Genomic DNA, 142,027 nt, shown 5'->3' with positions numbered 1-142,027 from the left:
CTGCCTATGCTTAAAGAGGTTCTACTTATTAGCATGCCTTTAAGATCTGTTACACTAGCAAGCACCAGGGACAGAGACTTCTCAGGATTGGCCCCCACTTTATGGAACTCCATTCCCATGAATGTATGGTCATAGGCTTTAAAAAACAAAACGCTTCAAAGAGCTTTTAACTGGTGTACCTTTGGGACCTGCTGATGTTTTATTTACTGTGGATATTGTCTTTCACTGCTGTGGCTTTGGAAATGTTTTTTAAAAAACTTGTTTATACTGAAATATATTGTTGATTTGAAGGCTTTATTCTGCTGTTGTATTGTAATCTTGTTGCTAGCTGCCTAGGGTAGGCATATTCCAGAAAAGTGGCTTAATGGCTTGTAAATTACTTAAGCAAACAAACAAATTAATAAGCAGTGGTATTTTTTTTTTAATGACCCAAGTAGAAAACGCCAAAGGTCAGGCAAATCCCTGAGGTTTGGCAACATGAAGATCATCTATAGGTTCCTTGTAGGCAGTTTGGCCAGTGGTCAGAAATGGTGGGTGTTGAAATCCAATGGAATATGGAGGTCACAGGTTCCCCATCCCTGTGTCCTAATGTTAATGATTAAAAAAACCTTGAAGAGACTTTCACAGATTGTATGAGCAGACCACTTGACCAACAGTGGGTATATTTTGAATTTAATTATAGTAATTAATTATTGCAAGCCTTTTATGTGGCTGTTGTCCTTCATCCAGATGCAAAACCTTCTCTTGTTCCTGGCATGCTTGTTCACCGCAGTGGAGGACATGCATGGTTGGATTTTCAGGCTGTTCCTCATGATAGCACAGCGCCACAATTTGGAATAAGGTAGCTGAAGCAGAACAATGGATCCCATGGAAGAACATGACAATGGGAGGGCCAACACCACCAATTTGCATATGACACCACTTAAGTTGAGAAACAGCTGTTAGCTTTTTCTGTGCTTTTTCCATACTGTTTACAAAATAAGCTCAGGGTAGTTTGGCCGTGGCTACTTTTCCTCAGTTACTTTCATAATTTTCTTAGAAAAAGTGACAATAAGTGTTTGCTTATTCATTTTTATCCTTTACATGCTCATTAGTCTTCCATGTGTGACCCAAAAGAAAGGGTACTAGAACTGATTGGGCCATGCCCTCTGCAAACTATAGAAGGCTCTGGTCTGTCAGTTATTTGATTCATTTTATGCTTGTCGGGTGCCTCTGTAATAAACCTATCTGTCATTCTATAGAATTCAATAAATTAAAGATAGAAGATTGTCTAAAACAAATCAACACACTTCTGTTCACTTTGAAATCACAGACAAATATACTCAGTGTAGAATTTGTTTGGGAAGGAAAAAGAAGGTTTACTTTTGCTTCTGGCAGCATATCTCCTTCTCAGGCATGTAGTAATAATAATAATTTTTAAAATGGGGTATTTGAGGAGGGGTAGTACCTCTGGTGGGGGACACATGCTCCTTTTGGGGTAGTTTCTATACCTTCTCTGCCTTCTCTACCTGCACTCAGCTCTCAGCTGTGGGCCCTAGAAGCTGTCAGCATGTGGCAGTGGTGACACCCTGGGAATGGTTTTGACTGGCCACCTAAACCAGCTGAGGGTAGCCAATGGGACTCAAACTCTCAGTGAGTTAGAGACTTCCCCTGCATGTGAAGACAGGCTCCAGCAGATTGAGAAGATGAGACCAATAGTAGGTCCAATGGTCAAGAGGATGGTTTCTGCATGTGCTGCGATGGAAGTGGGGAGTGGATGGGGCTTGTCAACCTAGGAAAGTAGCCCATCTGGGAGAAGAAAAATTCTGATCCTAAACCTCTGCTGCCATGTGGAATATCTTTGGGAGGAGATGGGTGGTGGTAACTGGTATTTTCCTTGCCCTTGCAATTGCCATTAGAACCAGGATTCCTTGAGTTGAGTCAAGGCTTTAAAAAATGATATTGCTCTAAATGTATAGTGCACTCTTATTCAAGAATGTGTCTGAAATATTATTGAATGGACTTGAAAGAATCTATGATGATGATTGGATGAAGTAAGCTAGATGGTACTATGTTTAATTCTTAAAATTCTATAGTTCAGGTAGATCTAACGTTCTTCAAGCTTCAGTAAACTCTTTGATTGGATCTCATATTCTTCCTTTGTTGGGGTTTCCTGGTTATTACCTGCAATAAGATTTCCCCATGCTTTCAGAGGCACACAGAATGGAGTCCAAGGTAAAGGGGTCATAGTAATTGCTGAGATGCCAAATTCAGCATCTAGGTCAGGGGTGTTGCTGGACTGCAGCTCCCATATTCTTGCCCATCGGTCATGCTGGCTGGGACTAATGGATGTCCAACACCTTAAAGGCCACAGGTTCCCCATCCCTGATCAAGTGGAAGTGATGGATTCCAACATATTAGCATTTCCCCAGGGTTTCCCCTCAACAGTGTTTGTAACTTACTGTTGGCGGATAGACCGAATAGTTCCAGTCTATGCAATTTCCAATTATCTGACTTCTGCCTAAGAAACCAAATTGATTTCCATGGAATATAAATTTAAGTTGGCAGTTCTCACAGTTTGTAAAGAGGTTTAATGGATTAAAGGTTAATTGAAAACAAAGGAAAATGCTTGGTTCTTTGTCTTACCTTTTCAAATCATTAGGCTAGCTTTCCCTGTGCCAATGAAAGTGAAAATTATAGGGCTTCTTATACTAAGGCAGTGTGAACAAACACTACAACAAAACAGAAGGTTCAGTAAAGGGCAGGCCTCATTTTCTTAAAAAAATATATAATTAAATGGCAAAATGGCTGAAAATAGAGGGCAGGTAGGATGCAAACTATTGAATCCAAGTGATATAAAATGGAAGAGTTGTATAGCCCAGTCCTGCCCATGTTTACTTAGAAGAATTCCATTGAGTTCAACTGGACTTATTCATATGGTTTAGTATTGCAGGCCTAAGTATGGGATTACTTTTCCTTTAAAATCAATGGATCTGTAAAGTGCTTAGTGTTTGTGATTGACACACTGCACACAAATATCTCTAAATATATCATGATGAAAGCTAGGTTCTGGAAAAAAGAAGGTAATTAACCCTTACCTCATCTGCCACTTCCTCATTCCAGATCCGCTCCCATGTTGCTTTAACCTACTCCTGGATGTTCCCTCATCTAAGGATAAATCAGTCAGGGAGATAGTTTGGGCAGGGAACCACTGGGCAGGAAATTGTTAAGCAAGCCTCTCCCAGCTCCTTTGATCAACAGCTCAGGCTCATGAAGCTTGCCACCACTACACTTTCAGCACAGACTTCTAATTCAACTGTTGCAGCATTGTTATTGCATGTGTATGTAGTTTGTTAGCGTGGATGTCACTACACTAGCTAGGTTCTTGGTTGGTTCTTGGACAAGCCTTTGGACAACAGGAGCAAATATGATGGTGAGTCAGGAAGGATTTCCATATCCACAGCCAAAGTGGCTAGTTATCCATGATGTTCCTCGGGAGGATGGTGAAACGCATGCTCAAAAAACTGCTTAGGTCAGAGCCTGATTGAGAGTCAAGCATGAGTGGAGCTCCCAGTTCCTATATCAGCTCTCAATCTGAGCTATTTCATTGCTGAAGCAGCAGCCGTGGGCTTCCTTTAAAATCAGAGAGCCAGTGTGGTGTAGTGATTAAGAGCGGTAGACTCGTAATCTGGTGAACTGGGTTCGCGTCTCCGCTCCTCCACATGCAGCTGCTGGGTGACCTTGGGCTAGTCACACTTCTTTGAAGTCTCTCAGCCCCACGCACCTCACAGAGTGTTTGTTGTGGGGGAGGAAGGGAAAGGAGAATGTTAGCCGCTTTGAGACTCCTTCGGGTAGTGATAAAGCGGGATATCAAAATCCAAACTCTTCCTGACATGGTGATAGTCAACAGTAAGCACCGTGAGCATCCACTGGGTAGAAAAGTAGGGGAAGTGGTTTTTAGAATAAGTAAAAGCATGTGAGCTTCCTATACAATCCCAGTTCTTCTCGACAAACATTAAGAAGGTTAACATTCCCAGAAGAATGTTCAATAATTAATAAGCTCTTTTCTCTGGTGCTAAAATTTCATGTTACTATAGGAAGCAAGGCCTTAAGCAATGGCAATTAAAGAGCACTGTGAATTATGCAGCATAGTACATTAAATGCCAAGGCAGGTGGATTGATGTTCCAATCCTATACACGCTTAGCTGGGAAGAAGTCCCATTTAACTCAGTAGAGCTTAATTCTGAGTGGGCATGCCTGGGATTCTGGTATAATCTAAATTGAAAGGTGCAATGATAAGCATACTTGGCTAGAATTAAGCCCCACTGCAATCAATGAACATCATTAGGACCAGCTTGTTACCCTTTACCCTTTTGCCCTTTTAAAGGAGGAACACATTAAAACAGTATAAAAACTGCCCTTCTTCAATCCATCTTGTAATATTTATTGTAAGGAGCTTTAGATTTCTTTTTCAGTACTCAAACACTTGATGCAGCCTCCTTTCTAGAAGGAAACAAACTCTTACAAAGGGAGAATATTGATTCGGTAGAAACTGAAAATGCTCATTTGGGTTAAAAACTATGGAACAAAAAATACAGACATGTGACTTGTATATGTGAACATATGACATTACAGGTTGCAAGAAAATAGGTGTTTTGAAGTTAATACCTACTCTATTACTACCGCTGTAATTCCAAGTACAGGGACAAAGCAACTGATGCTCCCTGCCCACACAGGTGAGCAAGGGAAGGGTTGTTCTGCCAAGGCCAAGTGGTTTTAGTAAGAGCAGTGGTTCTTTTGTGGATTCAAAGGCAATAGGCACATTTATGGATGAGGATAGAATCACAGAACTGTAGAACTGGAAGGGACCACAAGGGTCATCTGGTCCAACCCCCTGCAGTGCAGGAATCTTTTTGCCCAATATGGGGCTCAAACCCATGACCCTGAGATGATGAGTCTTACGCTCTACCAACTGTGCTGTCCTACAAAGCGTGTATAGAAAGCATAAACATATCAAGGCACATCTGCAGCTAAGTAAAACACATAAAGCACATTATTACATAGCTAGACACAACTAAAATAAATACCCTAAACAGCATTTCTCACCCCCCCCCTTCTGTTGCTGCAAGGGAATCCCACAAGTACGACAGCAGGTGGACCCCATCATAACTGGAGCTAGATGATGCAGCACTGTCCTGGGTTGGTCTAACATTGGTCTTCCCAAAGACACTGCCTTCAGCCATCCTATTTATACTGTTGCCTTACACTGGGGGAGGCTGGTTAGTGCATTATTCATTCTCGCCTGCAATTAGCCCTTGTTCTGATTTGTTTATATATATTCCCAGTAATCAACCATTCATATCACACTTTTCATTCATTTCTGCATCACTTTGCTAACTGAAAAAGTTTTTTTCTTTTTCTGAAAACGGTGTAATAGATGTGCTGGAGCACTTTAATTCATACCACTTTTAATTGTGGTATACCTACATTTCCACTTTGTGTCTGAATTCTTACGACAAAATATGTAGGTGACCTGTGTGTCTGGTCAGGAATGTAAAAGGTGTGTGGGGATGTTCTTTCCCACCTCCTTCTTAACCCCTAAAGCTGCCTATGGCTGCTTTCATTGTGTGTCTTGGTCTTGCCACTTGGTAGCCTGTTTAAAAATCCTTTTTTTTCCTTGGCTGTGCTTGACCCCATGTTCCTGAAGGGCTGGGGGTTCTTTTTGTAGGTCCGCAGCCAAATGAACTGCATGAATGCTGTGTGTGCATGGACATTTTGTCCTCTACTTTGTGTACTGTGCTCTTAAATAGTACTTGTCAGGAGATTTGAACCCTTGCAAAATGTCAGTATCTCTCTGTACGTGTGGCACTGCAGTGTGAGCAGTGGAAACCTGAGCATTGGTCTCACCCTCCTAGGACAAGGATGGGAAACCTGTGACCCTTCAGGTGTCATTGGACTCCAGCTTCCATCAGAGCCAGACAGGATGGCCCATGCTCAGGGATTATGAGGGCAACAGGTTTCCATTGATGCTATAGGCAATATGCCAGATTAAAAACTTGTCTGGAAAAGACATGCTAATGCAGTTTTGTATTTGGTCAGAGAGAACGAGAACACACTTCTCACCTTGCAAGGCTGGCTGGAGAAATGGTGTTGAAATTTTACCAGTTCATGTGCTTTCTTGTTCCCCGCTGCTCAGCCTGTACATTTCTAAATGAACCATTCTTAGAAAAGGCACCACCAAGTCTCCAACATTCTTTTATCTAAAAGGAAACTGACAGTGTAGAGGGAAGAAGTGGAGAGTGTTAAACAATAACCTCCTTGGAATAGTTGTGATCTTTGTTACAATTCTCTATGCAGAATGACAGTTGCAAATACCATACTTAATTATAACTCGTTATCTTAGCCAGTTGGCAACTGTGAAACTACCGTACATTTCAGATTGCCTTGCCATTGTCTGTGAACTAAAACTAATTAAAATTCTGGAAGGTTCTATAGAGAGGAAAGGCCATAATTATTCAGCTTCTCACATTAAAATACAACCTGTATCTTTTGGCTCAAAGTAGCTTTTCCCACTGGAGTTTTTGTAGAGTTGGAAGTCTTAGAGATGCTAAAATTATTTTACAGAGTCCACTTCACTCATGTAGAAGTGTTGTTGTTGTTGTTGTTTGCTTTTTTAAAAAGCATTCTGGGTAAAAAAAAAGGAAATATGTTAAGACTTACTATTCTTTTGCATGGCTTACTACTATTTAAATCTGGAAATGAAGCCTACATTAGAAAAATGAGGGCACTGCAGACATTGGAGTAAGATGACACTTCTGTTAGAGGGACAAACAAAATGCTTCCACTCTCCACTGTGGATATAATTTCTTGCTGTTTCCTAATGCAGTCCAACTCACTCACAGTACTGATTCCTTACACAACTGAGAGCTTGAATAGAGCCAAGGATTCTATGACTGACCATGTGAAAAAGCAAATCAGAGCATCGGCAGGCCTTGTGTTTGCTAGCGTGATGCAGTTGGCCACCAAAATGGTGGGAAGCATCCCTCAGATTCCTTACTTGTCTTCAATACTTCAGTTAAACTAATCTAGGACAAAAGTGACAATTTCAGCCTTTCCTATTCATTCTCAGCTGGGGAAATGTGAGTAATGGTGCAGTTCTAACAGCATAGACATTGCTATGGGTTTAGAAGATTCGCTGCACAGGCCCCATGCCTTTGGGCAAATTAAGATTGCCTGGAGATAGGTTCTCACCATCCTGTAAGCCAGGGGGGACTTTTTGGCTCTGTAGGCCAGATCCTTATGAGATTTCAGGGTGTGCAGAGTAAGAAAAAGGAAAATAGGGGGGGGGGCTAGGAAGTGCTCTGGAGATCAAGGGCCCAGAGCAAAATACCCAATGCTCAATTCTGCTAGGCCACCCTCTAACAATGCTCCTGCATGTCAGGTTCTTCTTCAGAAAAGGATTGGAATTATTTTAAATTTAGCATTGCATATTTATTTATTTGTTTGTTTGTTTGTTTCAATGGCTTGAAAATGACAAAGTGCAAAAAGTAATATATAACCTCCTTTAGGATGCAGCTAGCTATTTACCATTCTGTTCTGAAAGGCTCACGTAATGTTAACGTTAATGAAAATTCTTTCGTTAATTTGGTTGCATTATGGAAGTTGAATTGTAGCCCCTGGCACCCTAGACATATGTGCTCACATGCAGAAGGCTATTTTTTAACCAAAATACTCCCTTGATAACAGCATTTAATGGAGACAGAGAACCTCGGGGCACAGAGCAAGAGAAGGAAGTCAGTTGGTGGCTGAAAAAGTATTTAACTTACTTCAGCTTTCTTGTGTTGGCAAGCCAATGACCTCATCAAGCTAAAATAGAAAACCATTTCAAGATCAAACCAATTTGCTTTTAGGGCTTGATCTTATAGTGTTAAAGTCAATGGCCATTTTGCTATTCATTTCAGTGGGTGGAGGAATATGTGTGTGATTTACAGAGACAGATGCATCTGCTTTGTCTTTTCATTTGAACAACACAGTCATATTCACAATGTGAAGTTATGTTTAGTTTCTTAATTTGGGAGAGGTGGAGTTATATTATATATCTTCTGTATACAGCCAAGGTACTAGAGTTAGCCTTTTAAGCTATAAATAATTTGGGACTAGGTACTTGAAGGGCTGCCTTCTACCATGTGTTCCTCTTCAGTGTGAGAGCCAGTGTGGTGTAGTGGTTAAGAGTGGTAGACTCGCAATCTGGGGAACCGGGTTCGCGTCTCCGCTCCTCCACATGCAGCTGCTGGGTGACCTTGGGCCAGTCATACTTCTTTGAAGTCTCTCAGCCCCACTCACCTCACAGAGTGTTTGTTGTGGGGGAGGAAGGGAAAGGAGAATGTTAGCTGCTTTGAGACTCCTTTGGGTAGTGATAAAGCGGGGTATCAAATCCAAACTACTAATCCTCCTCCTCTTTTTCTACTTCTTCTTCTTCTTCTTCTTCTTCTTCTTCTTCTTCTTCTTCTTCTTCTTCATATGCTCTGATTATCACCTGAGTGTCCTTGAGCTCCATGGAACATGGCTGGTGATGAAAGCCAGGGCTTTTTCTGTAATGGCCCCCACCCTGAGGAATGTCTTGCTGACTGAGGTGCATCAGGCCCCAACACTGTAGTGTTTCAGGTGACTGGTAAAAATGTGGCTGTTTATAAAGACCTTGAGCTGACTGTTTGCTGCTTGATGTCTAGTGTTTAGGCTTGATGGCTGTTCTTTAAAAGTATTATTATGCATTGGGCCTTTTATTTTGGCTAGAGTAAGAAATGGGGGGTTGTGATTTAATATTCTGTGACATTTTGCCATCCACACTCTTTTTTTATGTGCAGGATATAAGGTTATTAAAACTAAAATAAAATAAAATAAAGATTTTGTCATCTGTCCTCCCCTCCCCCTTCAGCTCAATCAAATTTGATTCCCAAAAGATATATCTTTAATGACATTATTCTCTGGGTACAGACTGGAGTATAGTCATGATTCTCCATAAAACAACAATGTTCAACCGATTTATTTTCATATTGATTATGTGACTAGACAACCAATGTATGTTTATGAAACAAAATATAGTCCATTATATATATTTGACAGATATGTGCTTGTCTAATGAGTTTAGCAAGTCCATTGATGTCTTCTGATGTATTTACTTCAGTGTGTATAAATACTCTTGTACAGTCTTCTTTCCAAAGTTTTATTTGAAAGACAAAATATGGAATGATCAATGGCATAGATTTGTTTGTTTGTTCCTTGCAAATCTTCATTTCCTCCTCTGAAAATGGTAATAATCTGCAGAATATGAAATTCCATTCTGTCCTAAGATATATTCATCATGCAGGGACCTATATGGGTTATGATCAATCAGTTTCTAACTGGTGATCAAATAATAGAACTGCAGAACTGGAAGCCCTTTCCCAAAGGGATTCTGCATTTATTTGTGTGTCTTTCTCCCCAAAAATCTCAAACCTTTGAGCTTCAGCCAGATGTGGATCAGTCCTGAATTCTACCATACTACTGTGCATGATGTGCAATTTTATTTATTAAATTTGTATACCCCCCCTTCATCCTAAAATCATAGGGCGGGCCACAACATAAAAATACAAAATGAGAACATAAAATACATAATAAAACAAAAATTGAAATGATTGAAATTGAAATACTTTATTGTCACTTGTACAGCTTGTATACAGTGAGATTAAATGAGCACTCCCCACTCAGCTCTCTTAGTCTTAATTCCCCTCATTTACTGATGCACACCCACCAAACCCAAAAGTCAGTTTCCCTGTTGTTATCTTTTCATTCAGCAGCCTGACAGCCCATGGATAGAAGCTGTTCTTTACCCTGTTGGTGTGACTAAACATGCTTCTATATCTTCTGCCTGAGGGCAGAAGATCAAGAAAGTGCCAGCCAGGGTGCAAATCATCCCTGAGAATTTTCCTCACTCTCCTGAGGCAACGTTCTTCTGTGATGTCATCCAGCGGATTCACAGGACAGCCCATAATATCTTGTGCTGTATTCACACCCTCTGTAGGCACTTCCTATCAGTTGATATCAAATCAGCGTACCACACCGTGATGCAGTATGAAAGGACACTTTCTATTGTGGACCAGTAGAAGGAGATCATCAAATGTTGATTGACATCGTTCTTTCACAATAAAATAAAACAAAATAATAAAATAAAATAAAATAAAATAATAAAAGCAAAGCAAACAATTAACGCCCCCTCCAAAACACAGTTAAAAGGCCAATGAATGTTAAACAGCCAAAGGTTATAGAAAGGAGCTTTTTTTGGCCTGGCACCTGAAGATATGTAATGAAGCGACCAGGAGAGCCTCTTTGAGGGAGAGCATTCCACAAATGGGGAGTCACTGCAGAAAAAGCCCATTCTCATGTTGCTACCCTCCAGACCTTTAGTGGAGGAGGCACATGAAGAGCTGTGTAAAGATGAGCTCTCAGGACATTCTTGACACAGATGGAGACTGGGGACAAGAGAAGCATCCCACCCCCCCAAGGGCATGTTCAGTCATACAGAGGCATAAAGGACTCCAGTCTGTTATTGATGCCAGGTACTGTCACAGGTACCTGGAACTGTAGCTGCTGAAGATGCTGCTTTGAGTATGTTCAGTTAGTAGCTAAAACAGCCAGAATAATTGCTCTTCTTGCTTTAGCATGCTTGTATTTGTTGACCTTCTCGTGCAGAATATTAATTGGAAACAAGTAATTGAATCTGAGATTGTGCTTTGATTATGCAAATGGTTTCTCAGCTATCTGGGTTTCATTACATAATAGAGTGTCATATGAGCAGTAGAGTAAGTACACTTATATATTTTCCCTATTTATAAGCAATGCATAGCACATTTCCCATTATCCAGATTTAAATGATCATAACTCATGGTTTGACCAAATCCAGCAGAACCTTCATACTATATCAATCTGGTCATAGTGGCAGGTGATAGCATTCTTTCAGCCAAACCCATAACTAAACAAAATAGATAGAATGAAGCAGAATTCTATTTGTTTATTTAAGAACAAGCGATCTTACTTATTTTTGCTTAAATGGAGCCTTTTGGGTTGTTCTGTAGCTTATCCTGATTATTCAAATGCTGTAGCTGGCTTCTAGCTTATCTAAAAAATTAAAGCCGAGCTGTACTCGATCACATGCTTTTCATTGATTCAATTTATTTGGAAAGCAATGCAAAAAGGTATCGTATTGGCATGGATGTATCAAACAAGATAAGAAACCAGAAGCAGATATGAATAATATCAGAGTAATGGCCCATACGGCTGATTGTCTATTATGGTGACTCATTTTGGAGACCTCAGGAACATTTTGTTTGGTTTACATTTTTAAGCAAATGGAGCTAATTTGCATCTCCTGGATACATATATGGCTTCAAATGTCATTATCTCTCTGATTTTGCATTTCTCCAAAATTTTCCTTGCAGTTTTATGCTCAAAGAATTAAAAAAAAAGTGAAAAAGTGCATTTAGGATGCAATACATTTAGAAATGCTTACATTGAGATAAAATACATATACCTGAGTACATATTTAAATATGAATTTTCATACATAAATTTTATTAAGAAAGTGCATGTGGAAATGGGATAGGAGACATGAATAAACACAAGCAGAATCGACACAGATCAGAAATAGATTGATCTGTCCATTCCTATTGTGCAAAAGAGGAAACAAAGGCAATTCCAGTTCCTCACTTGCCATTTCTTTGCAATGCCTGAAGCTGCTTCAAGGAACACATTAGTGGTCTACTCGTTTTAGGATGAATTCAAATGAATGCCTTTCATAATTACTGAAGTGATGAAATGAATCATTTTTTCCCAGTATTATTTGACACCTCACAGAAATTGAGCATCAAGAACATGGCACTGAATAAATGCCAGCAAGAATATTCTAGAGCAGGTGCAGTGAACGTCAGACCATCCAACCTCCGATGGCCATTCAAAGCAAATAAATGCAATTGATCCTAAATTTTACCCCTGAAAAAAGAGGAAATGTCCTGGGGAAAGAGGACACATGGCAACCCTATGGACACTAAAGACCTTTAATTCAGAGCACATTATGTTACTTTTTTTGAATTGGGGGGAGGGGGCTGCTATGATTCCCATGGATTTTCCAAAAGATCGTTGGTATCTGCTCAGAAACCACTAGCACAGTGTGGACGATGACAAATACGAGCGAAAGATTTATAGAGCTGCATTCAAAGTACTGTTGTGCATGGTTCCAGAGAGATTGTTAATTGGCTCCAATATGTTCATTAGCACAAGATTAAGTACTTCTCAGGATCAAAACTAATTAAATATTAATGTGTCTTTCCCCCCACCTCTTCCTCTCATTGCCTATTAGGAGTTTCGAAGGGGAGAATATCAGGACATGAGATCCTCCGTAGTTCTTTCCGGTGCTGCCGTTTTCATTTTTATTCTAATACTGCATGCTCCCCTGAACATTATGCTCCTGATAATTTTTTTAGCATTTGCCCAGCGGCTGGGTCCTAAAATCTTTTATGTTATTAACAATCTCATTTTTAGCATCTTGCGATAAAAAGGGTCCTTCTTCAGCACACCGATGGCAGCTTTATCACTAAAACTGTGCATTTTTTTTAAAAAAACCCTGTATTTCTAGAGACTACAATAAGAATACATTTTATTTACTGTAGTCACTGTTTCCAAAATAGTTCCTTAAAAATGTACCAGATTTGCCGCTCATGGGATGGAGAGTGGAGAAAAGTCTCTTACACTTTGGGGACTGAGCCTTAACTACCCTCCACAGATTGGGACTGAACATCTGCAATGGGGAGGCCTTTCTGCTTTTGGAGACTCCTTGTGTGAGTATAACATTCAGCCCCCAATGTGTGTGGAGCAGAAGGCAATAGAAACTAATAGGCAGCCTGTGAAAGAGGTAGAGTATATAGGCCCGGTCCCTACTCTAAGTTTGAAAATTGCTTGTGGGTTTTGTGTTTCCCCCATCCTTGTTCCTTCTACAGATATTTTGGATGGTAGGCTGGTGATTGTTCGGTTAACTAGAATAGATCCTGATTCATGCAAGTGAGGAGGATAGCAGCATTAATTCATATTTTTTGTCATAGAATTATACAATACATTCTGTAACACATAATGATACGGTTTGGTAATATTTAAAGCAAGCTTTCTAGCTGTTCTTGGACTACAGTCCCATCAGCTCCAGTCAGCCTGGCAAATGGTCAGGTATGATTGGAGTTGTAGTCTGGCAACATCTGGAAGGGACTATGTTGGCTGTACCTGTTCCAGTAAGTAAAAGTTTGAGTTTGAGTAGAAAAGATTGTGCTTCAAGATCCCATTCTTCTAAATCATCATCATCATTTTCCATTGGTGCTTTCTACTCCCATGCTACATTTGTGCCATCTGGCTTTTTGCTGTGCAACATGCTGGTCACACTCCTCTTCACTCACTGTGATGTGTCCTAAAATGTGTGCAGCATTTGTCTGATCTCTTATATCGAGCAGCCAATTGATGAACCGTGCGGAGACAGCGGTGTAACGAATCTCTGAAATAATCAAGATAACTCTAGCCTCAAGACACAAAATACAAGTTTGGAGTGCTTCAAGGGCATGAGGGCGAAAGGATATTTACAGAAACATAATCATCTTGAAAAATCACCTTCCCTTAGATCAATTCTGCAGCTTATCACTCAATAGCAGAAAACATTAGTTAACATTCTGTACATCATAAATAACTTGCTTTAGAAATGCACGGCAGACTAAAAAATGAGTTTGCTATTATGATTATAAAAATACCTTTTGCAGTGTGGCCTCCCTCCCTTTCAGTCTGGCTTTAATTGGAAAGCATCAACACATACCCACAATACCCAGGTATGTGAAGACCTGTCTGGGGCCAACTCCAGTTTTTTGGTGCCAACCCAAAACCATGAAAACAACTCAAATTTCATGAGTTGTGAAGCAGTTAGGTTACTACAGGTCATTTATCTACTGATCTTAGGCAGGAAATACCACATTCAATGCTAGTGCCGGATTTGATATATATTGTTGCTATCCTGTTCTTCTTTTCAAACAGTTTTCTTGATGGAAAATTGTGAAACAAGAAAAAAAATAGAACTAAGAAGAAATTCTAGAATCATATAAAGGATGCAAATGATGCACTATTCTCCTAGAAACATGAAAAGAATATTTTGAGAAGCAATTAATTTAACTTCTTTAAAATTAAAAAGATTAGCTTTTAACAATAGCAATACATAGGCACTTTATCCAATAAACAGCTCTGTATTTCATTTTATAGCTCTGAATTAAGAGGCTGCTTTGATAGTGGATCATGGAAAAGGAAAATAGCACAGAGTTCAATTTAGTTATTTATTGCTTAATTGAACCAACACTAAGTATTTGCAGTTAATTTCCTTAAATCTTGTAGAATGTTTAGAATGGTTGATCTTTAAGCTGGCTACAAAAGAAAACAGTTGCCATCTAGCATTCATGTTCTTAAAACTTGACTTCTTTCAAGGTTGCTGTCATATTTTGGTATGAATTTATTTGGAAATCTTCCCCTCATTGTTATTTCAAAACTAGGGATAGACTATTACTAGACTTTGTAGAGTGTGAATGGGTTTATTCATAAATCGACCCTGTCCAATCTATATGAAAATTCATATTTAAATACAGATTAAATTTCAAAATTTAGCTCTAAATATGTTTATTTAAGATCATTTATATACCACTCAAATTTTTCTATATATATTTTATCTCAATGTACTTATCCTGAAATGTGTATTTCCTAACCTCCAACACATGCACATAAACCACACATTCATTGTCATCTAAGCTTACTGCCATTTTAAAAAATCTGCTTTCTAGAAATTGGATAATGAAGGTAGTATGTCATTGAATACATTGGAAATTTTTGTGCTAATGATCCCACCTCCTTGGTCAGAAGGGAAGATCCACATTGAACAAAGTTTTCATATGATCGGATTGTTGCTGTTGTTGTTTAGTCATTTAGTCGTGTCCGACTCTTTGTGACCCCATGGACCAGAGCACGCCAGGCACTCCTGTCTTCCACTGCCTCCCGCCGTTTGGTCAGACTCATGTTTGTAGCTTCGAGAACACTGTCCAACCATCTCGTCCCCTTCTCCTTGTGCCCTCCATCTTTCCCAACTTCAGGGTCTTTTCCAGGGAGTCTTCTCATGAGGTGGCCAAAGTATTGGAGCCTCAGCTTCACGATAATAATAATAATAAATTTTATTTATATCCCGCCCTCCCCAGCCGAAGCCAGGCTCAGGGCGGCTAACAACACTAAAATGGTGCGATCAGGGCTCAGGGCGGCTAACAACACTAAAATAGTGCGATCTATCCTTCCAGTGAGCACTCAGGGCTGATTTCCTTCAGAATGGATAGGGTTGATCTTCTTGCAGTCCATGGGACTCTCAAGAGTCTCCTCCAGCACCATAATTCAAAAGCATCAATTCTTTGGCAATCAGCCTTCTTTATGGTCCAGCTTGAAACTAATGGTTATATATATTCTTATCCATTGGTTCTTAGAGTAGAAGATGGGTCTCCATTTTTTAAAAAAAGTTACAAAGGGTGGCAACTTCTACCTCACCTTCTGCCCCAGTTTTAACTCACTATCAATTTAGAGAAGAGCACTGATTCCCAACAATATGACCCATGCTGGAGTGTGGCCAATTTCACTTTTCCATTGTTTGGCTGGAGAAGGGTTTTCAGGGCTGGTTCCATGTTTGAAGGACCATAAGTAAAGATAGATCTGTCTGGTGGGCCTCTTCCTCCCTCACGGGTCCCTAGTGGTCTTACCTTTTAATTAATTTTATTTCATAAAAATTATATGCTGCTTGACTGTAAAAACAAAAGAAAAGAAAACACCTCAAAGCGGTTTACAATAATATCTAAGCAGTTTCTGGCAGGCAGTACTAAGCAGCAGCAGTAGCAGCACACTGAGCTGCTGAGTCTAGCCATTATGTTAATTTCCAAACTGCCATGGATCAATACTCTTCCGTAAGTGCTGGGCCAGAAGCTTTTAAGCAGGAGCCCCGGGCAAGTATCAGTTGTAGACTCCACCAGAATGCTGGGGCCCTGGCTGCTGTCCAGCAATATAAGGTGCTGAAACTGACCTTGAGGTTTTGGATTGCTGAGTCACAATATTTTTTTCTGACACTTCTTCATTTATGATTAAGAGACAATTGTTCCTCAGTGAAGAGCTCTTTCTTTTGAACAGCTTCTCCACTTTAGGGATGCTTCCAAAATTCTCCTCTTCTGAAACATGAAGATTATCTGTACATGGGAAAGACAGTGGTACCTCAGGTTAAGAACTTAATTCATTCTGGAGGTCCGTTCCTAACCTGAAACTGTTCTTAACCTGAGGTACCACCGCGCCGCCACCGTGCAATTTCTGTTCTCATCCTGAAGCAAAGTTCTTAACCTGAGGCACTATTATTGGGTAAGTGGAGTCTGTAACCTGAAGCGTCTGTAACCTGACATACCACTGCATCTTATATGAAACAGGCCTATGCCAAGTCCGGTTCTCAGCTGTGGCCCATGGTACACTATGAATGGGGTGGATGCTGAGTAACAATGGATATGGAAGGGAAAGCTTGAAAAGCTGTTAACTCAGTGATACTTACAATGATTCTAACACTGAGAATCTCTGGATCTACTCCTGAGGATTTGTTGAGTGCATTACACAGCTGTGGAATGGCTGTGGCATGGGTTTTTCCTTCCATACATCTTTACATATTGTGAAATAACTCTCTGCCTTTTATGGTTTCTGCGCTTGCATTATCCCTGTAATATTATACTTAAATGAGAGCTTTAATAGAATCTTGGTGTATCTGTCCTCAAAATGGCTAAATTTGTCTACTGGCTAATGGAGAGATGATGTGCTCAAGCCAAGTCATTTACTTTGCAGGTAAGCCCGAGAGCTCACAGACTCAAGTATCTTGTCTGAATAGTAGTCCTCCACTCTATGTCTAAAAGATTCAATAATAGATATACCTCAAAATTGGTGAATTCAGCTTTCACACTTCTATATACAGAAAGGGCAACAGCAGCTTGAGAATAAATGGCCTCTAAACCTTAGTAGTTTGGTGTTTAAAAAAGCAATAAACCTGTAAAGAATAGGTCAGAGCAAAGCTGGCCCTCACATGGCAGAGCTGAGAAGTTTCACAAATTTGGAGAAAGACATTTCTGATCAGAGACTAGGAACAATTTATTGGGAAGACAATACTGCTAACCTCACCATCCTTCCCTACAAGGGCTGGAAAACAATTGGAATGCTACCTAATATCACAGCTGGTCTCTACCCTATTAGGAAGAACATCATAGCTCACAGGTAGAGATCATGCTTTGCATGCAAAATGAATACAGAGACATTGATTGGAGAAAACTCTGACTAAATTAATCATTGTGGGTGTTCCTTTAATTTATTTTTGTTGTTGTTTAGTAGTTTAGTCGCGACCCCATGGACCAGAGCACGCCAGGCACTCCTGTCTTCCACTGCCTCCCGCTTACTACATGTCTATTGGAATGGCACACATCTGCACATCACACAGCTGTTTTCTGCCTGTCCCCTGACCCTACCCACAACAGTTTTTCCTCCCTCTTTGAGGCTGGGAGGCAGAATAGCATTGTGAAATATTTGCTTATAGCCTTCTGCCAATCTCCTCTACTTAATCTCCATTCAGTTTGCATGGGTTGCCTGTTATTCCACTGAATATACTGCATACAACAGAAAAAAATATAGATTGGATGGATTATGCTGTGCCACATCTTTGAAATTTCTTGACATTCTAGCATAGGAAACTTCAGTGTGCTGCTCTGTACTGATGTGCAAAATTCCCATGAGGGAAATATTGATGGTGATCTCATGCACATTGTCTGGTTTAGAATTCATGAAGCACGTTGCTTTTCAGTCATGCTTCCTCCATGCATTATTTCTGCTTGATTCTGTAGACATATCCACACAACGCCCCAACCCACATCCTGCCATGGCTTCTTCTTAGAATAAAATTAATCTTATTCAGCATCACATAGACACCTGGATGCTATTCTTTAATGGTGCCCCTTAATATTTGAGAAGAACTTGGTGAAACAGAGGTATTGGGTAAACTAGTGACAATTTTAGTGAGTATTAACAAAGAGATCTACAGCAATTCAGCCGTGTGGGAATGAGCCAAAATAAGAGTTGGCTATTGATATGACCCAGCCAAAAGCCCATTAGCAGTGTAAGGCCAGCCTGTCTCTGTCACAACCCATGGACATGTTACCTGCCTTCTGCTTGTTCTTATTTTCTGATCTACACAGCCACAAACTACAATCCAATGCCAATATAGAGTTGGATGCAATCCATGCCAATATAGAGTTGAATGCAATCAGTATGCTGATGACACCCAGCAATGTTTCCCTTAGTCATCTGAGTCAGATGAAGCCATGCAGGTCAGAAATTTATGCCTGGCCACTGTAATGTACTGGATGAGGGACTGGATTGAGACTGAATATTTGACACAGGAACCTCCATCCAACAAACCTTGCCATTTGAAAACATGCACAGAACATAGTAGGCACTGGACGAAAAAACTGAAAATAAAAATGTTTTTGCTCTTGAGGCAAAACATCCAAATGGAGCTCCCTGCCTAGCCAGTAATAAACAATTGATAATTTGCTAACCTTTTAACAGTCCCCAAAAAATCTTTCCCTGAGGGTTAGTTACTCTCCCTTTGTTTATTGCATCAAAACTTGTGGATCAGCGTATAGCACAGATCTGGAAGTCCACTTGACTGGAGGCCCAGTGGGGGCAAGTCTTATACGTGTGCCACAGACTTCCTTAAAGCAGTATGGCCCATATTTCAGCGAGTATGTTCTAGCACGTTATTGTAGATAGCTGATTAAGAATCTCCCAAGGAGGTGAGCGAATGACCTTGTATCAAATTTGCTGGAACAGTTAGTAGGTCTAGATCTCCAGACTTCACCAGAACATTCATATGAGGCATGGCTGTGAGGATCCAGGTGTGTGGCAGCAAGTTCTCATCTGAACGAGGGTCCGTCACTATAATCTCATATCTTTTTGTTGGGTTTGGGAGCAGATAGAGTTTCCTTGATTTTAATGCTGTTCATGAGAATCTAATAGAGTGTCTAGTAGTTTCTGAATGAGTGAAGTCCTTTTTTTCTTTTACTTTAGCAGTAAGTTGTAACCTATTTTTATCCTTACTGGAAGCATTGAACATTGTTGATTATTGCAGTCTCTACTCACCAAACTTGACCCTTTCCATTTTCAGATTAGGTACTGGTAGTTCAGTGATGGCACACTATTGCCACTCTCCACTGAACTAATGCATTGACAGGGTAAGACAAAAATGGATGTCCAAATATATGGGGTGGTACTCAACTAAATAATAATGGCTTCTTGGCCTTTTGGCTGAGATCAAGTGTAGTATCTCTTCTTATCAGTTTAACAATTATGTGACTGGAATGTCTTCCTCTCCTCTCTCTGTGCACCCCTTGATTCTGTTTTGGGGGTTCCCCTGACCCTCCAGAGCAGATTTAGGCATTGTGCTGGGCATGGAGAGAAGGGAGCATCCTGTTGCACAAAAAGAAGTTGTTCCATTCATGCAATTATTTAGCTGGATATCACCCAAGAAGTGTCCATGAGGTACTATTATTGAAACTCAGTAGGGCACTTCCTAGGTTACTGACAGCATATTAATTTTCAAGGTGGCAGGGGAGACGAAACTGGAGGAAGAGTTTATGAAATGGTCATAGAGATAAATAGAGAGAGTGTGTGTGTATTAGAATGAAGATAAAATTGCTTAAGACAGTTTACTGGAAAACTCTGCCAACTGCCCAAGGATATTCAGCAGGTACTTTAGGATTAGGGTGTTCTGTCAGAAGCAGAAGTTAGGCTGATCTGGCTCTTGGCCAGCTCCATAACTGTAACATTAAGATGGCTAAAAAGGAGAGGAAACCAATACAATTTCCTCAACCCATGTGTTTTTACCAAGAATGATAGAGAACCAGATGCTACCTTCTGAAAAGTGGCACTTCCAGAAATAGCATCTGTCCCTTTGGCAAAAATTTCAAGCGATTATGAAGCCACCCTTTGAATTGCCTCTGGGTTTGTATCTGGCACTCTGGTCAGAAAAACGCTTGGTTGAACAGCCATTTATTCAGAGATCATTTTGAAAATACTCAACAGATTTACTTTATTGTTCTTATGTTGAAAAGCTCCTGCTTGAAATCTCAGCAATATCTGGTGTGTGTTAGGACCCTTTTCTGAGTCAATGCACGTGCCAAATTTTATGAAATGAATACCATAAACAAAAGGTGTGAATATATGTAGAAGTCATGTTTTCTTCTTACTTCTTCTGCAGTGTTGGAAGACTAGAGGGTCTCATTAAAACCATTTGTTGAAGCAGCTCAAGAGATGTAGCATTTTATTTCTTTGAGACAAAGTTGAAAAATGTATAGAATTCTTGCTAGCACCCTCCCTCCTCATTTGAGACATGGAAAATGAATGAGTCAAAAGGCCTATTTAGATATTGCTTTAGACTCAGTTGTGCCATTCCAACCCTTTCTCTGCACAGTAAAAGAAGGACTATTGTCTGATAACTGAACAACAACCTGAGCAACAAAAGGTTATTACATGGTGGTGCAGATGTAAGAAATATGGGCATATGACAGGCAGAACAATAATATTTCCATGCCCCCAAAACTAATAGAAAAATCACTTTTTGAATGGCGTTGTCATTTACAACACCTTTTCATGTCTGTTGCGCTTACACCAAATGACATGAGTGTGTGGTTTGTCTATCTCCAGTGAAAATGCCTCCTGATTCTTTTCAAACATAATTTGTCTTTCTGTGTGTTTGGTGCAGTTTTGTTTGTTCTTTATAGAAGTTAATAAACAGAAAACCTGTGTGCATTTTCCTGATTAAACCCTAATGAACATTTATATGCAAATTGCATGTGGGCTTTGGGCATTTGGCAGGTAGCCAGAGAAGCACTCAGTACTAAAAAGGATTGTTTTTTTGTTGACCTGTAATAATACAGAAGATTTTTCAAATGTTTGAACTGAAAGAAAAATAGAGGGGAAGCGATAGTATTAAACCGTAATTTTCTTTTAATTTAGGGGGATGGGAAAATCAATTTTCAGGCTGATCCCTTTGGATGTGTTGAATGTACACTTGGTCTTTCCTCTAGATCTGCCTTCCCCAACTTGGTGCCCTCCACATGTTTTGGACTACAATTCCTAGCATCTTCAGCTAGCACATGATGACTGGGGCTCATGGGTATTGTAGTTAAAACTTCTGGAGGGGGAATCAGGTTGGGGAAGGATGTTCTAGGCATACCTTCCCCTCCTTGCTCCTAAGTTGCCTGCATACTGTAAAATCTTTCTAGAAGTTTCAAAAGATTTTTCCTGCTGTTGTCAACCAATGTTTGTGGGATTTTGTGGGGTGTATATCAGTCTTCAACAGTAAAAGTGGAAGGGGGCAATGCACTTTTTTTGATTCCTGTTTTCAGTACTGCTGAAGCGGATTGATTTATGTTTTTCTAACAAGGATAACTGCAATTTTTGTGTGGGAGGAAATCAACACAGTGCACCAAATCCTCAAGGTGCAGAGAAAGGTGAGCAGAGAGTTCAGCCGCTTGGCAGCAATCCTACATAATATATTTAAATATCCTCTGTGTTGCTAAGAGTTTTGTTGGTACCAAACAACATATAAATCCTCTGGAGCTACATACAATAATGTATTATTGATAGTTTTTATAACTCTTCTGCTTGCTTCTAGGTAACTTTATGTACTATAACTGACAACATCCCTCCCCTCATCACTGTGATTGTAACATATGTAGGAACATAGGAACCAGTCCATTAGTCTATCTAGCTCTGTATTGTCTACACTCTCAAAGATTTCAGACTGAGTTCTCTCCCCAGTCCTAGGTAGAGAAGCTAGTGATTGGACCTGGGACATTCTTCATACAGATGCTCTACCACCAAGCTGTTGCTCTTCCTCCTTCACAAGAGAATTAAACATGACATCGAGTCTTCTCTTCTTGCCTTTATTCTGTTGATCTTTCTCAACCTAATATGAAAGCAAAACACCAGTCTTAACTAAAGTGGTGTGGCAATTTTAAGGGCCAATCCTTTCATATGAGATGCATATCTTTTCTTTTCCATCCGAAAACAATCTGAAACCAGAAGTGTGATCTGAATTTTCTCAACTTGCTGAGCATTTAAAGATGCCATCTGTATCGCTGCAACAAAAATACAGTGCTAATTTATCATTGTTCAACTGGCTTTTCTAACGAACAAATTTGACTGAACACAAACAAACATCTGACAGATCCAACCCCTCTGAGCATCATATTAGTATTTATTTAGTTATTTAGTGAGGTGCTCAAGGCAGTAAACATCATGAATTTAAAAACAATAGCCAGTATATAATATAAGCTATAGCAGCAGTTTTTACAATTCCAGCAGGAGCAGAAGACGTAGGCATCATGTATGCTGAAATATATCATTTTCAGGTGGTGGCTGAAGACTTGAAGGGGGTTTTCTGGGTTAGCAGAATCTCTCAGAGCAGGGAGTCCCACATCTTTGATGCCACAACCAAGAATGCTCTTTCCCCTGTTCCAACCAGTTCTAACAACAGTGGAACATGCAGAAGTGTCTCCTCAGCTGTCCTGAGAAGATAGGCAGCATCATATGATGAAATATGCCCTTCAGGTATCCTGGTTCTGTTTTATTTAGGTCTTTAAAGGATCCAGAATATTAGCTGAAGCTAGTTTCCGTTGAAATTGATGAGATGGGAGTCATGACTAACTTGTCCCACTGATTTCAATAGAACCGAAGTTCAACTAACAAAACTTACCTGGGAGTAAGGGTCCATGGAACACAATATTATTTACACCTGAATATACATATATATGACTCCATTGTCACTTGCTATGGCATTATTAATTTCTGAAGAGGATTGTATGTTAACACCTGGCAGAAATTACATATTTCATAAGTACTCTAATGTCTTAGTGCTTGATCCTCCAGACAAAATCAACAACCATTTACTGAACTAAGATTCAAACATATGGATGGAAACCATAGGGGGAATTCAAGTTCTACTCAGAGAAGACTCATTGAAATTAAGAAACCTGACTAATTTGGATCCATTAATCTCAAAGAGAGCCAGTGTGGTGGTGTGGTTAAGAGCAATAGACTCGTAATCTGGGGAACCAGGTTTGCGTCTCCGCTCCTCCACATGCAGCTGCTGGGTGACCTTGGGCCAGTCACACTTCTTTGAAATCTCTCAGCCCCAGTCACCTCACAGAGTGTTTGTTGTGGGGGAGGAAGGGAAAGGAGAATGTTAGCCACTTTGAGACTCCTTCAGGTAGTGATAAAGCAGGATATCAAATTCAAACTCTTCTTCTTCAATATGTCCAATCTATGTAAAACTTGGTTGGATGCAGCCTATGGCAAGGACTTCCTTCATTAGTTCTTGATGCCTCTGAAGTCTGTAGGACATTTTTTTTTTAAAAAAAAAGAAAGGGTGATAATGATCATTAATCTTTTATTTTCTAGAGCCAATAAAACAACCGTCTTTATCTTTCTATTTCTTCACATACATATCAGGATACTTATGAAGGAATGGTTTCAAATTAGTTCTGGGTTTGCTCATTTTTTCATTATATGATAAGTACATTTCCAGTACATTCCCAATATGTTTCTGAGCACAATTCAAAGTGTTGGTGCTGACCTTTAAAGCCCTAAACAACCTCGGTCCAGTATACCTGAAGGAGCGTCTCCACCTCCATCGTTCAGCCCAGACACTGAGGTCCAGCGCCAAGGGCTTTCTGGCAGTTCCCTCACTGCGAGAAGCCAAGCTACAGGGAACCAGGCAGAGGGCCTTCTCAGTAGTGGCACCCGCCCTGTGGAACGCCCTCCCACCAGATGTCAAAGAGAAAAACAGCTACCAGACTTTTAGAAGACATCTGAAAGCAGCCCTGTTTAGGGAAGCTTTTAATGTTTAACAGACTATTGTATTTTAATATTTTGTTGGAAGCTGCCCAGAATGGCTGGGGAAACCCAGCCAGATGGGCGGGGTATAAATAAATGATGATGATGATGATGATTGCAAAGCAATAGCCATTTCCGAAAGGTTCACAACAAAAACAGGTTGGTAGTTTGCTATTAGAAGTCAAAGGGAGTGAGAAATAAAATGGTTCTGTTTTAAGGTTCCAACTTGCCGTGGCTTTTCCAGGACATTCCATTTCATGTGCTCTTCACCATTATCTGCATTTTGTGTCTGTTGAGCATGCTCATGAGTTCTCACTGGAATCTGTTCCTCCACCACCAGGCTTTCTACAGATATTGTGGTTTTCTTGAGCCTGCTGATGCCACTTGGGCTGATGCACCTGTATGTGGGTGGTGCCATTTTGGCTGCAGGGGGATCCACACTTGAATAAAAAGTTTGTTATTAGACTTTAGGCTGGGGAAGATATAATTTTGGGGATTCTGAAGAGAAGCATAAGGATTCACTTTCCTTCATTGTCACATGAATAAGAAAAGCTACTGGGAAGGTGGCCTCCTGGGTGAAATATGAATCAAACGTTAAAACATAGTACATACTTGCAATAGATTTAACTGAATAAAGAAAAAGACTTTAATGACACAGAAAGAGAGATGATAAGTTGTCTGTCAAAAGGCCTGTGTGCTTCAGATTTATTGCTGCTACTTGCATATGTCAAGATCAGCTAAGCAGTTCTGATGTGGGGGAATGGGCCATCTAAAATACTCTTTCTGGAGGCATTTAAACAGATTCAAGATTTCTGTTCTTAGCAGGTCTAGGTGACTTCCAGAGTAACTGCCAAGTCTATGATTCTCATATTTATTTCTTTGAAATGCATATAAACACACAGGCACTGCTTTCCTAAAAATGTTTGATGGAGATACCTTCCTTTCTCTACTGGAAACATTTAAAATAACTTTTAGGAAGCATAATTTCCCTTAATGATCACACCATTTAGCAGCAATGGTAAAGAGTTGCCAGTTTAATTACCAGTGCTAATAATTTCATTTATCATCCCACAAGTGGTATTTGTAGAGTTAGTGACAGATCAATCTAAGCAAGACTCAGGACCAGGCTTCCTCAACCTCAGCCCTCCAGATGTTTTGAGACTACAGTTCCCATCATCCCTGACCACCTGCCCTGCTAGCTAGGGATCATGGGAGTTGCAGGCCAAAAACATCTGGAGGGCCGAGGTTGAGGAAGCCTGCTCAGGACTGATTCTTAGGCTACAGTCCTGCTACAACTTTTCACTTGCTGAAAAGTGTAAAAAATAAATAAATCAATGCCTTTTTTTATTATGAAGCTGGGGGCTTCCTGGGACTTAATTCCAGTAGTGCCCCTTTCTTCTTCTTTTTTAAAAGTACAGATGGACCACACTTTCAAGCGACAACATCACTGCTGTTGGTGAACTAGTGAGCTGCATTATGTCATGATGTAGCATCATTCTGGAAGCGTTATATATATATAGAGAGAGAGTGTGTGTTGGTGGCCCTATTAGTAAGGGACCATGGCTCTTTCATATGCAACAAGTCACAGGTTCAATCCCTGGCATCTCTACATAAGACAGGAGAGGGGGGGGGGAAACCCTGTCTGAGATTCTAGAAAACTGCTGCCTCTCAGTGTACATCAGGGGTGAGGCAGTGGATTTGGCCATTGGGCAAGATGCTAGTCTCATCCATTTCCCATGGGTGTGGCTGCCCATCTGTCAATCTCCTGATTGCACTAGAGAGTTCCCATTAGGGAATGGGGATGGATGGAAGGAAACAGATTCAGAATCATTTTTTCCCTTTGACAGAAATGGGTGAAATATAGATTAAAGCCTGACAAATGGCTGGCAGATAAATGTGGGGGCTTTTCTGCTGGAGACCTCTAAATTGTGAACCTGCCCTTCCCTCCCCCCTAAATAAGGAGATGTCTAAGCTTTTTTATTATTTCTGGTTAAAGTTGGATGAAATTTACAAACAAGTTTGTCCTTTTGCAGAGGGGTGAATCCTGCCAAATTTCAGAAGGATAGCTGCAGTGGTTTTATTATAAACCTTGTCAGTCTTGCCCAGATTGTTGATAATAAACTGATCCTTGGTGAAAATCACTGTGATGATTCCTGTTTAACATTGTTGGGATCCATATCTTAGTTAACTGTTTTACTGTTCTGCTGGGACACTCCCTGGCAGCAAGTGTGCCAATGTTGGATTCCAAGGTCGGCATTTCCATTCCCTGTTCTGATTTCTGATCTGTTAGCGAGGGGCTGCTATGCCTGCGAGTAAGCCACTCAGGTGCAGAGGGTCTTGGCTGGGGAAATTATCTTGCATGCAAAATTGAGATGTCCTATTTGCCTGAAGGTACATTTGCTTAAAGTGAGCATCCTAATTCGGAGATCCTTCAGTACTTATCCAAAGAAAGGTGAGAAGTCCAGCTCAACAGCAAGGTACATCAAGCAAGAGGCTATTTTTAAAAATACTATCCAAGAGGACCACCCTATATTTCAGTTCTTTTTTTCTTAGCAGTTCAGCCAATAAGATGTGGAGATGAAAAGCTTCCTCATCCATTAAAAAGTCTATTGTACCTTTTTTCTGGGATGGGAGAGAGAGCAGTCTTTCTGGAAATATAACTTTGTCATGCTGAGTTTTCTTCATTTATTTTTATGTTGTCTGGGTTTACTAGACACATTTAATCATTCTTGATGCTGTTACTGACAGCAAAGAATAAGATGGAAGATATTTTATATATAAATCATACAATGCACACAATTTAGCTTCAGTTAGTCACTGAACCTATACACACTTACCAGGGAGTAAGCCCCAATGAAATCAAAGGGACTTAGTTCTGAGTAAATATGTATAGAATTGCACTGGTAGTCCCTATATTGGTCCCACTGGCTCCCTCGACCAGTAAAGCGGGATGAGCACCGCAACCTCAGAGTCGTCCGTGACTGAACCTAACAGTCAGGGGTCCCTTTACCTTTTTACCTTGCCTGAATCAGAATAACGGGTAGAATTCAATGTTGTGCTTTTCCAATTGTTCTTATGTGTGCAAGCATTGCAGTTTATTGGATGGAACAATTCCCTTTCTCCTCCCCTTGAGGGTTCTCCAGACCATCCTTAGCCATTGGGGGGAGGCACAGGGGGAGAAGAGGAGGAAAGCTCTGTTGTGCAAGCAGATGTCCTTGTACAGAGCTTCTGTTGATGGGACTGGTGGGCTGAATCCTGCCTAAAGTATTTTAAAGTTGATAAATGATCAGTACCTGATAGTATGATGCACTCCATTTATCTCAGCTAATATCCCACAGTAAGAATGATATGATACAATATATGATATGAGAGGTTTAAAGTCAAGTTTACTTATGATAATCAGATGATTCCACCAAACAATTAGTTTCAAAACACAGTATCAGAGGTGGTTTTAGGGCAGTGTGACTGTTTCAGCTGCATTGGGTGCTGGCGCTGCAGGGGATGTCACAATAACAATGTAGAACAGAGCAAGAGAGGCAGGAGGCACCAAATTTTAGCGTTACGCAGGGTGCCACTGAAATTTAAGAGACCAAAGTCTGCCACTTTGGAATTGCAGATAGCTTGTGATAGAAAAATCTCTGAGATTATTTTTCTAGTAGACCTCAAGGCAGCTGTATTTCATTAAACTGTGAGAATCCCTGAACACTGGGTTGTACTCAGAGTAGACCTAATGAAATTCATGAATGGCTCTACTCTGAGTAAAACTTAGTTTAATATCAACAATTATAAAAAAAGAAATCTAATCTTTTACATGCCTGTGCTAAAAATATAGTGTAGTATCCAACATTAGTCATACTCAGACCTACTCTGAGTATGATTTATTTTCAATGGATGATATCCAACTAAGAGCATACCTACAAATATTAAAGTACCTAACTTAGTCCTATTCATTAATTTCAAAGGATTCTGAGTAGAACTAATGCGGAGTAGAACCCCAAGTCTTTGTGTTTGTCATTCTGCAATTGGCTTCAACAAGGAATACTGGATATCTGCAAGTACAAAGGAAAAAAATGCAAACAGAACTTTTTCCTGTGTATTTTTCTTTTTTAAAAATTAAGTTCACATGATTTAAACATTAGACACAAAAATCACATATCAGTTGCTTTCAACTGCAATGTATTAATTGATAATTGTCTTGATTTTACTGTAATAAAAAATGGATTTGCATGAAATTTATCTGTATCTAATCCGTATCTATATCAGGGGTGGGGATCCTTCCTCAGAAAGAGGATCACGTTCCCTTATGGGTTATCTCATGGGGGACACATGCCAGTCATGGGCAGGGTGAGAGACAAAAGTGGGCAGAGTAATATGTAAATGTTACCTTTCTTCAGTAGACGTGTTTGCCCAGGCATGCACATTATGTGACCCATTAGAGCAGCAAAATAACCAGACTGTACAATGGTGATGGGATAAAATCAGGCCAAATCTTTATTGACAGCAGCAGGCAGGGCAAGGATTGGCATGGCATTGGGCCCCAGGATCAGTTCATCATTCCACAAGAATGGATCTGGTGGGTGTGGATCACTCCAAACCTGTACGACGGGAGTCAGCCATTGTTGAGTTGTGCCATAGTGCAAGCCAAGCAAGCAAGGTCTCAATGGGGGACCAGGGGGCAGATTCCAAGCAGGCAGATACAGAACCCACGCTTGGGTTTACCATGGTCAATCCTCCCCTCAGGCCCCGTATAGAAGCCCCCCCCCCGACTATGTAGATACCGACCAATGCCATTCTGTCCTCATACAAACAATGTTCTTCTACATAACAAAGGGAAGCCATAATTTCACTGAGGGAAAGGCAGAAAGAAAGAAAAACCAACCAAGTGTCAATCAGAGTGGGGGCGGGGAAGCTTCAGGCCCTGTCAACCAGCAACCCAAAATTGCTCAGTGAAGGCTCTAACCTAATGGTGGGTAGGTGGGAAGCTGTCAAAGCATAATGGCTGTGAGCTCCCAGTGGCAAAGCTGCATGATCCAGCACCGGGGGCGGAGAGCAGGTGGGGGCGTGGCTGGCACTGTTGAACTGTTTCTTTAAATCTAAAGGTTCATCATTGTTTCACCCAATGTGTATACCTTTAAGGGGCCAGAGCAAGGGCCAGAGTAAACTAATGAGATCCAGCCTTGCAGCTGTGAGGCATAGCAGGTGCTGCTGAGTTGCATTGATTAGGCTGTGTTGGGAATTGGCCACAGTATATAAGGGGCAGCACCTAGCTCTGCCATTTACCCTGGGGATGGGTTGGTGTTTGGGTCTGGTTTGTTTGTAGATGTATTTAGTGTTTAAGGAGTTTTTGTTTTTCTTATTAAAACCTTGTTTAAGTTATTTTTGAGTCCCTTTTCTTTTTAATGCAAGCTCTCCCCAGCAAGCTCTCTGTGCTACTATACTGTGAAAAGCCAACATCTTTGGTTATGGGCCTAGCTGCTGAGTGGATGACTGCATATTTTTGGACTCTGAGAAAGGTTTGAAAACTCCTTCTCCTGTTAGCGTAGTTTTTGTGGGTCTGGAAGAGTTCCAGAATGGTTGACCGGGTTCCTGAAGCGGAGAAGGTTCTAGTCTTCCCACAGCTAACAGATGAGAACTATAGTTTATGGTCTTTTCGGGTGGAGGCGCTTTTGACCTCTAGAGATGTATGGACCTATGTAACTGATGACCCTCCTGACCCTGTGACTAATGCTTGGTCGAAAGGAGATGCGAAAGCCAGGGCGATAATTAATTTGGCAGTCAGCGACCAGCAAGTAGTTTATATAAGGAATAAGAAAACTGCCAAAGAAATGTGGGACTGTCTTGCAGCGGTGCATGTTAGAAAGGAGTCAGCGTCTGCATTGACGTATTTCAAGCAGTTATACCAGACGAAGTTGCAGCCTGGTGGTGATTTGGCAGCACACTTGAGACGTCTGGAGGCAATACGCGGCGAATTAATTCGAAGGGACATGGAGATAACTGATATTCAGTATGTTTTTATCATCCTTTGTTCCCTTAATGAGGACTTTGATGGTATAGCTAGCCAGATATCTGCCGTTCCACCAGCACAATTAACTGTGGAAGGGGTAACGGCAAGATTAATGGGCGAGCTGGACAGAAGGGAGGCTTGTGCCATAAGCACTCCTATTTCCAAAAGTAATGAGGAACGCCACATGCAAGCTGGTGGTGATACGACTGCATTTAAAGCGGCCAAGCGTTGTTGGTTCTGCAATAAGCAAGGACATTTTGCAAAGGACTGCAGATCCAAAAGAAAGCAAGGTACTCCCAAGTCTGTTTCTGTTCGTCAGTCACGGTCATCAGCCCAGCAGCCAACATCATACCGTGAAGACAGAAACGAGCCGCGAGCTTTTCATGCTCGGACAGCAGATCGTAAAAGAATTAAAGGTGCCAAGTGGAATTCTTTTATTGTAGACTCAGGAGCGTCTCAGCACGTCTGCAACGATCGAAGCTTGTTTATTTCTTTCGAAGAGGAAATTGGTAATGTACATTTAGCCAATTCACACGTCCTGCAGTCGCTTGGCAGGGGTACTGTTAAACTTGACTCTTTAAACATTACAATAGCAAACTGCATTTACTGCCCATCAGTGGACAATTTATTATCAGTAAGGTGTTTTGCTCATCAAGGCATAACTGTGCGTTTCTTAAATTCAATGTGTGAGTTTTTTGAGGGGAACAAACGTCTATTGTATGCCCGGGAATCTGATGGTTTATATAGACTGTATTTTCGCACCTACTCCCAATCACCTATAAATTGCAGAGCAGCACAGTCAAGCCAGGGGTTGAGGAATGTAAGGCCACATTCCGGGTGTGTCCACGAGGCGCACAGATTTCTGGGACACCTGAATTTTGCTGATGTAATTAAGACAAAGAGTATTGTTAATGGCCTCAACTTAAAACCATGTAAATTCTTTATGCAATGTCTATCCTGTTGCAAAAATAAGATCAAGGTTGCACGCAAGGGTAGGTACTCAGATAGGAAAGTAACTGAGCCATTTGAGCGTGTACATTGTGATTTAGTTGGGCCACTCCCACCATCATTAGGAGGTTCTAAGTACTGGCTTACCCTGATAGACCAGTATAGTAGATACTGTTGGACTTATGCAATAGCTGAGAAGTCCCAAGCATTTGAGAAGTACAAAGTTTTTTGCAACTGGGTAAAAACGCACTTTAACAAACCAATTAAGAACCTGTTTTCTGACCGGGGTGGGGAATTTGTTTCTGAGGATTTTGAGAAATTCCTGGAAGCGCAGGGGACTACTCATGAGTTATCTTGCCCCCGAAGTCCCTGGCAAAATGGGCTTGTTGAAGTTGCGCAGCGTGACCTGCAGGCAGGGGTCAAAACTTATCTGCATGATGCTAATCTGCCCAAAGATTTTTGGGCTGAAGCGCTTAATGCTTTTTGCTTTGTTAGGAATCGAAGTTATCATTCTGGTTTAGATGTCACCCCCTATGAGAAGCTGTTTAAAAAACGCCCTAATCTGAAATACCTACGCATTTGGGGTTCAGATGTAATTATGCATTATCCCGCTAAGCAGAAATTGGGTGAGCGTAGTGTTCAGGGAAAATTAATGGGCTACCAGCAGGGGGCGTACAGAATTTACATACCAGCAACTGGCAAATTTCATATTACCAGAAACATGATACAAACTGTAAATTGGAATGGAGTTGCTGTTTTCCAAGATACTGATGGTATAAATGAAACTGAGGAAGAGGAGGAAGCAGGAGCAGCAGCAGAAGGAAATGGTGCTTCTGAATTAATGGGAGAAGACAAAAAGCCTGTTGAATCTGATAATTTGTTTGATGATTTAAAGTTACAGGCACCCGAGGAGAGGTTAGATTCTCTTGAGTTTTCTGACCGTGAGCTTAGCCTACAGGCATCTCTTCAGTCTGACAATGATGGTTTACAACCTGAAACTAGTAGTTCACTTAGTCCTATTAAGTCTGAGGAGTCTGACTCTCCTTCTGGACTGAGACGTTCAGACAGAAAGAGGCAGAAGCCACAACGATTTGCAGATGAACATTTTAATACTGTGTATGCCAATAAGGCGGTTTTTGAGCCAAAAAGCTACAATGATGTTCAGAATTTACCTAAGCACCAAGCTGTAAATTGGTATAAAGCTATGAACTCTGAGATAGCTTCTTTAAAAGAGCATAACACTTGGTCTCTTGTACCTCAAACCCCGATATGAGACTTATAGATTCAAAATGGGTTTATAGAGCTAAAATGAATGACAAAAATGAAGTTGTAAGGTACAAGGCAAGATTAGTCGCTAGAGGTTTTCAACAAATTCCAGGTGAAGATTATGATTTGTGTTATTCACCAAGTGTAAAATATGAAACAGTTAAGCTCTTGTTAAAAGATGCATCAATTTGTGGAAAAGCCCACTACACAATGTTTCTCTGCTCTTAAGAGAGTGGTAATGTACCTTAAACATACCAAACATTATAGGTTGCAGTTCACATCTAGTATTGACAAAGGTTTTGAAATTTTCTGCGATGCATCTCATGCAGTGGAACAAAATAATTGCAGGGGTGTGTCTGGTATGGTGTTTTGTTATAACGGTTGTCCTTTTGAATGGAAGTCCCAGACACAAACCATTATTTGTCTCTCCACAACAGAGAGTGAATTATGTGCATGCGTTCAGGCCACTCGTGATATAGAATGGTATATGCAAGTATTTGAAGACCTACAGATGCAAGTAACACTACCAGTAAAAGTTTACCTTGATTCCCAGAGTGGACTCGCTATCCTATGTTCAGAAACCAATACGCAGCGCACTAGAGTCTTAAGATTACGTTTGCAGTTTGTAAAGAAACTAATTGCTGATGAAATGGTTGTATTTAAATATGTTCCAGGTGACAATAAAATTGCAGACATTTTTACTAAAGCACTTCCAAAGGTTACACATGAAAAACATGTACAAAGTATGCTTTATGTTTTTGTTCCACAATGATGAACCGCAGGGGAAATGTTGAACTGTTTCTTTAAATCTAAAGGTTCATCATTGTTTCACCCAATGTGTATACCTTTAAGGGGCCAGAGCAAGGGCCAGAGTAAACTAATGAGATCCAGCCTTGCAGCTGTGAGGCATAGCAGGTGCTGCTGAGTTGCATTGATTAGGCTGTGTTGGGAATTGGCCACAGTATATAAGGGGCAGCACCTAGCTCTGCCATTTACCCTGGGGATGGGTTGGTGGTTGGGTCTGGTTTGTTTGTTAAAGTATTTAGTGTTTAAGGAGTTTTTGTTTTTCTTATTAAAACCTTGTTTAAGTTATTTTTTGAGTCCCTTTTCTTTTTAATGCAAGCTCTCCCCAGCAAGCTCTCTGCAGCGTTACTATACTGCGGAAAAGCCAACAGGCACATGTCCCAGGGGCATAGCATGCCACCCGCGGGGGCGTGGCATGCATCCCAGGGCGTGGCATGTGCCGCAGGGGCATGGCACCTGGTGTAGGGGGGGAGTGCGTAGCGCATGTCTGGGGGGGGGGCGATCACGATGGTACCCCTCTCCCCGATGGTACCCCTCTCCCCGATGGTACCCCTCTCCCCGATGGTACTGGGGGTGGTGCACTCCCCTGCCCCCCGTTCCTCTGCCAGTGTGAGCTCCAGGGGAAGCAGCCTTATATAGGCTTCCCCTCCACTCTGCAGCAAGGGCTAATGGGACAGCTTTTCTCTATGCACCCATCACACAGAGAAGATAGTGGGCAAAACCTTGCCCAGTATTTTGCTGCAATCCATGGGCCACAGCAATCGCCGGGCAAAGGCTTCCCATGCTTATTGGCCATGGAATGGGGCTTCTACACATACTCAGACAACTCTGGTGAATTTGAAAAGTGTTTCTTGTTTTGAATGAGTATTTTGTACTACTTTAATAATGTGATTGTATTTTGCTGTAAATTCTTATTGTGAGCCCTTGCCCTTGCCTGAGATATATTTGGATGAAGGGTAGGATATAAAAGCATTAAATGAATAAACATCTTTCTTCATAATGTAACTAGTAGACAGGAAAAGATTGGAGAATCAGGTTTGAGAAGTAGGTCTGGCATACCCTAAAAGCTTTACAATTATTCAAATAACTAATACTGAATTTCATATTCTTAATAAAATGTATTTCCTATGAAGTGGATTCTTGAATTTTTCATGAGCCCATTATTTAAAGAAAGCTTATTTAAACATTAAACAACAATCTTGTCCAAACATCACTCCTCCATTAAGTTACAGTTTTAGATGCAGGTGAATCTGGATTAACTGGGATGTTACATGTGAACTCTTGGAGCTGTTTGTCTCACAGTTCTTGACAAACACAAAAAGGCACCACTAATTTGGAAAGAAATACTGTTGGAAAATAACCGACAGCAAGAGGGCCAAGAATCATTAACAATCTGGTGCTTATTTTTGAACAGGTGTACAATTTCATTATCAAAGCCAATGGGCAATATCAATGCCAATTTTCGAGCAGCAAAATGTTGCTTGAGATACTGAGCCAATGAATAAATTTGTGCTATTTAAGCCAAACAATTTAGGCTAATCAAGAGAAGTCTACAGTTCTAGGGAAAATATTGTGGGCAATACATGTTGTTAATGCCTTTCTACACAGGGAAGGGCTTTTGAAAGGACTGAACATACAAATTATTTTACTGGATTGTTTTGGGGGAGATGCAACGATACCCCTTTTTTCCTGCCCATGCGGTCCACTGAGTCCTGCAATCTGCTTTATGGGTGAGGGCAGGGGAGAAATGGTAACTCCAATTTGTGCAACCAGAAGTTCATTGCACAATAAGGACACCACCTCTGGATGCCACCATGTATTTTTAATTCTGAAATTAATTTCTGGGTTTATTTACCAAAGTCCAGAGACTCATACATGCAGCAGTGGCTTGTGCAAGAGTGGCAACAAACACAGGTTTGCACATTCCTACTGCGCAATAGTGTGAACTCCAATTAGATCCCTGATGAATGGGTTTCTAATGAAAGAGAAGTGCAGCATCTTGTCTGTGCCCTGATCTCATACAGATGTGTTCATAAAGTGCTTTAGGGTGGCAAAAAATGTCAGCACGAGGTGACTTTTCCTTGTCATTATTTCATGATTTAGCTTTTGCATGCTTATATTCCTGCCTTCATTTATTTAGATGCACAGTCGATCCCATTCCAAAGGCTCAGATTGAGTAATAGATTCATATCTATAGCTGTCAAATAGTTGATTTTTAAATTATTCTTCATGCTGTGATTAAAAATAAAGCTGACAAGATACAGACACATTTCCAAGAAAACATTATGGGAGTCTGATAGTGAAAAATCACATTGTGCTGATATTTATCAATGTAAATTATTCTATGATCACAGCAGAATCCTTTTTATCTTGGATGGTTCAAACTCATGTTTCGCCCAGAGAGATGTGGACAGTAAAAGAAAAGAAAAAGAAAACAAGAACATTACTGTTGCTGCACTGAAGCACACCTGTGCATTGCAAGTTTTGTATTAGAGATGCATCCTTTGGGAAATTAGACAATTAATTGTGACCTCAAAGGAGAGACCTACATGAAGACTGCTGACTAGGATTCTATGCACACATGAAGGTACTATCCACAGAGAGATATTGGCTAGAATATTTACATTAAACAATCAGGGCTTAATCCACAGACTTGATGCTGATTGGACACTGTGCAGCACACCACAGAACTACCAAGGGCAGCCACCATGAACCATGCATGGTGCAGACAGAAACAAGCTTCTACATCTATACTGATCTGCACACATGAAAACATGCTAGTAGGAACAGGCTAGCTGCAGTCAATAACTACAAACTATGGAGTTTATGAAACTGAGGCTAATTTTTGCTATATATTTGAAAATCAATCCAGCGGTTGGATGGCCATCTGTCATGGATGCTTTAGCTGAGATTCCTGCATTTCAAGGGGTTGAACTCAATGATCCCCAGGAACCCTTCCAACTCTACAATTCTATGATTCTATGACAATATAGGAAATCATATTGCTGCTTTCAGCACTCTCTGCATCCAATAATTCACTTGAACAAGGAAAAAAACCCAAATCAAGCTACTTATTAATGAATACGTAAGTCATGAAAAATTGGGCATACATTAGTCACAACTTAGTCCTTAGATATGAAGTTTTCCACGCTTGCTCTAAGGTCTACTTAGAATAAAATCCCATTGAGTTCAATATAACTTACCCTCAATAAGTATAGGACTGAAGACTTATGCCTGCAATCCAAAAGTTTCCTTGAATTAAAAAACGATTAACTTCAAAGTGAGGTGGTGTAAGTTTGAACAGCAGATGCTAGTAAACTAAGGAAATGTAAAATTGAGCAATTAATGCTTTTAACTAGCAGCACAATAACTCTGCCTCTGTGCTGAAACATACATCATCAACAACTGATAGGCTCAAATACAGCCTACACAAGTAACAGCAAAGTAAATCAGCAACAGTAGTTGCTGAATTGCTCGTATCATCAACAATTCCTTTGAAATATGTTATTTCTACCAACAATTACTGAACTTTTTGCTGAGAAGTTTCACCAATATAATAGCTGCATTGTTAACGGATGATTAACAGTCTGTGATGACTGCTTTACTGGGGACAGCATTTTTAAATCATATGCTGTGTAAGATATGCAAGACTATTACTGGTTTGATGAAAATGTCAAAGCAGTAGACTCTGTAATAATATATAATTTCAGAGATATTGCCAGTACACAAAATAAGATCAAATGACCTGCATTCTGAAACAGAATGCAATGGAAAATAAACACGGAAAAAACCTTGGCTATTGAGGTGATCCAGACTCTGCTTTTTCAGCAGGACCTCCTGATCCCCTGACATGGGATCACATATTTGTTTTGTCCTGCCGCATTGAAGATGCACCTTTCCTAGATAGGTTTAAAACCACTTCTATATAGCTCCATATTATATGAGATTAGCAACCAGTAGACACATTGCCTTCCCTCTCTGTGCATGAGGTTCTCTTGATGAACCTCACATTAGAAGGAAATTGACAGAGGTAGGATGGAAGCACAAGAGAAGTATGGAAAACACAGGTTGCTTAGAAAATAAGGGCTGGAAGTAGCAAGTAGCCTTGACATGAAGTGTGGGGTATTCCTGGACTGCAGCTCACTACAATAGATGTGCAGGTCTCCTTTGAGGCTACCTGTCAGCTCTTGAAGCAATTGTGGGAGAGGTCCAGGCAGGTGAAGATGGCTGGTCATGCTGGCGCAAGTGTACCATGGCATTTCTTCTTTCTGCACTTCCCCTCCCAAAAGAAAGAAGAAACACCATGGTACTCCTGCCACAGCAGCACAACCAGACACCTTGGGTACTAGCACCTATGCTCTTGTAAAGCAGGGCATCTGATTTTCACCATCCCCATGATCTCTGAAAAGCTGCTTCTGGGGGATCCTCCAGGATAGTATAGGATACGAAGCAGAGGAGAACAGAATGTTGGGGGAAATAAGCAAAAATCATAAGCCCTGCCTTACGGAAATGGAAGTGCTTTCCAACAGTCCAAAGATACTATTGGATACAATGCATTGTTATCTTCCAGGCCCTTACTTTGCATTCCTGGAAGCTGCTGCGAAAGGGATGCTGTTTGTTTGTGACAATCTCTCTCAGAGTTTCCTGACATGAGGATAGTTTGTCAAAGGGACCCTATTTTGAGGAGGATCCACATAGCAACCAAATACCCTTCGCTTGGCTGCATACGCACCACACATTTAAAGCATTGCCCCTTCACCCGAATCCCAAGAACTGTAGTTTACCCCGCACAGAACCACAATTTCCAGTACCCTTAACAAATTACCATTCCCAGGATCCATGGTGTGTTTGTTTTAAACGTGCTTTAAATGTATGGTGTGTGCTCAGTTTCAGATGATGTGTGAGTTTTGTGATATTTCAGATATCTAAAAAAGGCCCAAGATCAAAATTTTCTCAGACTCATCTTGCATTTAATTGCTTTAAAAGCTGGCCAATTGGTGCTTGCCTCTTAAACTTCTCCACTTCTCAAATTAAATCTATCACAGAACCTATCACAAATGTGCTCTGTTATTATTACATGTGCTTTGCTTGAACGAACATAATCCATGATTCTTAGATGGAAGCAAGTCTTTTTATTACATATTTGCATATAAATTACTATTTTAAAATATTATCCTATATAATTTTTTTTTTCTTTTATGGAAAACTATTGCTATCAGTATTCAATTACTGTGCTTCCTGTGCTATTAGCACAGCTGTACAGTGACTTGATTAGTCATATAAACTGCAAATGTTTCTAAAATGATAACTGTTAAAAGGAAGTGTGCACCCTAACAGGAAAAAAGAGTTAGCTTTTTTCCATTTGAAATTAATTTTAAAGTTTCTATATTTTTATTAAAACATCATTAGAGGCCTTCCATTTTTTATGGTTCATGCAATTTTAAGTCAAAACTTAAAATCTAGTAATTTCTAAAGTCCATTTTTTTAAAAGTGCATAAGGAACCACTGAAAAGGTGTTTTGCTTGTAAAGTTTGCTTGCTAGAAATATGCATGGGATATGAGAGTTTGGCGGCATCTCCATGACTCCTGGAAGGACATCCAAGTCACCCAAGTTCTTGAAAACCCTTTCCCATTCACTTCAATAGAAAGAAGAGCTCTGTCAACACAAAGGCACTGAAGTGACTACAGAAGTTCCCTTATGCCAGAAATCCATGTGTGCATCAGCACATACTCTAAATTGCAGGCACGGCCCCTTTAACTGAGAGTTTTACACAAGCAGCAGGTCGCATGGCGAAATATTTATTCAATCAGGAATGGGTGCAAGGGTGTATTATGTTTGGACACTGCCCTATCATGGGATTGGAGGGACTGCACATGAGAGAACTAGTACGGCAGGGAAACGAACATGTCTAGGCTAGGCTACAAAATTATTTGTATGTGACCATGATCTGCCATAGTAGTGATCAGCACAGAACAGCAGAATTCATTGCCAATACACACAAAGACATTACAAGTGATAGCAACATGGCTTATTGTCATAAGAAGAGTCAGGGCCGGCCCACCCATGAGGCAGATGAAGTAACCACCTCAGGCGGCAGGGTCCACCTGACCAGTAGAGCCTGATGTCAATTTTACTCCCCCCCCCCCCTTGTTGAGAGTTCCCCTGATGTTGAGAGTCCCTGCCCCCATCTCCCTTGGCAGGGAGCAGGGCACAATTTGGGGATATGTCTCAGGTTTCAAAATGTCTTTGGCAGGCCCTGAGAAGCCTCATTTCATGCCCAATAAACATAGGCTGCCTTTGCCAGGTGATGCTGTGGCCCATAGATTGCAGCAAATTACTGGGCAATCTGCCCATATCCTGTCTGCATGGGCCCGTGGGGAAAAGTTGTCCCATGAGCCCTTGCACCATGAGATCCAGCGTGGTGTAGTGGTTAAGAGCGGTGGACTCGTAATCTGGTGAACATGCAGCTGCTGGGTGACCTTGGGCTAGTCACACTTCTCTGAAGTCTCTTAGCCCCACTCACCTCACAGAGTGTTTCTGGCGGGGGAGGAAGAGAAAAGGAGATTGTTAGCTGCTTTGAGACTCTTTCGGGTAGTGACAAAGTGGGATATCAAATCCAAACTCTTTTGCTTCCCCTGGAGCTGAGGGCCATTTTGCCCTAAGAGCTTCCTGTCTGCCCACCCTCGAGTTAGAGCTATCACCGAGCATTTTTGGGTCGCTGGTCGACAGGATCGAAAATAATTCTTCTCTCTCAACCTGATTGGCAATTGGTTGGTCCCCCCTCCACCTTTCCCCTTAGTGAAATTATGGCTTTTCTTTATTAGGCAGAAGAGCACTGTTTGTATGAGGGTGGAAATGGCATCGGGCAGGATATACATGGTATAGGGCCCCCCTCAATAGGGGTCTGAGGGAAGGATTGACCACAGCACCCCAAGCTTGGGTAGGGGTATCTGCCTGGTTGGAAGCTGCACCCTAGTTGTCCAGTGAGACCTTGCTTGCTTGGCTTGCACCACGGCAAGGTTCAACACTGGCCAACCCCCATGGAACAGGTTTGCAGCGGTCCAAACCCGATAGATCCATTCCATCAACATGGGACTTGTGGAATGATGAACTGATCCCGGACACAATGCCATGCCAACCCTTACCATGACTGCTGCTGCCAATAAGATTTGTCTTGATTTTATCCCACCACCCTTCTACAGTCTGGTTATTTTGCTGCTCTCATGGATCACATAATGCGCCTGCCTGGACAAGAGTTCTGCAAGATAAAGCCAAAGCCTCTCTATTCCAACAAACTGTTCTCATAGTGGCCAACCGGGAGAAGCCTGCAAGCAGAACGTGAGAGCAACAGCAATCCTGTAGTTCCAAGCCTCTGGCCTTTAGTGACATGCTGTTTCTGACCATAGAGAGAGAAGGGAGACATCAATAGCTAGTATAATTTTTTTAAGATGAAGATTTCGTATTTCAGTTTTGCCACAGACTGGCCTCAAATCACCCCAAATAATTAAACTACTGGTTTGCAGGAGACTATAATTTGAGTCCAGAATATATGCTTTAGTAGTGTAAACAGCCTGTTGAAGATGAGAAATTGCTGAAAGCGAAGATGGATGGAGTCATTGGAATTTCTGTTTTTTTGTCAATATGTTGTTGTTGTTTTATTTGTACTTTGCCCATCTGACTGGGTTGCTCCAGCCACTCAGGGCAGGTTCCAGCATATACAAAAATATAATAAAACATAATATATTGGTTGACAGTAAAAATCAAAACTGAGTTTAAGCACCTCTTGCACATTTTACTTAGGGATTTATTTATTTATTACTTCTGTTATTACTACTACATCTAAGAAATTATTAAATGTTATGGTCGTTATTCTATATTAATCATTAAAATGATGAATGAAGAGAGATTTTTGTGTCTTACACCTTTTCCAAACAGCTGAGTGAAGATGTGCACTTTGATTCCCATAAAGCAGGAGACTTTCACAGCGAGTGCTATTAGAAACTCATTCATTGGGAGGCCATAAAGGAAAGAAAATTTCACAAATGATCTTTTATGACCACATGAAAAGAACAGATGGCAGAAACTAGATGTGCCCTCAAAGATACAGCTGAAGGTGCACGACAACCGCTCGGATTCAGGTTCTGAAGTAAACAATGTTTCAGTCATGGGCAATAACTTGTCCTTAGAAAATGAGAGTTTAAAAAAAGGAAAATAAAACTGAATCGCTTTCATTTGCGGCAGCAGCTGCACAGCCTAATCAAAGTTAACAATACTAATTATTATATGTAAATGGGAACTGCAGCAAAATATCAAAGAATTGCTAGGGTAATGCGAATAGCACCATCGGATGGTTTTCCCTCACTAAAATGGGATGGGGTATGTGGAAAAAGTCATAAGGAGTAGACCTGATTCACACATGTAAAATCAATACAGTGGTACCTCAGGTTACAGACGCTTCAGGTTACAGACTCTGCTAACCCAGAAATAGTACCTCGGGTTAATAACTTTACTTCAGGATGAGAACAGAAATTGTGCGGCGGCAGCACGGCTGCAGTGGGAGGCCGTATTAGCTAAAGTGGTACCTCAGGTTAAGAACAGTTTCAGGTTAAGAACAGACCTCCAGAATGAATTAAGTTCTTAACCCAAGGTACTTGAGTTATTTGAGTTAGGAAAGGGAGGTAGCTTGGTGGCCGAGCCTCTGCCTTGCATGCAGAAGGTTCAAGGTTCAAATTCCGGCATCTCCAGAAAGGGCTGGGAATGTCCCTGAATAAAACCCTCCTGCCAAACAGCTGAGCCAGATAGACTAATGGCTTGACTCAGTAGAAGGCTTATTGCCCTATGATGATGATGAAGAAGAAGAGTTTGGATTTGATATCCCACTTTATCACTGCCCAAAGGAGTCTCAAAGCAGCTAACATTCTCATTTCAATTCCTCCCCCATAACAAACACTCTGTGAGGTGAGTGGGGCTGAGAGACTTCAGAGAAGTGTGACTAGCCCAAGGTCACCCAGCAGCTGCATGTGCAGGAGTGGGGAAGTGAACCCAGTTCACCAGATTATGAGATTACCACTCTTAACACACCACACTGGCTCTCTATGATCACAGTCTCAAGCAAGAAATGCAAAAGCCAGAAATCATCCACACTTCTAAAATAAACCCATAACATGTCTCAAGATGCTGAAAATAGATTTTATTCTCAGAGCAGTCCACTGAATTTCAGCCAATGCTTGCTTAAAGGCCTTCCCTCAATGTCGCTAAATGCTTTGCACTACTGAAATGACAATATCTGCAGAAGCAAGCCGAAGATGAAAGCTGGGAATGTTGGCTTGCAATAAAAGACTAACATAAAATCTAACATTGTAGAACAAAATGTAAAATAAACTGAGGCAGTACATAACTTGGAGTTATCACCCCTCCAAAAACAGCTGTTAAGTGCTGAGAGAATGATGTTTTCCTTTGGATGCTACTAGAGGGCAAGATTGTGTAAGCTTCTTTGCTTGCGCCTGCTACTCTAATTGTATAATTCTCTTGGTATAATGCATTTTTACTGACAGCAACTGCTAATGCATCAAGGTAACTAGGCAACACGTCAGTCTTCTGTCATTTCACATCCCACCACTTTGAAGGCTGTCACATGCTTCTCTGATTCACATACGCTGACAGTCTTCCCTATCCTTCCCTTTCCGACTTCTCACAGATTCCTTCTTGTTTCAGAGATACCTTATTGACTTGCATTAAAGGAGAGGCTTGTGGAGTCATTTAGGCTATGTGGGGACATCTCTCTCTCTCTCTCTCATCAAAGGTGTACCTGTGCAATAGTTCCAAACATTTCTGTTTCTGTCCCACATGTTTCTCTTGCTGTTTTCCTACCACTCATACGACAATCGGAAAGCTGAGAACATACTTAATTTTTTCTGTTTCCTGGCTTTCAAGGAAGCTGACCTGTGCATGCACATGAAAGCTCATACCAATAACAAACTTAGCTGGTCTCTAAGGTGCTACTGGTAGGATTTTTTTTAAAAAAATTATTTTGTTTCGACTACGGCAGACCAACACTGCTACCTCCCTGTAACTAGAGTGCATAAAAACTAATCATAAAAACAGCAATCATAAAAAACTTTTTAAATTGCAGTGCAAAGTCAAAACATTAAAGGCTTAAAAATTAAAATGTCAATGCTGCAATACCAGACATGACTACTCAGAAGTAATTCCTATTGAGAACAGGTAAATATGTATAGGGTTGCAGCCATAGCTATCCAACCTAAAAACCAAGCAAAATTAACACATCAGCTTTGCAAACACTGAAAAAGAATTGGTTGGCAGGCTGCCTTAGGGAAAGCATTCCTTAGAAATAACCTTTCAAAAAAGCTTGGGGTTTTATCCATTGTTAGCTATTCTCAATGTAAGCCCATTGGAATGAATAGGCATGACCGACTTAGGCCCATTAATTTCAATTGGTATACTCTAAGTAATAGTTGATTTCAGATTGTGGTAGGTTTATTTAAATGTACTTGGACCATGGTCAAAACTATCACCTTACACCATGTTCAGAGACTAACTGGTAAATTCATTTGTGGTGCTGTGATTGTTCCTCCAGCTAGTAGCTTCATTGGTGCTGGACTGCTGTGGGCAAGGTGGTTGTGTCATCAGGATAGTACAGGAGTAAAAGATCTGTTTCCGTGTGCTGCTCTGGTTTCACCAGAAGCGGCTTAGTCATGCTGGCCACATGACCTGGAAAATCTGTCTATGGACAAACGTCAGTTCCCTCGGTCAGTAAAGCGAGATGAGCGCCGCAAAGTGTGTTCTCCCTCATGGAGAACACGGGTTGCGGGCAGGGCTGACAAGACACCTCACTGTTACTAGGCAAATGGTTTGGCCATCCTTTAAAGAGGGGCGGGCTGTTACTGGAGAAATCTAGATGTGGCCATTTGTTGATTGACAGCCCTATTTGTTAAATACAATGCTCGCAGCGAGGAACTTCCTCTTTCGCTGCTTACTTCGGATCACCCGCCTTCCCTTCCCTAATTTTAGGCTGTTTGCTTGACCTTGCTATGCCTGTCATGGGGTCGTCTGCTTTGGGGCAGGGGCCTGGTAGGAATTTTGTCCATTTGGCTGATTAGTGTGTGCCACTTGGTTTTTGCCTACTGTGTAGCAAATCGTCACAACTTGTAAGGTTTGTGGTTAGGCATTGGCCTTGGAATTGGTCTTGGTGGAGGGGTATGGATTCGGCTGTGCCTGCCCCTCCAAAATGCTGCTGCTGCTGCTTCAAGGGTTTTCCATTAAAGGAACCCAGGGACTCCCCATGCTTTTGTCCAAAACCCCCTGGCAAGGGGCTAGGGCCACGCAAGCCCCTGGGAGCATTCTGGGGAGAGGTGAGGCATGGTTCCCAGTCCCGTCTCTCTCCTCAGGTGACTTACCCTTGCTGACTTCACGGGGGTGGTGCGAATGTCAGAGCTGTCCCCGTGCGGGGTCAGTTAGTGCTACCAATGCCTAAACAACCACTCACATTGCTGCAATTTGAATAAAGTTGTGGCCAAAATTATGCCAAAAACCTTAAACAAAAATTAAGTGTCAATTGTGTTTTTCTTTGGGGGGGTGTGTCTTGGGGACCTTGACGCGCAACCCCAGAGTCGTTCAAGGCTGGACTTAAATGTCCTTTGCCTTTTTTAAAAGATCCCAAGCCTAAAAACTCAAGCCTCAAATCTTTCTGCTTAAAGTCCCTGACACATGATGAATGGAATTGAGGGGAACTGAATGCATACAAGACAAGTTCCATTCACCAGATTGTGGGTGGCAGCTGCGGTGCCATGTGCCTTGCTGCCACTGCTAGGCCTCTTTGGATTTTTTTCTAACGGCCACACGGAGCTGTTGTGCTCCCTCCAGCTGTAGGAATTTAAATTGGCCAGCTGTGATATTGACCAATCACAGGCGGGCACTAGGAGGTGTCACCAGGAGGGCAAGACCAACAGGAAACTTGGGTCCACTCTCCTGGCATAAAAAGGACCCGCCTCCATGCCCTGCGCTACAGTGAGCTTTTGGTCTCCTCCCCCCACCCACCCTTATATCCATAGGTTGTTGTTTCGCTAAGACTTTACAAAGGAATTATCATTTGCTGTATTCAGGGCCAGGAAGGAATATTATTTCTAGGCAAAAAGGCTGGTCTGGAGGTTTCTGCCTCCTTCACAGCAATCGTCACAACTCTGGTGGTTAAGGCACTGGGTACAATCCATAGTAATTTACTGGAAGTGGGGAGTTGCATGGCTTTGCCTTCCCCTTCCAGAAAATTGGGTTATCCCATTGATTAAAGGAATCCTAGGGGAGGTGTTTTCATCCACAAGCCTGGATGGGGGCTAAGGGCTGTAGCACACCCACAAGGCGGCAATTCTGATGGGCTGTTCCTACTTGATGTAAGTCATAGGGTACTCCTATCCCAGAATTGATCATCTGATCAGCAGGCAGCAGGTAAGCTGACTGAACGGGAAATCACGCAATGCCTGAGCCAAATGTACTTACACCTGTGATCAATAAAGTTGTGGCCTGATTTGATCCATGAATGTAGCCCTCTGTTTCTTTATCATGTATGCAAGGCACTAGTGGCAGGCTCACTGTGCCTGAGCAAGCAAAGGAAAAGAGGTGTTGTTGGAACTTGTTATTGCAAGCAAATTCTTGGAATGTAACTGAAGGAAGAAAACCACAAGGTTAGTTGAAGATGATAAGCTGAGTAACAGCCTGACTAAATTCCTTATCTAAAGCTGCTTAAACGGACCATGCAGCACTATAACTTGCGTGAAACCTGTTTGATCAGGGCAATCAGCCTAGCAGCGAGACACTCTGTTGATTTTTTCTCTCAAGCAATATATTGCTTTTCAATAAAGTGATCTTTGACAGATCTTTGAACCCTAAAATAAGTCTGAAGACTGTTTCTCTTCCCCACCCCCACATTAAGACTCTTGATTAGATAATGCCCATGGCCTCTATAATAGCAAAGGTTCCACACAACACCCTTTATTTTTAAAACTTTTGTTATTGTGGCTGCTTCTAACAATTTTAAAGAAAATAATCTTCCAACATTGACTGCTTTTCTGTCGTTCCAAATAAGAGCTTACAAGGTTTACTTAAACTGGGAAAACAAGAAAGACAATTTCTTCCCCATCTTCAGTGCTCCATCACCTAGAACAGTTTGTGCTTTAATATTTTCCTTACAGGATGTATATTTTTGAGCACATCAGCCACAACAAGAGGTGAATGGGATTTACCCTTGGAAGATCTATGCCCATTCATAGAATCGTGGAGTTGGAAGAACTATGAGCGTGATCTAGTCCACACACACACACCCCTGCAATGCAGGGATCTTTTGCCCAACATGAGGCTTGAACCCATGGCTCTGAGATTAAGAGTCTCATGCTCTACTGACTGAGCAAAGAAAATAGACAATTTGAACAGTTAGGACCAGGTCTTGAGGTACTGGAATGTTAAAAAGGGGGACTCCCGTTGCCTAAAGACTACAACTGGAGGTTGGCTTTGACATTTGAGAAATATAGCTTTGGATCCAAGCTACAGGTTTGGATCTGAAGAACATAGTCTGGAACAAAAATAACTATTGGTGCCATTCTGCAAACACTTTGTTGACATAGTACTACGAGGAAGGTTCTAGAGCAGTTCCCAAGAAGTTGCAGAACATCATTCATCGATGGGCAAGCCTACTGTGGGACTGACGTGGCTGGAAGATGTGGCCGATTCTTCTTTCTATTTTGCTATGCCTGCCACAAGCTGCTGTAGTGCAAGGGTCTGAGGATCAAGTCCATTGAGAGCTTGGCAGGGCTTTGGATCTGAAACCTGCCTTTTTGTGAATGGAAGACTCTTTCCAGGAGTGGAAAGGCACCATTAGAACAAACACTTAGTCAAGAAGGAAAGAAAAAAAAGAAGAAACACAATATCTTGACAGATGTTATAAATTAGTAGATGCACATTTTTCAGCCTAACTGCACAGCAGGTTTACAAGACAGAGTGAACAAAATAACACAAACATATAAAGGAACTACTAATATGGCTACCAAAATATTTATTTTCATGTATTTGCAGCTTCACAAAAGTCTAATATATCCTCAGGAAAACTAACACTTTCTGCCCACTTACAAATCACTTTTGAATATTTTAGGGGCTCCATTCCAGTTACTTTATTATGCCATAGGTGTGGAAGCAAAGAGTACACAATTAGCTCTTTAATACTGGTATAAAGTTTTAAAAGCTTTTATACAAAAGTATGTATTTAAAAGAAAAGTTGGTTCAGTCTCATCACAGTCTGGGATTTCACTGACCACAATGGAAATTACTTCTAGGTAGACATGCATACGATTTCACTGTTAATTTGGCTGATGTATGATAATTGCAAAAATGATTATTCTTATTTTACAAAAATGTTACCTCTCAAGATACAGAGAACATCTGTCTATGAAAATACAAAGAAATAATCAAGATGACAAAAGGTGTACGTTAACCATGTTGGTAACATTTCATACATATTCCAATTGCCCCCTTGGGCGAGGTTAAGGTAAGTGATACCTCACTGCAACATTAATTCTGAATTATTTGGCTACATTTCAGAAAAAAAGTAATTAAAATTTAATGTACAACCTCAAAGTTCATTCACAAGACTTCATTACATCTAATTTTTATTTTAATTCTTTTTGTTGCATGAAGGACTTGGGCAGCAGGCCACAGAATATTTTCCTACATTTCAGTATGAGACAGCTCAAGCAATAAAAATTGGGGGCATTTTGTCATTAAACGTGTCAATACTTTAGCAATGAGGTGGAATAGTGACCTTTTAATGATGTCCGGTTCTGAGGTTACCCAGAATAATCGTATTCATATTTCCTTTTTGAACAAGATTATAAAAAATGGCCACTCTTAAATAGAAGAAGAAGAGTTTGGATTTGATATCCCGCCTTTCACTCCCCTTCAGGAGTCTCAAAGCTGCTAACAATCTCCTTTCCCTTCCTCCCCCACAACAAACACTCTGTGAGGTGAGTGGGGCTGAGAGACTTCAGAGAAGTGTGACTGGCCCAAGGTCACCCAGCAGCTGCATGTGGAGGAGTGGAGACGCGAACCCGGTTCCCCAGATTACAAGACTACCGCTCTTAACCACTACACCACACTGGCTGTTCATAAAATAATGAACATATTTGCTTTAAAATAATGAACTTTTGTGAATTCTTGAACCTTCCCTTTTTTCTTTCTCTTTTGTATGCTTCTTACATTTTTGTGATGCAAATGTACATATCAACTCGCAGTGGTGATAAAATGCATGGATGTTTTCATCTATCTGCTGTGGAAGACCATGGGTGCTGATGTTCACACTTTATTTTGCAAACTTGTCGTTAGCTGGTTTATGGAGAAAATACTACATTCTAGGAAAAGACTGATATTCAGCAGTGCCCCCTGTTGCCCTCCACATTAATTTACTGTAGGTCTGGGGAATCGATGGCTCACCAGATTATTTGGACTCCAACTCCCATCAGCCCCAGCCAGCATGGCGGCCAGCAGTCTGGGATGAGTTGTAGTCCATCAACATCTGGAGGGCCACACATCCCCTGTCACTGACTTACTACAGAGGAAACAGCAGCCTACTCACTCTAAGGGCCAGAATGGGCTGTGTGTGTCTGTGTGAGAGAGATGCTCCCATTGCACCACTCCTTCACTTGTCCTTTAAGAAGAGGCCAGAGATAATGTGTTTGAAGGCATAGCAGTGCTATGATGCAGTTTCACTCCTCTGTTGTTCTCCATTCTGTCTCATTTTGGGTTTATTTTTTTGACTGGGCAATAGAACAGATAATGTCATCACGGCAAGATGAGAAGGTGACGAGGGAGAAGGAGGCCAGGTGGTTTGGGGAAAGTGTCGCGAACCCACCAGCTTCGGTGTTGTCAGGAGGCATTATCAGTTCAATGAGAAGATGGATTGTGGGTAAAACTTCTCTCCTTTCCTGTCTCTGAAGGTTTCTGTTAATGAAAGAGAAGGAACAAAATAATGTCTATGTGATGAATATCATTCTTGGCTCTTTACTTTGAACTAGAACGTGCACACTGGGAAAAATAAAGTATGAAGCAGAGTCTCTGCTTCTGAAGCAAAAACCCACATTATGCTTTGCACTGGAGTGGACAGGTCATTCTGCTGTTAGCTTATTTAGATAACTATAATTTTAGAGTTATGAAAATATATCCTGCAAAAAATAACCACTTGAGCCACAGCGACAACTTAATTGAAGGAGTTTGAGCAGATTCATCTCCTATTGACCTCACTCTTGGTAGAATATTTATGTCCCCTGCATAACCGTTCACTGTCTGAATCACATCTGCATATGCAAAAATATAAATAAATAAATAAAACCAGTACTTTCTCTTTCCTTTCCCTTTTTTTTCTGCCATGACCCTGAGTTGAAGGAAGACTAACACTCCAGGGATCACTTCCAAAAAATAAATAAATGCTTGGTTATTATACAAATGTCAGGGCAGTTGGCAGAACAGCACCCTAAAGGGAAAAATGAGAAGGCAAGGTTTTCAGGATGATTTATGGTCTGTGTCCTTTCTGAAGTGAGATAAAATGCCTAGGGAGATATGCAACCCACTTGCTGACCTTGCTGAGATATGTCAGAACAGCAACAGGCTCATGAAGCAAACTCTCAAATGGCAAAAGAGTAACTTATTTTTGATTTTTGCCAACCTTCTTTAATACTAAAGAATGGATAAGCAATGATATCGTCCTTGCTTACCAGCACAGGCTGGGGAGGTAGCTAAGGCTTCCCCCCCTCTCTCTTTCACACCCACCCACACACCTATAAAGAAAAGTTATCTCCCGCTTGAAACTTGGCTTCTCAATGTAACATCTGGTCAGTCTCTCCACAGCCTTGTGCAGGAATTCTGCTAGCAGAGAGTGACCTTTGGATCCCACTCAGGATCTGGAAACTCTATTACAGGATCTAATAAATGGTAACACAATTGCAATGGTTTGTTTACTTGCATATGTTCTGATATGTTCTTCTGATATGCTTTTCAGCAGTTTATACAAGGCAGACAAAGCAGACAACCTCTGTACAAATAAGTGAATGGACACAATCTGGACATTAAAAATAGAATCATACAAAAAAATAAAGGGGATTGTTGAATCTTCCAAGACATTGCATCTGTGACATTTCTTCCCCCCTTTAAACTGGGAATAAGAGGATAACATGGGTACTGATTACTAAACTTTTGAGTGTTTCTTAAGGCTTGAATAAGGATTATAAATGGTTCTCTCACTAACTAAAGTCATTATTTAGCACTGATGCTTTAATGTTTCAGAAACAAAGTACACATATTTTGTGATCTAGCTATTCCTGATATAATTAATTCTTACCTTGTTAACTAAAGTGTTTGCGCACCAGATCTTTCATCTGAAATTCCATCCTTTGTTCATTTTTTGCACACTTGATCTAGTCTAATATATTCATATTTATCATCACTACTTTCCCAGTCCATATGCATAGGATAACATTGTCCATAAGAGCATAATCACAGTTTCATTTCCGTTGCTGTTGAATGGCAGGGTCATTATCTCAATATAATGGGTTCACAGTAGGCTCCAAAATCATTGTTTTGATCCTGTACATTACCTTTCTCTTTCAAATAGTACAGTTAGTGATTACCATGCATTGCATTGCAAAAGTACTGTGCGTCATTAGGAAGGCAGCTTGAGTTGATATACTTGGGCCAAATGGAAATTATCTTTTTGAAGGACTCTTTCTGAACTACTTTTCTTTGGATATGGCTCCCCTTCCCAGTAGTAGGGCACACACATGGCATGCAAAACATACCCGGGACCAGATTCAGCATTCTCTGACCACCAGCACTAGCACTGTTGTGTTAGTGTAAGGACAAGAATAATGGTTGCATGATATGAAATCCAGTGCAACAGTTGCACGAGAGGAAGCTTGTTGTGCAACAGGTTGAGCAACAGGAAGCATTAGGGCTATAACAATCTCATATCAAGCAACTGTCCCAGTTTGAGCGGAACATCATGGATTTAAATAAGTCATCCTGCTCTCCGATTGGACTCCGGAATGTCCTGGAATCCATGTGTCCTCCCTTGGGCAGCTGCCGCTGAGGAGTGCAACTTTCTGTTCTTCTTTTTGCAATGAAAGAAGGTGGCCTCAGTGGCTGCTGGGAGAAGCTGGACTCTCCTCCAATCAGAGTGCATGGCGGGGAGCAGAGAAACGTTGATGGGATGGGATGGTGGAGTGAGGAAGTGAGGACAGCAGTCTGCTTCACCTTGCCCAGCCCCAGCACTGCTGGAGTGCACAGAACACAAGGCCCTGGGGAACTGCGAACTCAGCGAAAAAGTGGTGGCAGTGCACAGAAAAGGAGTGGGTCTCGTGGACAGCAGGGGCTTGAGTGGCCGCCACCACAGAGGGAACAGGAAGCAAAGGGGCTCAGGGTGCTCTTTGCCCTCAACTGTTCAACAGCGGCTCCCCCCCCCCGGCTGGCGCTGAGGAAGTTATGGCCTCCGCTGCCCCCTCATGTGCCAGAGCCCAGAGGAGGAGAGGCGCAGAATGGCCGCCATTTTTCCTCTTTGCCACTTCGACCTCTGGCTGAAGCCTGAGCCAGAATTGGAGTTATGACCTGGTAGCACTGGGCCAACACTGCTCCTTCTCTCCACTGCTTCCATCCCCAGCAATTTGACTTGCGCCCATGTCCCAGATCCAAAGCTGAAATGTTGGAAGGCATATGATCTGTTGTGCAACCTGCCACACTGGCTTCCTGGACCTTTTCTTGCACAACTAATACACTACTAAGGGACTGTAACTTAGCTGAATTCCTTTCTCAGTTTCAATCCCTGGTATCTGTTTTCTGCTGCTCCAGAGAAGCGGACACGGAGCAATGGATACAAACTACAAGAAAGAAGATTCCACCTAAACATTAGGAAGAACTTCCTGACAGTAAGAGCTGTTCGACAGTGGAATTTGCTGCCAAGGAGTGTGGTGGAGTCTCCTTCTTTGGAGGTCTTTAAGCAGAGGCTTGACAACCATATGTCAGGAGTGCTCTGATGGTGTTTCCTGCTTGGCAGGGGGTTGGACTCGATGACCCTTGTGGTCTCTTCCAACTCTATGATTCTATGATTCTATGATTCTATGATCTCCAGATAGGGCTGGGAGAAAATCCTGTCTAAAATCCTGGACAGCTGCTTATGATCAGTATAGACAGTACTCAGAAGGTGGGTCAATACTCTGACTTGCTCCTCAATAAGCCATCATGTTCTTGCAGCTCTTCATGGTTTTAAATAATGAAGAAGGTGCATGGCATTTTGCTAAAAAAACACAATCAATATATTACTTATAAACAAGTGAGTTTTTAAAGATGAGAGCCTATATAGTCTAATACTTTTTACTCCATGAAGTACTAAAATGTCTTGCACCACCACTATTGCATATCTTAAATGTACCAACGTTGCTTTTACTGCTCAGTATACATTTGGTAAAACTGACTACAGCGATGCACACTGTAATACCAGCTTAGACTCCATATGCTTGTTACCAGGGGAAAATGATGCTGAAGTTATTTTGGGCTGCAATATTTTTGGGCCATCTTAATTGCCTACCTTTGCTAAGCAATCGACACTCACTTGTGATTTGTTTGTTGGAAATACTTCTGCTTTCACCATCTGTACATTGCAGCAAATGATGAGGACCATAAGAATGCATTATGAAACCAAACAGTCTAGGGAAAATCTGTCAAAGTTACCTAATCACGTATGTGCAATCGTATCAAGCTGCTTTGCAGTGTAAGCTGCGGCATAGCTGGGGGTGGAGGAAAAGTTAATGACTGAACAAGGAACTTTGACAAACTTGTATATCTGCAACTTTTATTTAGTAAGCAAGTCATGCATTTTCGTGTGCGTGTGTATATATATATGAAAACATTGAGGATGATTGTTAAAACAGAGAAAATTGAACAAGTTTTGGGGGTTAGCATGTGAGGCTGCAAATATTAGCCACTTCTCACATCTGCCCCATCTCCCTTGCCTTCTGTGACTTTCCATGCACATATAACCCTGTGGCAGATGCCTGACATATATAAGGTTCCCAAGATCTATCTCTGGCATTGTGGGTTACTGAATCTCAGGTAGTAATGCCATTGCCTGAGACTTCAGAGAACCACTGCTACTCAAAGGAGGTGGTACTGGGCTATTTGAATTGGCTTGAATATAAGGCAGTGCTACATGCACATCTATATCCCTTCATTCACACACTTCTTCATCCCTCATCACACACACACACCCTTTATACACCCACCCTTAAAACTCTTGCACCTGACTGCTAGCAGGGTCCCCTGATACCCTCCAACATTTATTTGATGAAAATAGGGACATCCCATTCCATAACGATAATTTTTCTATTTATACTCCACACATCTTACTGGGTTGCCCCAACCACTCTGGGCAACATATATAAAAACATAATAAAACACTAAACGTTTTAAAAACTTCACTATACAGGATTACCTTCAGACGGCTTGGGTGTTGGGTAGCTTCATACCTTCCAACATTTCTCCAATGAAAATAGGGGCATCCTAAGGAAAAGTGGGACATTCCAGATCAAATTAGAAACTGGGACGGCTTCTCTAAATCAGCGACATCCCTGGAAAAAAGGGGCACTTGGAGGGTCTGTTCCCCTAGCTGCCTTGTAATGGAAAGTTGTTTAGGAGGCCCAAGCCAAAGATTGCCTCTGGCCTCTACAGTAGCCCTTTGTGCATGAAATCTGATAATAATATTACTGCTGGAAATAATTTGATTGCTAACATGCCTACGTGCTTTCTCCAACTCAAAGGAGAAAACTCTGGCAGAGGGAGGAAGCGTAATAATGCAGCATTTATCGCACTGATGCTGTAAAATTATTACAGAGTGATGACAGTGGAGGCCTCATGGATGTGTAGTTTTTGTAAGTTATTAATGACCAGCTGTGTCTGCTTTAGCTGTGCTGTTTTATGGTCAAGCCAAACAATAGTTATAGAATCCTCAACAGGATTTTGTAAGCACAAGATAACTCTTTTATAGAACACCTGTTTTATCCTGAAACGAGAGAGAGAGAGAGAGAGAGAGAGAGAGAGAGAGATGCAATGAAGGAGACTTAAATCTTCATAAAAACATTTTGGAGGTGGCTTGCTGAATTTTGCTAACTCAAGACACATTGGTTTTGGAAAGGGAAGAGCATCTGTTGGATTTTATTATATAATGAAAATGTTTATATTGCCATGACACAGTGAGATTTTTTTCCTGGCCTTTTACAGTCTAGTGTACAGAACATCCATCACTGCCAAGAACATGCCATTAGGTTTATTAGAATAAATTCAGCATTTAAAGACAAGCACTTGGGTTTTATTGAGATAATCCACCAAAATCTCATCAAATGCGCCTCTGGAGACAAACGTAGTCACAACATCAACTTTCGTTTCAAAGGGCATGGCTAATTACGAGAGGATCATGCAAAGAGAAACTAAATCTTGAGGGATGTTGGATGTGTTATTAAATCCATCTTCATACATTATGAGCCACATGTTCAATCAACACAAATAAGGAGGGTGGTATCGTGGTGAAAAGCTCTGCTCTGCCCCGCCATCTATGACATTCATTGAACTATTAACCAAGTGTTGGCCCCTGCCCTTTGATCTATTCATATTTACGCTACAGCTATATAGCTGCATACACAGCTTTGCTGAAGTCTTCAGTGAACAGGCGTAGATTGGGGTGTGGCAGAGGATTCATGGATTGAAAGCCACCCAGGGAACTTTAGCTGTTAGGTGGTATACACATATTTACAATAAAAAATAAACATATGGATCATAAGAAGGGCTGGTGCACAGCAGCTTCAACTGATTCTGTTCCTTCAGTCACCTATTGCATCTTTCTGACCCTTGAGAGAAGCAAAGACTGGAGCTTAGGAGCTACCCAACCATTGAAAATCTAGAGTTTATTGGGAGCCAACTATTCCCTATGGAGCGGGAAGGGGTCTTCCTGGATGAATGGGTTTTATTCCTTTCTACCTTTATTTATTTCCTGCAAGTTTCTCTCTGCTTATAATTCTGTTTATTCACAGAGTTTGGATTTGAGAAGACACAACCCCAGAGAGAAATGGCTAACTGGTTATCTGAATGTTTCCTGAATCATAAGTTTACTTTCGGAGGAAGAGACTATTGTTTATATGAAACCCAATTCATTCTTATGTGTGATAATTAAACTTTGCTGGTATCACAGAATTCGTGTGTTAGTCTTTACATTAAGTATTAGGAGATCAGGGTATTTATGCGTGCCTTTCAGATCCCATTATTTAAATAAAGACTAATGGAGGTCTCTTTTTCTATCAAGTTATGCCAACCGCTCTGTTGCTATGACCAACAGCAATAAACCATGCAAAAAAAATTCCAAATTGGCACAAACAATTACAACTGAAATACAGTGGAATATAGTAAGATTTTGATGCCTATATCAATGCACTTTTTTGTGTGAAAAGAATGAAAGATATCCTTTCCAATATGATTTGCCACATTTAGTTGAAATATATATGAGCCCTAAGAAACAAGGAAATTGTACCACACGCAGCCAGGATAAATATTCTAGATTACTCGATGGAATTTGCATACTGCTTCCAATAAAATGCTAGGCAAATCATTGGAAAAGCAATGAAGTCTCACCATGATTTAAAAGCCCTATTAGGAATTGACAACTGAAAATCTGGAATGAAATCTAATAATGGTAAATCATTTATAACAAGCACTAATATTCTACCATGCACATTTTTAATGGGGCTGCCACAGCATGTGTCCCCTTATGGCATCTTGCACAGCACAGGACCCATAACTAAACATTTCTGAGCACCCTGCATGTTCAGGGTGCAACTGAGCATGCATGCTAGAGGCGAAGTATATCATGATGCTGTTTTCAATGACAACTGATACAGGTCTGACTCTTTAATGAATTGTGTTGTTATTTATCCATTTTCTTTGTGCTCTTATCCGGGGATAGTCTCAAAATCTGATGAAATTACTAAGGCATGGTTCCTTGCAAAAAAGAAGCTTGTGTTTGCCAGCAGATGGAAAGCAGTCTGAGGCTTGAGAGAGAGAGCATAATGGATGACTATAACTAATTCAGGTCTGCATCACTCAGACCCAACCAGCAGATGGTTAGCAATCCCCATGATTTTGCAGTCCCAGGAAGGTAGTGTAGTGAAGTATTTGATAAACCACCATACATGCCTGATATGGCATACTGAGCTAAACAGATCACAAGTGCAGGGTTGCCATATTTCAAACAGTGAAAATCTGGACAGAAAAGTTGTTGAGCTCGCCCCGCCCCCCCCGTCGACATTTAGCCAGTTTCCACCCAGACACTGCAGCCGACTGCAGTATTCTGGATATGTCTGGGAAATTCCAGATGTATGGCAACCCTACACAAGTGATGCTGGCCTCACTGTAATGCAATACACTGGAGAAGTAAATTCCATAAATTGCACTCTGTTATGAGTATACCCTATATCTCATTTTTTGTCTGTGTGGAATGTGTGTGCCCTGTGCTTCATGTATTTCCTATTGAGGGAAAACGGTTCCAGAAACAAAGGCTCCTCTCCTTTTGGTTGCTTTGAAGAATTGGAAAACAGAACAAAATACAATTTCCTCCAGATGAAGGATTTAAAGTGATGAGCAGCACACTGTACCTTAGTTGACTGATTCACAGTAACTAGCCCACTAGATTCCATACCATTTAGATTCCATACCATTTAAGGCTATGCACACATAATACCCCCAAACATGACACGATAGTGCCATTATTGCCTGCAGTATAAGCATTATTTCTTACGTTGTGATAAAGTCTGTGCTCAGTCAGGTCTTCCTGGTTTAGATAGCATTCAAAAACTGTGAGCCTGTTTGATTACAGATGTTACTGAGAAAGCAAAAGCAAAACAACACAGTGGACCAAAGACTATAATGATTCTATATTGCCATATCTCTGAAAAACTACCATCTATACACAGCTCAAAGTAAAGAAACTGCTTCTAGTGACTTTTAAATAACAACAACTACTCTTACATAAGGCTACTCAATTGCATTGTCCTCTGGATGGCTCACAAACACAAAATATTAACACACAATAACATAAAAGAATCATATAATAAAATAGCAACTTGTGACCTAAAGATTTCCAGCAGAGAGCAGAAAAAAACCAGATAGCTTTAAAAAAATAAAAAAATACACAGCACATAAGCAATGGTTCAAAACAAAAATATCACAGGTTCTGTAAAAGACCTGGGAAGGAGAAAAAAGTCTTTAAAGTGTTTTTAAGAAACTGAAATTGATGTACTTTAATTTAATTTTATGTTTGATGTACCCCATGCTGGAATTGTTTGTCTGATGACAGATAAGTAAAGAATAAAAATATATAAAGAAATAACAAAAATAAGGAAGGTGTTAGGTGAACCTATCAGGGGAGGAAATGCTACAACCAGGGTACCAACACCAAGAAGGCCACTTCCCTGGTGCACAGCTGCCTCACTTCACATGTTGAAGGCTCCTGGATTGGATATCCTTCAGATGATATCATGGTTTGGATAGGTATATGACAGAGAATGCCCTTCCTTTTAAACAGGACTTGTGGGCTATCATGAATAGTAAAACCTTCCCGTGTTTTATTCCATATTATTGTGTTTTATTCCATATTATTGGGTTTATTTTTTTGGAGGGATATAACAGCAAACCTGCAATGCATCTCATTAGCTGCAATTTTAACAAGTTTACAGTCACAGAAGCTTTTTTTAAAAATGGCATTGTTAGTGGAGTCCCTAAGAAATAATAAAACATTTCCCAGCCAGATGGCTCAGTCACACTAAAGGAGTTGAGAGAATAAAGCTCTGCAAAGTGGAGCAATTAAGAGAACTGCCAACCGGCATGCTACCTATCCTGTTTGTGACCTCCCAAATCTCTGAGGTTATTGAGAGAATTTGCAAGAAGCTGCATCTAAATGGGACCGGCTTAAATCCTGCTTTTCTTTATTTACTTATGCATATGCACATATTATATTTAAATGGACACACACACACACATCCTTGCAAATTTTAAACTAAAGCATCCTAGGAAAGATAGCTCAATCATATTGCTTCAGCGAAAGTCCTGCACAAATGTATCCCGGCCTCACAACATTTTTAAAGAAGCACAATTAAATATTTGAGCAGAAATAAGGATTCACGTCAAAAGCTGTGAAAGTGATTAATTTCCTAGACGTGCCTGCTGTGCATTCGAGCTTCATAATTTGTCAAGGAAAAAGGACCATTAGGTGTGATTTATGAATTTAAAAAGAATTGTTCATTTCAGCTGCATCAGGTACAGAAACGTTGTTGTGAGGAATCTGCTAAACTGTTCTCATGTACGCACATAGGAATTTAACAATAAATGAAAGGTTAAAAGTTGGCAGAGTAAGCCCATGAAAGATTACCACGTCTGCCCTGCAGTAACCTTGTGGTGATTCATGAGATAGCCTGAACAGTTAAGATTTTGCTGTGAATCTAAGAGATATAAATGGTTAATATCTCTAAAACTTCAGTACTTTAGCATGGTAACACATCATAGTACAGGAAGAGAAATGCCAATGGATCTGAAAAGGTAAAGATGCTCCATCCAACATGGGATGGAATAGATAACCTGTAGAAGGAAGAGCAGTAGAAGAAGAATCTGAAGAGCCTTATCTGGAATGGATGGCACAACAGGGACATAACAAGGGTGCACAAGGCCCAGGAGTTTCTGAACAATGTGGGCATATTACATATGAGTGTGGGCATTCCACAATTACAGTAGGTTCTTAATAAAGTTGGAGTGCTCCTGTGGTTCAGGCATATGTTGAATCCAGAAAGGTATCCACACACGAGAGATGTGCTAAGCAGAAATAATTGGTGATGTGCCAGGTTGATTGAAAATCATCAAAAATTCTCTGTTCTATTCCCAGAGATAGGTGATTCTTAGAATTGCATGCTTAATAAAGATCCTTGAGGCTATGAAGAGTCTGATTGAGAGAACTTTGAATCAAAAATGCTTGTCTATGTATATAAATCTGAGAAAGTTTCTTTGCTATCTATCTATATATCTATCTGAATAGATTCAGACAATTTGGGATGTGCAGGGAGAGATGAAAACAATTTTAAGGAAATGCAGAAAGAGAGGGAGAGATGTTGAGATTCAAAATGTCAGAATTGCTGTTGATTGTTTTCTGAAATGTTTTCTTTTTTGTTATAATTGAAATTTTTCATGATAGATGAAAACTGTAGATAGATAGATGATAGACAGATAGACAGATAGATACTGAACCCTTATCCACTTGAATGAGTCCCCCACTCTCCTTCATTGAGAAGAAAGTTGCATGAACTGTTTTCATCATTGAATACCCTCTCTTCAATTTCTCATTCCACTTCCAAGATTGAGGAAAGACAACAGCAATGAAACCAAAACTATCCAACGTCCCTTGTTGGTAGAGAAGTGGTTCCCATGGAATTATTGACAACTTCTGCTGGAACCTTTCTAATATGGATGTTTGTTCTGCTGGGAGCTACAGCATGTTTAGCCTTAGATAGAATAATCATGATCAGCAGGACCAGGTCTTGCTTCAGGAGTCAATGCTGATGAACAGCCTTCATCCCTGCCTTTGTTTTGGCCAGCTTAGAAAGCTTGCTCAGATCCCCACACATTGGGGATTTCTTAGGCAGCTCCTTATTGGGCTTTATGGAGGTTGGGGGCATCTATCTGAAGGGAAAGATCTGTGCACCTTGTGATCTCAAAGCTTCCCAAAATCTAACAAACTGTAATGCCTGCTCATTGTGGGTGGGAGGCAGAGTTGTAGTGCCGCTGAATTGACCCTGGGAAATACCTTCAAATGCAGGAAAGTAGGCCTGGCTGATTTTGACTCAAAGCTAGAATTGAAGCAGCAGAGTCTTAAGGATTCCAAGAGGTCTCCCTAAGAGATTGATCCAAGTCCTATGGGCCCTGGGATGCCAGCTGTGTAGAGATGGAAGGAGAATGAGAGGTATGTTGTTGGAGAAGCAGAAGAGAAAGCAAAAGAGTGAAGAACATCAGGTTGAGGAGAGAGACAAAAGAGAGCAGCAGAGGAAGAAGAGTGATTTTGGAGGAAGGCAAGGGGAAGCAGAAGAGTGGAGAAGGCAATCAGGAAGACAAATGAGAAAAGGAAAAAGAAGGGACAAATAGAGCAGCCTCTACCACTGAAAAATAGTGAAACTCACCAGCAGGGAACAGGAGTAGCTGTCCAAGGAACTGTGAAAGTGACTTTATGGTACTGACTAAATGGAAGTTAGGATCAAAACTTATTATATTGCATTTGGCCTATATGGTTATATTTGCTATTTGGTTATTCATTTCTTGTTATCTGGGGAACAATATGAAACACTCCACTTCAGGAGCATATGCTGGCAGTAGATTCCACACAGCTGGGCAGAGCTGGGCAAGGAGTCACCTCCACATCTTATCCAAACTCCCTCCTGCAGATTGCTCTGTCCATTAAATATCTGCCTGTCTATCACTATATATTTGACCCTCACCTTAATTACTAAACCTTATGGTTTTACAGCACCTTAGCACTTTTAGAGAAGGGCATGAGAGAAGAACTTTAAAACCTGGATTTTCTCTCCACCCTAGCTTGCTTAGTAAACTTTTGGCAAACTGTATGTGTCCCTAAATCTATAGCAAGTTGGGCCGTGGTGGCATCATCAAACTGGGCATCTTCGCCCCATACTCTTCACACTTTCTTAAGATGTCCCACTACTTGGATCAATCAACAGCTGAGTATTGCCTCATGATGAGAAAGAACACAACTGAATTGTAATTTTCACTCTTGCTCAGAAAAGACGAGACGCAGCTCTTTGTTCCATGATGGGTAAAGATGAAGTAAGTGGACAATGCACCAAGTCCACCCCTTGACTGAGATGTTTCACCTCAAAAGACCCTTCTTAAGTGAATAAGAAAGAGCACTGTGGGCACCAAACGCTCCAGAAGGTTCTGGAAAGTGGGCTGTGCAAGCACCGCCTGCACACTGTGAGTCAATACAAAGTCCATGATGGATAACTTGACTTGTTTAAGGAACAGAATAAATCAAATTTTAGTATAAACAGTATAAAATGATACTGACAGTATAAAAGCAGCATGGGAAATTAAGTTAGGCAGAATTAAATTATCCCATCTGAAATTAAGCCAGAGTCTGCCCTCAATTAACATAGCACAACCCCCAAAATCGATGGATGGAATTTGGCCAGAATTTGCTTGAACCCCTAATGCCATAGGACTTAATAATTAAGAGTGGTCAGGACCTCAGTTTTGTGCATCATCCAAAGACATATTAATGTACTTTCTACTATAAAAAAACAATCAATATATTATCTTTAAAATGCTGACTGCTGCAGAATTGCTTCCAGTTTTCTAAATTCCAAGAAAGTAGCATCTGACTTCTCCCTAAGTCTAGAATAAACACCAATCTTTCACTTTTTGGCCAGTCATTGGATATGCCCACACTATCAGAACTTTAATTCCACAGTGAACAAATTTAAGTGAATTGGTAAACTAGTGGCTTAAACTAGCTTAATCCAAGATGTAGGTAACAATCCTGCAGGTAGTTCCATGTGCTGCAGTCCCGACTGAGCAGTCCTGAGTATATTACAGCCGGAACAATGGGAAACCTGAGACTTCTCTTAAGAAAAATGTGTCTTGAATCTAAAAAGAAAGTCTTATTACAATTAAATGATGCATTGTAAACACCTAGCCCTCTTTCTCCTCCCATCCACCTATAAGCAAGGGGTAAGTAATTATGCTTTTGACATTTTCAAGGAAGAAAATGTCAGTAGGTGTTTTATTTCATAGTAATAAGAAGCTCCTGCAATTTACCAAACATATACATTTTTAATGGATCTAGATATAAAATTGCACTGGTTATTTACTGTCATATCTAATTGGAATATTTTTTTAAAAAAATCAAGTGTTTTCTAATTATTGTCTATATTGCTCTTGGTATTAGTTTTATAGATCTTTAAGGCTTTGGGACCATAAGGCCTAGCTAGCTTGACCATAAATGATTAGCCCTTTTTTCCCTTTTCTTGTGAAAACCAATTTAAGTGAAGATGTGCACCATGCCCACAGGCCAACAGAGCTGAATTAATGAACCTTAAATGAGTTGTTAATTTTTTTTTTTACAGGCAAGTTCTGAAGCATGCCAAGTTTCAAACTACAGAGAGGCCCTGAAGCAATTTTGTACTTGCAAGTGAGTGAATTACAGAAGCTGGTTCTGGTTGGTCCAGTCATCCCTTTGCAAGGACACCACAACAAGATTTAGCAGAGAACTCCGCTGCTAAGGGTGGGCACTGACAACCATTTTCACTTCAGAGTGATTTTTGCTGTCACTTTTTGATGAGCTCCATGGGCATACATTTACTTTTTTTTTTTTGTTTACTAATAGGGGTTTGTGGATGTGTCGTCACAAGGGAGGCCCTGTGGAGATTGCCACTTTTCCTAGCATGGCTTCGTGCTTCTATAGCTGCCTCACTGGCAGAAGGTGGTAACGCATAACCTGTTAAAGGTCTACCTGTCATGCAGCTGTTAAAGGTGAAACTAACTAACTAACTAACGCAGGTGGCGCTGTGGGTAAAACCTCAGCGCCTAGGACTTGCCAATCATCAGGTCGGCGGTTCGAATCCCCGTGGTGGGGTGCGCTCCCGTCGTTCGGTCCCAGTGCCTGCCAACCTAGCAGTTCGAAAGCACCCTCGGGTGCAAGTAGATAAATAGGGACCGCTTACCAGCGGGAAGGTAAACAGCGTTTCCGTGTGCTGCGCTGGCTCGCCAGATGCAGCTTCTCACGCTGGCCACGTGACCCGGAAGTGTCTTCGGACAGCGCTGGCCCCCGGCCTCCTAAGTGAGATGGGCGCACAACCCCAGAGTCAGACACGACTGGCCCGTACTGGCAGGGGTACCTTTACCTTTAACTAACTAACTAACTAACTAACTAACTAACAAACCCCCGCATGAGGACCCCAGCTCAAAAGTTTGTGAAAACCGTCCATTAGACCATTCCTCATAGAAGTTGCTCATGAAGTGGCCCACAGTTCAATAGAATAGAATGAACATCTTCTAGCTGATAATGGTATTTATTCATTAAAAGTAACAGAGATTTTTCAAACTGAAATATTATTTGGCCTGGTTGGGGACAAAAATTCATTGTGGTCTAAAATTATTTTCTTCTGGGAAGGGGAAAAGTTAACGTGTACCGGACTTTAAGATTGCTGTCACATTTTGCAGGGGAGTTCAGATTCATTTTTGGACAAGCGGTTTATATGCAAGAAATTAATCTTACAAATCCAGAGCATTTCTGAAGCAGACCTGAGTACACACAGTGATGAGAGAAGGTACAGGTGTGGAGAAGGGAAATAAAATTGGTCAAACCATGGCCCATTTCTCTAGTAACCTTGATAAAGCATGTTCTCCTTCAGGGAGAGCATGTATTGCAGTGGGGTCTACTGAGCCACCCCTCTGTTACCAGGCAGGGTCTCTAAAGATGGCCTGGGGCAGTGATTGGTTCACTGGGTTGCTGGGGTAAAAGTTATGTTGCAATTTTGGTGGGAGGGGTAAAAGGTTTAAATACTCTGCACGCAGCCTTGTACTTTCTCTTTTGCTGCGTGCAACGGATCACCCGCCCACCCGCCCTAGAGTAAGGGGTTGTTGCGTTGACCTTGCTATGCCTGTCATGGGGTCGTCTGCCTTTGAGCAGGGGCCTGGTAGGAATTTTTCCACCTGGCAAATTGGCTGGCTGGGTGGTTTTTGCCTACTGCGTAGCAAATCGTCACAACTTGTAAGGTTGTGGTTAGGCATTGGTTATAAATCTGGTGGAGGAGGGGTTAGGATAGTCTGTGCCTGCCCCTCCATGGTTGCTGCGGAAAGGGAATTCCGTTAAAGGAATCCTGGGGCTTGCCATCCTTTCGTCCAATCCCTGGAATGGGGCTAGGGCCGGCAAGCCTTCGGAGAGCAGGCGGGTGAGAGTTGAGGGTCTGTGACTCAGCTCCAATTCCTCCCCGACTTGCTTTCCCCCGCACTGTCTTTCGGTGGTGCCCGGGAGTCAGTTCTGTCCCCAGGTGGGGGGACAGATAATCTTAACCAATGCCTAAACAACCACTCACGGTTTGTATTTGAATAAAGTTGTGGCCAAAATCATGCCAAAAATCTTAAACAAAAATTTCGTTTCTGTTGTGAGTTATTTGGGGGGTGGATTGGGGACCTCGACACGCAACATATAAATGATTTGAAATGCATTGTCATTCATTTGCATACTTAATGTTTATCTGATAACAATTACAATCTAAGTACCTTGCTTTCTGCCTCTTTTAATTTTCTTCTTAGATCTTCAATCCGAATGCTCAGCTGCTTTGCTTCTGCCTTATGCTGCTCCGCCTTCTTTCTTGTTTGTGTCAGTTCTGCCAATATGTCTTGGTCTTGCTTGTATAGCTCACCATCACTGCACGGCAGATCCACAAAGTCCTTATAACAAATCCAACATAAACACTGAATCAGCGGAGAAAGTAAACATGTTTTGGTGACTATATCCTCCAGTTCTGATAATATGGTGAATTGCTCAGGTGCAATGCCTTACAAATCAGGGTAATTACACTTCCAAATGCATTTGCAATGGGAGTTTTTGGAGGCAAGCACCCAATTCATATGGTTAAACATAGACATTCACACATCCATCCATTTCTATATGGGTTGCTGCTAAAGTGAATTTTGCATTACTCTGACCAATTTTGAAGAAAACCCTAAGAGTTTTGATTTAAAAAAAATACTGGCAACATGTTTCAGGGGAGTATACAAATGGAATGAATGTGATTCCTATTTAGGGACTGTGTTCCAAAGTATAATGATTGTAAAACACTGTTGTGAAGAAAAATATTGGGATAGTTTATAATGGTATTCTATTGGCTCTGATACCGGGAAAGGAAACATCTCCATTGGTGTCTAGCTTCTTCTCCTGCTGTAGCTGCAGGGAAATGTCAGGGTCGTCTATGATAATGTCAGGAGTACAGCTGTGGAAAATTAAATGACATTTTAATCAAGAGACACCAGAGCTGTTACAGTTATACGGAAGAATCTTTCCATCCGTGCATTAGAGCCTCTGCAGTTCTCATTTCGACCCAATATTAAAATAAAGTTCTTCTGCCTCTGGAACATTTTAGTAAATGAAAATCTGTGCACACACCTGCTTTCTTCAGCCAACTTCTCATTTAAGTCAAGTATGCACTTTCATGACTCATTGAGCCTTCTCCTCAGTATTAAAGCAATAATAATTTCTTCATAAATTGCAAAGGGGCTCCAACCCAAACAGTGGAACAGCTAGCTCAAGGATAACCAAGCTAAAAAGTTTTGTTCTTGATAGTACTAATGTGCATGGTATCTTCCAATCGTGAGCATATTTAAGTGTTTGCCTCCTGTTGTTTTTAAGAATCCCTAGTGAGCTTGCTTTGGAAAGGGATAAGTGCATTGCATAGAAGGATAGTAGCCAGAAGAAATTGGGGCTGATGAGTTATCCCCAGAGAATCAGCTTACAAACTCAGGACATGAACTCAAGCATTTGTAGTTAAAACATCAGGGGTGTGATGCAAACTGGACATTAAGGACATCGCCTAGTGTGTTAGAATGTGGCCCCTGTGAAATGCCTGTGTGTGTGTGTGAGAGAGAGAGAGAGAGAGGGGGGGAGAGGGAGAGGGAGAGGGAGAGAGAGAGAGAGTTGTACGGGGTGAATATTTAAAGCTCAGCCTGGATAGGATGGAGAAAAGGTCAAACATAAAGGCAGGGGGGAAATACAGTGGTACCTCGGGTTACATACGCTTCAGGTTACATACGCTTCAGGTTACACACTCTGCTAACCCAGAAATAGTGCTTCAGGTTAAGAACTTTGCTTCAGGATAAGAACAGAAATCGGGCTCTGGCGGCGCAGCAGCAGAAGGAGGCCCCATTAGCTAAAGTGGTGCTTCAGGTTAAGAACAGTTTCAGGTTAAGAACGGACCTCCGGAACAAATTAAGTACTTAACCTGAGGTACCACTGTAGCAAGTTAGGAATGGATGGATCAGGCTCAGCTTGGTTTGTGAAGGTTTTGCACACTATCAGTAGTATGGCCCAATCCACATTACCACCCAGATATTTCTGCTTCTTGCTTCTCATGTTTCACATGACACATGTCTAGCAATGCCACCACTTTTGCCCTTAATTCCATGATTTCTCAGATCACTTATAGGAGGACTTTTTAAAAAAATCAAAACTGAGATTATCGCTCATGATTTCCATGTGAACCACCCAAACACTTTTATTGCAATTTTTAGTGCTTTTGATCGTTCATAACATTTTTAATGCTATTTCTCAATGCACACCTCCATCTGCGCTTCATTGGGAAAGGCTTCCCCACAAAACCTCACTTTTCAGAGGGATTGTTGGGAGAAATGAGTATGATTGTGATCTCGTTCTTTTTGGCAGCAGAGCTCCCCACCTCAGCCAATATAGCCCAAAGTGAGTCCTTATTGAGCACGAAATGCTGGGTCCCTGTAAATGGCTGGGGATGGGGCCGGAAGCCCACCCTTTCCAGGAACTCTTGGTGTAGCTGGGCCATGGGGAAGGTAGATTTTCCCTCAGTTATTTAACTCTCTCAGGTTGATGAGGTAGGAATCTTGTCATTAACTTGCGTAAGGAAAAATATCTTGGATACCTGAAAGTAGTCTGTGGAGTGAGAGAACCTTAGGGGAAAAGGGTTCTTGCTGTGGGGCAGACATCCCCACAGGCATTTATGTGGGTCTAGCCTCTTCTGTCCCCCTGTTCATGAAAGGCCAGCTCAGCTTTCAGTCTCTCTGCAGATGTATTGTTTAAAATGTTGATGAAGTTGTGACCCTCAGTTTACCTGCTTCTTTTTGCCAGACTATGGGTGCCGTCAGGCCCGTGCAGAGTGGTGAGGTGGGGGGCAGATGGGTACACTTGCCCCGAGCCTCAGAGGACTAAGCCAGCCCCCCCCCCTCCGAATGGGACAGCCATGCAGTTGACACTTTTACCAATCAACATGCCATAAATATTCATGCTGATTTGAAGACTTCACTGTACACAAATGCAGCAGGTGAGGCAGCAACAAAATGAGACAGTGAAAGCCACCATTTCTGCAAGACACCATGCAGAGCCATGGAAAGCAAGAAACAGGGCAAGGATAAAGCAATGATTGTGTTTTGCATTATGCTTTATAGTCTAGCAAGCCCTCTTCCCCATTAGGAGCAATCCTCTGGTCACAGAAGGGAAGTTGAAAGATGACATGATGGCACTATAGCTTTTTTTTGGTAGTAATTTACATGAGTAGATGGAACATGTTTTGCTCATTATTGACATGATTGACAGCTGTCAGCTGAAAACAGGTAGTCAAGTTAGCACATCTACTCTATGGCTGCAGCCAGAGCACTGCCGTACATGGCAGGTTAATATGCATGTGAATAAAAGGGCATTCACATTATAGAAGACTATCAAACTTTGAATATGAAACAAACAAAAAGACAGAGCAATTCAAATGTTCATGTCAAACGTAACAATCAAACGGGGGGGGGGACAGCTGTAGGGGAGGCGATTTAATAATTAGATGGGGAATGTGTTTGTGTTTGGTATCAAAAGTCTTAAAATATTCCTCCTCTTTTTTTGCTTTCAAAATGGGGGAGGGCAGAAAGCCCCACTACATCCTGAGCTGTACCCACTACAATGCAACAACTGCTGCAGCTCCCTCCATAGTTACAATCAGCATTAATTGTGCTGTTTTTACAAAGGCAAGACACAGTCGGAAGACAAATAATGCTCCACGGCTCAATAAAGGCGATGGGACGACTCAGCTTCTATAACTGGAAACTGTTTGATTGCTTCACGCTGCTAAGCCTTGTTACACTCCAGCTGTGTTTAATAGGGAGCACTCACAAGAACAGTTATTCTTGCATGGAAACAAGTTGACTTGAGTACTGTATGTATTGACACTATAATCCAATCTATGGCTTTGGAAAGAAAATGAGCTCAAGTCATCAACTTCTGCCCCATTTCCCCCTACCCCAACTCACAAAGAAAATACATAAGCAGGAAGGCTTGGTGCTGCTTCTGAGTTTTCTGCAGCTCTAGTCAAATGGATTAAAGATGCTGTTGCTGCCTGCAGCCAAGAGGTCTAGAAAATATGCAGAGTGGCATTCGACTGACATTTGACATACGTTGCAAAATAGCCCGATACGTATTTTTCAGCAAACACAAGACAGAACTCACAAGGTACTTCATAGGGGGGATTAAGATTGCTAAACATCATATAACAGATCTAATTTGGTTCTGAAAAATGAGTCAGATCAGAAGGACACAGAAAGAGATTGGGCTGTTTCTCAAAGCTGTGGCTACAGATGCAAGTCTAATCTTGTGGCTGATGCACACTCCTAAAATATAACATTTCACAACTGTTATTTCCCAGAAGTTTTACCTTATTTTATGCACTTTCCTCCTCTCTAATTGAAATGGAGGTCACCATATCTGCAGCCTGGACCACCCCTACCAACTCTATGCCAGCACCTCAGTTCTTCCCTTTCTTGCATTGCTGTGTGTCTCCTGCTTCCCTCTGGCTCAAAGTGTCCTCAGTGAAGCTTGCAGTGGAGAAGCTTCAAATAGACAGCTGCTGGATGTTCCTTCAAACCATAGGTGTAGGCAATTTTAGCTTAGTGAACCATCATGTGATTTTATTACTACCCTAATAAATCCATTACCATGTTCTGAAACATATTACACTTGCCATTTCAAATATAAGTGCAAAGGAACTCTTACGCTTCTGACATTGCTCTTTGGAATGGTTTCCTTTCACCTAAGCTGTGGCACTTCGAATCATAGAATGAGGATCATCTGGTCCAACTCCCTGAAGGCAGGAATATGCAGCTGTCCCATACAGGGATCAAGCCTGCAACCTTGGCATTATCAACAGCACTTATGGTGTTCAGCGTGAGAACACTTTGTTTTAACTTCTGAATATTGCCACAGGACAATTGCCATTGTTGACATTTCCATTCCACCTTAAGGAATAGACATGGCATTGTTGCGTGTCACATGTCTGTTTGCATTCCAGCACAGTAAGCTGGGAACTTCCGTTGTGTGTATAGCTTTTGCCTTTGCATTTTCTCTCTGAGATGACATGAGAGAGAGTTGACATGTTTCTTTGTCCTGATTTATGATTAATAAATCTGTAGTTGTAGTATGCTTCCACAAGCCTCACGCCTATTCTGTGTGCACAGTGCGATCTGCTGATAGCATGTCCTGGCTCAGAAGTCTGGGTCACTGATTTACGTCAGAGAAGAAGTGATGGTCTTCGCAGTGGGACGGCTGGAAGGGAACAGCCCAGCTGGGGCTTGCCAGCTGGCCTCCTGGCCCTCTGCATGTCGACACACCACACAGCAGAGTTGAGTTTCAGTCTAAATGAATAGTCTTTCTTAATGTTACACATATGCACTGGTAGCTTACTGTCAACTGAAGAGGTAAATTTGAACTGATTAGCAAGAATTCATTCTCCCAGTTGTTCAGCACTAGGAACAAAATGTGTCCCTCACCCCACATCTCCATAAATTGGGCTCCTGAGATTAAGAAAAGGCTCTCTCTGTGTGTGTAGGAAGAAGGAATGAATTTATATGCAACTAAATTTTCGACCGGGACCTGGGTAGCGCTGTGGGTAAAACCACGGAGCCTAGGACTTGCCGATCAGAAGGTTGGCGGTTCGAATCCCCGTGACGGGGTGAGCTCCCATTGCTTGGTCCCAGCTCCTGCCCACCTAGCAGTTCAAAAGCACATCAAAGTGCAAGTAGATAAATAGGTACCGCTCTGGCGGGAAGGTAAACGGCATTTCTGTGCACTGCTCTGGTTCACCAGAATCGGCTTAGTCATGCTGGCCACATGACCCGGAAGCTATACGCTGGCTCCCTTGGCCAATAAAGCGAGATGAGCGCCGCAACCCCAGAGTCGGTCACAATTGGACCTAATGGTCAGGGGTCCGTTTACCTTTACCTTAAATTTTCGACCTGGGCTGAGTATGTGCTGGTGGTTCCCAACCCTAATGTAGAATGAGCATATGGCTTCTAATGTCAAAAGAGATTTATTTTTTTTAAGATAGAGATCTCCTACCTTATTCACTTCAGAATATTTCATGAAAGCAGTTGCCTTCAAACAGTTTATTCCTGTAGAATTATGGGCTGTAATTCTTTTTACAAGGATCTCTAGGGTTCTTGTCAATTTTGCTATAAAAGTCATGTAATTTGTGACAGAACATCTCTAAATCTAGGATGTCTGGCAAAATCTACTGCAGAGGAAAGCATCTAAATATAACTTACAAACCAGCTCTGTGCTCTGGGCTTAGGAATCTATGCACTGATGGAAGGGACATCCCCCCCCCCCTCACCTTCCTTTCTTCTGAAGCTGAAGATAAATAGTGCTGTGCTGCAGAAGGACTGTGGAAGACCCAGTTGCTTCCAGACAACTAGTTTAATTCATCAATCACTGATTTGTTTGTGGGGATACTAGATGATATTGCAATGCAGATACTCCACAACCATGCTAGGGTTCTTTTCACACTCCCGTATCTGATGACAGATAAAGTGGAAAAGGGCGAAAGGGTTAAAAAAAAATCAGAACATTATTTTAGGTATCTGCAGAAATATATTGCTTCACCTTAGGAAATATGATCCATGAATGTTGTGATAGTTGAAAATCCAATGCACTTGAAAAATTATGCTAGAAAATGCTGATGCTGACTACATGAAAGCCAATACTGTACTGGTTTATAATTTTACCAATGTTTAAACAAGCTAATAGTTTTGCTGGTTAATGCATTTCTGTTTTAGTCTCATTGACAAATTTTTATGAAGGCAGGAGGATCAATATTTTAACCCCAATCCACAAACATGTTCAACATTATAACTTGCCTTGCAACATATTCATTCCCAAACAGTCATAGCAGAAGGGTTTTGAGGTTCCCGCTGAAGTTAATGGGACTGTCGGCTTAATTGAAATATTTCATTAATATGATATGGGTCACAACACAAGAGACTGCAGCACGCTATTGAACTAGAGCTTTTTATAACACAGCATATTTTGATATACCGAATGCTAGTCCATAGCACTTCACCTCCAAGAAAGAGAAAAGAAGGGTCCAGTTCACGTGAATTGCAAGGATGAATCCAAAGGTGAAAAGGTAAAAATATTTTCATTGAGGAAGCCAGGAGGGGTGAGGAAGGAGCTTCAGGTTGGAGCCAAACAAATTTAGAGCACAAAACAATTCTGCAAAGAAACTTCAAAAAGAAGTAATGACTATCCGGTAGTCGGTCAATACCTATCCCAACCAAAGACTTTCTGTATATTCAGATGTTCTGCAGAGTGCTCCTACTGACTGAAGCAAGGTAGGTGACAAGTGAATGGTGGGCTTTCTTGGTGGTTTGTTTTAGTTCACCATTTATGGATAAATTCTCATACCACAGTTGCTAGGCAAACTGTAAACGAATGTGTAGTAACCAGGATGTTCAAGAATTGCCCATACCTTTTGGGGTTTCTCTCTCATGAGTCCAACAGGTATGGCATTGACATTAAATTGTAAAATAACAGCCAGGTTCAGACATCATGTTAAGTCAAATTGTGGCTTTCCAGGAATGTGAGAAGCTGTTACATCCACAGTGATCCTCTTCAGTCCCCCCCCCCCTTTTGATCTCGTGTTACAATGTGCTGAACCAAATCTTGGATTATCATCTTAGCTTAACCTGGGCTCATGGTTGAACTCTCTCCTCACTAACCATGTGTTATATAGCCAAGAACAAATCTTGGCTCAAGAAAGCATTGGCATTTCTTTTTTACATAGGTATCCCTAAAGCTTTCCACGACATCAGTGATACGCCAAGTTGACAAAAGATAGCTTATGACCTGTTTTCATCCAAGAACATAAGAATTATTGCCACACACACCACATAACAAGGGATATTGTCATGCATCATTTAAAAACATAAACATGGGGGGATGAACATGTAATTCACCCCCCTTCCACTGCTTCAGTCATCTAAATATGCAGTTCTGTAGTCAGTGTGAAAGAAGTAATAATAATGAGGACTGCCTACTCCATAAAAAGAACTTACTGTTCTAAAAGCATTTGGGTTTTTTAAATACTAGAATAGCATCAGTTGCTTAGAGACAATGTCTAAAACCCTCTAATGGTATTTGAAAAATCAATATTAGAGATGCCAGAAAATCAAGCTAAAGATTATGAAATGTAACAAATAACACAACATCCACAGAGAAACAAATCACATTTTAGTGACCCAGGGGCCATTTCTCTTATATTCCCTTGATGACTTTGTAATTACTGTCTGCCCCCTGTTGAGCCCCACACTCCTTAATCTCCCCTCAAAAACCATTGGGATGGATTCATATGGCTTCATTTTCTTCTGCCATGAGATTATCATTTCAGTGAAGGTAGAAGGTAGCATCTCTCAAATTCTCTCTCTCTGTGTGTTTGTGTCTGTGTGCGTGTGTGTGTGCGTGTCTTCCCCGCTCCCAGCCGTTCACATCAGCAAGGCTTAAATTTGCTTCTGTTTGGGTTCATACCAGGGAGTGTTGACAGGGCGAGGATGTCTTTGCCCTGTGAGAAGATTTTCCCATCTTGGCTAGAGATGAATTAGGAACCTCTTAAGGACTCAAGCAGTGTGAAGCTGGTATGAGGAACAGCGCACCCTACATAAGTATCTTATAACAATACTCCCCCCTCCCCCATTTCAGAATAAGTTCACTTCACACTTGAGCTGGCTCTGCCATGCTGATACTGCAGCTTCTAAAAAAGAAGATCAGCTGAATGCATTCAAGTAAAGAAGTTTAAAATGATCTCGGATCATAATGGTGCACTATACATCACAGTGTTATATGCCTTTTTCAAAAGGCATGCTACAGCTCTCACTAATCTATAGTATCTAGAAGCAGATGGCATTCAGCAGTAAATGTAATAAGCTTTTGTGGAACAACAACAGCACCGGCAAAAAGAAAAATGGACATGGAACTATTTTCCCAGAAAAGATTCTGATTGACTGAAAGGATAAAGAAGCCAAAACATTTCCTCAAATAGGAAATATGATTGCATAGACATGTTTCAATAAAGCTGCATTGTCAGCATATTCTAGCAGGAAGTGTTTACCGATTAGCAATAAGGGTTTGATCAAGTATCGGGGGAAATGAAATCTCTGGAACTTGAGAGAGATTGAAAGGAATCGGGGAGGGGGGGTATAATAAAAGGGATTGCAAAGAAAGAAGTGGGGGAGAGGGGAAACAAGCAACAGATCTCAATTAGGAATGGGCAAAATTTGTTGGAGAATTCCACAGATTAGCTCCTTCTCCAGCCGACTCTCCACCTAGGTCTCACCCAGAACTCAGTGAAGCTACCTGATAGCAGGAAGAGCTCCAGAGGTTCCCTAGAATTAGCTGATCTCCTTAGGCCACTGAGAATCTGCCTGGTGGTTGAACTAGGGTGAGGAGAGCCAGGTTTAATTACTGGGGCAGTTACTGTACTTCAGCACAAGCTACTTAACATGGCAGGGCGATGATAATAAAGTGAGTGGGGAATGATGATTCAGTAGCACCCAATCTTTGCTGTTCTGCTTTATGCTAGAATAGCAACCTTGCTTCCAGCCTTCTAACACCAACATTTTTGCTCCTGTGGGCACATTTGCAAACCAAAGAAACTGTCACAAGCAGTACAGACATACCACAAACACCAAGCAACCTATTCTATTGGCTACAACAGAGTGCTTCCTTGAAGCCAAATTCCAGTGGGTCGCAGCCAGAGAGGTGAGATCCTGTGGATCCTTAGTGAGCACATATGTACCTCAATTATATTTTAGCTTAATTTGCTGCATGCAGTTACTTATCTTGCTTTCCGTAAATTAACCACAGCTGTCAGAGGCAGGGAGCTGTTACTGGAATCCCAGTATACAGCATGTGGCTGATCTCTTTCCTCCCCAGCCACAGTACATCCTGGAAGAAATGGCCCTTATCTATACAGTTACAAGGGTTGGTTGAAAAAGAGAAAAGAACAAAAATGGCCATTTGCAACAATGGGAGCTTCCCTTCTGAATCTTGTAGCTGTGTGCTGGGAGAAGTGCAGGTTCAGGGTGCCATGGCTGGGATGAAAGGATTAAAATCAATGGCTGTAGTTCATTTAGAACTGTAACTGCACAATATGCATTAAGCATAATGACCCTAAGCTAGATTGTTTGCTCCCTAGTGACCATCAAAAGAACACTTGCCCAAAAGAAAGGACTCCAGAAATCCTTTTCCTACACTGTAAGACCGCTTCCATTTCAGAATTTGACTCTGAAACATCGATCCTGTAAAACTTGTCACCTTTCAGCAGCAATGAAAGCATAGCAAATGTCCTGTAGGAGCTGTTACAGTAAGAGCTTGCTTCTGTAACAGAAGTGATATATTTGATAGCTACAACTGAAAATACATGTAAAGATTGGTGGAGAGAGAGAGAGAGGAAATGGAATCTGAATCTGTGCCAAGCATTTTACAGACTTCTTCAGCACATAATGTCAGTTTCTATTGGCTATGAAGTATTATTGAGAGAGTATTTGGATTGGTGAACAAAACTGACCACACTGATGAAGTAAAGGCACGACATTAGGGAGAATTAAAATCCTGACATTTTGACAATCAAAAGTGACTTCATAACCAGAGAAGCCATAAACTAGGGTAATGTCAGGCAACTTGAAACTGCCCCCCCCATTTTTTTCTTTAAATTACAAGGGGGGAAATGTCATTAAATTTCACAATCCTGGTTCAGAATATGAATTTACCCTGCATGCAATATGTGGAAGCATCTTCTGAATATGTTTTCTATAGCTTGTAACATAAAACAAGACTCTGCAGAGGCATATACGGTGGATTTAATGAAATCTACTTTAAAAAAATAGCCTGAGTCACAGCTCAGTCAAAGCTAAATAGGGGAGGAGGAATGGAGGAGTGTGCTGCTATAAATCATGGTTTATGAAGCCTTAGATGATCGTCCAAATGTGGCCACAAAGTTTATTATCTCTAGGTTTATACGTTTTCAACTCAATCATTTGTCAAAAGTGTAGTCAGAAGTGACCTCTTAGTGAGTATTCTCATTATCAGTGGAAACCAATGAGTCTGAATGAGAGAGAAAAAATTGTATATGAATATGCTAAAAGGGTGGGATAATGAACTAATATTTACCATAGCAACTGTACAAGTCAACAGCTAACTGCAAGATAGATATGCGAAAAGATTCCTTTAGATAAGCATATTTTACGCCCACAAAACACCACTACCCTCTTCCTGATACATTACAGATAAAATATTATTTCTTTCTGCACCATCTATCATCTATTTATCATCTATCTGCGGGGGGAAACTATATGCAAAACATCCTGGAACTGATTTGCTTTATTTAGTAATGCAAACTATTAATTAGTTTTTTATTCAATTTAAAGCACTGATACGCTGCTTTGTATTACCACTAAGCAGCGTCTGCATAGCAAGGGCCAAGTCCTCTCTTCCTGGTTCACTCCAAACACCATTGGTGCTTGTCAAGCGTTCCTGTTGAATGCTTGAAAAACCTCTGGGGTTTTGGGGAGATTTTTTTTAAGCATTTCCTGGGAATACTTGAAGCCTGAAAAGGTGACCTCTGTACGTTTGCCCCCCCTTTCTCCCTAAGCAAACACAGACCCATCACCATCATCATCTTGAGCGTCACCAGGCACTACTCACAGAGCCTCTCCTCAGGTGAGATTGGTGCTCCAAGCACCTTGTCTTGCCACAGATCAGGGGGCTTTTCAAGCTTTGAAAGCACCATTTGTCAGTGAAGTGAAACCTGCCCAACCTTGCCAGCTACCTGTTTTCTGCTAGGCAGGGCTCTATTTTGTTTGAAGGAGGAGGATCCTGAGTTGGGCAATGGCGGGGACAGGGTAAAAATCCCATTTCAAATTGGGCCAAGCTAGAACAAGACCAGGCCCGGCTCACAACACGAGCTCCCCTCGTTCAAAGTCTTGCACCATCTCTAATTTGAACTTACAATTAGCAAACAGCTAAAATGCTTGACTGAATCCATAAATCAAACAGTCAAGGTAAGACTCTTTAAGATAATATTATAACCAAGGACTTATTTCACCACCAGGCTTTTTGCTACATACTTTCAGTATGTTTTTCCATCTTCTTCAAGAAGCCCTGTTTTCTCAACGTATCTCAATGTTCTATTATAGTATGCAGGATACATACCACATAAGATAGATAGATGATAGAGAGATATAGATATAGAAACCTTTCCCAACTCTACCTAGAGATGCCAGCAATTGAACCAAGAGCTTTATGTGCCAAGTATATGATTTAGATTTCTGTCCATGTATGAATGGGTTGGAGAAAGTTATATGACACTTGCCCAATCTATTCTCCAAGTGCTTATTGTTCCCAATTGCTAATTTCGAATTTGTCAGAGTTAAATAAAAGCAATTTCCATATGTAAAGACTGGCTATTTCTAAACAGTTACACTTCAAGGCATCTACTTATTACTAGTGATCAGAATATATAGTCAGAGCATTCAGGAAGCATGTGACTCAGTTCCTACCCTGTTCCTATTGTTTTTAACCTCCCTGTGATCTAGGGTCCTTGTTTCTTTTAGATAGCTTTTAAGGATGTTTTTATTGCATTTGTAGTTTGTGTTGCATTTGTGTATTTCCTTTCTTTCTTTCTTTTGTTATCCACCTTGAACTTTTTAGGAAAGTTGGGACATAAATAAAATAAATTCTGTTCCTACCCCATTACACATACTGATCACTTGACCCCAGCTAGTGAAGTTCCCTCTGTTTCCAACAAGCCTTCTCTGGCATCTTTTAGAGATCTGATTCCCAGTAAATGTTATCCAAGTAGCTGAGGTTTGATTACAGAATTGATCTTTAACTAGTTTCATCAGTTTTTGTTTGATTGACATGTGACCTTCTGCATCCCGAAAACACAGCACTTCTTGCTGAATAATTTGCTCCATGAGAATGATTTATGGAAATATGCTAGTATGCTTCATTTAACATGATTTTTAAATTATTATTTTTTTTAAAAAAAGGCTACATTGGTTGTTCAACAAATCCCACTTACCTGCATTTTTAAAGATGCTACTAAACCTCACATGCACACTGTGCAATGTGTCTCCTTGCAGACCTCCTGAGATCTGTGACCATATATTTGGGTCACTAGTAATAAATCCCTTATAATTTATTTATAAGATGGGTCTCTTGATCTGTAACATTTTGGAAATAGCAAGCACCTGCATAGAAATTGCTGCTGGGGTAGGTAATAACAAAAACTGTGAAAGGCAGACTTGGAATTTTAAACGTCTCAGCTGACTGCCTTTCTACATTAACCTTCTGAACACCTCAATCTTATAGTGGCGGCGAACTACTTTTTGCCCACATGGCTTTCCTTTTCTACTTACCCTCAAGACATCTCCCCACCACAACGCCCCCTCCCATCTTCCTGAATATGCAAGAACATGTTATTTGGTGTAGCATTCTGAACACATGGGTTTTGATCCTATGATGAATGTCTTGTTTATTTATAGTGGGAATGAGATACAGTTGGTGCTTTTCTTTTCAGACAGAGCTCACCAGAACTCAGCTCTGGCACCTCTCAGGTGGGTACCATTGGCATTGAAAGAGAACAAGCCAAGGGAGAAGTTCATGGTGAGCTCCGGCACCTCTTTTTCTAGAAAATACATGGGTAGATCTACACACAGGAAAAAATGCTATAAATAAGTCATAAATTAATTGTTTAACCAAAGGAAAAAAACGCTATGTGAAATCACATGGAAAGGTTTTGTGCTCTACATCTGGTGTTGCATGCTTGTAATGCATTCAAAACACCGTGGGTTTTTTTACTACAGTAATGTAGCTGAGTCCCATGCTCACACTCAGACAGAAGCATTAATCTGCACTTTAAGCATTAAGCTGCACAATTTCAGTAAGAAAGTAACCTCACATGGATGACCACAAAGAGAGGATGGTGATGTGCTATGTGCACATACTACACAATGTATAAAGGTTCTGAATATGTGAATGAATGATTTTCATTGACATGAAACTGAAACTGGGTGGAGATCTTGGCCAAGTTCTAGGAGTGTAACCACTGAAACACAATTCATTTTATTACATTTTATATCCACCTTTTGTCCATGACAGAACTGAACATAGTGTGCCACATAAGGTTCCCAGTAGTTTCCCATCCATGGCCAAACTCAGAACTGTTCAGCAGCAGTGAAGTGCCTTTCGAACCTAGACCAGGTTGACTGACAAATAAACCCTCCTGTTTCTGCAGACAGTTTTACCAATATGCATGACCAATGGGCTATGTTCAACCTGACACATCACGGAATCATTATTTATGTATTTATAGTATTTATACTACATTGTCCACCAATTCAGTATTTCCATGGTACCTTACAAGTAGTCTATCTTTAATAAGAGGGAACTTTTATAAAGTGAGACGTGCTTTAAGTTTAACCTTTCTTTAAAGCAAAAATGTAACCCAATTCTATGCCTTTGACTCCGTAGATTTCCCCCCTCCCTTTGCTGTAAACCACTGGAAGTAGACTATAGACTGTGACACATAATTTTAAAAAAGAGCAAGGTTTTATAGGAGTTACTAAATGTCCCACCAAATAATTAATGGCCATGTGCTACTTTAATGAAAAAAGGACACCGTTATATGAGCACATAATTCTGATGTTGTACAGGAATTTCCTCAACATTTATGACAAATACCTTGAGGCAACATTGTATCAGCATGCTCCAGTAAGCCACGCTATTAAAATCAGTTATGAACCATTATCTAATAGGAAGCAGCACCTGTACTATAAACCAACTTGACTGCATGCACAGCATAATGATACCAAGAGAATTGTGCATTCAGCTGGTGCATTTTCCTGTGCCGTTTTACTAGGATAAGGCATTTGTTAAGGCATTTCCTTCCATTATCTCTCTACTGGTGCTGGCAACCTTCAGCAATAAGGTTTGCATCAGTATGACCTGGCAGGGCCTAGGCAATTTGCATGTAATAAATACAATGCATAATGGCTTTATGGTAGACATATTGGGGTTATTTAGCAACATTTTCATTCTAAACCTGTTACCGTCAAGCCCTTGGAGACCCTGAAATATGGATTAGAAACTGTCCCATTATTTACCTCCATGTATCCAATCATTTTACATCTTGGGTCCTTTGTGTGAGTGTGTTCTTTTTCTCTCTTTCTGAAAGCATGAAGGCTATGAATTCAGTCTCAGGTATTCTCTTTTCAATGCTCTTTTAAGAAGGAAAGCATGGTCGGTTTTAATATGTTTAATGAAGTGTTTTCTCAGTAGTAAAGAGAAGGGTCAAAGCTGAAGTTAGCCCTGTTCTTTTAAGGAAACCCTCCCTGTTTTCAAATAGCAAGTAGTCAGGGATGGAGTTTGGTCTTTCAAATTTCAGTGGCAAGGCCTAAATTTGGTGTCACCCTTTGCCTCTCACCTGCTGGTCTGCTCAGTTCACTACTTCATAGTTGTAGCACCCTGTGGCACTCCCTAGGCTCACTGCCCACTGCAGCAAACCAGTCACGTTTCCTACAATTTGCCTATAATGCAGTTCACTACACATGCCATAGATCAGGCATGTCCAACTCCCAAGAGACTGTGATCCCACTATATAAAAAATATGGCAGTGATCTAACCATTGGATTGACCAAAGTTGTTGAGCTCTCCCCACCCCCCTTTTGGCCGATTGACCCAGATCAACCAGGGACATTCCGCGACCAACTGGTAGAACACGATCGACCGGTTGGACATTCCTGCCATAGATTATTGATTTACTTAGTGGTCATCAAGATTCTCTAGATGACTGGTTTATTCAGCATTCATCCTGATTTGCTTGCAAGAAGCTTACACAGAGGTTACACTGTGTATTATCTTTTATGGAGCATTAATTCTGATTTGTTTACAGAGAGATTATACACCAGTGACTATTCATCAAGAATTGCTGGAGTGTTTACATGTTTTCCCATACGGAAACCAAAAGAAGCAATGATGGAGCAGAGTGCTTAACCATTTCCCTCTTCTCTGCTCTGAATTAACTCCCAGTTGTCTGCAAAGGAAGCTTTCCTTGTAAACATGCTTCTGTAGCTACAAGCTAAAACATCCACTGGGGTGTGGAGAGCGTATAAGCGTGGAAGGGGGATAAGCAGGGGGTTGGGGGAAGTTGCAGGGCAGACTACTACTACCCCCCAAAAAACCTTTTGACATTGAAGCATCACCGTATTAAAATAATTATATTGCACTTTTTCTTTAAATGAACAAAAGTAGGAGCCACACACACACACAGCCCTGTGTGTGCAAAGTTGGGGGCGGGGACACAACATATTAAAATATGCTGTTGCGAACCTGTTGGCTTGCTTTTGGAAATCTAGGTTATTTCATGGTATTTTGAATGAATGAATGAAACTTTATTTGTGTCAGCCATAGCAACAAAAAATTGTGATATACACAGAACAAAATAAAAAGTTTAGGATCCTGAATCAGCAGTCAGATAGTGGACCTTATTCTGATTGCACCAGCTAAAAGCCTTGCAACCTTTGCTGCCATCTGCTCCTCTTGATCTGCCAGGAGAAAAGACACTGTGGCAGTGGTTGGGTGACTTGGAATAGACAATATTTTGTATTTTGTAGTTATACCAGGGTTGCCATGTGTCCAAAATTTTCTGGACATAGCCGGTATTCAGTTAACCTTTTTTTTTTTTTTGAGATTTTACAAAAAAAGAGGTCAACAACTTTGCCTAAAACTATCGTGTCCACATACCTATTATTAGGGGTCTCACCTTTTTCATAAAAGAAAGGCTACAGATTCAGGAGCTTTTTAGTTTGGGGATGGGAAGCAACTAGGATGTGGGCTATGATTGCCACCCTGTGTTTCTTTGGGAGAAAGGGAAGGATTATCATCATCACCACCACCAATATGTTGTGAAGCAGAGTTTGTTGCTACTACAACTCTGTTGAATCCTATTAAACACTTTTTTTAACTGCACTTGATTTGTCATATACTATACAGTGGTACCTCAGGTTACATACGCTTCAGGTTACAGACGCTTCAGGTTACAGACTCCGCTATCCCAGAAATAGTACCTCGGGTTAAGAACATTGCTTCAGGATGCGAACAGAAATTATTTTCCAGCGGCGCGGCAGCAGCAGGAGGCCCCATTAGCTAAAGTGGTGCTTCAGGTTAAGAACAGTTTCAGGTTAAGAATGAACCTCCAGAACGAATTAAGTACTTAACCCGAGGTACCACTGTATAAACCTTATGTTTGTTAGCAATAATCTAGTAAGGATAATGCCGTTACTAAGTTTATATTGACAATCCAGTTTATAGATAAGATTCCACTTAAGTGCATCTAAGTGGGTCTCAGTAGCTAAGCTTTCTTTCCACACTGAGTTCTTGTAAGGAAAAATTAAAATAATGAGAAATTGCATCTCATCTAATGAGAATTCATTAGTTTGTACATCATAGGCTAGGTTTTTGAGGGGGGTTTTCCTTCCTCGGGGGCAATTTTTTTACATATAATCAAAGAGTTAGGAGGCATTTCATGTAATGAAGCATGAAATAATGTTGGCTCTCCTAAGATTAATTTTCCCTGCATACATTGCGGCCCATTAATGTAAAGAAACAGACGGTGCATAATGACAGAGTCATCTGTGGAAGAGGTTTCAGCTGTCACACAGGAGGGGGAAAATAAAGAGAAATTTTCTGCTGTGCTTGCCATAAATTTCAGAAATCTAACACAAGATGACTGCAGAGCTTTTATTTGATCAAAATACCAGGCAACTTGTATTTTACCCTTAAAAGACAAAGATTTCACCCATCACCCTGTGAAAGGAAATTAACACATGAGGAGTCTATGAGATTGCTGGTCAGGGAAACCTATTGGTGGTTGAGTTGATGGCTCAATAGAATATTGTTAAGATTCTGTCTGCCATTGGAGGCAAAGTCTCTCAGACTGAAAAAGGTATATGGACTTGTAGGCTTGGTATTACTACAGTAACAAACAAATAACTTTCCAAACTCATGAATTGGCACAATTGCTTTTGTGTCCCTTTATAAGAGATGCTCATTTACATGCTCTTTCCCTCTCTCTCCCAGCCCTCGTTGTTCCACCAAAAGCCAGGGAAAAACTCTCTTGTTTTCTCCCTCACCCTTCTCTTTTCTGCTCATGGTCTTGCCTCCACCCAGCAACTCCCCTTACACTCTGCAGCCTCCTTGTTTTTGGATCTTTTTGGTCACTTCTTTTTTAAAAAAAGAATGGCTATGATCTGCTTAATATATTAATTAATAGTATTAATTGTGTATTTGATTATATATATTTAATTAAATATATTACTTGTCTGTATGAAATAATGTTAACTATATTGCAAAATTCAATGAAATGTGTGGCCCCCGGGTCTGTGTCGAAGTACTCTTGTGGCCCACTTGTACTGAGAGGTTGGACTGTCCTGGGTTATACTGAGAGACAGTGGCTATCCCTGGGTCACGCAGTGAGCTTCATGGCTGAGTAGGGAACCCTCTGACCACTACAACACGCTGGTTTTCAACATAAGCCTTTCTGGAAATACCCATGTGCAAGTCTATTGAAGTTAGTGTTAGTTATGTACAATATAAGGCCAGAAAAAATCAACTTCCAGAGTTTCCTCTTTATCTATTTTCCTGACCTACATATTGCAAAATAAATTGCATGCACTGGCAAATATTCTCCTATGGAACATGATTCCCCCTTCCCAGCTGAGAAACAGTTTTAAACTATTGTTTGTTCATTTGTTTATAGATTTCATAGGCTTCTTTTCAGGAGAACCTGACAAAATGATTTCTATAGAACATCAAATCAATGAAACAGTAAAGGCAAGATACAGGATGGAGGAAACCTGTTTGAACGTCATATTTCTTCTCCCTCTGGGGCAGGGGAGGCGAACCGTTGGCCCTTCAGATATTGTTAGACTCAATCTCTGACCAACCCCAGCTAGCAGACCCTGAGGTGATAGGTAGTCCAACATCTGGAGAGCTACTGATTCCCCAACCCCTGCTCTTAGGGAAGGATGATTGTTGAATAGTCTGATGGTGTCAGTTTGGAGAGGGAGAGGTCACTTCAGTTGGAACACCAGCAGTTTTATGGTGGGCAGTTCAACATCTTCCTACTCATTCCTGTTATACAGTGGAACCTCGGCTTACAGCGGGGATCTGTTTCGGAGGCCCCGTCGCAACCCGAAAATGACACACATTGAAGTGTGTGATTTAGCACTTCTGCGCAAGAGCGAGTGGCGATCCTGGAAGTAACCTGTTCACCGAAGCGGACGCAAATGGAGGCGGACACAGAACGAGATTTGACTGTACCTATTATTTGCTGTTGAAGCCCTTCACAGAAATAGATCCATGCTCAGGAGTATCCAGTCCTTAAGGATGAAACACGATCACCAGAGAGTCCTCCCCACTGCTGGTTTCTGCCCCTTTTCCTCACATGGGGAAATTTCCCTGGACAGTGGGGGGACTGGCAGATATATCAGGCTGCAGGTGAGCTCGGTATGAACTGGGCTTGAACTCTGAACAACTTTTAGGTTGAAGGGGAGACTAGATGCTGAACTCTCCCAATTTTGAATTTGCTGATATTATAAATAACAAATCTCCAGCTTTCTTCAAACACTAAGTATTCACATTCTGTCATTATTATTAACACTCTTCGTGATTTGTGAAGCAATTCATCAAGTTCATCTTTCATGAGATATTGCACTACTGTATAATAATAAATCTACCCATTTGTTTTCTTCCTCCTCAAATCCCATAAAATGTTATTACGTCTGCTTTCTTTATGCATTTCACAGCTTGTATAACTACCCACAGTACAATGCAGAACAGCTTACTTTACTCCTCTGCCCTTGCCAATCAAGGCCTTGGCTTAGTCATTCTTAGTATCTGCTGTAAAGTTTAGATCTATCTAATTACTCATAGTTATCTTGGCAATGTAAAGTTAAACTTGACATCAGCTGCACTACCTCCATTGGTTGGTATTTTCCTCTGTTAAAATGAAGCATATTTTGAGGTAAAATTGCAAAAGCATTTTCTGAGATGTACGGTAAGTCATCAGTTTACACACTCATGTGAAGACAAAGTCACAACCCTTCTGCTCCTCAGGGAGGTTGGACCGATTCATATGGTCCACCCCCGCCACTTAATGGATCCAAATGGTTTCCAAAAAGTGGTAGGGGATATTTTATCCCATGTTGACGGCCTCTCAGTTGATTCCCTGGTGGTCCACTGGAATGTGGAGTAACCAGGGACATTGACTGTCTGGCTCCGAAGCAGCCTCTCCAATTGCATGGAGCCCGGACAGCCCCATGGTTTTTCCCAAAGCTGAGGGAGATGAAACAATCGCTGAGACGGCAAGAGCACCAGCAGCAGAAAACTCATTCTGAATCTGACCGAACACGGGTTAGAGCTCAACATCGAGCCTACCAAGTGGCAATAGTGACAGCGAAGAGGACCTTTTTCACCACCTCTATTGCATCTGCAGAAAACAGCAGCAGGAGACTCTTTCAGGTGGTTTGCAATCCAACAGAACCACCTCCACCACCGATGCCAGGTGAGGACCCCAAGATGTCCTGCAATGATTTTGCAAAGTTTTTTTGCAGATAAAGTTGCTCAGATTCGGAAAGAAGTAGACACCACCGTGGGAGCAAGGCCGGGGCGGGAAAGTGTTAGAGTCCTGTCTAGTTAACTTGTGTGGGATCAGTTCCAATCTGTTACCTCCAAGGATGTGGATAGGCTGCTTGGATGAATGAAACCGACCACCTGTCTCCTTGATCCTTGCCCATCCTGGCTCATAAAAGCAAGCTGGGAAGAGCTGGGTGATGGGCTCTCAACCATGACACGACCATGACATCCTTCTGGACCATCTAGAGGAGCTGGGAGCCGGGGGCTCTATTATACAGTGGTTCTGCTCCTTCCTCCTAGACCGTGTCCAGAAAGTGGGGAGGGGGAATGAGTGTTCAGACCCCTGGGCTCTCACTTGTGGGGTGCCTCAGGGCTCTGCCCTTGCAGTGTCCCACACTACTTTCCACAATGTCCTTGATTGTACCCCAATTCTCTGGAGCTGATTGGGGAGGCTGCAGACGTGGATAGGGAATTACACAGATACATAGTGATCTGTAGGGAGATATATACAAGAGTCATGTATTTTGCACAAGAAGTTACTCATGCATCCACTATTTTCAAAGTTGCCTTCAGGGAGTGGTAATGTATTTTCTTATCCTATGGGAGCATTTTCCGAACATTAGCAAATAGGGCTATAATGCACCTGTGAAGCAATTTTTTTTAAAAGTACAATATTAATATTAAATGTGTACTGGATATGTGATCTGCAGTTTTGATTAAACCAATGAAGGCAAATGTATATATACATTAACAAACCAACTTTTCTACTGTGGTGGCACAACCTAATTTCAGGTCATATTGCCATGTAATGTGCTTTATTTACGGTATTTATAACCACTCATTAGAAAAGCAATCCTTAGGATTCAGATCAGGAAAGGCTAGAGTCCTCCCCCGTTCCTCTTCAGAATATAAAGTGATCATTATTTCTTTTTCCTCATTATGAATGGCATACATATGACCAAACCAGGACATCTGTGGTAGAAGAGCCCCCACACTATGCGAGTGGAGGGATATGCTTTCCTCTTCCTAAGCGCCTCCAGTGTCATGGATCAGAGGTTAGGATTGCACTTCTAAAATATTAAATGCCCCTCTAATGCTGGATATATGAAATAAACAGGAAAAACTGAACAACAATTTCTAACAGTATTTTGAATCAAGACTGATTTATCTATATTCAGAAGTCATAGATATAAATATATGCAATGGCGCTTGCATTTCAAAGAAATGTCAAAACATGAGTGATAAGCATAGATTTAACGTTTCCATTTCAGACAGAATTAATTGATTATCACAATGCCTCTGGTCTCCTTTTAAATATCCGTGTCCCAATCACTAGAATATAAATTGCCCGTATAAACTTTCTACAATCTCACCTTCAATCCCCACTTTTGAAATTAAACTATTCTATTCACACATTTCAGAAGAATGTCTGAAAGTGGTTAGATTTAAATGTAAATGAGATGGGGCCATCATAAAATGGAATTTCATCAGAAGTTCATGAAATAGACACCTTGGAAAGTTCAGTTCAGCTGCTAAAAATGATCACACTATAGTTTCGATAACCAGCTTAACCACTAACATTGAAGCAGGACACAAATGGCTTTTAGAAGTCAAACAGAAAACATGAAACATTCTGGTCCCAGGAAAGCATGCAGCCATGACAAAACTGTAAAGCAGGCTGTATGAAGTACAAAATGTATCCAGCATGATTACTTGCAAATGAACTGTTCCTATATCTAAATAAGATGAGTGGGCTCCAGGAGATGAGCGCTTGGAAGGACTGGTGAACTGGGAGAGCCTGCAGTAGCCAGGAGACGAGAGTCAGAGGCAGGAGAAGTTGCAGAACTGGAGATTGAAGAACAGGTGCAGGAGAGGGAAGAGACTGGTTAGACTGGTGTAGTGTCAAGGGCTTCCACCCTTCCTTCTTCTGCCTCCACATATTGAGAGTCAGTGTAAAGACTCCACACATGCACTTACAGTCGTATGGAGGTGTCTGAAAGATGAGACGGGCGGGCATTGTGCACATGCGTGGGAGAGCCATCTTGGGCAGCCTTTCATTGTGGGAGCAACCTTATTTCTAGAGGAGCTGGGAGGGCCCTTGCGAATGCGCATATACGAGTTCTTCTTGGGAAGGTTCTGGAGCCTGTGCGTGCTCCCGTCGCTAGATAGGCATGTTCTCTTTCTGTCTGTCTCTCCCTCTTTCCTGTCACTCCCCCTCCTCCTGGCTTTGGTGAGCAAGACTTTCCAGAGAGCTCTCCCTGCTCTCCCACATAGCACCCCTTGTCAGTAATTTGTTCTCTCATTGCTGGATCATGTGATCCTTATTTACATTTCATACTGTGTCATGTCCTATACAGGTTTATCAAGACAACAAATCATGCTTAGCTTTGCTTAATTCTGAAGGGTGTAAGCAAAGGCCAAATACTTGCAGATCAAGTTATGTCATGCAAGGGATTGTATCCACAGGGGGCTCATAAATGTGTCCTATATGCCCGGAAAGGAAATTCCTGCTGATTTGTTGTCAAAAGTTGTTAACAAAGAACAACTGAGTGTATTTGTAAATAAGCTGCAACTCTGCTAAAGTCTGCAGCAATGATGTCATGAAATGGAGGAGGATGTCTGTACTAATTCATTCTCTCATTGCTGGATCATGTGATCCTTATTTACATTTCATACTGCTGGAAGTGTGGGAACGGAAACTCAGACCAGAGAACTTCCGTTCTTTGTGCTTTTGTTCTTCTGCTTTTTGTTCTCCGCTCTCGAACAGAGAAGATGCATGTGTGAGACGCTGTTCACACTAACCATGTTTTTTTGTTTTGATTTGCTGTAAATAAAGAAAAATTTGTGATGCCGCATACCTACAGTCTCGCTTCCTGCGGAACTCTGCTAATGCGTGCCCACAGCTCCACTGGATCTGGGTCGCAGTCTCCTCCATACCAAGAATGTACAGAAACCCCTCACCCCCCCCCCCAAGTAAAGGCAGAGTTGTTCCCTGCTTGAATGCAGCCCAGGTGGGGGGGAAATACATAAGCAGAGGTTGGAGGCGGGGCCTTGCTGTTGCTGCATTGGGTGTACACCTAGGAGTAGCTAAGAGACCTGGGATTGATAGACATGCCCTTTCCTAACTTATAAGTTTACTTTTGACAATACAGAGTTAATTCCTCACTATGGACAGGTCTACTGGCTAAGAATGAATGATCTCATGCTATACATTAGGCTAAATGTAATTGTCCCATTTTAGGGAGGTGGCTAGTGAATGCAGTGGGTGGAGAACAGGTATAACTGATGGGGCTGATGACCCAATGACTCTGATGAACCTGCATAGGCTCCACTTCGTATCTGAAAGCAAATGGACCCCCTTACTCTGCTTGCTTTTCCCCCTGCTACCACTGCATCACTTTTCTCTCTGTAACAGCATACGGTATCAGTTTGTAAGCCGATTAGTTAGGTCATTGGAAACTTAGCCAGATAAACTCACTATATCGCTGGAAATTAAAATACAGTTAATGCTTCTAGTCTGAATCTCTCTCCCGCCCAACCTTCCAACCATCTATTTAATCCAGATCAAATGATGGTAGTCATCAATTTGCTATTCTTGACATGGGAAAGCTTGTAACTCATGTATGTATTTAAAGATAAGCTATGAGCTGCTATGATCGCAAATATAGTTTTAGGGAGATATTTTTTAAAACATAGATATGAATTTCCATGTGAATGATATATTTCCCTGCTTTCAGCCTATCATATAAGTAGTTAAAAGTTGAAGTATATAAAACTTGCATAGGCCACGTAAAGCATTTTGATTCCTATGTTTTATATCTCTAATAAAATACAGTAAAACCACATTTCCTACAGTCATTCATAATATATTTGAAAAAAACTGTAGGTTGTTTTTTAAAAGTTTCAAGTACAGTGAAGATTAGATTTGATACACATCTTTCATGCAATCAAGGCAGCTGTCTAAAAAACTTGGCAGTAGGGCTAAAGGGAAATATGATATATACCAGTCATAGAAACTGTAGATGGAAAGGTGGAAAAGTAATAATGCGTTATTCTATCACAGTAAAGGGGTCAACACAAAAGCCTGGTGAAATAAAACCCGTATTTTGTTTTTAGTATAGTCTAAAAGTTTCATGTAACTGGAGTCTCTCCATGGAACAGAGAAATACACAGTTGGTCCAAATTCAGATATAATCTTGTCTCAACATTTATCCCCAAGGCATTGTGCTCATGATCGGAAAGAGAAGGCTACACACTTCTCTATTTTTCTTTACACACTTCGGCTATTTTTCTTTCAATAACAACAAGAAACACTGCTAAAGCTAGGGAGGCACAGTCACACTAGTTGCTTATTTAAGGGTGGGAGTCTATTATCTGAGGTATATATCTCAGAGGTAGCAACTCTGATATGGAATCATAGAATTGTAGAGTTGTAAGAGACCCTGAGGATCATCTAGTCCAGCCTCCTGCAATGTCCATAGGCTGGTTCTTGTGCAGAAAGCAGTGGTGTTGAAAAAGCTGCTTTAGAACTGTATTCGTATGAATGGAGCTCCCATGACTGACTCTCTCTTTTCCTTTCCTTTGTAAATAGTTCTCTTGTCAATCACTTGATTGTTGGCATCCAAGTGGTAATTTGAAATCAAATGTAGGTTGGACCAGCTAAAGTATTAATTGAGGACCAAACTTGATAAGACACCAGTCACACAATTACCAGTGTTGTTGTTGTTTTAATGTAAATAGCAAGCACAAGGGTGCTGATCTGGATTGGGACCCTGACACAGGATAGGGACCTTTTACCTTTTATCCTTTCCCTGGTTCTCAGTCTGGATCAAGCCCCAATACCTGCTATATGCATAAAGGGGAAAGCTCCCATTCATGTAGTTATTTAAAAAGCTAATTGATTGAATGGTGTCTCATTTAGTTTGGCCTTGAGGCAGCTGCCCAAGTGAGCAATAATGCATGGAACTACTACACACATTGAGAATAATTGCTGCTTCTCTAGACCAGTGAATGCAAAGTTAGTAAGAACTTAAAAAATAAATAAATGCTTAACTTGTAAATGCTACCCCCAAACTATTTCCTTTGGCTTCTTGATTTTAACTTGGGATGGATTTTTCCAAATCTCACATCCTTTTTGTTCTGTGGTGTCTCCTGTTCAGGCTGGTTCCCCCTTTCTCTAGCCTTAGTTCCTTATCTGTTCCCCTTCCCTTTCTCTTATGTCTACAACAGGGGTACCCAATGTGCTGCCCCTCAAATGTTGCTGGACCTCAACTTCCATCAGCTCCATGTAGCACAACTATTGGCTAAGAATAATGGGAGTTATAGACATTAACACCTGGAGGGCACAACGCTGGCTATCCACCTATCCCAGCTCTATATCTTTGGTGGTTTCTAGCCTGCCTAGAAAATGGAAACCTAAAGGCTTCTTTGACTAATGAGTAAATTGTACGATCTTTGTACTTTGGGATGTTGAGGGCTGGGTATTCTGTTGTTTTTCTGGTGTACCTTTAAAGCCAGCCTGACTTAAACCCCACAATCCATTCCAACAGCAACAACTGGATCCTTGACTCTTAGACTTGCATGCCATCTTTGCATTTGGCCAGAGGGATAAATGCCTCTATGTATATGCAGAATTCCCCCCCCCCCCCCGGATTGTATTGACAGTCAGCCCAAAGCTCCTGTGATCGCATCTGGCACTGTTGAGCACTGACACCGCTCATTTTACAAATTAAGCACTGGCAACACATCCAATGAAGATAAATGATCTTCTGTTCATGCTACATTATTTTGTCGTTTTATTTTATTTTTTCCCATAAGATGTGGTCCTGGTCTGGGCTACCAAAAAGAAGCAATTCAAAACAAACTCTAAACACACGAGAGGAATTTATTTGATCAGTGTCCTGATCCACCCTATTGCTTCTTAATAGTGTTACGATCATCCAGATATAGCAGTCTTATAGGCTGCTATAGATATGCTTTCATGAATATTCTGGTGATTTACAATGCAAGCTATTGTCTGAAATCATGAATAGCACATATAACCATAGCAGATCATGCACAAACAGCCAATGTGGATGCATCCTATAAAATTATGTTTGGCTGACCCACTGCAAAAACCCCTGACTTTTGGCAGACTGCTAAAGCAATTATCTTCAAATATTCATTGAAAAAATAAGTGGTTTTTTATAGCTATAATAATATTCCTTTGATGCTTATTTGTACTATTATTGTGTGAAGTATAATTAATACAATATTTAATGCAGAAATCATGACCGGGTAATTGATATTTTATGCAGAAAAGAATGCTGATAATAAACTCAATTAAAGCTCCCTTCTGCTATGAGTTGTGTCAGGTGGCATGATGCGTAGAAAGGGGTCCCACCACTGGCTCCACCTCCAAAATTATGCAGCTTTTAGGTTCCACTGCAATGTTCAGACATTAGGTGTAGAACTCTGTAGAATGTGCAGGTTTCTAGCTTGGGTGCAGGTCTCTGTATAGGCACTTTCCCCATGAGACAGCCCCACCTAAAATGTGGAAGTCAGGGATGAGGATGAAATGCGGGAGAAGTATTTGCTACAGCTTATACTACCCCCTGCCGAAATGCTTGAACTAAGTAACTAAGTATCATACCTTATTTCCCCCCAGCAGTTCACTGTATGGTATCTTGAGATCTCCACACAGATGAATTGCAGGCCATTTACTTTTTCTGTCCAGAAGATCTTGAAGATCCTTCATCTTGGCCTTTAATCTTCTGTTGTCTATACCCAGTTCTTGATTTTCTATTTCAAGGTTTTTTCTTCTTTCCCATACTGATGTACTTTCAGACTGTAGTATTTCCGTCTGGAAAATGGGAGAGGTGGATGGCAGAATCTGTGAAAACAGAACCCTTTTCCTAGAAAAGACACATAGCTGTAGGCAAATTAAACTTGTGGGCCCATGCAACTATTATGCAGGTAAATTAATCCAGGGTTCTTAATATGCTTGAGATGTCAAGCAGCTATAACATACAGAACAGCTCCCAGGATTCTGCTGGGATTCATGCATGGAGCTCCTAGCTCCTTATATACTGTTACATGTCTTTATGCTATATGGTTTATTTATACATATATATAACCTGAGCCTACAGTGTAGGGCTTGAAAGCATTACACTGCAAGAGAATCCCATCTCTCCCACTGCTTCAGTCTCCCAATTCAAAGCAGGTAGTCCACATTGTGCTCTGGCCCCACTCTCTCACTTGCTTTTAACAGACCAATACCTTTCCCCCTTGATCATGCCACAGAAAGCTGAAATACTAAAACTTCCTCCTAACAAAATCTCTGGCCTTGTCTACTGACTACCAATCTCCGAGCTCAGGGTGGAGCTCATTTGCGCAGAGTCTCTGCTTTGCTGATGGCCCATCTCCTTGTCTTTGTTCTCTGTTAATGTCATATCTGTCAGGTGATCTCCTAACAAGGGAAGATGAATCCAGCTACTAAGAGTCTGACTTCCAGTTTAACTCTACAAGCATTAAATAAATTCTAACACCTATTAAATCCATAAATTATAGGTGTCTTGAACCCACAAATTCATAACAGTAAAGAGAGACATACATACTGTCTTTTCGTAATTTGTTGGGTCATACAGAAGAAAAGAAGCAGTATCTGAAGCCAGGTTTATTGATTTCTTAGACTAACTTGCATTTTTCATTGTTCATACTATCAGCACAAAAGTATAGAAGATGTAAACTCTGGCCAAACCCAGGAATATCCCTGCCTTTCCAATATATTTTTCGATGCAGACTAGTATGGTGGCAAAGAGTAACCATTTAAAAAACAACAACCAATTTCTTGCTAGTTATGGCTAGTCGAAGACATAGATGGAGATGTTAGGAAACAAGTTAGGAAATGAAAAACAGTCTTGCCAGCCGATTAGTCCATGTGATCTGTGGATCCTTTGAAAATATAAGTACTGCAACACGAGGAGTACTCAGATGAAGCTTCTCACACCTTAAAAACATTCCAGAGGGACATTGGCAGCTAGCGATGGACAACTGCCATTTTGGATTTTCCTCATTTCCTCATTTTTCCAATCTCATTTTTTGCAACACTTTATAATTTTTTTTCCTTAAAGTCCTTACGGAAATTCACCAGCATTTCTTCTAATATATTCATTTTTATGCAATGTTACCTAATACACATATTTTTACAAGCAATGTCCCCATTTTCTGTGTTATTATCACTAATATATATGTGTTTTGTGCATATTTTGGGGTTGGAGAACTGAATTGCATAATTTCGAGAAGTGTGGATTTTGAAGGCTAATGATTGAAGCTGGAAGACTGCTTTTCATAAAAAGCAAACAGAACTAGCAGGCAAATGTTACCAACATCTGCTGTAGAATGCTTAGTTCGGTCCTCAATTTCCATCCTAAGCAATTCATCTTTCTGCAATGCTGACTAATCAATGTAATTTTTATTCTTCACTGGATTCAGGAAAGGAAAGAAATTACAAAAGCACCCAAGAGTGAATTCCAGCCAAACTATTAGGCTGCCTGACACATAGATATGGGGTAAAAAGGCAAGTATATTTATCCTGGACATCTGAGAAATTTCAGTTCACATATCCAAAAAATTTACTTGAATAAATTTTTTTTTCTATTAAATGGATTTTTTTTATTAAATGGATTGCTTTTCTTCAGTTTGAAGACTGCATTGCAATAAAGTAAATACAGTGGCACCTCAGGTTACATACGCTTCAGGTTACATACGCTTCAGGTTAAAGACTCTGCTAACCCAGAAATAGTGCTTCAGGTTAAGAACTTTGCATCAGGATGAGAACAGAAATCATGCTCTGGTGGCGGAGCAGCAGCAGGAGGCCCCATTAGCTAAAGTGGTGCTTCAGGTTAAGAACTGTTTCAGGTTAAGTACGGACCTCTGGAATGAATTAAGTACTTAACCTGAGGTACCACTGTACCTAAAATAATGCAGGGACTACATCTTTGTGTAGTCCCCCTAGAACAAAACACACAGAAAACACAAAGATTGGCCTAGTATTTATGTGCAAGCTTTGATATGATACAGAACTCTTTCAAAGGCTATATGTTTGGGAACATTTCAAAATGTTCCAAAGACATGTTCTACTTATCTAGGCTTCCTCAACCTTAGCCCTCCAGATGTTTCTGGCCTACAACTCCCATGATCCCCAGCCAGCAGGACCAGTGGTCAGGGATGATGGGAATTGTAATCTCAAAACATCTGGAGGGCTGAGGTTGAGGAAGCCTGTACTTATCTATTACATTAAGGCTTTTCTTCATTTTTTGATTGGAGAGAGTACATTTTACTTATTATTGTAGCTGAGGCATGGTTCTTCAGACTGTAAAATGATGCCTGCTAATAATGATTTAATAGAAATGTTGTGATTAATACACAGCAGCTTGCTTACCTTTTTATATTTCCAAGTAGTTTCCCCCCAGGCAAGCTCACTCCTAATATCTATGGGAAATAATGCCTTGGGGGAGTGGGGAGAGACTAAGATTTCATTCAGAAGTGGGGAATATTGCATTAGCATCTTCATCTTGCTTTCATCTTGCAGTAGCAGTTGCTTTCTGGAACTATGGCTTTCTGACCAATATACTAGCACATCATGCTAAATTTCAGTCACACCCGTGAGTGTGCTGCGACACAACAAATGTCATTGGGCAATGTTGCTATTCTCTCACCCTTTCCATATGTGGGTGCTTCTTTCCCCTGTATTCTTTCTCCCATAAAATAGGCAGGAAAGAACTGTATGCTGGTCTACTCCCCTTATTTTGTCACTTTACCCCCACAGTTTTCTGGGTTAATGGATTTGCAAATGATTTTTTTTTTTTCCTGGAAGCAATTAACACAGAAATGAGCTCTCAACTTCCTCTAGATTCCCAGAAGTGAGATTTACATTGTGTGAAAGCTCAAATATAATATGGAAATTAAGAGTTAGGGCAGGCACCCCAAACTTGGCCCTCCAGATGTTTTGGGGCTACAACTCCCATCATCCCTAGCTAACAGGACCAGTGGTCAGGGATGATGGGAACTGTAGTCCTAAAACATCTGGAGGGCCGAGTTTGGGGATGCCCCAAATAAATTGCTGTGTGAACGCAACCTAGGAACAGAAGGTGGTGGGAGAAACATAGGAAACTGCCTCTTTGTGAGTTTGACCATTGGTTCATCTAGCTCAGTAATGCCTACCTTGATTGTCAATGGCTCTCCAAAGTTTTAGACTGGGGCCCCTCTCAGCTCTACCTGAAGTTGCCTAGAACCCTCTTGCAAACAAACAGATGCTCTATCACTGAGTTATGACTATTCCCCAAAGAAAAGGTTCCATTCTCCTCATCCATGTGCCCCTTTTGTTCTAAAATTGCCTCTTGCTTTATACATAATTAGGGCAGTTTTTAAACAAATGACTCTGCAATTGTCATGCATGCTTTGGACCATAACCACTTGTGGGAACAATTCTCTTTGTGTGTGTGTGTGTGTGTGTGTGTGTGTGTGTGTATATATTCTTTTTACTACTTTACATCATACAGAAGCCTATTCACAGCAGAGGAGGTTAGTTATTATCAATTTACTATGTTTCTGGGGGAATTTTTACTTTGATAATCCCTACTGAAAAGTCCATTTTTAATGCTCACCCTCTTTTTCTTCATAAACAAGCAACCCGAAAATGACCTAAAGACTTCCTACACCAGGGGGTCATGAATCCTTGTTAAAGACAACAGAGCGATGCCTCAGGCTATCCTGAACAACTACTGGCAAAACAGCTGTTTTAAATTTAAAGAGCTCAACAAGGACAAAATAAAATCAATACAAGACTATTAGTGTTCAAAAGAGCTATGCTACAATTGCACAGGTTTTAAATGAGAGGAGAGCAGTTATATATGGTTTGCAGTTTGAAACAATAGTTTCTGAGGTATCCTGACTATACACTGAAGACAGGATGCATAGAGCAAATGACATCCAGAGAGTATTTTAATACCACTATGCCCTTGATAAGCACATCGGATCATCCACACTACTCATTTTATCTCACGTTTTGTCTCCCTTAAGACTTTTCCACCAGCCTGTTACCAGTTTCCCATTTACAGGTCCATAAACACGCAAGCAAGCTTTTGGCAGTAAACTAATACATCATGTTTCGTCATGTTAAAATGTCTGAAAACAGCTGCTGTTGAAAATATACTGTCTGGGATGCCCAGTTGCAATCCTGTAAATCAGGCATGTCCAACAGGTAGATCGCAATCTACTGGCAGATCGCGGGGTGCTCCTGGTAGATCTCTGGCCCCTCAGCGATCTCCCCCCCCCCCCAAGATAAAGCTTGACAACTTTGGTCTGACAATGGGTAGATCACTGCCAGTTTTTTTTAATACTGTGAGTAGATCGTAGTCTATTGGGAGTTGGACGTCCCTGCTATAAATGAATGCTCCTATTCCATTGTAGGCTCCAGCTTACAGAAGGGCAAAGTCTTACCTATTATCCCATCCCTACTGTCCTAGACACCAACTCCCATGCTGCTTCAAATGGTCTCCCATTCTTGTTCAGAAGGCACAAGTGATCTACAGGGGGAACTGGCAAAAAACACACACCTTCCTTCAGAAACTCTTTTCTCCGGCAACAGTGAGAGTTTTCATCTGTCTTGTTTCTCCATACAGCAGTGCAGAGGGTGTACTTTTCATCAGGAACAGTTGGAGGCAAGGGAAACATATTAAACCTCCCTTTTCTCCATACTGTCATCCTGATGAAAATCATGCCTTGCTGCCTCCCTGTGTGGGGTTTATACACAGTGTGCTGTGGTTGGGTGCTGTCTGTTGGGTGCTTTTTCACATTAGTGAAAAAGTGAGGGAGAGGAAACACTTTTAATTTTCTATGAAGATATGCTAGAGAGAGATAAGGATTTGTGGCAAAATATATTACCATATTTTTTCGTGTATAATACGCCACTGTGTATTATACGCCCTATTTTGGGGGTCGCAAAATTTAGAAAATGGGGGGAGATTGCCCTGAGTTGCTGAGCTTTTTTGGGGGGGTGGCCCAGAGTTGTTCAGGTTTTTTTTTGGGGGGGGTGCTAGAAGATCGCTCACATGCTCGTTCCACAAGAGCCACCTATCCGTGTATAAGGTGAGCCCAAATTTTTAACATCATTTTTAAGTAAGAAAGCATGATCCTATACATGAAAATTTGTCTTTTAAAAATTCCATAGCCCATGGTCTCCTAAATGGCAAACTTTTATCTCTTTTGTGAATGCTCTTACGATAACATGCTTGTGCAGAACTCTATTTTGTTGGGGGGGGGGACATTTTCTATTTGAGTGTATTCAGGAACTCACACCTAATCTTAATCTCACAAAACTAACTGTCCTACCTGAACTTCTCTACTCTCAAATAGTCATTTTAAAGTTTACACAAAGAAACTAAGGAGGGAAAGTGGGTCTCTCAAATTGATTCATCCAAAGAACTTGTACATGACCTTTCAGTCATGTATATATAAATCATTCTCCACTCAGAATGAACTACCCGCACCCCAAATAGATGGGAAAAGTATACCTTTAAGGTTCCCTGAAAAAGTAATAAGATTTCTACCTTTTTAAAACCCCTTTTGTAGCAAACTATTCAAAGACAGAATTTGTTGTTCTCCTTCCCTTCCCTTAATATCAACATATATTCTAACTCTTCATTTTCTCCAGATCCCCAAAGACAAAAATAACTGAATTTATGAAAATGTGTTTTTTGAACTATTCAACCAATAGTTTTCCAACCAAGATGTACTGAATGTGCTCTTCTAATATGTTTCTTCAGACTCCTAAGAGTCTCCCATAGAAACCTTCACCTCTGATATAAATACTACTTACATCCAGCGTCCCATGTGTTCTGCATATATTTAGGAAAGCATATTTAAAATAATTCTAAAGGAGCTACAAACTTATGTTGTGTAAACACACACTTCAGAAATATCTAAACATACCTCTGCTTGTAAGTCCCAGATCTTCACAGAGTTCTGAGATTTGAGTCCAGTATCTTCCTCTAAACCTTCTGTGATTCTTGTTACTTCAGTCTGATGTACATCATTATGTATACCAAACTGAAAAATAGAAGTTGGCTCATCACTGAAAAATTAGGATATCATCTGCAAGCATCATCTGAACGATATTCTCTAGATGGCCTAAAACAGGGGTAAGGAAACAATTTTATAGCCCTGAAGGCCACATTCTCTTATAGGCAAAAGCAGGTTTGCTACATCTCAGTGGTGAACAGGTCCAGTAAACAGAGCAATGGCTGTGACGCTCACCTTTGCCCAGTAATTACATTCCAGCCATATAAAAGCCAGAGGGTTTAGGCACACACACACACACACACACACACACACCACATTCTCTGTACTCCTCCCTGACTAGCAAGCAAGAGGCAATGTCATAATTCAAGAGCACATTCCAGCCAGGCAAAATCATTCAAGGAGGATGTAGCCAGTGGGTAAGCATATGGTCAGGAGAGAATCTCTAGGATGAAAGAGAGAGGCCTGGAGGACCAACTTTGTTCCTGTGCCTGAGGTTACTCACCCCTGGCTTAAAACATAAAAATAAGCTGCTAAATAAACTCACTGGATTGTGACTCTTTATCTTAGCACATGAGCGGGATGATTAGGGAAACAGAAAGGAATGCAACATCACGCTAAGGAGATTGCTCCATCAGCACATGTCTTTCTGCTTGCCTAGTGGAACTCCCCTCTCTTCATCCTGTGCTCTGTTCTGGGGGGTTGTGCCCACTCTCCCAACCTGACCTGTGAAATTATGTGGGGAGGAGGTGAGAGAAGGAGGAAGTCCCATTGTGCTAGTGGGAGTTCTTATGGTGCCTTCTGTAGCACAACAGCTTAGTTGAATCCTGCTCAAAGGCTCTAGCTCCTTCCCTGCATTGCATCTGTCATCACCCTCCACAACCTGGAGCCTGAATTTCTGAAGGTGGAAGACACTATGAACATGAGGAGGTTTAAAACCTTGTTTCCCAGGGTTTTAAAACACACAAGGAGCTCTCACAAGTGTAGAACACTTAAATTCATACCACTACTGCAAAGCTTAGCATAGGCAAACAGAAAACTCCAATTGTTATAGGCAATTATAGGCTGAAACTGTCACAAGGAATCACCCATTCTAATGTCACAGTTCAGCATAAACCAACACTACAACAGAGACAAAGAGAAAATAATGAGTATTTTTTCAAGCACAATTTTATGGAAGGAATGATGATTTGCTGGGCCCATTCTTCTGTTTTGCCTCATTGACTCACAATAGCAAAATCCACATTGATTTTAATGAATGTGGATGGCCCCCTTTGAAAAGAACAGATTGGGAAAGCCAATCAAAAGTGCCAAGAGTGAAACTACTGTATTTTATTGCAAAATACAACATAAGAACAGATGTCAAATGCTTCAATTTGGGGCCTAGCTGTCTAAGATGGGCCAGTATAAAGTATTAGTCCAGAAATGCACTTAGCAATGAAAGAATGAAGTTCCAAAATCCTCTTATCAGTACTGGATTCTTCGTTGTAAAAACTTGTAAAATCAGTGTATTTTTAAATATATATATTTATTTTTAAAAGCTTTTAGCTTGCTTTGTAAACAAGATTTGCTTCTCAAAGTGGCTCGAGGCCATGTGCAAATAGAAATCCATAAAATCTAACAGTAAAACTAGTTAAAACCATTAAAATATCCAATTCCACCTCAGGAAGATACACGCCAGCATACCACCAAAGTAACCCACCCAGCTCCAAAGAACAGCATCCAATACCTTAGACTGAGCTCCAAAGGCCATGGTGAAAAGTGGGATCTTTAAGACTCTTTTAAATTTAACAAGGGAGGGGCTTGCCTGAGCTCACATGGAATCAGATTCCATAATTGGAGAGCCAATTGGAGAGTTAAAGTGGGTGAATATTTTTAACTTTTCACTCTCTCTTTTTTGGACTGCATAAATACCTGGGTTAGATTAACCATTAAGCAAAATAAGCACATGCTTAGAGCATCAAAGGAAGGTAGGCACCAGAGAAATTTTTCATTGCCAGATTTTTAACATTAATGGTCACTTTGCTGGTTTAGGAAGCATTGTATACATGATGCTTGCAATAACAATCCATATCTATCCTGCCATTTGCCATGAACATTTCTTATTTTTGATGTGTCTACTGCCAAAATAGCTTTGATCCAATCTGAGGAAATAACGATGTAGCAACAATGTATACACACCCTTAGTCTGTAATCTTGTGTGCACTGACTAAGCCTCATTGAACTTCCAATTGAAGCAAATTCAGGATCAGGCCAGTAGGGTGTTACTTCTATGGGATGGAAAGATACTGTGAACATACCCAGAACTGATTTAGTGGGGGTCATGTTATATATGCTATCAGGGATTTATCATTCCATTCTGCTATAATAAAGTATTTCCACATAGTGAAGAGAAGAATTTCCATCACAGGAAAGCAAAAACCACAATCCCGTATATCACCTTGCTTCATCTAGATTGCTTTTGAGAACTTTGTGAATTTAGATTCCACAACTAGGCATTGAAAGCTGGAGCCCCTGATGTTCATTCCAAATGGGATTTTTAAAGACTCATTAGCATGCCTTTCTAGTAGTTGATTGGATTATGACAGAAGAAACCAGCAGGGGTGGCAGTGGTAATAGATTATACAAACTGTGTTCAAAACCCTATGTAAATGGCAAAAATTGTTTTAGGCAAAGGGATTATAGCAATTATTTCTTCTAATTTAATTTGAAGTCTCCAAAGGGCAGCTGCTTTGGGGCATTCTGAACCAGAAGATCTGACGTAAAAACACGAGCTTTCATCTCTTAATTTGCCTCAATGACATCCTAACTTTGCAGGAAGCAGAAAGAGTCTTTGCCAATTCCCACATGTGTTTCAAGGTTTCACAACAGATATTTGGTTTACATTTCAAAGGATGGTACCGTGCTTCCATCAAATGCAACGTTTTAATGGTACTTGAAACCGCATTGTATTACTGCTGTTCGTTGCCCCTTTGCTGCAAAGGATGTGAATGTGACAGCGGGGTATGCTTGGTCTTCATGATTTGAAGTTGAGTTTGCTTGTTTATTATTTAAAGGAAGCAACACTTCACTACAATCTTCTTCCTAACATATGGAGCTTTGACAGTCATTAGGGAGATTGGTCTGACTCTTGCAAATCTTTCCTCCTATCCAACAGCTGGTGAAAGTACTTTCCTCCCCCCCTACACACACACTTATTCTGGGCAACAAACTTCCATGTGGAAAAAAGGGTGACAATCTTGAAGTCAGCAGAAATCTAACTTGCAGCTGAGCAAGAATTCTAACAAAGAACAAGCAGGTGGAGGAAAAACTAGGGTGTTTCTGAGCTGCAGATACATAAAAAACACAGGAAATTATGGAGGTGTTTGAGATTCCCTGGAGAAATAGCCCTTGTCTTACTGAAACAACTGTTGGTTTTTGCAACAACCCCTCAACCAGAGTCTTGGAAACATGCGGATTGCCCATTGGGGTGGACCTGCAACACTAGGTTGCTGGAAGATGGGTTGGTGATGCTTATGAGAGGGAAAGAGGTGACAAGGTAGTTGGGTCACCACAGTGCAAACACATCAGCAGGAGCGGCATATTGGTTCTGCTGGTGCATTTTCACTACACAGACCTCCCTGCCACATCACCCCTCTTCCTCTCCTTCTCCCCCGTAAGCATCAGTGATCCATAGTGGCACCACCTCACCCCCTCCCAGTAAGCAGCAGTAACTCACCTGCTGGGAGGACAGGTGAACACCTCTGCCAGATAATACCTTGTGTGTTACTGCTCAGCCTTCTTCAATCTGGTGCCCTCCAGATTTCTTGGACAACTCCCATAAGCCCCAGCCAGTGTGACCAAGGATTAAGAAGGATGACAGTCATAGTCCAAAACATCTGAAGGTTACCTGATTTGAAGAGAACACTTTGATGGAAATTGGTGTCAATTCCACCCCCTTTTTTTGCACAGTTCTTAAAGGAGCAGGAACCTTGCCCACTTTTGCATTTGGCTGCACTGATTGGCTGGCAAGCCAGGCAAACACGTTCATTTCCTGCCCCTTTTTTTGTGACAGAAAAAGCCACTGTAAAGAGGCATGGTGTATTGGGAAAACATTTTCAGCAAACATCCTTCGGGGGGGGGGGGACATAAAATGTCAAATGTGAATGAATTTATCTTTATGAAGAAGATAGAGTTTAACCCTTTTACGTTTCTGTTGCTGTTACTATTATTAAACAATCTAAATTACATGAATATTTTTTTTTTTAAAAAATGGGTTGTTATCTAATGTTAGGTCTACTCATAATAGACATTAAGTTAATGGATATGACCAATTTAGGGCTATTAATTTTAATGGGTCAACTCTGAGGATAACGTACAGGGATACAACCTTAAGCATAGATCATGTATTACCCACACATCTCATGGTCACATCTATATCTACCAAGCTGGAAAGAGGTTTCCCCTCCCCTCTTTTAATTTTGCAGAAGAGGAAGCATATTGGTTTTCCATACAATCGCCAGCATACAGCTCCATAAAACATAAAAGCTGAACTAAATCAAGTTGTGCTTTAAATAAGACACAGAGAAAAGATGCTTGAATGAGTCTCTTCCATGCCCTTCTTTTGTTTCAAAGTTGATACAGTTCTGTTTACATTCTAACTTGTTTGATTTTTTTAAAATAAAAGAAATACATAGTTTCAGGAGCTGTATGGAAGAACAAATCTAACTTCTCTTCTTTCTACATACTTAATTAAGCAGGTGTGGATGTATGTTTACATTTGCAGCAGGTGTGGGTACTTATCTGAACACTGTACACAGAATTTCAATGCATGATTGTAGGGTTGTATGTTTACATTCTATTTGCCAAGTGGAGGAGAAAACTGCTTTTAAATTATCACATTACGAAACAGCCAAGGCTTCAAGATGGTGGACCTTTTGCACCCCCTATTGATTCAGTTTCATTTCTTAGTTTCTCAGCTTCAGGAGTTAGCAAGCCCGATTTGATGGCTTTCTAAAAAGTTCTATAATTCACACTGAAGCCTACTGCTGCTCATGGTAGTAAAATAATACTTAACACAAGCATGTGAAAACTGTGGGCTTCCAAATGTTGATAGTCTCCAAACATCAGCCCCAGTTACCATGGTCAAGGGTCAGGGATTATGAAAGTTGTAGTCCAGCAACACCCAAAGACAGAAGTATAGGGCATGGTAGGGTAGAGATGCTTACCTGAGCTCCTGGCAGGTGAGTTATTAAAGATGGTGGGGTGAAACACTGGGAATGGTGGCACAGTGACAATGGACCAGCAAAAGTGCCGGATTTAACTGACTGGTGCATTTGCACTGTAGTGACCTTGCCCCCACCTCGCCCCTCCCCTGCTAGTGACCAGCAGTGGCTCATCTGGCAGGAGGTCAGGGAAGTGTCTGCAACTCAACCCACTCTCCGCTACTGTCTGGAGGGTCACCAGTTCCCCACTCCTGCTTTTGTGCTAAGATTGAAGGGCCACAATCCAAAGTTCCATGTTAACCTTCTTACTGCATCTCTACCTGTTGCCTTGCCAGTTTCTGCAGAGGGGCACTCAGCTTTCTAGGTAAGTGAGGCATTGACGGAAACCAGCCGTCACAAATGGGGTGCACAGCATAGAAAAACACACAGAGAGACAGCAATATTTTCATGGTGGAGGGCAGCTCATTCGAACTTCTCTCCTCTCCGGTATCTTTATTTTTATTATCCTTTGTCTCCTCGCCTGCATGGCCGTCTGCCAATGTCTCACGTTACATGTCCAATCATGGCTTTACAGCACCCATCACCATATAAGGTCAATACATTCAATATACTGCAAGGCACAGACATGCCGGGCACCGAGGTCAGTGAGGCACCAGGTGGCGCTACAGGCCTCTGCCATGGCTTCATGGTTCCCACAGGGCATAAAGGGCTACAGTGGGTGGGCATGATGCAAAAGAGGATAGGGCTTCTGTCCTGTCCATTTAAACTACAAACGCTACAATCATCTCTTCTACACAACTAGATGTGTAGAAGATCTCTTCTACACAAGATGCAAAAATCTGCCCCGGCAACCATTTTGCATCCGGCACCCCTAAGTAGGAAGGAAGGTGGGACTCCAGACACTCAAGAAGCTGCTATGGTCTTCCTGCAGCTTTTTGGATGTAATCAGTGTGAGATTAAGCCCCCCCCCCCACTTTAACTGTTCAAGCAGTTATCTCAGGCACTAAGGACTCTATTAATCTAGGTCAGCGTAACCAATGTAGTGCCCTCCTGATGTCTAACAGTGGCCATGCTAGCTGAAGTTGATGTGAGTTGAACCCCAATAACAGTTTGAATACAGCACATTGGAAACTTCTGATCTAAATATAATAATATTTTATATATATATAATATCTGATATAAAGTTGAAAATAAATAAATCTAAGAAAACAATAATCTCTGAGAACAGGACAGAAAAGAAATACAGTGGAACCTTGGGTTGTGAACGTGATCCGTGCGGGAGGCACATTCGCAACCCACAGCACCACGTCTGCGCACGCACGGGATGCGATTCAGCGCTTCTGCGCATGCGCAAAGCACAATTTAGCACTTTTGCGCATGCATGAGTGCCGAAACCCGGAAGTAACCCATTCCAGTACTTCCAGGTTCAGCGCGGTGCGCAACCCAAAATCACATAAACTAAAACATCTGTAACCCGAGATACCACTGTAGACAGCTGTTTATGTGGAATAAAATCTTCCATTAATCTACTGGCAGTGTTTCCATGCTCAAATTATACTTAGTCAGGTGCAATTTTTTTTATAAACTGGACCATTTTTTTATTGTGTTGGAAGCATCTCCAAAATCTCTTTTAACATTTTTCTCTACATTGGAATCACCCAATAATTTGATTCTCTCGTCATGGAGACATACCCAGGTTGCTTCAAACATAATTTAAAAACCGATTTAACCTTTAACAAGCCATATTGATGTGGATCTTGAAGATGCAATATTCTTTTGGATAAAATGAAGCATCTGAAATCACCCTAAGGAAGGATTATGGTGATTTATAGTTGTACCATACATTTTACAAGCAATTTATCCTGCAGCTGAAAGACCTACTGAACACACACGTCGCATTTCAAAATAATTTCCATCCATCCTTCACATTGATTAAACAAAATCCAGATACACTCTTTCTGTTCAGTCTGATAATTTGCCTTAATTTACCTATGTAACCTAGCTATGTTTTCTATAAGATTAAGAGAAAAATTATTATGGAGAACATACAATATCATCCAGCAATGCAATTACATGTAAGTGCTAATACAAATAGCTATATATTCAAATCACAAATACAGCCTTTCAAAAAAGAAAAGAAAAACCTAACATAAAACAATTTTATAATGAGCAAATACATTTTCCTGGGAGGGGGGAGAATTCATGTTATTGGCAAGAAAGCATTTGTAAGTCTATACTGCTCACCAGTGGTCAGTGAAGGAACCTGCAAGTTTCTTGGACTAAAATGAACACTGTTCTTAATCATCACTTTCATAGGACTAGCAGAGGACAGACATATATTATAATATCTGGGAACAGCATCTTATTTGCAGTTTAGTGTGTATAAGTTTGCAGCTTTCGATGGATGCTCACATTATTACTATTTTATATATGTACTGCCCTCCGCACCCTATTTCAGAAGGCACGTCAACTCAGGACAGAATTCTAATCAAGGATAATAATATTATAACAAGACTTAACATTGAATATTATGTTTTTATGACTACCAGAAGCTGTCCATTAAGTGCAGTGGGTCCAAGACTGTCTCCCAACTGAGATTAGACAGACATTCCCCTTCATGCTCATGATTAAGGGCTTTCTTGTTCCAGCAGGTTATTTCAATGTAGTGTTCATTTTATGTTTATTGCTTTATTGTTTCCTTTTCTATGGTTTGTTTTGATGTCCACAGCTTAGAAATGTGAACGGTTAATCAGCATATAACTGTCTTAAATAAATGATAGTATATATGAAAGTTTGAAACCTGAGCAAGTTCTCCTGAGAGGCTATATTTCTATAGCAAGATCCTGCTAATTATTTCTTAGGTTAATAATAATAATAATAATAATAATAATAATAATAATAATAATTTATTATTTATACCCCGCCATCTGGCTGGGTTTCCTCAGCCACTCTGGGCGGCTTCCAAAAGAATATTAAAATACTGTGATACATCAAACATTAAAAGCTTCCCTAAACAGGTTCCATTTTAGAGCATTAAAAAGTTAGTTGCCACTAGATTTTCATTATCGTTTCATTTTCTATAGCACACAATCAATACACAATTTGCTAAAAATGACCTTCAGCAGGTGCATTAGGTATCATGTATGGAAGTGTAATCCATTTTACCTTATAGTAGAACCCCATGGGATTGTCGTTGTAGTAGTAGTAGAGCAACATATGTAAAAAGCTGTGTTCAGATGATCATATCTTGGTTTATTACATTTATAGCCCAGGTGTCTTCTGTAAGGTATCCCAGTGCAGTGTACATATGGATCTGAGGCAGTAATTCTGACCTTCTAACTTTGACCCAGACACAGCTTCAGAAGGGTGGTGGACATGTGTTTTTTCAAACCACACCCTGGGAATGCTTATTGAATTTTCCATGTTAAATCAGACAGAAGGTGGATTGAAAGCAGGGTAGGGCCTAGACATGGAAATGTAATAAAACATGGAAGATGTATTCATTTCTACTTCGGCATAACTCATAATCTGCCTCTTAGGTTTGTACGTATGGGAGAGCAAGACAACAAAAGAGAAGAAATTTCATTTATTTTTCAGTTACCCATGGTAACTGCCTTTTGCAACATACCTGCTTTAGACTTTGCTGTTTGGACTTTCTTAGCTCCTCATATTTCCATTTCCACAGAATTTTTTCTGACTTCAGCTTCTCTATCTCTTTCTCCAGAGATAAGCGGATTCTGCAGTGTTACAAGAATGATAACAAACAATACTTTAAAATATTGCATGGGTTCCAGGACTATATTCTTCAAGATGCGGAAGGGTTTTGTTGCAGTTCTTGTGCTAAGGAGAATGGCATTTTCAAAAGCAATGGGCAGTCCAATCCTGCATCCAGGTGAGCTAAAGCATGTGCAGTTTTAATCCTAGTGGCTGCTGCTAGACCTAGTGGCTGCTGTTGTTGAAACACACTGGAAGAAGACAAAGGGCTTCTCCACACTTCCACTTGTCCCAGGGGAGCCAACTTGGGCCACAGGATGTTTTCCAATGTTTGGAAGACCTCAGAAGTTGCATGGGGGCCCTGCAGTGTGGGTTCACCCACAACAAAAATGGTAGAGTGCTCAGGCACCCAGAGCCCCCTATAGTTGGCACCCCTGTGCCTTCCAAGCAGTTTCCCTCTTGTCCCACACCTTCTGGGCATGGGTCCATGTGGTTTTGCCTTTGCCATGACACTTTCCCCTGGAATACCTGCTCTTTTGTGATAGAGATCAGAACAAACCCAATCACCATTTGTTCTGATGCAACGCTAAACATCAGATTTCTCCATGGGATACTGAATACAGTCGTACCTTGGTTTTCAAACAGCTTAATTCTCAAATGTTTTGGCTCCCGAACGCAGCAAACCCGGAAGTGACTGTTCTGGTTTGCGAACTATTTTTGGAACCCGAATGCCCGACGGGGCTTCCGGTTGGCTGCAGGAGCTTTGGTTTCCGAATGTTTTGGAAGTCGAACATGCTTCCAGAACGGATTCCATTCGACTTCCAATGTATGACTGTACTTATTTACACATTACTCATGTGAAGGAGCAACATGGATACAAAGGAACTGCAGGGTTGCACAGTTCCTTGTAGCCTCTTTAGTGTTGAGAGATAACTTCTGAAGTGGGAAGCCATTTTTATCCATGCAAGCTCCCTGCATGTTTTAGAATCGAGAAGGAAGGATGCTTTAAAAACTTGTATCCATATCAGGGCACTGGATGAGATGACCATCAAGGTCCCCTCCAATGCTGTCATTCTTTCTGAATGGTATCGGGTGCCTGTTGGATGTTTTTAATGTAGAATGGTAGCTTTAGTTCCATGATAGTTTCAGTTACATAGATTCCATAGGTGTATTTCAGTGAACAGACAAATCTGAGACTTGGGTTCATCGCTTTGCCACTGTCAGCCCTCCACTAACTAGCAAGATAGGGGTGAAGCTGGAAATCATCACAGGACAGGATAACATGCCATATTGCTAATTTAATTTCATATGGTTGTGTGCAGGACCAAGCTGGTGAACAACTGTATGCAGGGACACTGTTGCTACACTCTTGAACTGGTTCTTAATATGATATTCTCTCTGGGTAAGAATGTCCTCTTGTTTATGTCTCTCATCCTTGCACACTTTTGGTACTGAATAACTGAATAAATATTTGCCATCATTAGCAACAGCTGCCAACAGTACATACCAGAATAAATCACACTCAACACCACTGCTCTGTCAATAGTAAGTTCTTAAAATGCTGCACAGTGGAGCAGACAGTAGGATTTGTAAGAACATTTCATAAAGGCATGTTACTCTTTTTCTAGGTTGTTGACAGGCACCATCTCGCAAAGTTAATAAGAAAGATAAATGGGGGAAATAAGAACCAGTCCCCAATGAATTTGGCATTGGAACTAGACTTTTCACTACCTGCAAAATACACTGTAATTCTATTCCAAAATTGGCCCGTTAAAAGTTTTTCTTGGAGAAAAATGTGGGGATTTTTTTAACAAAAGGAAATATGTTATTAACTTACTTTTGCTCCTTCTGCAAGATTTTCCTTGATTCATGAAGATGCAAATGCAACACAGAAATATGTACGACTTCATCGTCCTGAGATCTGGTTTCATTCTCTTTGCTTGTGTCAGGATTTTCCAGAAAAACTGATGTGTGTTTGCCTCTGGAATCAAGAATCTCCAAATTGATTATTTTATCTCGGTGGTCTCCTAAAGGATTTTCAGTCGCATAAACTTCCTGAAATGAAAAAGTGGATAAAGGATTGCCGCCTCAGAATGTTTAGAACTGTGGTGGGAATTGGTTCATTTTTGTGATTTAAAAAAGACCCATATCTATTTACCTGACAGAGACTTTCCACCTCAAAAATCTTGTTGTTCTGGACATGTTTAACAGGCTTTTTCTCCAGAGATGCTAAATGGTCCTCTGTCATCAAACACATTTCAGAAAAGGCAAAGCTCTTTTTCCTCACATTCCTGGCTTCCACATCTTCATTTTCTGTGAGTAAACATTGGTTTATTTTCTTCAGGGCACTCAGCTCTTTCATTGAGGCTTCCAGCTTAAGCTTCAGTTGCCTCCCTTCTTCACGGGCTTTATTTCTTTCAGCTCTGACTTTGCTCCATTTCTCACGCCAGTTGGCCGTGCAGTCTGACCACCAACGCATGGTCTTCTCCATTTGGGCTGCCCTAGCCTTGGCTTCTTCAACCTCTCGAAGCCGTAACTCCTCACAAATTTCCCAGTCGCTGCTGTTATAAATATACACAGAGGGGCGGTAGGATGGGGGTGGAAGTATTCTTGGCGATACGACACTGGAGTTGCAAGTGCTACATGCTTTTGCACAGTTCTGTGCTTCAACATCATGGGGCTCCTTTAGTTGGTTTCTAAGGAGCTGCTTGTTACAGACAGAGTCAAAATTCATGTCTCAGGTGATTCACTTGGTTGCACACCTGAAGTAAAAAAGGAAGGCTAAATTTATAAACACATTAACAAAACAAGCGCAAGTTCAAGAGGCAAAGTAAGCCCCAGATCAATAGGACCATTAATAATGCATTATTCTAATTCAGTGCAAATACTTCACTACATCTAACATGACAGTCATCACTGACTTAACTTATAAACAGTGCTGGATTTATGTATAAGCTAAACAAGCTATAGCTTAGGGGCCCACTCTTTTGGGGGCCCCCAAAAAATGTAAAGAAAAAACCCCACTGGATGTACATTTCCAAAATATAAGATAAAAAACAAATAAAATAAAACCTACATACAGCACCATTGTTTTTCAGTGTATTTCAGTTCAACAGTTCAACAATTACTTTGATGAAATACATATTTTGTTATGTGCAAATGCCTTTAGATACCTATTAGGTCTATAAATTACCATATAGCATATATTAAATACAAAAACCAGCGACAATTTGTTGTTGACAAAGGACAGTTGGACATATAAAGGGCCCCGTTACCTTCAGTAGCCCAGGGCCTCATCAAACCCTGCTTACAAAGGCTCTTGTGGCACCTTAAAGGCTAGCACATTAATTACAGCAGAAGCAAAAACTTCTTGTTGAGTTTTGTTGAGCTTCTGTGGATTAGATTCCATGTCATGTATAAAGTACAGTCTTCAGCTGGCAGTTGTAAACATGGGTGTAAAGAGAACAGCATTTATAAAAGCTGGATTTAAATTACAATGGCCTGGATCCGATTAACCTGGTGCACTAGCGGAAGCCAGCACACAAGGGTCACCCACTAATGAAGTCATATTCTTTTCAGCTCTGGATAGGGGCAATAGCTTTCTGTTCTTCTGCAGGCATTAACTTACTAAGCATTCATTTTATATCACCACCACTAAATCCATGCTCAAGTATCAGGGAACCCCCAGAACAACATACAGGGGGAGAAGGGGGTCATTTTGTCTGGCAAGCAGAAATGCTTGTGCTCAGAAAACACTAAATTCCTCCCAATGAAATGCAAAAAGTACAGAGTTGCATTCAGGGTTGTTTTTAATGCTAGGACCTTGGGTTGAAAGGCAAGTAACAACAACAACAAATAATAATTCAGAATGAATGCACATAATGAATGCACTTGTTAGCTATGCCTATTCACTTCAACAGGTCTACTCTGAGAAGGGCTAGTCTGTCCATTCAGGTGCATAATAAGCACAGTGGCCCTTCACACCATCAGGAATTGGTGATAGTGCAATTGGTGATATCATATGAATGCTTAGTAAATTCATGCCTGCAGAAGAGCAAAAAGCCATTGCCCCTATCCAGAGCTGAAAAGAATAGGACTGAACTGCTTGATAAGTGGCAATTCAGCTATGTCATGCTGGAGTGTTCCTTTAAAGTTCCTTTGTTAATTTATATAGCCAAAGTTAATTTACCTTTTGTCTAAACAAACCTAATTTGATAAGACAATCTATTATGTGGAATCAGACTTGTAACTGCCCTTCTCTTCTCATCACCCATTAGAATGTGATTTGTCCTCCTGAGTCAAGTTTCAAACACAAACAGATTTTTAAAAAGTGTCCATTGTTACTTTTTTTTTTTTTACCACCCCTCTATTGCCAAGCATGGCATGGTCTGTGTGGCAGCTGTAAGGTCAAACAACTATTTGGACTATTTCTTAGAACCATGTCATTTCAGAATGAATGGAGAGGGGAGAAATGGCCATTTTAAGAGGAATGCATCCTTATGTATCTAGTATTACACACCATATACCTACAGGCCATCAGAATATTTCATGTCTATAGTTTCTCTCCACTCTCAGTTTATAAATTACTGAGACAACGTGGTAGGCTACCTAAAGATATTTATGTTTCCACTTAAAGTGTCCACGTTATACTTTATAGCCTAAAAAAGTTTCCAAGTGTATAAGATCAGACCAAAAGCCAAAGAAAAGAAAATATATACAATTCCTTATCCAGAACATAGATAAAACTCATCCAGCACTGCTTGGTTCTCCCACTGAGTTTGATAGATTCTGCAGCTGAGTTCAGCTGACAGCATTCACAGTCTGAAGACCACCCAGATGACTTAAGAAAGCATTGAGTTTGTCGGTCCTGTTTCCTGGAAATGTTGCCTTGAGATTGGGGGACTAAAACCCTCCAAAGTCTCAAGAACATGAATATATTATATTAAAGTACACAAAATATAGAGGACACGCAATTTTGAATAAGGATGAAGTTGCAAATTACATCTGCCCATCACCAAACAAAAAGACAGTTGTGAATGTCAAATGTCACACAATTTAAACTGCCCTTTATCAGCAGAATGAAAAACTGCACACCATTATTATTATTTAATTCATACTCTCCTTATATCCCCAAAGGGTTTCTAGGCAGGTAACAACTATAAAATCAATTATAAAACAATCACACAATACACAATGACAATTCCATCAGACCATCATAACAACCTTCCTTAAAATCCAAAATAAAACAAGTGAGTTAAAAACAATTAGAACTCTTTAAAAACAGCAAAAACAGTAAGATCAGAAGTTCAAATTCAGGAGCATGTTCACCTAAACAAATGTGTCCTCAGGAGGCAGATTGGCGCCTCTAGCACTAGCATCACAAAGATCTATCTAAAGCCTCCCATTATCAATTTCTCACTTGCTCTCTTCCATTTACTCTTAAAAGAGCTTCAGAGCGGTTTGCAGTTTTTCTAGAAGGAAAAAAGAGGAGACAGACCCCCAATAGTGTTGCAATTTATCACAAACTTTGAGAGGTAGAGAATGCCCAATGGGTTTCTGTTTTCACCTGCTTTGTTGGCAAAGGGCTATAAATTGCTGGATTTTTATTTACTTAATATATTTCTGCTCGATATTTCTGCCATCATAGAACACAAGTAAACCAGACACTGCTGAGCTTTAGCAAGATGGCTGCATCATGTGCCTTCACGTCATGCCCTTACCCCAGTGGTATACTCAGAAGAACATGCCTCAGATGCCAGTTAAAGGAAAATATAATAATAATAATAATAATAATAATAATAATAATAATAATAATAATATAGAAAGGAAGAATTCCCTGGAGGCCAAGGTCCAGGTTTGGGGCAAGTACCCTTTGGTGACAGATATTCAAAGTCACAAAATATGCATCAAAGTGTAGAAATATAGGCTGTTGGACCTTTAAAATATGTCCTTGTGAGTTCCAAAACTCTTCTCTTCCCCTAGCATAGAAAAAGACCACACACTTGGTAAGTTAAAAATGGTTTACTTACAAACTTTCCAAAGGTTGGATTCATGGGTTTTCCATACAGCATGCAGAAAAAGTTGCACAACCAGCAAAACCTGGCTTAGTTACAGTTCTGAAAGTTCCTGCATTATTGGTGTAGGAACTCAAGAGTGACTTGTAAGAGTCATGGTCTGAGCTTCTTGGGTAGACTGAAGGCTTGATTACCTAGTCCCTCCCAAGGTGAGCTAAGCCTGGCAGAACAGCTTACTCTGTGGTCTTAACCCCATCATGCATTAATTAGACTTAAGCATGTTGGTTATATTAGGCTGGTTATCCCACAGAAGACAGGTTCAGTTTTTTATGTCTCTGATAAATACATCTTATACATCACGGCACCATTTCTGGGCTTTGTGTGTGATAAACAGGGGTGGGGGGGAGGCACATATGGAAAAACCATAATTATGATCAGATGACTTTTCAGGGAGGGATTATAGTTTAGAAGGGAGGGATTATGATTTATAAAATGAACCCACCAGGTGAAAAATGAAATTCTCTGTGCAGAGATTTGGTAGGAAAACCAAGCCATATGGATGAACTGTATTAAATGTTTTGCATTAGGAATTGTTTTTAATAACATACAGCAGATGAGATATTGCTTCCCACTGGTTCAGTTCTACATAGCTGGAAACATTTCCCCCCTGGCATCGTGCACTGCTATGATGCTTCTTCCCATGCCTCTTACCCTACATGGGCACATGAGATAATTAAGAGAATGCACTGAAGAAAATGCGTCATGCACTGTAGCCTGGAAGGGCTGCTGACACAGTCCATTGGTGATACTAGATATTTGGTTAGCCTGGGGCTATAGACCAATTATAAGCAGATGGATCTACACTCTAGGGATTGTCTGCAGACAGCAAAACTTCTCTAAGCACATTCTGCAGATGAAATTCTGAAGCAGTGAACTTGCATGTGCAAAAATTCAGTTGATTGGCATGCAGTGACTCCATGACAGCCTGTTTATCAGGGAGATCACATTATTGGCAAAACACCTAAAAAAGAGGACTTGTCTACCAAGGAAAGGCAAATCTGGAGACAATTTACTTAAAATAAATTACAATTGACTTCAGAAGCAATTAGTTACATTCCTTAATCTCCTCAGATGTTAAGCCAATAAATCCCATCCACCAACAATGTGATTTCATACATTTCTCTCTCTCTGCTAAATCAGTAACCAAGGATAAAAGTTGAATGTACATGGGTCTTTGATTTAAAGTGGCTTTGACACATCCTGTGACAAAGGACTGCCTGCAATCATCCATTGGTGGTGCTATTACTGGACTGTATTTAGCTAATTTCTACTCTGAGTAAGCCCACTGAAATGAAAAGACCTAAGTTAGTCATAGCCCATTAATTTCTATAGGGCTACTTGGAGTATGACCAATGTTGGATACAACCCACCTCCTTTGATTTGCCTTATTTTGAGAGCAGGATATAGGAGAATTGGCCAGATGAGATATTGTTCCTACACTGCATGGGACAAAATTACATTTCAGTAAAGAGCAATAAATGGAAATCCATTAGCATACAATCAGTTTTTGTGTGTGTGTTTTTTAAAAAAGAAAAATACACATAGACAATGGGGCAATTTCCCAGTGCTTTTAGAATCTAATATTTTAAAGAGGATTAACACTGTTTCAAACTATGAAGGGGTGATGTATTTTTATTACTACAATTAGTATAGCATGTATAGGTTGCCATTATCCTGCCTCAAAGTGGCTTACAGTTGTTGTTTAGTCGTTCAGTCGTGTCCGACTCTTCGTGACCCCACAGACCAGAGCACGCCAGGCACTCCTGTCTTCCACTGCCACCCGCAGTTTGGTCAGATTCATGTTTGTAGCTTCGAGAACACTGTCTAACCATTACAGTTAATAAAATCCAAAAACTATATATATTATACATCTCTCTCTCTCAATATATATCAATCCGTTTATTGGACTAGCCAAAGGCCATGAGAATTTAATTACCTACTTACTTATATTTTTCATTTATTCTGACTTCCTCTTGCAGCACAAGATAAATGAGGAGATTGTGTGATACCACCTCTTACCTTCTCTTTGTGAAATAAAGACAAAAGGCACAGGTTTTATATATGAACTTAATATCTACCCAGGCCCCAGTATAATGGCCCCAGTATGAGACATTTTGGGAATGGTTTTCAAACCATTCAGCCCGGTTTGAATTGCACATGGTGAATTGTGTTCATGAAATAATTTGCCACATGCCCAGACAACCAGAAAACCTGTTACTAACTTGTGATACTTTTAGCATCACACTTGCATCTGGGCACATGAAAACATAAAAGAGGGAGCTCAATGTTAGGTCCAATCGGGAATGTACGTTTGTTACCCAGCACTAAATTACTGCATCCATTTACTGAAAAATTCTAGATCACCATACCCATTAAAACAGTGTTCAGTATAAAGCTCTAGCTTGTCAGCCTCTAGACCTGACGTCAACTGCTAGACTTGACCAACTGAACTTAATTCTAGAATTGCATCTAAGAAAATTATTCCCAGCTGTGTGATTAATGGTGTTTCAAGAAGTGAAGGAACCAATATTCATTTGTTCCAATTTATCAGCCATCTGTGGCTTTTGAGGCACACAGTGTGTTTGCCTGGCTGCTCCTTTTAATACTTCTAACTAGCTCTCCTTGTTAATTGGGATGTTATGAAGAAGCATCAGATACATGCATGGCCCCCATTAAGAACAGAATGGCTAGAATCAGATTTATTATCAAGTGAAAGGCATATAGAGTGGGTGCATAACACTGTGGGTTCAAGATGTTCATAAGTATAGGTACAGCTTATGGAGCAATGGGTAGGCCACCACCAACAGAGATGTCCTGCAGTTTTTCATTAGTAAGATTTACATCAATAAAAAAATGCATTGTATGATGCTACTGCATTCAGAATTTGCTTATGCTTCTCTGCTTCATTGGGTTCCATTTGTGGGAAGTGAGAAAATGCTGTGCATGATGTTGTCATAGCACATATTTTAATTAAATGGCACTGGAGATACGAGGGATGAAATGCAGTAGTGGCCATACATTCTCTTTAACATGTGGTCTTCCCATATCAAATTCTTTCTGGCCATCCTTTTCCCATTGGACTGTTAGTTTGATCTTATGCTTACATTTTTTGCAAAATAAAAATAATAAAAAATAAAAAAATTGTCCAGTAGCACCTTATAGACCAACTACGTTTGTTCTGGTATAAGCTTTTGTGTGCATGCACACTTCTTCTGATTTTTTGAAAGGTTTGTCCCAGCTTCTCAAGTGATGCAGACCCAAAAGGGGCCCAATCCTCGTGCTCAAAGACAGGAAGGGATCGTCCTTAGACCCAAGGAATATACAAGTGGGAGAAGACTGTTGCATTCACATGTCCTGCTTGTGGGCATTTCAGAGATAGCGGGTTGTTAACTATTAGGGCTTTTGGGATCAATTCTGCCCCACTAGTATGACTGGGGGAAAATATACATATAAGGTGCTAGGGGTCAAAGTGCCCCTACAAAATGTTGTTTAAATATCTTTCTGCTGTGCCTGTTCTGTCCATTTTGTGTGAGAAAGTCACATATTAGGTATATTAAAAAATACTAGGGGTACACATTGTTGACAAGGTTTGGTTCCAGCCCCAACCCGGTCATTCAGGAAATCTCAATTCGGTGGGGGCTGAAGGTGGGGCACAGGAAGAGGAGGAAGTTTCTGCACTAATGGGACAACTTCGTTGGATACAATCCTAGGTGTATTGCTATTGAGCAGGATCATCCACTTGCCCCCCAAATGGTCTTTGTGTCCACCATGCTTCCAGAAAGCTAGATCAGTAGTTCTTAAACCATAGTGTGGTGGGGAACAGTTAAACAGTGTTGAAGTTGTTTACCTGGACTGGACTGCTGTGGCCATGAGGCCAGGGTCATGCAGCTTTCTAGCATTGTCTCCCAGCTATTCTAGCGTATTTTTGGCAGTCTACGGCATTTTCTTGCCTTAAAGTCACCACACAGATAGATGTTTGAAAAGTTCAAAATTAAAATTCAACTTCTACATTTTGATGTGATGTGTTAGACAGTGGTACCTCAGGTTAAGAACTTAATTCATTCTGGAGGTCCGTTCTTAACCTGAAACTGTTCTTAACCTGAGGTACCACTTTAGCTAATGTGGCCTCCCGCTGCCGCCATTCAATTTCTATTCTCATCCTGAAGCAAAGTTCTTAACCTGAGATGCTATTTCTGGGTTAGCGGAGTCTGTAACCTGAGGCGTTTGTAACCTGAAGCGTCTGTAACCCGAGGTACCACTGTATATAGATATATGAGCTATAGACATGAATGGAAGAGACCGAAACACTAGAGTGATTACTGAATTACTTGTAGTAATTCTGCTCTGTATAATGTTCTAGTGGTGGTTTTAGGTTTTACTGTATATTATGTTTATGGGATGAAGGGCAGTTCAGAAATGAAACTAATAAGCAAACAAACAAATAAGAGGTTTCTTTGACATTTTAACTGCAGCCACATGTATAGTTGGAGAGACAACTGCTTTTTAATTTACAGTCCTAGTGATATGAGATGGAATGTTAAAGAAATCTTTGACGCTTTACCTTTCCCCTCTATCCTCCCAGCTCTTCTGCTATGGGCACAGTGACTATGTGAAAATACAGCACAGATCACTGGTGGTCTCTCTACCACTGGCTAAAAAATCACAGAGCTAGCTTTCTTGCAAGCTGTTCAACAGCCACATACTCCATTTCATGTTGGGTCACTGGTTCCAAACTGATTCCTGTCGAGCACCATTCCCCAAATGAACTATGGTGTGAATAATCCAGGGTGTATTGTGCTCTCACATTCTATACAACAAAATAACAGAACTGCCAGCATGTTTGGAAACTATGGAAATAATATTATATTAGCATTCTTTCAGCAGAACCAGATGGACTACAGAATGCCTTCTGCAAAGAGGAAAGAGATTTTCATTATTCAGGTCTTCTTAGTCATGAACTACTAGATTGAAGTCTGTTGTCTATCCTTCATATTTCTTCTCAAACCAGGCATAAAATTGTAATTATTTCCAGAAGACTTGGAAGCTGTAATAGAGAAGACTTCTGAGATTTAATACATTCAATATATAAAGACACTTTCCATATTTATATTGTAATTACTTGCAAATACGAGACTTAAATAAATTAGGTACTAGTCAAAATATTCCTAATTGTTTCATAATTTAACCATCAAATGCATTTCCTGTTAGGATATGATTGTAAGTAGTTTAAAATGTCTAGTTTATTATCATGCAAATATGACTAATTTATTTGTATATCTATTTCCATTAAATTCATATCTTTCCTTCATTTATGTGAACAATGACAACTTTGATGAAGGACTAAAGAGAAGGGATGAGGGAAGAAAACCCTTCTTGCTGCTGTTTCCATAATATAAGTAAAGGAAAGGTAAAAAGTACTGGGAGGAAGAAGCCCAGCTAATTCTCCTGTTTGGAGAGCTGTCTCCCTTCCCATTTAACTTAATAACACATGTTTAGATAGGCATGGTATGTAATCAGGGTGTGTGTGTTGTAAAACAGAGCATCATAGCACAATAAAATCTAATTTATTCTAAAAACAAAAGACTGTTCTTAATTAGATTTACAGTGCAATCTTTTCTCAGAAAGGGAAGTTCCATTTTGAACAATGAGGATTAATTCCTCATCAGCGGGTTTGGTATTGAACCCTTCTCTGTGCTAAATAAATCATCAAGCTTGGCGACACTTTACAAAGTATTAAAGAAAAGGCCCCTGACCTGAGTAGCTTAGAAACTAACATTCAGTGCAGGGAAGTAAAAGTTGCAGACAGATGTATACTGACAAAAGAACAAGTGTTTATCACATTTACATGAACATAGGCTTTATTATGGCTCAATAGGGAAACTCAGGCCTGGGGCCAAAAGTAGCCCTCCAGACCACTGTATCTGGCCCTCAGGACTCTCTCTCATTGGACCAGGTGACCTCCTTAGACGACACCCCCTATCCACAACTCTCCTCTTAGCAGCCCTGTTCTGCTATCACAAGTGTTTTTGCTTGACTGGATTGTGTCCTTGAACTGTGATCATACCTCTTGCTTTCCTCAATGGAGAAATATGTGCCTGTAGGTGGAGGAACCTCTGACTTTTACACGGCTGGAATATGGCCGGCTGTACAAATGCCACACCTACTGATCCATCTACTTTTGGTCCTTGCCCAGCCCACCGCTAGCATATGACCTCCCAGAGGGTTCCATGAGAGAGAGAAAGTGGCCCCCAGGCTGCAAAAGGTCCAGCCCCTTTGTGGTAGGGCATTAGATAAAGGGATTTGAAGGTACGTGACACAGTTCTCATGCTGAAGCTGGTCTCACCATTTCAGATGCCTCAATGAAAGACCACCTGGGAGTCACCTGTAAGCCACTTTGAGGTCTTTGAAGGAAGTATAATAGAAAAAATTGCTAAAGTTCACTCTCAAAAGGAAACATTTGCATGACAGAATCCTTCTGAAAACAGGTAGTGTCCAGAAATTTTCTGAAATATGAATGCAATAGCATCTATATCTGAATGTATTATGCACAAGCTGCTTTCGAAATTTTTATTTTTATTTTAGGGCAAGAAAGTAAAGGGGAAAAATATATATTTTTTCAGGGGGAGGCAACTATAAGTGAATTAGAGAGAATATACAGCTGGCAGGAGGTAAATGGCTCGTGTTCATCCAGCAACTTGTTATTGAATTAAACTAATTCTGATATTATCTGAAATTGGAAACCTGTAAGCATTAAAAGGAACATCTGGAAAGCCACTAGGACTTGAAAATTCTCAATCTATTACAAATCTAATATAGAATCAATCTGCATATCATTAGGTTTGTGAAATGAGGCCCCAAGCTAGATATCACTTGCTTAGAGTTATTCCCTCTCCTCTTGGGACAACGACTTGTATGCAAAGAAACTAAGGTTTAATATAGAGCAGACTCATTGGAATTAATGAACCTAAAGGTATCCATTTCAATGGGTTTACTCAGAGAAAAACTAAGCTAACTAACTCTTCAAGCTTCACTTTCTATCCAACCCAAGTTCTAAGCAGAGTTGTAGGAAAAGTTTATGGAACTAAAACTGCAGTCCTATGAACACTTATTTAGGGAAAGAGTCCACTGAATCCAATGAAAATTTCCCCAAAATATGGAACCAGATTTCATGACTGTTTTGGGTCCTATTCTATATTACCGGATCAAGATACCATTTTTGTTTGTTTGTTTGTTTGTTTAGCATCTCATATTCACTGTGGGGAAATATTAGTCTGAAACTCACATCTGCTTTCCCCCATTATACTTTTCCAAGTGACCCATTCCAAGCATATGTAACGATAATGCCATTTTGTTGGCACTACATAGCAAAAATACATTTTCATCACAGGCCAGCTGAGCAAAAGATTTCAGAAATAACTGTTCTCTTACTTCACTGGCAATGATTAAAGGTTAAACAAAGGTAAAGCAAGAGAAAAACTGCCCTACAAAAACCAGGCCTGTATGCTGGGCTACAGTTGTATAAGAGGTCAGTCCAAATCAGATATCGGAAGTAGTTGTACTGTTCCTCGCACCTTCTCCAATTACAACGAACTCTTCCACAGATCAAAACCAGACTGAACTTGGACACTAACATACACCATTTTCCTCCACACGGCTTTTTTCCCTACAAAGAAGACTTTTTCCAACCTCCAACTCAAATATAAATGCAGTGAGTTTTCCTTCCTTTCAAATACATCGTTCAACATAGTGTCAAGTCTGATTAGCAGAAGGCAGGTTCATCAACAGTAAATAATTTGATGCGTTAAGGGAAAGTGATTCCATGAAGAAGTGACATTCTGTTAAGTAACTAGCAGCAGTACTGCATTTTAAATCATATGCTCTACCTGAAAAGGGAAATGTACTGAGACATATGCTTACAGCTACAGTGAGATGAAATAGTCCTGGCAGTAAATCAAAAGTGTTGGGTAAAACAGATGTGTGAAACACAACTGCTTGGGCTTCATATATGAAAAGAGGCGTTATTTCATTATTTTGATATGTATACAATACAGGATAAATTTCCTTTTCACACCCTGGAAATCCGTCTTCAGTATTTTTAGTGCTAAGCCATTTCTGTTGTTTGTGATACTAGAAGTGCAGGGTGTATATGCAACTGAATTTCTGAGTTACCGTTCCACCAGCCAGTTCTGATTTTCTGGTGCTTGTGTGTGTCTGCTGATATGCCTTACAACATGAGGCTGTCAAAAGTGTTCCCTGCAGAGTTCTGAAGAGCTCTAGGTTTGTTTGGTTAAAGCAGAGCAACATAGATTTTTCTTTAAAAAACAAAACAAAAATACCTCAAATGAAGCTTCTAACTCTTTTTTAAAAAAACAAAACAAACCTGCTTCTGTGCTTTAAGAAAATAAAAATCCAGAACTCTTCAATGCTTCACAGACAAGAAAGTTCACTTCTTGCAAAACTCAGGGAGCTGGAGTACCATCAGATAGAAAAAATCATAGACATGGAAAAGGTCAGAGAAACAAAGCAAAAGAGACCTCTTGTGGGAGCCCTGATCTGACACAAGGTGGGTAGTGACATCTGGCTTCAACTCAAAAGGGGAGAGAAGATCCCACCCAAATCACCCAGTTATTTGGCCCACACACACTGATGATCTGGGATCCTTACTGGAGATCACAGGCTGGAGCGCCATTTGCTGGGGCCGTTTTGCTTAGAGTTTTCTGCATCAAGAATCAGCTTGGACTAAATTTCCTACCAGGCCCCCCTCCAACACAAGATGGTATGGGGGAAAGGCAACCAATTTAAAATAAAAAAATGAGCAACCAGTGAACACCTGTCCCAATCCATCTTCCAAGGAAAACAGCACATTAGTGTACTACAGTATCATCTGCAGACAAAATAACTCTGCAGCAGTGATCTGGTATCAAGTGCCCTGAAACTTCTAGAACAAGTTATGGCCATCATCTTATGGGGGGACCCCATATGCATCCATTTCCACTATGTTGTTTTTTCCCCCTTAATATGGTTGTACAGCACACTGTACGCACTGAATAATCAGTCAAATCCTCCTATCGAAATAGTAATCTGCTAGGAAGGCAGTGCAGCTGCGTTCCAGACCCAGCAGTGCCTTCCAATATTTGTCTTGGCATAAGCTATGGATCTGATCTTCCCCTATAAATATTTATTTATTTGCAACATATCAAAAAGATTTCATCATCACTTGACAACCATGGGGGCTTTTACTCTTCTCCAAGGACATGATAATGGCATCCATTTACTAAATCTGAGAATGTGAGACATGTTCTCTACAGCTGTTCCAGAATATTGCGAAACTCCTCTTTCCTGGAAGCTTGCAAAACCTAAAAAGCAATGTAAGATCTTTGAAACTGGGCTGCTGCTCTCCCCCTGCCCTTCTCCCCAAGTGAGGGGGTTCAGGATTTATGAGACAGGGTTATTTGAGCACTGCATTTTCCCAACAAGCATGTAAATGACAGATTATCTATCAACCTAGGATTTGAGGAAAGAGTACGGCTGCCTCTGAAAATCTGAAAGAACTTGCAATATGGCCCAAATGGTTTATGGATAATATGGAACATATTGTGGGAGAGTGTCACTGAAGGAATTTCCTGGTCATATTTTTGCTGATGCCACCAACAGATGTATTCTCATTCAGTTTGGGGCGATAGCTCTGTTCATGTTATTGCATCAATTTAATTGTGTTGCACTACATCAGCAGGGACATTTGAAACTTTCAGGAAACAGCCTTTGTAGTTCTGCCCTACTATATCAAGGTAAACCAAATTTCTATTATGAGGCATCAATGGTAACTTTTGCTAGCTATCATTTGCCTACTGGTGTCAACAGCTTATTCTCAAAGATCCAAAAGCAAACAGCTACCCTTTCTACTCACAGTCAAGTGAGGGTGTTGTTTTGTTTTGTTTGTTGTTGTTGTTTTGAATTGCTGAAACCAGCCTTTTTAAACAGGAAACAATTTTAAAAAACAGAGAAACAGTCTGCCTATAGTAATTTTTCAAAAGACCATCAGTATTTTTAGAATTGCATGCTGCACATTTTAAGCTAAAAGCACCCTGCCTACGCGGTGTCCTAACAAAGTGCCAGAGTCCAAAGAGATCAAAATATGAGCAATATTCATTGAATATCACAAGCTATCCTAGATGCTAACACTTTTTTCTACTTAATGGAGGGAAAAAAGAACTGTGTGACATATTTTGTTATATATACATTTATAGCATTCTAGGTTGCTGTTGCTTTAAAAAAAGGCACAAAATACTAAACTTTAGAAATGAGCATAAACATTAAGTACTTAATACCTAAAACATAAAAGGGATGAATATTTTGCCAGGCACATTAAATAAACACGGAGAGTAATTGAGCATGCTTCAAATTTTAAACATTAAAAATAATTGCATATAATGCCATAAAAGTTATTACCAAGACAGCTGAAACAAATGAGAGATAAAATGTAGTTAAGTCCAGTTTAATAATACATTCAAAATCTTCTCCCTCACTTGCACCACTCTCCTATCTTCTCTTCATTTCTGTCACAAACAAGTGACAACATCAGTTTTTTAAAATGAGATATAAAGAGACAAACACCCCTTACCCTGTGGGTTTGAGGAGCTGTTCTTGCTTCTCAGTGTTACAGACATGAGTAAACAAGAGAATTTCCTGCATCTTTTTCTCATCTGCACAGCTCTGGGGGCCGGCCAACAGGCTTATTTCCAGCATTAAAGCCACTCCACACTAAATGGAAAAGAAATTCCTATTGGCCAGGCTTTATCAAAACTAATACCACAACACATTTCTTTTAATACAGCGGCATTAAGCCAATATAAAACATTTTTCTGGTTGCCCTTGTCTACCACTAAGCTTTAATAACATCTCCCTGCCCTCACTTGTGCAACGTATCATATCCCTATCATTTTACAGAGAATAAATCTCAAATGGGAGGGGGGCAGTTATACACTCTCCTTTGTGTTACTTTAAATAAATGCCTACGTTTTACATATCCTCATACCACACTCAAGGTAGATTTGCACTGTACTGTGCTTATTTGCAAACCAAAACACTAACGTATTTTGTGAAGCAGAAAATAGCATTTGTAAATATCTCAGAACACACAGTAGACATGTATGCTTGAGGTCCCTGTCATCTGTCCACAAAAAATACACATAAAAAGTAAAAGTAAAGGTAACCCTGCCCGTACGGGCCAGTTATGTCCGACTCTAGGGTTGTGCGCTCATCTCACTTAAGAGGCCGGGAGCCAGCGCTGTCCAGAGACACTTCCGGGTCATGTGGCCAGCATGACGAAGCTGCTCTGGCGAGCCAGCACCAGCGCAGCACACAGAAAGCCGTTTACCTTCCCGCTATAAAGCGGTACCTATTTATCTACTTGCACTTAGGGGTGCTTTCGAACTGCTAGGTGGGCAGGAGCTGGGACCAAAAGACGGGAGCTCACCCCGCCGCGGGGATTCGAACCGCCAACCATACGATTGGCAATTCCTAGGCACTGAGGTTTTACCCACAGCGCCACTCGCGTCCCAAAAGTACACATATAACTGCTTTATTTGTAGACTTCTTTGTCTCAGCAAAGGATTCCATGTTTCTGAAGGACACACGAATATTTGAATTGCAGATCTGGGACAACCACTTCTACAGATTTTGCACTTTCCCTTAAAGGTGCCACACATGTACATAAGAGCATACACATGTGCACTTGTGGTGTAACTTAATCTGTAAGTTTCTCCCAAACAATTGGAGATTCTGTAGAGGCCACATACTCTTGGAGAAGACTGATATTCTAGATCCACTTCAATCATGATTCAAGCCCAGTATTGATACAGAAAGTGCCTTGGTTTCCCTGTAAGATGACCTGTATCAGGAGAACACGACTGTTGATTCGCCTTGATTTTTCAGCTGCTTTGTATAACCACAACCACGGTACATATTGTTATATATTTTCCTTAGTATCATGTGCTGAGGGAATAAAGCTTGGCACATACTTTAGGGAGATATGTGGAGAGATCGGTCCATGGGGCTGTAATTTATCTGCTGTGTTATAGAGATAAATATGTAACTTGAAACAACTACATGTTTTGTATCTGCAGTAATTGACAATGGGAAAATGTTTAGGAAGAATGCTCTATGTTGCCAGGGAGATTCAGAATTTTAAGTATATTTATGTTTCTATTTAATTCAGGCTTTATATAATTTTATTCAGGTTTGTGTAAATTTGATTTCTTATAACACTAATTCAAACCCAACGGTAAATGCAATATATCTGGAACACTCAGAATTTAAAGTTTGTTTTTTTGAACATGGTTTCATTTGGGTCTGTGTCAGCCTTATCTATGTTAACTTGTGTTGCTTTCATATAGATATGTAAGTTCACTTTGTTAAACTCTGGTTTTGTGATGGTCTGATGACTAGAGACAAATAGCGAAATCTGATTTGTTTCATGAAGTGTGGTTGCTGTTGTTGCTTTGGCGTGCCTTAAGATTGGCCAGCAGGTGCCAGTTCCTGATTTATCTCTTTGTTCAGCTTGCTGAGAACCAGCACAGTATCAGCATCGCCATAAATTCTCTTCAAATGCACCAATTGCACTGTTAAACTATTCCATAACCTCACTACATATCTACAAGTGTAAGGAAGGTACTGGATCTCGGCTTATGTCATAATAGTTTTTATTTTTATTCAAACATTTTTTTATTGGTTTTCCAAATTTATAGCAAACAAATAAAACAAAAACATCAAAAGCAAGCAAACAAACAAACAAACATTTATCTTAACTATAATTATTCCACTTTTGTTAACATTGTTAGGCGACTTCCTCGAATCCCCCTGGCTGAGTTTCCATATCTAGCTCTGAAAAATCCATCATCTTCACCTGCCATTCCTCCATTGTTGGTACTTCTTGTTATTTCCAATTTTTGGCCAACAAAATTCTAGCTGCAGTTGTGGCATACAAAAACAATATAACGTCTTTCTTGGGCAATTCCAAACCTATTATTCCAAGAAGAAAGGCCTCTGGTTTCTTAATAAATGTGTATTTCAACATTTTTTTCCAATTCATTATATATCTTTTCCCAGAAGTCTTTCACCTTGGGACAGGTCCACCACATATGATAAAAGGTTCCTTCTTTTTCTTTACATTTCCAACATAAATTGTCACTCTCATGGTAGATTTTTGCTAGTTTTACAGGGGTTAGGTAATAATTTTCATGACATTTCCCTTTAACAGCGTACATGCAGTGAACTTGACCCCTTTTCTCCACAACTTTCCCAATCTTCTAACATTATATTGTGTCCAACATCTCTTGCCCAGTCTATCATCACAGATTATGTCATAATAGTTTTTAAAAGATCTTAACATTGAGGGAGTGATCCCTCAATGGGCTGGAGTTTAGGACTTATTTCTGACTGAGCCTGTCTCAGCTGAGTTCAGCTGCATTCTAAACTGCTCATTAGGTTTGAACCATTAAAGTGGATTAAAGTGTTTCCTCACCCTAGTGCAAAAAGAATATAGTTGGAAAGTGATGGGAAAATGCGCTGAAAAGTGTGGGATCAATGACTGATTAACAGGAGGATATGCAAACACTCCACAAGCCAATCAGGATGAATGCTCAACCGGACATAGTCTAACCTCTTTGCAAGCTTTGTGCAAGCCAATCAATATCAACGCTCAATAAACAGGTGATCCGGAGGAACCCTTAATGATTTGGGTAGTCTAATCTGCTTTCAGTTGATGCTGGTTTTATATTTTTTTTAAGTTAAGATTGTAACTATTATTGACATTTTAATGTTGATCTGGAAATGTTGTAATGCTGTTGTTTTAGTTAATTATTTATGTATATGTTGTTGTTAATTGTCTTCAGAAGATGTTCACTTTTTAAGAAGCATAATTTTAAAAAGAAATACTGAGCCTGTGAGTTTATGCACACTGTAAAATATTATACTGATTTCCCCCACTACTGAGCTTGTGTTATTTTGCAAAACACAGCATAAAATTGGAGTACTAGAACAAGTTGCCTGGGTTGATGTACAGCATCTGTTCCTGGGAGATTTGAAAAATAGGTTAGATGAGCCTTTAACTCAATTAATTTAGGGGAACTGGCACCCCCCACAAGGGAGCTGTTCTCTGACCAGTATTATTTTCATAACCAGAGTAGGCATTTCTTTTGAGTTGTTTATAGGCATTGTGCAGAGCTCACACAAAGTCTCCTCTATACATCAAACCCCAGTTAGGCAAGCCTGTCACTGGTCCCACATGCTTCCATTAGTGGATTCTCTTGTGTATTAGGTCTGGCCCTTTGTTTATTGGAAATGTAATTCTTGGGCTAGATGTACAAGGAAGTAATTGAGAAACATGAAAGCAAATGTAAAATTAAACGGGATTACATTCTCAAACAAATTCTTGCAACAGATCATTACTCTCATATATCTTCTAACTTGCTCTCCCTCTCCAAAAAACACTGCATGTGCTCCTTAAATCATCTAACATGAAGAGAATGGTTTTTACGTTGCTGTTTTGTACTTTGCTCCTCCCTGAAGCTCTGTGAACTTAAGAAAATCACTTTATTTTAAAGAACATTCTATTTCACCATGAACTCTGGACTTTTCAACAGTTTTGAAAAGCACAGACCTTAGATCTGTCTTGAGACACAGAGGACACGTTCAAGGCGTATACATTTTGGCTCACATAGGAAAGTACCATAAAATTATGAAAAGCATCCAGAGAGAAATAAATATTTGATCAAACAACATGCAAGACTTGTGTGCCAAGACCTGTACAATACGCAAAACAAGTTTTCCGTGACTGAGATTTTTACAACAAACACAAACACTTCAGACAACAAGGCAATGTGCACTTAGACTCTTTATTCAACATTTCCTGTAAAATCTCATGGAATTGAAAAGCTTTATTCTAAATTCCATAAAGACGCATTTGCCAGAGAAGACAACTGGGGAATCTTTACTTTAGAAGGAATCACTCATCAACTGGCTGATTAGAATATAATGTTGATAGCTCAAACTACATGGTTTGATGGATGGCTATTTCTACAGCATCAGTTGTGCTGCTCATCTCCTCACTAAAGTCAGGGTGGATTTCCTTCTGTTCTGGTACATTTCATCTCTGGCTATATGCCAGGCAGAATTTTACAGGGCAGTTCATATTAGCAGTGGGAGCATTAACAGGAAGGAGAAAAGCAAAACTCTGAGTCCCTTAACAGTAAAATCCAGCTCTAGGCAGATACAAAGGAAAAAGATGATTAATCCAAAACTTACAGAAGACAAGGAAAAAGTATTTCATTTTCCTTGGAGTATTAACCTAGGTCAAAAGTCACTTAGAACAGCAGAAGTCAGCATTTCTAAAATAGATGCAAATATGTTGCCATTTCTCATTAATATGTTTTTTTTTTGTTCATGTCTCATTGATAAATGTGTCAATAACATGTTTTTGGTACATAATGTCATTGTATAATAACTCAGCCTTCCTACACTGAACACATACTCTTAAAGAAGCCCACATTTCATTGTGTGCTGGGATTGGACACCAATCCTTTTATCCATTCTGAACATAAGCAAAACACTTATCTCTGTAAGAAAATGTGGTAGTAGCTGATGTGGTCTCTTGGTTTCTGCCCTGAACTCCACAACTGAAACTCTTGCATGTGAGCAGGAAGAAATCTTTACTCTAGGCCAGTGATAGTTCAGGTCAGACTTCAGGTGCAGAATGCCAAAGGCATGGCTAGACAGATCAAGAGCAGCATCAGGGGTCCAAGACTGGACAAGAGCTGCAAAGATGTGTGGACAAACAGGCATGCCCCTCCTGCCAGCCTTTAAAGATGAGATGCATCTTGCTCACTCACAAGAACTTCCCTGCAAGACTGATTTCCTTGGAAGAGCAGGCTTCCCTGGGGGGCATGGGTTTGTATCGAATGGCAAAGGCAGCACAACATTCGTGGTGATGGGAAAGAGGTCGCCCTGTGGCCTTCTCCTTTGCCAGCTGCTCAGCCTTCTTTGCTGCTCTCTCCTATTGCCTCTGTCAACACCCTTGGGCTGCTCCCCACTAAGGGCATCCTCCATGCCCTCCGTCTCTGACAGCTCATCCAGCAGCAACTTCTGCCCCATCTTCTAGTCATTTGGGATTTTGTGACCCAAGGCAGTAGCTGCCTTTCCCACTATGATCAGGTGGCTGATAGTGGGGCACACAAACACATGATTTTGTAGTCCTATCTTTTTACTGCTCTTTTAGCCATTTTGTGACAGGCACCCACAACATTTTCTGTTAATTCAAAATGAGCTCACTGGCTCAAAAAAATGACCCCTGCTCTAGGCCTTCCATGAAACTGTGTCAAATGTCAATTTTTAAGCCCACAGAAAAATAACAAATCAAAGCACATTCATTCCAGTAGGAGAGTTAGGCATCATTCGCCACTGAAAGCAATAGGACTTAAAATCACTTAATTTTCAGTCAATTGTGCCCCATGTATTTCAATGATTGAGATCCCCCTCACCAAAAACCTTCCCCTACAGACAATAAGTTCCCAAGGGATTTCCCGTTTTCATTCCAATAGCAACTCAGATATAATACTCATTTCTGGATGACTGAATCTAAGTATTGCTTTTATGTTTTCGTTTCATTCATGGTGGAGAGAACAACTACAAAACTGAATCTTTTCAAAGGGCAGTCTTGCAAATCATTTTGCTTTGAGTACTAATCCCTTTACAACATAAAATTTATGGGAAACGTTTCGGCTCAAAAGATTAATGTAGCTTCTAATTTTGCGTCATAGTGGCTTATTTGGTTATATTTCAGTAATTACAATCATATGGTATCCTCCCACACCGACAAAGTTTGAAACTGGAAATATTTAATCTAAAGGAAGAAATAAGAATCTATATGTCCACAATCAGACTATAGCCTAGGGCCCACCAGCACAGATGTTTAAAGTGGGAGTCTATAGCTTTGGGCTTGTGCACTCTCCCTCCCATTCCTTCATACACATTGAAATAATACCTGTTCGGTTTCGAATAAACCACAATTTCCACTTACATATATTTGGAATACTGTGGCTTATTTGAATTGTGGTTAGTTCAGAGAAACCAGGATGCTGAGTGGTGGTCTGAGACAGGAGTGTCACCAGGATTCTCTGGGCCCAGTACACTGTATGTGGAATGGGCCTCTGACCCACTCATCAAAGAGGGGACAATTTGCATTAAATTTGCACATGAATTGTCTTTCTATCTTTGCTGCTACTAGAGATGTCAAAGAAATTCAATTAAAATGGGTTTTCAAGCAGATTTCCCTCAGTCTACCCATTCAAGCCCTCACATAGATTTGTGCTATGAACAGTTTTTTGCCTTAGTTGTGGTGTTTTTTTAGTAAAGGTGCACATAAATAGAGACATACTCATCAATGTATAATTGCGTGGTGAGTTCCCGCCCCCCACCAAGGATAAATAAGGACACCAGACACCAGAATTTAAGGTTAAATGGGCGAATTAGGCCACAGCTTTATTGAATTCAGCAATGAGAGGCATTGGCTTAGGCATTGGTCCTATCGACTATCTGTCTCCAGCCCATTTGCTGGAGACACGGGAAGGGTTAATACCATAGTGGGGGAGTCTCCTGCTGAGGCACGTCAACTAGGAGCTCCCCCGGGTCACCGCTCAGGGGCATGCCTTAGGCCCACACCTCCATAGGCTTCGGACAGGGCCACGCCCCCCAGAGTCCTTTACCGGACCACCCTTGGACCACCCTTGGTTCTCTGGGGGGAGGTGATTGTGCTTCTCTCCCCCCCCCACATCCTCTTAACCCCTTCTTACCAATGCCTAACCGCCACACGAGCAATCGCTCGCCGCCAATACTCTCATGCCTGAAACCAATCTCTTATCCCATTTGCTATGTCAGTCAGCCAAATATCATTTCCCACATCCGAAAGATGCACGCCATCAAGCCGGTAGAGGGCCTCACAGTTGAAACGTACGCCCGGGTGGTCAATGACCCTCCCACCCACCGCCCGATCCAAGCCTTTCCTAGCCATATTTATGGCTATCGGGCTCCTGCAATCTCTCCAAACCCGCCTCTCCATCAACGAGGCCCAAATAATGGTGACGTTTGGGTAAGAGGCCTTAAGTTCCCCAAAGTCACTAAAAATGTGCCACATCAAGTCAACTGCCTTGCGGTAAGCTAAATCATTTTCGCCTAATTGGATAACTAAAGCATCTAGGGGGCCCTCCGCCGCCGCTCTGGCCATAAATGCGGGCAACATCTCAGCCCAGCACATTCCCCTCCGAGAGATCCAGGATATATTGATGTCAGATGGTAAGTTAAGGTGCGGCTCGAGACCGGAATTGATGGCGTAGACTCTGGCCCAATGCACAATGTTGTGCCTGATTATCCAAATGTGCACCCTCATATCTCCTGCAAGAAAATTGAAAGAACAGGCCAAGGTCAGGTAACCCCAGGTAAGCCATCATAATTTTTTTCTAACATAGCGCTTGTAAGCATCCAATTTCCAATGGCCCAGATCCTTAATCCTCTCAGCAGTAAGGTCCAAGTGCATTGCTGTGGTGGCCGCTCCTATCCTAAAAGAGTGCACCGCAAACTCCGTGGGGGGTAAGTCGCATGCTGCCACTGTTAAGCGCATGACACGAGTGAACTGGTGCGGTGTCAGGGGTAAGCCATCTGCATGGATCAATAGTGGCCCTGCTGAATTAGTCCTCAGAAATAAGAAATGCCTGGTGTCCTTAACCGGACATGGGCCTGATTTTCCGGTTGCCAAGAGCCGAACCAAAGCCCCCCTCCTGTACTGATCTGTTTTGGAACTGCGTATCCTCAAAACTAGATCCTCCCGTGATAGCGTAACATCGCTTAATAGCAAACCCTGGGAGGAACCACGCTGACCCTCTTCGTATACCTCACCAACGCGCAGTGCAATGGCATATGCCGCCGAGAATAAGCGAGCCTCGTACTTGGACCAGCAGACAGTTCTCAACTTTGTATGAATTTGGTAAAGGATGTCATATGATATTGGCCTTCTCATATCGCAGCTGGGGGGCTGTAGCCTGCGCCAGCCCTCCAAGGCCTTCCGCACGACAAAATCAGCACATGGGTCAGAGGAAAAAACTGCCTTGCAAAAGAATATTGCCGCCGCCTGTAGGTTAAGGGTTTTAGGGGCGCGGCCCAAGCGTCTCAAGTGTACTAAGTAGGATAAAACCTCTGACTTGACGGGAGGGGAATTGCTTCTAGTGGCATAGGTTTTACTGCGGAATTTTAAGAAATCTGACCAAGCTTTCTTATAAGATCTTAATGTGGAAGGCGCCACCGAGGCTAATACTCCCTGAATCACTTCTGGTTCCCAAGGCTCCACAAGTGCTCCTGGAACGGCTGAAGAAGTGGTTATGCATCCGGTGCTAACGAGCGGAAGCGGTCCATCTGAAAACGAGATAGGGCATCCGCAATGTCATTGCTAACACCAGGAACAAATTTGGCGGAGAAGTGGATATTGAGCTCTAAACACAGGAGAACGAAAGATTGCAAAAGGGCACCCACCCTTGGGGACCGGGCAGCCTGCCTGGAAAGGACTGCTACTACTGCCTGGTTGTCAGTGTGAAAACATACCCTATGATTACTAAATCCTTAGACCACAAGTGCACTGCCACTACGATCGGAAAGAATTCGAGGAAGGTTAATTCTCTGGTTATGGGCCCCCCCCTGCCAGGATGTAGGCCAGCGCTGGGCACACCATTGCCCCCTTAAGTAAACGCCAAACCTGAGAGAGCCTGAAGCATCTGAGTGCAAAAGAGGGCAAGCCCCAGCCGCACCGGCCCTAAATAGGGCAGGCCACGCTCCCCAGCCACCCGATTGGCTGGCTGGGTGGACAAAGCGGCCGGGATTCCCCTGCTCTCGTGGGGGCTGAAACCAGCCCCTACTCACGTGGGGTGGGCGTGAAGCCCGCAACCCCACCTCCTGGGCCAGGTCCAAAAGTGGCTTTGCTGCTCTCCTGAAAGGGGTCACATTGCTTTTCTTTTTTTCTGAAGTGTTTCTTGAACCTGAGTGCATTTAACTTGTCGTGCTTTTCATATGGAAAAGAAGTCAACTCTTTCGCTACCTGTTGATTTTATCTGTTCCCTTACGAAAGCTTTCCCTGGAATGTAAGGCGCTACCAGACTCTTGTAGCTTTCATTTTTACTGCAACAGAGTTAATGTGGCTGCTTGTCTGAATATCTGGATACTGGGAAGTTCTCAGTGACTTTACATATTCAAATGGGAGAGAGGTAGATGTGCAGAGTTTAAAATGTGTGATTTAGAAGCTGAAGTCAACGCAGAGTGAAGGACCATCAGCTGGAGACAGACAGACTAATTAGAACCAAAAACAGATGAGAGCGAATTTGAGGGAGGGAAGTTGTCATTCATATCCCCTGTGCTATTTTTCTGGAAAAAGAGCTGCCAGAACTCACCAGGAACACCTCCCTTATTTTCTTAGAAGAGCAATGGTGCCCACCTGAGAGGTACAGGAACTGAGTTCCGGTGGGTTCTGGTTGAAGAAAAGCCCTGCCCATGGGGATTCATACAGCCCAGGACACAAAGAGTAAAATATCACCAGCGTGCTAAATTATCATTCCTGATCCCTGGAATCAGGAAATGAGATGTAATTAAGTTAATACTGAATTTAAAATTGAGATAGCAAAACTGCCATCCTAGCCACATTTAACTGGGATTAAGCCAAACTCAAACTATACAGAAAGGGGCTTTGCACAAACAGTCAATCCTCAGAACAAATACAGGTAGACCACATTGCTAACCTTTGACCTCAGGCAATGTCCATATTAATCCTAGAGGGAAGAACTAGTCTAGGAGGAATTAAAAATTGGAATTTATTCTCCTTATGAACTATGAAGGTCACTAAATACAAATCCCTTTACATGAACACTTGATCATGTTCCCTAGTAAATTATAGGTCCTTAGGAGGCATTATAGTTTATCTGCATGATAAAACTGAAAGAAAACACAGACTACAGCTGGAAAGACTATTTTGCTATTTTGTTATTGGTAGCTAATTTCCACCACTGTCTTAGAGTAACGTTGAATGTGTCACTCTTTTACTGAACTGAAATTTAAATATTTTAGCTAAAACAATAAATAAATAAATAAATAAATAAATAATAGGGTCATTTTTCCTTTTCCAAGGAATGTTCAGTGTGAATAGAAGAGACTGTTGCATCTTTATGATATATGGTTTATTTACACATATATGCAACCCGAACATAATATGGGGGGGGGGGGCGGTTTCCCTGCAGCATCAATTCTCCAAAAGGTTTTGCTTCTCCCATAGTCACAGCCTTGATTCCAGACCTGATCAAGCATAACAATGAGGATAATAATATTTTACTTATACCCTGCTCATCCAACAGGGGTGCCCCAACCAGCATTGCTTGCAGCCTTTTAGCTCAGCTGTCACACAACTACTCTCCTATTGTTCTTCTATCTGCCAGCCAGGTGGAAAGGGGAAAGGCCCACCCACGTGGCACAGAACAACTTCTTTGGTTATGCTAAGCATTGTGCTGGAGGAGACTCTTGAGAGTCCCATGGACTGCAAAAAGATCAAACCTATCCATTCTGAAGGAAATCAGCCCTGAGTGCTCACTGGAAGGACAGATCCTGAAGCTGAGGCTCTAATACTTTGGCCACCTCATGAGAAGAGACGACTCCCTGGAAAAGACCCTGATGTTGGGAAAGATTGAGGGCACAAGGAGAAGGGGATGACAGAGGATGAGATGGTTGGACAGTATTCTCAAAGCTACTAACATGAGTTTGACCAAACTGCGGGAGGCAGTGGAAGACAGGAGTGCCTGGCATGCTCTGGTCCAAGGGGTCACAAAGCGCCGGACACAACTAAACAACTAAACAACAAGCATTGTGCTTAAGTGGCCAGCTAAAGTCATTGTCTTAAGATTGCCTGGTTCAGCAATAGAATCTTTTATCAGATTTTAACCCTTACTGGGTACAGGACCCCAAGAACTGGAAGGGAATCAGGACAGCACTCAGACTGACCCGCCACAAACTTACAACAGCATTAAAGCAAACCACAATAGCAAACAAAACCTTCAATTCTAAAAGTGGGTACAAAACAGGCAAAAACACCACTAGTTTCCCCTCTAGTACGTATGTACATCCTGAACACCCTCTGTTTTCCCCAAGGCCTCCTAGCTCTCAAATGGGTTTGGAAAGTTGGCAGAGAGCCTAGCAGCTTTCTTGAAAACCCATTCAGATGGGAGGCACATGCAGCCTTGGAAGGCATATGCAGACTTCTTGCTGACCGTCAGGCTGAGGAACTGAAACTGGACTCTTAAGTAGTACTCTCACTGTTTTCCTTAAACAAAGAGAATGTGCAATTGCCTCCATAGCTCACAAGATTCCAACTTCAAAGCAACTGTCAGAATAGAGCAACTAGTATCTCTCAGGACCGCAGTTCATAAAGAAAAAAGAAAGGAAGAAAACCATGTGTCATAAGTGTTTCAAAGATGAGGATTTCACTGAAGAAAATACATGGAGACAATAAGTTATCTTGCAAAGTACTGTAGGGAAAATATTGACAATTCTTTTTCAACACTCTGCCTCGAAAATGATATAATTTCTCAGAGAGCAAAGTGTTTATTGCAGCAATATAGGGTCTTAAAAGCTAAAGCAATATGGCAGAACAGTTGTATAGGTTGTGAAGAGATTAAACATATGTGAGACATGTCTGCAGCATCCCATGTACATCCTGTCAGAGGTCAAATTTGTATTCTCTTCAGTCAAAAGCTGCCAAAGAAAATTGGATGCTCATACAATTGACAGTAGACTGAAAGTGTGATGATAGTTACTTTCTTGCAGCTGTTTTATGTTTCCATTTCGGCTGTTTTAAAAAATGTAGTACGTGTGTATTTTCATTGTTTTATACATTACGGCCCATGGCCAATACGACATCGGTTATTTGTACACACTGTCTTAAACATTTCCATGTTGGTGTAACAAATTTCAACCCACCCTTTTCATTTCCTGTTTCTATGTACTGATACCACGTTAAGTACTGTAATTTAAAGCATTTATTAGCTTCACTTATTAAAGCAGCCTAGGAATCAACTCATTAAACTGCAGTGATTAAAATGCTGAAATAGGATCACCTCCCCCCCCAAAAAAAACACCTGCTGTGTGATACTATAATTTAGGTAATATTCATGAATCTTGGAGAAAGCCTCACATTGCGCATTTTAAGGAAAATATGCTGGGATGATGTAATCTTTTGGAAAAACTCTCATATTAGAAACACGCTCCACCATCTGTTCCAAAACAAGACATTTGACCTGTTGGGTATGTATAATAAATTGTTTTGTCTTTGTTAAGGCTTCATAGACTAATGGAATGCATGTAATCTTCATTGCTATTCAAATGTTAAAAATAGAAAACATAATAAACAAAATTAAAATGTTAGTAAATGCAACAAGTTAGGTTTAAAATGAAAAGTGAATGTTTATGTTTGAAGCCTTAGCCATGCATCACTGAAAAAGGAATTAGATGTTGCAACACACTATTATAATTATGCAGAAATCAATAAAAAAATTAAGAAATGCACTGTTCATTAGATCATGAAATGGTTAAGTTTGCTGCATTTAAGTGGTGTGATATATGCATTCTGGCAACTATCTTATCTTCTGGCTACAGGCCAAGCACTCAAATGAAAATAATAAACTAATGGGATAGCACATATGCCGAGATTTATCATTCCAAAATGTTAAGTGCAACATTTTTTGCCAACTTTATGAAGAATGGACAAACATACTTTAGTGGTTACAGATGCTATTTTGCTTTCCAAAGAAAAATTAGATTAATGTTGGAGGTAAAACTATTGTATATAGCCGTTAAGAAACATATTTGGTATCAACTTATTCTATAGGCTAATCTCAATCATGGTACAATTTCAGCATTTGACTTACTCCTCCAAAACCCACTGACGCCACCGCAAAAACTCCCATAGAGTTCAATTTGCTTCAGAGCGTCAGGAATATAATAGAAAGGAAACTCATTTGATGTAATGAATTGCACTTCCAAATAAACTTTCTAATGTATATCTTCCTCAAAGTTTCTATGGATTGTTCATTTTGAGGCAAATTTCATAAATAATCATAAAAATAATTTAAATCACACCCCCAACATAACTTTTAAATGCAATTATTTGTTCCTTTCATGAGTGATCCCATGCGTACCACCTACTGGACATGATTCAACTAAGTTGATGTGAGAATGGAATAAAGTCCACTCATGCAACCATCTCGGGTTTGGTAGTAATAATGGACTCTTTTGTAAATGTACCTGAGTCTCCTGTGTCATATGGAGAGCAGATTCACCCTAGGAGTGGACTGAAAACCAAAGAGGTAAGCTCCCCTCCCCCATAATTAACCACAGCACAGGCTATTTCAGTTACCATGCCAAAGAACAGTAACACACCACACAAATCTAATGCAGCTGGACACACCATTCCAAGAAATTAATGCTTTGCACGATGGGCATGTGTAGGGCAGTCCACAACATTAAAACTTTTCAAATGTTTGCAAGCTAGCTATGTAGGTGTTCCAAGTACTGCTTTTCAGTGACCTATATGACCACCATCAATTTTAAAATATCTTTGAAGTTTGGATGGCTATAACAAAGTAAATTCAGTGGCATATGCCTTTGCATGGAACAGAAAGTACAAGAGGGGTACTTTGGCTATTTCTACCTTTGTTTTACTAGAGGCATCTGTCTTCTAAAAAAATACATATATCACATTTTGATCAAAGGGATCAACTTTAAATAGAATTCTGGGAGATTGAATGGATAGAATTCATTTTATGTGTCCATTTTTATTGCACTAAGAATATAAATTATTTTTTCCCACAAAAATGAAAGAAAAGGAGCACAGATGGTAAAGGGTTTCTCCAGTTGGTTTTCTTCAGACTTTCCACATGGTTAATATCTCTTCATACCCCCGTTTCTGCTAACAGCAGGGTGCTGCTATATCTGCAGCCAGCTTGGACAATTTCAAGATGACTGTACTAAACATGTTTTATTTTGAAATCTCAAGACATTGTCAGTCTCATTCACAAGCCAGCAAAACTTTGTGTTTTATAGATTAAATGTCAGAAGAGAGGACACTGAGTTTGGTAAACTCAGTTGGATACTGGAAGGTTTAAACATAAGTTTCATTTCAGTTTCAAAGTGGCTCCCGGAGCATTCACAGAGAATATCACAAATCTTTCTTCAGCAGAAGATTTGGCACAAAAGTTGTTTTCTGGACTGTAGAATAAATGTTCTGCCAGATTTCTCATAAAGTCTCAACTCTGCATCCATATTTACAAAGTTCTATGTAGTTGTGACCCTTTTGTTTTATTTTATGAGTGAAAATAATTGCTTCAGACATTTTTTTTATCAACAAGAAAGTCAGGATCACAATCAGTGTCTATTCCATCATGTCTATGGAAGAGGTCTTTTTATTTCCTTTTGAGAGTCACATTTGTTCAGTGCATTGGGTAGTGACCTTTCTACAATTCTCTTATTTTCTCCTCTCTTTGACATTCCCTTTCCCCTTGTTATGTAGTCTGATAGCCATATGAAATTAGGCCAAGGGCCACAAGCTTTCTATCTCTGGTCTATCCATTACAGTCTTATACAAGTATGCAACGTGAAAACACTTCAGTAATTTGAAATACAAGTGCAATTCGATAAGTACAGAAAACTAACTAACCATATTGTTACTGTGCAGAAGTTTCTGCACTTTTAAATGTTTGCTTAAAAAAATGCAACACAGACCACCAGTTTTAGCTTTATGGTGTTCTGCGGTTGCTGTTGCTTCAGTCCTTAGTTATTGACTTGTTCTGTTGTTGCTGTTTAGTCGTTTAGTCGTGTCCGACTCTTCGTGACCCCATGGACCAGAGCACGCCAGGCACTTCTGTCTTCCACTGCCTCCCGCAGTTTGGTCAGACTCATGTTTGTAGCTTCAAAGACACTATCCAACCATCTCGTCCTCTGGACTTGTTCTGTTACTCTGCAGTAAATACCTATTTGTCCATGTAATCCTGAAGTGTTTCATCACTAATTCCTAGTTCTTTATCCATGGAAGTAGATGGCTAAACTGCTCTTAGTCGCAAAAGCATATTCATACGGGCATTGTTTCAAAAAGTCAATAAAACATTTTATCTTTTCCTTGGATTTACATTTTTCTCTTAAGAAAAAAAAATGTTTCTTAAAAAAATACTTATTAAAGCCTGGGAAGTTTTCTGTTGTGTGCAATTTCACACTTAAAAATCCAGATAAATCATAGAAATCTACACATATAAATGACCTTGAAGCTTGTTCATGCCATATCAAACTGAATCTCAGTAGTACTGGCATCTATATAAATTACAGAACTACAGTGGTACCTCGGGTTAAGAACTTAATTCGTTCTGCAGGTCTGTTCTTAACCTGAAACTGTTCTTAACCTGAAGCACCACTTTAGCTAATGGGGCCTCCTGCGGCCACTGCACGATTTCTGTTCTCATCCTGAAGCAAAGTTCTTAACCCGAGATACTATTTCTGGGTTAGCGGAGCCTGTAACCTGAAGCGTCTGTAACCCGATTTACCACTGTATAGAGCTATGTAAATGATCATTTATATTAATGCAAGCTATTGTGTGCCTTTACTGTACCAATGTGGATTAAAAATATTTAAAAATATCTCAGAAAGCATCGCAATGAGTTTGATGTGGTTTTAGGGGCCAAATGACTGGCAGTCTTTCAACCAGAACACTGGTGAAAATGGCAACATAAAGAAGTGATGTACATTCTGAACTTCTGAAGCTGCCTTTAAAATCAAGCAAAACAAAGCTTATACAGTAGCACATAACACTCTGAAGATTCAGCATAATGGCACAGTGCACTGGTAACCATTCTTTAAAACAGAACTTCAGACATTAGCGAACCCACTCAGCTAAAGAGCTTCAATTGCTAGCACTACATAAATCACTTTAATGCATCTTCAAACACATCCCACAGCTTACTTTCCCTCCAAGTAAAATGATTTAACTGCATGCAAAATGTGGCACAGTTGAAAAAAACCAACAGTAATAGTCTTTCCATTTAACAATAAAATACCATTGGCTGTATGATCTCTTAACACAGCAATCCTAAACACACTTAATTTTTTAAAAAATGGCTTTACTGAACTTATTTCTAAATTAATGTTCATATAAACATATTTAAGAGAAGGTGTAAGATGGGAAGAGCAGTCCTAACCCTCCCCAGTGACTGATCTGAGCAACATAGCCATTGTTGCATCTGAAGCCTTGCCAGGTCCTGCTGGTTGGGGCAGAGGAGTGTTACTTTTTCATTGCACTGACTCCAGGCTGGTGCAACAAAGAGGCCCAAATCAGGCTCTCACTTTGCAATGAATATTCATTGTGTGCTTAGTCACATTCAATATCCTGGCAAGCAAGCAACAGAAAACAATGATCCCAGACAGGATACTGACAAGGCACTCTAGACACTATACCAATGCCTCTCCAATCCTCCCCCACTTTCTTCTGGCTGACTCCATGAGTACCCACAACTCCAACTGCTGACCAATGCCCAGCCATATATATGCTTCTGGCCTATCTAGTCCAGACTCAGCCAATCACATTGTCCAACCGAAAATTCTCAACCTGCCTCCACCAACCAAATATGCATATCTTCTATCCAGGGCTGGGCTACCTATGAGGCAACTGCCTCAGGTAACAGAATCCACAGGGGCTGCACATCCCTTGTTCCTGATATAGATCTTCACTTTTTCCTTCTTCCCTGATGGGGAGGGGGGATGCCACTTTATCGTTGCCTCAGGTGCCAAAATGTCTTGGGCCACTTCTGCTTCTATCTCCCTTCTGCATACTGAGAATTCTAACACCAATCCTTCTGCACACAGCTGTCAGTTAAGGAAGGCCCCAAGCAAGTTAACTAACTTTCACCAGACAGAAAACTTCTCAGATCAAATACATTAGAATGTGCAATGCAATACTAATGCCAGGACATGTTACACAATATCCATTAAAACGTTCAAATAAGCAGGATTTCTTCCCAGATAGTAAGAGAAATCATTAAATCATGACTTACTTCTTCTCAGAAGTGAGCTATAAATCATATGAAAACTTCCCTTCAATCCTCACTACTTTGAATTCATTTGGTCTTTCTTGATTCAATTTATTTTACTACAAGCACATCCATTACTTTCTCAAGGTGGCATCTTGGCAGCAATATGGCTAAGGAGCAAAGTTTGTTCTGCAGGTTTAGCAGTACCAGCTTAAGAGCCTTTCGAACATTCTTGCACTAGGTCTATGAATCTACATAAATTAGTGAGGGCATCCTGTTGGAGGTTCATCAAAAATTTTGCATTTGAAGGGAATGTATTAAGAAGTCTATTTGTAGAGATACTTACTACATGTCATTTGGATGTTAGAAGAGATTATTTTTTTCTTTCCAAATCTAGCATTCTAACCTGCAATGTGGGACCTAGACTTCAGAGGAAAGCAAGAAAGATCAATTGAGTTTAAGCGCAGCATAAGCTACCATGACCCATCTTGAACAGAGAGAACTTGGCTCATTGTTCTTCATATTCAGAAGTTCTGTAATGGGTTGTAGGCGGAGCTGCCTTTGACTAAGGTACTACTGGACTGGCTATAGGGCATATATTTTTGTAGAGCTCTGCTGGATGCCTGTCTGTTTCAAGACATGATTCAAAGTTCTGGAACTTATCCATCAAAGCTTAAGTGACTTGAGACCGGGTACCTAAAAGATCACCGCCTAACTTATGGGTCTGCCCAAATATTACTTTCCTTATCTGAATCCTTGCTTTGGGCCATCCTGCCACCCAGCTATGTAACTCCTAGCAGTACAATCAGTGCTCTACAACTGTAAGCTATAAGTGGTGGAATTGCAATGGACTGATTCCACTGGGCTGGAATTGCTGTGCTAACTTTCAGATCTCATGCACG

General features: G+C 40.8%; 1 protein-coding gene across 2 annotated transcripts; it reads right to left on the bottom strand.

Moving 5' to 3' along the window:
- Positions 1-48,222: 48,222 nt before the first annotated feature.
- Positions 48,223-123,926, bottom strand: CCDC102B (coiled-coil domain containing 102B). Of its 2 annotated transcripts, XM_083450170.1 has the most exons (8): positions 123,605-123,714; positions 109,068-109,671; positions 108,747-108,964; positions 106,824-106,932; positions 97,905-98,021; positions 91,564-91,773; positions 64,469-64,639; positions 48,223-49,048 (listed from the first exon to the last, which is right to left on the bottom strand). In XM_083450170.1, exons 2-8 carry the CDS (start codon positions 109,641-109,643, stop codon positions 48,992-48,994), a joined length of 1,458 nt encoding a protein of 485 aa, XP_083306296.1. In that variant the 5' UTR covers positions 109,644-109,671; positions 123,605-123,714; the 3' UTR covers positions 48,223-48,991. The 2 variants fall into 2 exon arrangements, with proteins under 2 accessions (XP_083306296.1, XP_083306297.1); XM_083450171.1 differs by lacking the exon at positions 91,564-91,773 and having other exon boundaries at positions 123,605-123,926.
- Between the last annotated feature and the right edge of the window lie 18,101 nt (positions 123,927-142,027).

Source organism: Podarcis tiliguerta (assembly GCF_965153285.1).
Source record: "Podarcis tiliguerta genome assembly, chromosome: 7".
Classification (NCBI taxonomy): domain Eukaryota; kingdom Metazoa; phylum Chordata; class Lepidosauria; order Squamata; family Lacertidae; genus Podarcis; species Podarcis tiliguerta.
The sequence above is the reverse complement of the archived record's forward strand: the minus strand, read 5'-3'. Positions and strand labels throughout refer to the sequence as shown.

Bases quoted from the DNA above. Each gene is read 5' to 3' on its own strand.
- CCDC102B (XM_083450170.1), bottom strand. From the start codon at position 109,643: ATGAATTTTGACTCTGTCTGTAACAAGCAGCTCCTTAGAAACCAACTA. The intron at 106,933-108,746 runs GTAAGTTAATAA...GTAACACTGCAG, and splicing joins ATCTTGCAGAAGGAGCAAAA to AATCCGCTTATCTCTGGAGA. The intron at 49,049-64,468 runs GTACTTAGATTG...TTTCATTAACAG, and splicing joins TAAAAGAGGCAGAAAGCAAG to AAACCTTCAGAGACAGGAAA.